A 132,483-nucleotide genomic window follows, 5' to 3' on the forward strand; every position below is an offset into this window, starting at 1 on the left:
ACCGACTCTCGGAAATTTACAGAATTAAACTAGAGATTCACATTATCGACATCTTGACAATATAGGAATCTATATTATTAACATCCGCCACATTTTATCTGCCTGATTGAAATGCGAATTGAAATTTAAACATTTTATCAGAATCATCAATTAAAACATATCTTCCATGTAACATGTATTTTATAATAGTAAAATTATATTTTGAACAAATAATTTTACGATTAACGTTATCGTATCGAATTGACAATGATTGGTTGCTATTCCTAAAATCCAAGCTGCAGATTTTTTGAATGCGTTTCAGAATTCCGAACTTGCCGATAATTAAAACGGAATAAAAGTTGGCAAATTTTCAGTTCAAGTGAAAACACAAATCGTACGATTCACATTTATTATTTTCGTCAATTTCTTAATCGTAAACTATATCTAATCTAACATCGTATCGCCTTCGGTTACAGGTACTGGTTCGTAATTACTGTTGTAAAAAGTATTATCGTTGCAATTGAATTTCCATAAAAAAAATCCATATGTTGACATGTCTAGTGTGTGTACATTCGATCAAAACATTATAGTGAATCATTCATATAATTCTTCGAAGAGAATCTCGATAAACCTAACCTATATCGAATTTGTTTGTATTTAGTTCGACTGTTCTCTAATTGTTTCCAAACAATTACGGTAATTGTTTCGTGAAGTTTAATCGATTGTTCTCTTTATTTTATAAGATATAGTAAACGGTGTAATGGGAGAAAGTCACTGGAAGGATTGGAGGCCTTTTGTTTACGGAGGGTTAGCTTCGATCATTGCCGAACTAGGTAAGAACAATTAATTTCGCGTACAATGCAATTATTATACAATATCTTCTCGATTATCATTTTGATAAGATTATCTCTTGGCAGGTACTTTTCCCTTAGACACAACAAAGACTCGTCTGCAAGTTCAAGGTCAGAAACTAGATAAGAAATACGCCCATTTAAAGTATTCTGGTATGACCGATGCTCTTGTGCAGATATCAAAGCAAGAAGGATTCAGAGCTTTGTATTCTGGGTTGGTATGATTTCCCAATGATTATGCATTAACACATTTCCAACTGGTGGTTCACGAACCATCGGAATATCTTATCAGTCTCGAATGTGTTAACTCTCTAATAATTGTATATTATCAATAATATATTTTATTGTGCAGAATCAGCTCAGCTATTTTAAGACAAGCCACTTATGGAACCATAAAATTTGGCACCTATTACTCGTTAAAGCAAACAGCCATGGATAAATGGAAGACGGATGACTCGGTTGTTATAAATATTGTATGCGCTGCGCTAGCAGGAGCCATATCAAGCGCGATAGCTAATCCTACCGATGTAGTCAAAGTCCGTATGCAAGTAACAGGTTCCGACTCAAATTTGTCTTTGTTTGGTTGTTTCCAAGATGTTTATCGGTACGAAGGTGTACGTGGTTTGTGGAGGGTATGTCAGATACTTATATTTAAATGTGCACTGAATAAATATTTTCTATTGTCTATGTACCAATACCTTTTTGTACAGGGTGTAGGACCCACTGCACAAAGGGCAGCTGTTATCGCTGCTGTAGAATTGCCAATATACGACTATACTAAACATAAACTTATAACTTTTCTGGAAGACAGTGTGGCTAATCATTTCCTGTAAGTAAATCGTACTATATATATACATACATATATATTGTATATGCATATATATGTGGTAATGTAAATACTAATTTATTAATTACACTCGAGAGTACACATAAATTTTATTCACACGGAAGTTCATGTTACAGTTTAATGAAATTTTAATATCGATTAACCCTTATCCGGGTTGTTTGCGTCTTATTCAATTTTACTATTCTACTAACAATCTTTTATATACATAATATCGTTAATATATAAATCAATCGTTTGTTTATAGTTTTGTTACAGTATATGCGATGTCATGTGAGTATATTTAATGACATTAAACTACGTATTATTTTGCAATGTTTCTCAATAACAATGTATTGTCTATCTTGTTTGTTGTATAATTGTTGACCGATTTTTCCCCGAAGAAAGACTGCGGTAACATTCTACGAAAAGAAAGATTTAGGCCCAGGAATAGTATCCTAACTTCGTTAAGCGCTGTGTTGGTGCTATAATCGTTTCGGAAGGAAGTAATATTTTTCTAAAGGTGAAAAATTTTATTTCCAGGTTCTTTCGCACTGTCGTGTACATGGGCACATGCGGTACATGGATATTGAGATGACTGCAGAGAAACTATAACGGAAGTCACGTTTGATAATTCCTTTCTCGTATAACATTCATTGAAACTGTTATCGAGATGACAAAAGCATCTTGAATTTTCTTCACGAACATTGTTTGGTTAGCATTCGTCCATCAACTTAACATTCAGCCTCTTCATTATAACACTCATTTTTATATTTCTTTATTTTACTTCATCCTGGGAAAAGGAAATATTGCGCATCGACGATTCTCTCTGCCACACACCATTAGACATCACGATTCGTATCTTCATGAATAATGCCTGGATAAGGGTTACTCTAAATTATTACAAATCGAACAGAATTAATATTTCCAATCTTTGCTTGAATATGCGCTAATAAATCTGACATTTAAATTTGACATAGGATTGCTCGAATTGTCATCATATTCACACGCGTGTGTTCATTTCAGGTCCAGTTTTATAGCGAGCATGGGAAGTGCTATAGCTTCGACACCTATAGACGTTGTCCGTGTAAGTATATTTCGTTGTTTACTCGATAGAATCTCTTTAGAATATTTTAACAACAATAGTATTGCAGACGCGGTTAATGAACCAGAGGAGAATACGTAGTACAATCGGTGTATTGCCGCCTCATATTTACAGTGGGAGTATAGATTGTTTTGTTCAGGTAGGTAATTTATACAATGTGAATCACCTAACGCGACGACTTAACACGTTCGATTTCCCGGTATCTCCGGAACAATTAATGTCACAGAAAAATTCCAAGTCGTCGCATTAGCTGATTTATCCTGCAACTTCAATAAATGCTTTGCACATTCGTAACAAATCTACTATATAATGTCTATTTTGCAGACGTTTAAAAATGAAGGATTCCTAGCGCTGTATAAAGGCTTCGTTCCCACTTGGTTCAGAATGGGTCCTTGGAACATCATATTTTTCATCACGTACGAACAATTGAAACATCTGGACCATTCACGGTTGTCGCTGGATAGATAAAACGTAAGGAGTACGCGCGCGTGAGCGTGTGTATGTGTGTGTGTTTAGATGTGATATTAAATATTGCAAACAAGCGTAAATTAATTTAAGTATCCGCGTTTGTATGTTTTATTTGTATGAGCGTTTAGAGTATTTATAATTGAACATGTGAAAGTAACTACGAAAACGGTAGCTGGATTATTTTTCTTTATGATAACGGAGAATCCGCCGGAAGAAAGTAAACGTGAAATACTAGTAGTATTCGTTAAAAAGGGCCACTGCTACATGTTCTTTTCAGTATCTCAAAAGTTTCATAGTACTAGTCAGCATCCAAATGTGTTTGCATTTCAGTCATTTCAGTTTCGTGTTTCAATTTACCGTCGATTATATTAATCTCATGTCGCTTATTCTCAGATTTCATTTAAAGTATAAGAACACATAAGAGTGCACGTTGTATCGTAATGTATATATGACTTTTACTCTGTACCAGTTTATTGTAAAGTAGTAATATTTATGACGAAATGCACGTTTTACAAAAAAAAGAAAGCATATTAAATGGAACACGTTCGATCAAAATTTGTTTGAAGAAAATCGTCAAGAATACACCATGGTGAAAAATGGAACATACTACTAGAACCTTATTGACTCGTACAACTATACATATATTAGGCTGTCAGCCAACATTGTAACAAACTATCAAACGAATACGATCGTGTCGAATGGAATTAGCTTCTCTGTTATATGTGGTTCCTATGTTAAACGTCCTCCGTACACTGTTCACGGTTAACTTTATAAACAAATTTTCCCAAACCGGACGTTACAAGAGAAATCATAATTTTTTGCAATCCCACACGATTAGTTTTCTGTCCTTACCGCCGGATAAAACAACATTGTTTTCTGTGGATACAGATAATGCGTAAATTGGTCCTGAAAGTAATTATTTAGTCGTTTAAGAAACAGAGCTGGTTTAAATTCATTGTTGTACGTACGAAACAAATAAAATATATTTTACCATCATGGCAGTGTACTTGTGAAACGAAAACCGCGTCTGAACGGTGCCACACGTTAATGTTTCCGTCGCTGTCTCCTATCAATAAAAAGATTCCCAACCATGACAATGCTAATGGCTCGTGTTCTATAGTCTCACGATAAATCTGTGTGCTCGTGTGAACATCGATTATATTCAATGCCTTATCTTGTGCACACGAGATAATGCTTTTGCCTTCTTGATCGAACGTCATGGCATTTATTTTCGAAGAATGTCCTGCAGAAAAATCAATCGTATATGTATTGATCAACGCAACAATGACGTAAGTAATTTGTGTTTAGTTTGTACCTTTCACAGTAAGTTGCAGATTGTAAGTGTCTAAATTCCACAGAAAAATTTCTCCATCTTCCGTGCCGGATATTAGTAACGTTTCGTCCCTATAAAAATTCTTATAGTTGCAGTTCTTTAAATTTCTTGTGTGAAGAATAGTTTCATGCGTTATTTTTAAGTGTAGATACTACCTGGATATACTGATGCAAGTTACTCTAGAGTCATGATCCAATTGAGCAATAATGTACTCCGTTGGTTTAATCTTTTTCCCGGAAGTGTAAGTTCGCCAAACTTTCGCTGTACAGTCCCATGAACTCGATATAATGATATGACGGGAAGGACTTATTGCCAGACACGAAACTGCATCTTCGTGTCCTTGCAGTGTATCTATCACTCTGCCGAATTCGACGTCATAAAATATTCTGTAAAGATCAGTGGAAGTTATTATACTACTCGAGATAATTTTAAATTGCTCTTGCTATTGAAAAATTGATTCAGAAGCCTCCAATTGTTAATCTTCAATTTTTAAAGAACAATTAGCTTATTGCAGATAGGTAAAGTGTTAAAATTTGTCTACAAAAATACAGTTTTAAGTCTAATCTTGTCGAATACGTACAATGAATTGTCCCAAGAGCCAAGAACCAGAATATTGCGATGAGAAGTCGCGTAATACGATATGCAAGAGGAAAGTGGTAGCATCGATAGAACGACGCTGCGTGTTAACTTTTTGGTTTTCATACTGAAGAATTTAAGCGTTCCATCCTGTCCAACAGACACCACTTCGTCCATTTTCCCTGTGTTCATCACTAATATACAGCTGACGCTTTCCTTGTGCGCCTGGAACGTCATTAATTCACGTAACTCGAGCGTTTTCTCATCAATACTTTTATTTTCTGGAAGAAATCGAAGTTTGTCTTAACAAATCTGTTCTATATTCAGAATCATATGTAGTAAAATACAACATACCCGATCCAGATTGTAACGACAGTAAAGCAGTTTCGCTGTATAATTTCTCCATTAACGGAATGGAGCGTTTAGGGTGGGGCAAAGTGAATATTTGCTTCGGTATTTGACCAAACTCCATTATTTGTACTTCTATACCGTGTCTATCGTTAGCATCTCGAATAGTATCTAAATCTATCGCCCCCTCGTAGCATAAATGAAAAAATACTGAAACACAACACATCGTAAAATATACATTTTATCATTCGTTTTATAAACTAATTTTGGAAATAGTCATTGATGTACCATTGTCGGCTTTCTCAGCTTCTATCCCTCTTTGCTTGTACCCAAATATTAGATCGATCCAATGATGAAGGTTTTCTGATGCATAGTCGCTTTCTAAAGCATCTCTTAATACTTGTATAAAATGTGCTGGTCCTAAAATGTTATACTAATTGTTTTAATCGAAATTTGATAAAAATCACTTGAAATACAAGCTGAGAAATACACGATACCTTTCGCCCATGGTGGCAACTGTACGTCCCCTATTTTCGTACCATTGTGTCGGTAGCCAAAATCGATACAATAACTATTCACTAAAAAATCACCACCATTGTTTGTATCATAAAATTCCGGGACCAGTTCTTTAAAGTCAGACATGTTCACCGAAACATTTTTCCATACGTCAGCTACACTGTTAGGTGTTTTTGTTGGTAAGAGTGAAACAAAAAATCGATTCTGCAGAGTCGACAGAGTCATTATGTACTCTTTTTACAGTTTTTAAGAAGCGTTACCATTAAATTTTGCCTTGTGTCTATGCAATACAAAATCTCTTCTCTTTTAAGATCCAATACAAAACGCAATCCTCGAATTTTTAAGCACTCCGATCCGCCGATTTCGGTCCTCAATTAATTATTACGTTACACGTTCTCTATAAAATATACGTACCTATTGAACATTCTATCTGGATGATCAAATCTGCCGTTTTGTAGACACAACATATACTGAGGATACTTTCGTACTAAATAAAATAGTACAAATCCGGGCGCACTATAATGCGAACCATATAAAAACTTTGGTTCTGACATCTCTGTGTATCGTTCCTAAAAAATGTAATCATGAATATTAATACGCAAATAAATTTTAAACACAGAAAAGAAAAGAAAATGTGTTGGACAGTGTAATTATTATTTTAAAAAATACCTTCAATCTTTCTAATCTGTCAGGATCAAGTGCGCCAATGGGTTTTGAAAGATCTCTGTACACACCAGGATCGCTTAAATTTAACGTAGAAGATGTATAGTCTTGTATTATCCATGGCATTATTGGATACTGGGTCAAATCATGGAAAGTTCGATCTGCCAAACTGAAGAGACGCGTTATTTCCAAAATCCGATAAAACAGACTCATGTTCTGCATAAGAATTACCTATTAATATACAAGAGATAATCGTAATTTGATAAAGAACCGCTTTGCCATCTCATGGTCATTTGATCCTGAGGTATTCTTTCCAAAGACACTGCTGGCTGATTCAACAGACTATTATAAAGTTCGTCCCTGTCGTTTTGATTTTTGAATGATATGAATAGATGCTCTGTTTTATTTTCTGGCTGCTTCGTCCATTTAATCTCGAGACCCTGTAACGAATACAATCTTAAAATTAAACAACAACTATATAGCTATGTGCACGAACTTTTGGAAACTTACAACTTGTCTCAAGAGAAATCTTCTCTTTATAATGTTAATAATATCCTTTAGTTGTATTTTCAGAACTGGATGCTGGAAATATAATATTGGTAGCTTAACGACTCGAGCAAATATTATTCTTTCAAATAAATTATGAAGAACATACTTGATCCAAATTGTTGTAAGGCTGGAAATATATTCTAGAAGTTGTTAACAGTATCCTCCCCGGATTTATGACGAGTGGTAATACTTTATTCGCTTGAGTTTCTAACACAACTTGTTCGTACAGATCCTCCAGCCAAGATGTATCGAACGAGACCCTCGATTGTCTGGAGTGCACAATAGCCATAATCTATTCGACGACAACACATTAGTTACTTGATTTTCTAATATTTTAGCTACTGGAAACATAACGATAAGATCTACAGTCTACTAATAAGAAGAATGATAATCGAAAGATATACCATAGCATTCTGTTCAGCAGTTGGCAATGTGGCAGCTCTAAACAATTGTAAAATTTGTGGAAGACAGTCTTCTATTTTCGCATAATTGAAGTGGAAATACAAGGTCGCTTGTTTATGGATAAATTGATACGGGGCTAGTATATTTTTCTCCAACATCTCCACGTATTGCTTGCATTGTACTGACAATACATTGCTATAAATTGTTAAAAAGAAAACATATGTTTACAAATGTGTTGTATATTTATTAATTAATAAACAATACCTACTTTGATGCGGTCTCTGTAGACTCGCACTGATCAATGTCTATAGCTTCCTTCAGTTGTATTTTTATCAAAGGCTGATTGATATCCTTATTTACAAATACTAAAGATTTCGAACATAATTTCAATCTCCCATCTATCCATTTCTGTTCTTCTGAGGTAGAAGCGTTGAGTACTTTCATTTGAACACTGTAGTCTTCGAAAAATATTTCTCCTGGCTCCAAAAGGAGCATCGTGAACCTAATGCAATAAGTAGAATTAATTCTTAATTACGTATCAAACGTCAAATTATATATTACACTTTAAATTGTAATTTATATTTGCGTCTATGTACATATGCCAAAGTATTCATACAAATTGTTTGATTCTTTTAATAGTTTAATGTCAATGATAATTCAGTTCAATTATTCATATTTGTAGATAGAAATTAATTTAATTAACCTCGTCTTTGTGTACGAATACTTTTCTCAGCTACTCTATTTATATAAATTATCCAAACAAAAAATACGTACCTTTCTTTTTCCATTCTTTTGAAATTAAATCTAAATTATGATTGATAATCAACATTACACGTGACTTATGTAAATAGATAGATGCTGTCATTAATTTACATCATTTTTCGATACGTTTGGCAAAATACAAATCTTGTACTGTACTAGGTTAATATCAGAATGAATCATCACATATAAATACACATGCCATAGGCCATATATGTAGACCATTGTATCAGTATGCACGGTCTATTAAATTTTACTTGGAAAATACTATTGCAGAATAAACCAGGTTTTTATTGTTTAATTTACTCCTTCGAATAAGAACTTTTTTAACACCCTATTTAGAAAAGAAGTCTCTTATTCCTGAGAATTATATCAATCTCGTATAATAGACATATATATATATATAAATATATACTTTTATTCAAATGATTCATCCGAGACAAGTATCCGTAACCAATGACTGAACACTTCTGCATTATTCTTTTTTAGACGAAAACGAAACTATTTTTTCTATTTTTATGCATTTCGTTCAATTTTGCATTGTATAATTTTTTGAGAAATTTCTGTGCGAAATTATCGCAAAAAGGCCCTTGATTTTTGCTCGCAGGTGACAGTCATGTTTCTAGAGTTAAAAATCAGTTAAAAATATACTGTCGCGGTTGAAAATACTTTATATAAAATTAATCTGTCAGAATTCAGCTTTATATGAATTGGTAAGAATGATTATCTAGTTCAAATTACTGTATTAGAAATATAGAATATATACAATATACCCCAGAGTTCAAGGGACAAGTCAAAAAGTTATAAAATTTTGTCAAATATAAGGGACCATATAAGGGACATAAATTTGAAAAGTCATGGAGCCCGCGTGTTTTGAACGGGCGTCGTCTGTATATGACTTGCTATATCTACTTGCGGCTCGATTTTCTGAAAAACAAAGTCTCATGATGAAGCAATTTTATTATTTATTTTTTATTCATTTCCCATCATTTCGGGATATATTGTCTCGTATACGTGTACTGTAAAGCAATCGCTATATGTATACATTTTCGGTTGACAATGAAAAGCGGTGTGGTTGATAATTGAGCACCACTGGCTTTTAAAGAGAAAGAGAAACAAGAAGAATCGAATACGTTCCGGTTCTCTCGTCTCGTCTCGTTTCTGAAATCGCGCATATCATCGATACGGGAGACCAGAAAATTTTTAAATAGGTTACTTTGGGATCCGGCGTGAAAAGTTTCTTTTCTTATTCGGCACAGTTTTTAGTTCGATTTTCGCCGGAGGCCACGATCCACGATGGAGGAGTTAAGGACACACTTGCCCACGATCAGGAGACCAGAAAAACACGACAAAATATATAAAGACGAGTGTGTTTATTCTTTCGATACTCCGGTGAGCTGTCATGTTTATGTATTTATTAATTTGTTATTCACAGATTTTCCGTATTTATAGCGTTCATGAGCGCATTAGACACTACGAAACGTAAACCCTGAAGCCGGTTTTACGTTTCACTAGGTCTCGATTGAAAATTAATCAAATTCGCAATAACAAGATTAACATTTATAGTCTATCGATTAGAGATTATAATGATTGTGATTATCGTCTCTTGTTGTACAGGATAGTCTCACAGGCCTTTATGTGAGTCTGACCAGCTTTTTGGGATTGGGTCAGGATTTCGTGCAGCATTATTACGAGTTATCCAAAAATCCTGTGTTTCTGCACATCAAACGAACTAAAGAAGAAGTGAGTATTACTAATTATCGCATTGATTTAAGTTGGACAGGCAATAGGCAAGAATAAGATTTACAACAAACTATTATGTGCCTATCACAGATTCCATCCGAGCCACAAGGAGATGGCCCAGAGAAAAAAATTACAAGATTGGCTATCGGAACGTCTGACGGATTTGCACCGGATCAACAAAAATACATTTATCACGAAACTTACCAAATTGTTATTTTACCAAATTTCATAACAATGCCTTATCCAGCGGATAACTTACCAGAAAAGGTAAGCGTGAGGCTATAGAGCGAAAAGATCCCATTCGTATTATATTTATTGTTACGTAGGTTGTGCAAGTTATTAAATGTATATTGGAAGCAGAATCTGCAACAAAGTTAGCAGAGCTAGAGGCATTGTCTGGAACCTGGGACGGAGAGTTAAAAGCAGTTTCGAAGTAAGATAATGTACATTAAAAAACCGATATAGATAAGCTGTGATCGTGGTTTATATAATTATCATATGTTTAGACACGCAGCGAACCTTAAACAGTTAGATAACGGAAAGAAGATACTTCCGAGCGGATGGAAATGCGAAAAATGTGATCTCACACAAAATCTATGGCTTAATTTAACCGATGGCAGCATACTCTGCGGACGTAAGTTTTACGATGGAACTGGCGGGAACGATCATGCTGTGGAACACTATAGATCTACCAGTTATCCATTGGCTGTGAAACTGGGAACCATAACTAAAGAAGGAAAAGGGGATGTGTATTCTTACGACGAAGACGATATGGTCGAGGATCCGAAATTAATACAGCATTTAGCCCACTGGGGTATCAATATTACCCAAATGGAGAAAACCGAAAAGTCCATGGTGGAGCTCGAATTGGATCTCAATCAGAAGTTTGGCGAATGGGTTGCGCTCCAAGAAGCAGCTAGCAAATTGACACCGTTGTACGGACCTGGTTTTACCGGGCTGGCTAACTTGGGAAATTCTTGTTACTTAAATAGTGTTATGCAAATGTTGTTTGTGATTCCAGACTTTATTAAAAGGTTCGTAATTTTATCTTAACGGAGCTGTCTCGTGTAAAAAAAATTGTACGTTCTACGTTAACATTTTTTTTGTTATAATTACGATAAATTGCAGATATGTCGATGATGCAACAAAATTCCAACAAAATTACACCGATCCCGCGAACGACTTTAACGTTCAGATGTACGTTCGGAAAAATGAATATTGCAATTCTACAGGGCGAGTCACCTAGGAGATTCGCCCTGTAGAATGACTTAGAAAGCGTTTATTAATAGAAACGAACGTTGCAGGGCTAAGCTGGGGATTGGTTTACTCTCTGGCAAATATTCGGTGCCGCCAACTACAAATAACGAAGATGAACCGCGCCAGGGAATCCCTCCTCGGATGTTCAAGACGTTAGTTGGCCGTGGACATCCGGTGTTTTCTTCGAACCGGCAACAAGATGCACAAGAGTTCATTCTTCACATAATAAATATCATAGACGTAATTGATATTCAGTACTTTACGATTCTCGATACGTGTAATCTTTCGTGTTAAGTTTAAATTGCAATACTAATATTAGGAAATTGATCGAACAGCGTCACAGTCGCCATCATACGAATCCTACCGACTGTTTTAAGTTCAAAGTCGAAGAAAGGTACCAATGTGGTCGTTCGAACAAAGTAAAGTACACTTATCGTCCGGAATATCTACTGCCACTTCCTATACCTGTCAAAGCTGCAATAAATAAGGTAATCAAGTTTAATGCAGTTAAAATGTTCATCTACTTTTACACATGGACGACAGACCATTCCTATAACTATACAGGGTGCCTCAATTGAATTTCGATTTAAGTCAAAATAGACTTGAGCTCCGCCGTCCGAGAGGGTTGAACGTACATTATTTAATACATATATATTTTTAGGAAGAAGTTGCGGCGTACGAAGCGTTAAAACTAGAAGCAGAAACGAAGGGTCAGAAGCTAGATTCAAACACGTTAGTCAGACTTCGTATAAAACTTTCGTCGTGTCTGGAAGCTATCATTCGGTCCGAGACGGTCGAGCAATTTTACAGTTCCGCCCTTAACGAGAAAACAACAGCTCAGAAGTAAGCCACGCGTTGCGCAATTTCTACGATACACGGTTAACAAGTGGAACTGTTTGTAGGACCACCAGACTGGCCACGTTTCCAGACTATTTATTGATACACTTGAAAAAGTTCACGGTGAAAGATGATTGGACGCCGGTCAAATTGGATGTGGCTGTTGAAATGCCGGACATGTTGGATTTGAGCTCTCTTCGAGGGAACGGTTTGCAGCCTACGGAGGAATTGTTGCCGGAAACCGGCAGTTCCGAACCTCCGACATGGACCTTCGACGCTGCCATACAGACTGAATTGATAGAAATGGGATTCCCGCCGGAAGCTTGCAAAAGAGCTCTCTACTTTACGGAAAACCGCAACACGGAAAGTGCCATAAATTGGTTGATGGAGCACATTGTGGACTCCGATTTCGCGGACCCTTTTGTACCGCCTGGATTCGATGCAAACCCAAGTAAAAATGGTTCTTTAATATTAAACCGAGAACTAAGCTGTCACAAACATTTCATTAAGGGCGTTGAAATATAATTAACTTGCTCATTGATTATGTTTTAGAAAAAGATAAGTTCACAGTTAATGAGGATGCTTTGGCGATGGTAATGGGAATGGGTTTCACGAAGGAACAAGCAGTAAAAGCGCTTAAAGCGACCGACAACAATTTAGAAAGAGCTGCGGATTGGATTTTCAGCCATCAAACTGAATTAGACGCGATGGACGTTGACGACGAGCAGGGACATTCCGAGGAGACGTTCAGAGATGGAAATAATCGTATGCTTTTGTTCTTTAAATGTTAACAACATCTGTGGTTTGCTTTTGAAATTCTATATTGGATTGTTTATCGTCTAGAATACAAATTAGTGGGCTTCTTGTCACATATGGGACCTGCAACGGCAGTAGGACATTACGTGTGTCATCTGTTGAAAGACGATCGATGGGTGATATACAACGACGACAAAGTTAGTATCACAAGAATCAAATATATTTCAATAGATTTAATCGAATACTTATACAAATGGTCTATTGCAGGTTGCGATGTCTGAAAATCCACCAAAAGAATTAGGATACATATATCTATATCAACGCGTCGATTAGATTATACAATTGTTTTGTATAAAAAAAATGTATTCTATTATACTTTAACAATAAAAACTGATGGACAGAAGATTTTCAGTTTCAAGTTGATATAAATGGAATCGACTGAAAACGGAAGAAACCCACTTCCGCAGAAAAATAAATTATCATCGAAGACGTTAAAAGTTAAAACGTTAGTTTATTTTATTAACAATGGCACCATCTTACAACGTGTATATAGCGTCTTCATATTCTTCTCTCAAGTATAAAGTATTACTATCACTCTCCATTTGCCGTTTACTGTACATATACATTTAGACATTATATAGCTTCAACATTATTAAAAAATTTTAAATGCACGTGATAAACTATATAGAGATCACTCTTAATAAACATCGCGACTCTTTATATAGCTGCTTTCAAATAAATATAAATTGTATTTTACAAAGTCTCTAGTTATACTTTTCAAGCAGTATATCAAATTTTCAAGATATGTAGTGTAAAAATATAATTCAAGAATACTTTAAGTAGAAGGCCATATTGTAAATATTTAAGGCTACCCCGCGTTGGATAATTAATTAATAAATTACCTTTCCAAGGCAATACTGTCTTAAGTTTCTCTTAGGCTACGCGACGACTCCAATTTTATAATTTACAAATTATTCACATGAACAACGCGTTCGTTATTTGCAAATTTGACCGCGTCGTTCGTAAACGTATTTACAGAGAAGAATCTTGTTTCAATAGATTCCTTCCATGGTGAATCATCTCGTTTGATTGTCTGAGTCATTGTTCGCAACAGTGACTCTTCAAGCTGTGTTTATGGCTACGCGATCCTACAAGTAAAAATCTTATTTGTACATTAATAAATGCATATGAAAACTCTCAAAACGCGCGAATAAAGCCTGTAAATATGTTTCGAAAAAGGCAGCTTCGGTATCATTCTAACTGGCCGTTCTGAACCTCGTGTTGGCACCTCCGTCGATAATCCCGACCGATGGTGGAATGGCATATACAATATTATCTCCATCTTTTTTAAACGTAGGCTCATGCACTTCCGGTAGCACCTCTACCCGCAATATTTTGCTTTTGTTTCCTAGCATACATTTAAATCTTGTGTCGACTGTAACGTGTAAATCAGCCGAGCGTAATCTATTGCAAACATGTGTTTCTTTAGTACATGATCGTAAATACTTCGACACAAAAGAAATAGCTATACTCACTGCATATATCTGTTACTTAAAATTCCAACAAGCTCTCCCACTCTGTCGTCTTTCGCGATTATTGACATAATGAAGTCATTTCCCCGATTCGAATGAATTGTTATCAGTTGGTCCTTCCCAGGAGATACGCTCAACCCCGTAATCTCGGCTATCGGTGTGCCCTTCCTCAAACTCCTAAATTTCGAACTGTCAAGCTTGTATATCGTATGCTCAGTCACCACTAATACTCGGTCTTTCGGTTTATTAAACCTAGAACAATTTCTTTGCTATACAAAAGTTCAAATTTATACCGTGATTTTGTGTAAACCCTGTACAACAATCTCATACGCAAACCTGTTAGTCTTTGTGATAAATGCACTGAATAAAACGGTTTTAAAACGATCGGTGTTCCTCAGATTATTTATCGAGGAATTGAAAATACTATAATGTGGATTCTCATCCGACTTGGACAAATAATTTCCTTCCCAGCGTCTATCTTGTCCCCAATGTTGTCGTTTTGATCGCAGAACCCCGCCAGCGGCCATCTAAAATGATACTCATATTAAATAAAAAAATAACAGAATACTTAAATATTTCATAGTACAGTAATCCCGAAAAGAATAGCAAAAGTATCTATACCTTCAATCGCAATTGGGGCCAATCTTCCCTAGGAATGTGTCTGAGAACCATCCACGCCCACCATCTATCATACATCATTCTCAAGTAATAAATCGCGTGTCTCACGGCGAAATTTTCACGAGGCCACGTTAAACGTTTCCCATAATCTCGCATGTTCTTCGCGTCGCGGAACACCCTCTCCAACTCTTTGATGTAAGTACGTATTTTGTATATTCGGTAATGCTTCATTATGACCAGCGCCGCTTTCATCTTCTTGTACTTCTGACGGCACAAGTATCCTCTCCATTGCTTTTGCAGCAGTATCACAATATCGGGTATCAAGTCGCTGCGTGCCTGTTAATAATTAACACGTGAAAAAATGTTCTGGGCTAGGTATACTTCTGCAAAACCAATCAAACTCGATTGAGCTGAAATTTTGCGAACAACTTCATTTGGAATTAAAAGAATGTTTGCAAGAAAGATTTTTGGCGATTCATATGATATATGAACCTTTTCACGAACCTTTTCTAACGCGAAGAGCGTTTGAGGCGATCGAATAAATATTTTAGTATGGCCGTATTTGACATCGTTGCTGAAACCTTTATCATCCATTAAAGTACTAACACCGTCTTTATCGCTACCGCCTCGAAAGTTTGGCCAGGTATATTGCGATATCATTTTATACCTGGAAGAGAGAGATAAAAGTTGATTATTGATACCCTGTTGCGATTTTGACTTTACGCTAATCGGGAAGATCTTAAATACCGTTTTAAGAACGTATCGTATCGTTGACGATACGCGAAACCAGCTCGCCTGACCAATACGTTCTCGACCAGACCCAAGTATCGGACTTGATGATTTACTCTTTCGTCATCGAACACAACCGGTGACTTAACTTCGTTAGGCTTTATACATCTTACATAGTACGGCTCCTTGCTCGTTAGATTCTTAACCAGAGCTATCATGGATTTGCTGAAGAGAGTTCCAGCTGTTAGAGGTCTCTTCGTTGTCTGAAGCAAAATAACGAAGATTTAGTAGATGTCAATATATATGTACACTAACAGTGTTAATTATATTTGTTTGCATACCGCTAAAATATTCTGAGCCCCTTCAGGCCACATGTTGCTAATTATAGGATTACTACTCTTGTATAGTAATCGTTTAAAGTCCTGGAACAGTGTATCTTTGTTTTTATCCAAAAAGCCACTAATACTGTATATCACGTCTCCAGCATAGTGTTTAATCTTAAACTGAATCTTATGTTGAAGTTCTTTGTCCATTGGCTTCAATTGTCTCGAAGAGTAATGCTCGTGATGTAACAGTTTCCGATCCATGTCCTCTAAAAGCATCTGAAAGGAGTTTTATTATAAAATAAACGTATTGATTGACTCCAGTGTAAAAAGTGAAGGATGAGAACGAACTTCATCTGTAACTTTGCCAACGTTTATGCAAGCCTCGTCCATGATAGCTATGATTCCCTTATGCGGCTGTTCCACTAGATCGCAAATTATTTGATTGTTGAAATACTCAATATTTTTCCATGCTATACCTTCCCTCTTATATTCTTCCTGTTCTTGTTTCAACACCAATTCTGAAACATCGGACGTTATATAACGTAGTCCCCCTTTTGAAGAAGTAATTTCATTTTGAGATGTGCTCTTACCAATAAACAACTGCTGCAACTTTTCATTGCAATAATTAATGCAGAATTGCTCGAAGCTATTCACGTCAAAAATTTCAAATCCGTATATATCGAGTACTCCGATCACTGTTCTGTATCCTTTGAAGGTTTCTGTATCGTTTACGTTAATCGCAGTGTTAACACGCGATACGATATCGCTGAACAGTCGCTCGTATACAGCCTGCAGAAATATAAAAATAAATTTCCGAAATAATGTGAACGGCCGACAAAAATAAGTTTACTAGCATACTTTTGCCAGTGCATCCCTTCCGAATTCCGCCTGTTTCGAAGTGTGAGTCTTCTGCACGACTTCTCCGCCTGCTGCGATCACTCTTTGCGTGAGTGCTGTGCTTAATTCTTGAGGACTAATGGAAAGTAACTTTGCTGTGTCGTTCAAAGCAGTTTTATTTTGGATGTAAAGCTTCTCCTCCTCGAGTTTGAACGTGATGTTACCCTGCAATAAATACGAAAGTAGAATAAGTAATAAAGTAATTAAATTTACATTGCTTTTGTAGATTAACAAGAACAAACCAGATGCAATATTCCCGCAATAACATTCCAGACTGTCTGTATTTCATTTTGCGTAAATGCAAGAGTGGACATGGCAGAGTTCACGGTTTTGTAATCGCTCTTATCAGTTGGACTCGCTTTGTTACAGTTTCCAGCACCGACATAGAAATATGCAGCTGGATCCCTTACTAATCTAAGCTTGTTTAGTTCTGCTTCGCTGGAGCCATTCAACAGCTATAAATTATCATGAAAAATCTTCATCAGTAATCAATAATTTCTAGGAAAATCCTGAAGACAAATAAGTAATACCTGATAGAAACAGTGAAAATTACGTTCTCCATTCTGCTGGTATACAACCCTCGATTTCTCCAGCAAGTAATTAGTAACGTGTCCACCGATCGGATCTCCTTTAAAATTGAAATCTATATCCATGTACTTTCCAAATCGAGACGAATTATCGTTTCTATTTGTTTTTGCATTTCCAAAGGCTTCCAATATCGAATTGGATTGAATAAGAATATTTTTTACTCTGACATACAAGAAAAAAGTAATTGTAAATCGTATGCATAGAAATCTTAAAGACAAGTGAAATTGCTTTATCGTATATTTCTGTTTTGTTTAGTCTATATCGACCTACAAAAATGTAACCATAGTAAATTATAAATCTGCCTTACTTCGAAGACAGTTTCGACTATACCTTTCTATTTCTTGCTGACCGCTTACATTAGTGACCGCAGCGATGTATTTCATAATAATTTTACTCGCTTCGGTCTTACCGGACCCTGATTCTCCGCTGATTACTATACAGGTGTCCCGGCGTTGTTGTTTCATTTCTTTATGCACCGCGTCAGCAATTGCAAATATGTGTGGCGGATTTTCAAATAATTCTCTGTCTGAAATATTATAATTTTTGTTATATCTATTCTCCTGCTTGGAATAGAATTAATTTACCTTTATATTTATTAATGTAGTCATTGTTGTATATGTTTATGTTTCTATATGGATTGATACTGACGCAAACTTCTCCGATATACGTATAAATTTTCCCACCATTGAATCTGAAAATAAAATCACGAGAGTGAAAAATCGCAATTGCAAAATAAAGTACTCGAAGCCGCGCGACGTAACTTATCGAACTTTTTTACTTGGAAGTACAACTACCATCGGAATTAATTTCTATGTGCCTGAGATAACATTTATCTGTTTATCAGGGAATATGCAATAGAAATCAACATTTATCTTCGACTTTGAAACACCAGTTTTTCCGTCTTCTTTTCAACTAATCGCGCGCTTCGTCCAAAAGGGCATAGCATTTCATTTGTTCATTTTCAAACAAGCTACATATACATATATGCTGTAATAGCTGAGTCTATTATAAAACTCAAGTTCGAACTCAAGGCGATGACTCATAGAATGCAGAGCCCGATAAGGCATTCAGCATAACGTTCCTTCGAAAATCGAAACCGCGTTTAGAACCGATCTAATCGATGAAAATATCGAACGAATCGCAGCTTTCAGATTTTATACGAATAAAAGTTACAGGGGCGTTTAAATTCACGTTCAAATCGTAACACTAGGCTCGATGGAATCATGATGGCTGAAAAACATCGACAAGTCAACAAGATTTTAATCCAATATTAGGAAGACGCTTCGCTTCAACAAGTTTTTGTGGGTCAAGTTCAAATATAAATACAATAGTGTTGCACTGCAACCACCTGTGCTAATGGTTAGCCACGCCCTCTTGGTGGATGATCTATGAAGTATACACATATCAAGAAATTACCGGGAAGCGGCCTGAACACTTGTCACCGTTTCCGCGTAAAACTCCGGCTCGTATTTTTCTCGATTTCCCGCCACTTTCTTTATTTATTACTCCGGCCGACAGCGTTCGTCGACGCGCGTTCTTACCTGATTCGCAAGTTATCCACAACCTTCTCCAAAGTGATCTCGTCTAAGAGAACCAAATCTCCGATGCCAACCTCGTCTTGCGCTGCCATTGTATGCAATAATAAAAACACACGGAATTTACGGTTCCATACAAACGTACGCGTACTCGTCGCGTGTTGGAGACCAGCTCCTTCCTACGAACCGTCCACGCAGCGGAGCGAATGACGAATGTGGTTCACGGAAATCCTTACACTTATTCCACCCCTCCAGAAACTTATCACTGCAAACTATACAAATACCAGAGATGAAACTTTGTTTGATGTTTCATTTGATGCTTTTGTCCCGAAATTGAATATGGTGACAGCCTGTCTACACACATAGCTGTGTCACTTCTCTAACACCGTACCTACCGATAGTTATTTAATACTTTCCTAAAAAACAATGATTCGGTTTTTAGATTATTATTAGTTATTTATTATTACCGGCGGACGCATGCGCACTGATTCTCTCGAGAATTTCGCCTGATTTCGCCTCTAATGAATTTTCCATGTCGGAGGTTTGACAGCTATTTATCTTCTGCGCATCCGATTCTGCACATCGCTGAGCTCATCAATTCAAAATGCACATGCACTACCAAATACCTATTTACTACTTACTATACTTACTTACGTGTTGGACGAGGAATGTACAATACACGCTAGGTTATCTCAGCTTTGTTGCACTAACGATTAGAGTGTAGAGATATATCGCAACTGTAGAAACAGTTGCAGTTTTTGGTATTTTAAAGAAAACATGAAAAAAGTAATGATACAGTACTGTGGAGGGGGAAGTGTTTCAAGGCGTGCTCAATCGGCTGAATGCGCATGCGTAGATGCTATGTTGTTGTATTTACAAGTCTGTATTATACAACACATATGTTCTATATATACATGTATGTAATGTTATTATTCACTGTTATTTTTGGCGATTTGTATCGTTTGTCATTCAGTCTATCGTGCAGCCGGTAGAATCGTACATGTATTTTCTGTAACTGGAAACAGCAAGGATGGCCGAGACGAAATCGGATCTTCATTTGAATGGCGCAAATGTCACTGTAACGGAGAAAACTTGCGCCGCTCCAGTGAGGTTACGGGACAAACTGCAAATAAACGAGTGGTCGTTTATTCTGCTTCTTTTCGTAATGTCACTGAGCATCTTCCTAGGAAAATTGTATATCAATTACGGTAAATGAAATCCTGATACTACGTAACACCGTTCTGTTCCGATTAACAAACCTGTCATGTGAAGTCCGTGTGCGTTCGTACACGTTGCATGTTTGTTTACTCTCCTTGCATAACATTTATCTAAGTTCAGTAACACTCGTACAATATGGCTTTTACTTATCAATATCTTCGTATTGACAGGCTTTTAACTTGCGCACAAAATGTTCTATAATGTCGTGATTCAATTTGCAAAAGATACTTTTCATTTGTGGTTTGTGATATTTTTAAGTGATTTTTCTTGCTTTATGGTAGAAGTTAGCTTACCGGCATTGTTGCAATGTACTCGCAAATATAAATTGGCTTCGTGCAGTATTACATATTGAAAAAGCGATAAGCAGTTCTGATATTTTAATATGATCTCTTTAGGGACTATTTTGCAGCCGCAAAGTAATTCCAAGTCCTTAGTACCGTTGACATCTGTGTCCTTGAACATCTCCAATATATTTGATGTGTCACGCATGCCGGATGTATCAGTGTTCAGTACGAAACATTTAACAGCTGTGAGTGAACAATTTGTGAACATGGGTCAATACGATGATGTTGTAAATGTAACAATGTCATTTTTTAAGACATATGGATGGTTAATAAAAGCAGCAGTAAGTGGTCTCATAATGATGGGTTTTACTTGGTTTATCATTTACAAAGATAGCAGCATTCCTGGAATCGACCCACCTTCCCCCTTTAGTCCTTCTAAGTACAGGTAAGCTAATAATAATACCCTTAACTATATGTCATTAAAATGCTCGATAAAACTTGTACAGATTGTTCATAGTCTTTTAACGCATTTTCTTCTGTTTCAGATTTACAGGGAAAACTTCTAACGTGCAAATAAACTATTTGATCGGAGTATTAAATGGGATACTAATTTTCGTCTACATGTGCCTGTAACGGCATTAGTACAACATACTTCTGTGTCTATAATTTGTACTTATTGTACATCATTCGACAGTGTTTATATTTATTTATTATTCCTGTTAATTAACATTGCGTTTGGATATTATTTCTGTTGATTGAGTACTATTCGTCTTATTCTTGGCTATTATTATATTGTAAATTATTTAACGGTTAGCATGCGGTATTAAGTAGGTTATTTATATTGTGCAAGGTATATAAGCATTTTTCGTTTAACAATGTGAAATGTTTAGTTAATACTTTATTTGTGTGCGGTCAAATGATATGTTCGAGCAAGAATATGATTCTTTACTTAGACACATGTTCTTTAGTATAGGAATAACAAGATACTTAGCAAGAGAAAGTATTAAATAAAAAGGAAAGTGTAATTGATCGGAAGCATAATGTGGATGATTATAACATGCAATATTATATTATACATGTAGAATTGTGTAATGTACAAAATTGATATTCTATGTTCGATGAATCCTTTTTTTGCATTATCTAACGTAAGACTGACTAAATGTCTTTAAATTCTTTATTTATTGAAATATTCAAATGAGCTCCGGGCAGCTAAACGTAATAGTATTATACATGATACCTTCTGGTGTTAAGTTACTATATAATGTGTACTTGAACCTCTCTAGTGATTATAAACAAGAGATACAATATTTTTATAAACAAATCAACGAGATTGTAATGCCAACGTCAACGTACTAGAAGATTTTGTAAACACTTGTTATCGTTATTTATTCGAATGAAACGAATTATCGTTCTAACTAAGACGTTAATAAATTGAAGATGAATAAACGATGTATTCTTGATTTTGTATTGCATTTATGTAGTGAGGAAACTTGTCAAGACATTAAAAACCCCGAAAGAGAAATGTTACTTGAAATAAATGATTGATTTAAGAATTTTATTTTTATTTTTTAAAAGAGACCATCGTCGCCAACTCTTTCTTAAAAATAGCAAGGCCACGTTTCTCTACAGTTTTCGTATTCCTTATGTCTCACAAAAGTATCTCTACAATATCAATAATTACGAAATAAAAGGTTTAAAGATTCTTGTTAGTTTTCTCCGTTTAAATAAACCGCCAATCGAATGTTTGCGCAAAGGGCAATACATCGAATGATGTAATTTTCCAACAGGGCTGAAGGAAAATGTGTCAAAGGGTAGCTTTCGAATGTGGCAATTTCAATTAACATATCGACGCGTTTAAAAAAGACGAATGCATTGTTTAACGAAATAAAATGCCTGGAATGGATTAAAACAGCATTTATTTTCATTTATCAAAACTACCGATTCCAAATTCTCGATTTTCCGACTTAGCGTGAGCATTAAAATTATAAGTCGTCCCTGACACGTACGTAATCGCGCGACGAACCGTGCTACGTTTACGCAGAAAAGTTAGTATAGCTCATTGTAGTGCTACTGTTCTGTTCTTTGGTAAGATGTGATATATGTCGTTGTCAATTTCCCATATTCGATTGACGCATATTTGTTGCAGCGTTTCGCTGACTTTTCTCGGACAATAAACAGAGTTCTTTTCTTTTCAGGGTAATCATTGAAACATCGTCTTCAACTATACAAGCGTCTTCGAACACGTTGCGAACGATGGATCATCAGATGTTTAAGATATACAATCAGGAAGACTTTAACAGAATCACAAAGGGAATCAAAGTTGCACAATGCATGCAATCACGATCGTCATCCGGTAATTATACTCCGAATAATCTATTTCGCTCACGTACTGTTTAGCGTTAATTTGTGTTCGTCAGTTCACTCTTACTCTGTAACGCGTTTATATATATATTTATTGTGAAGAATTTGTCAATGAAAACTTTCATTTTGTCGTTGTGCAATTACGTCATTCGAATCGATCCGGTTATCTCCGAATTTGAATATCACGGCCATTCATCAAATTTAAGGTTAAAGCCACCTGTTTTGCCAAATCTTGGTATATAAGACAATATTGATCGAGAATAATCCTTCATACGTGAAAATGTAATTTAAAATATATATGGTAAAAATGAGTTTGTTGCTGGAGAGAACTATTTATTGGGTTGTCAAATAAGTTCGTTGTGTTTTTGTAATTTATTCCACTGTAAAAAACCGAACGAACTTATTTGCCAACCCAATACTTTGGAGTACAGGAGACAATATTGATCGAGAACGATTCTTCGAGCGTTATACGAATTTATTATTTTAGTTTCAGAAAGCGAAAAAGTGTTGAGCCAACTTGATGATCTAGTCGTGTCAGATTCGTTGAGCTGTTCATTTTGCAACACTCTGTTCGAAGACAAAGCGCAACAGAGACATCATTATAAATTAGATTGGCACAGATATAATTTAAAGCAACGCTTAAATGGATTAAAACCGATTAATGAAGAAAAATTTGGTCTGCTAGCTGATGAAGGTATCGTCTTTTACGCTTCCTATACATGATAATAAGTAGACTGCAGATGTTTATTGAAAAATAATATTACAGGCGATGTTTCAAGTCTATCTGGAAGTGATGTAGAAACGGAGAACGAGGATGACACCTATATTTCCGAGGCAGGAAGTTCCGTTAACGGGAACTGTGAGAGTAAAAACAGTATTAGCAAGACTAAGAAAGTTGAGAAGAAAGCAGGCGGTATAGAATCAATTTCCGATAGCTCGGACACGGAGTGTTGCGACGATACGAAAAAAGAGAAAAAGATCGAAGCTTTACTAGCCACGGCGTGTCGTCATTCCAAAGTCTTCTTTGAGAACGACGATGGGAATATATTTAGTATATACAGATGTTTGCTACACCATAAAAAGGTCCGTTTGTTTGCATTGCTTCGGATAGTTTTGCGAACGATTTCCTATAAGCACAGACATACCTGTCTATCATTTTACATTGTGATATAATCTACTTTGTTAGAATCACTTGGCGTGTCTGTACTTACCAGATCAGGAGAGATGCAATTACATTTTAGGAAATTCCTGAGGTAGACAATGAGATGATAGCTCAAGCATTAGACAGTGGGAGAAAGACAATATGGACTGTTATCATGATTGGTGGAGGACATTTCGCAGCAGCTGTGTTTCAAGGTACAAACGCGAATCTATGGCGAAATACCAAACTGCATAATTATAAAAGCGCATAGAAAAATTGCGCAGAAGAACATACACACAGCGACTGTATCGATGGATCTCTGATTGTTTAGACGGAGAACCTGTCGTCCACAAAACATTTCATTCCTACACTGTGCGAGCAAAGCAAGGATTTGCCCAGAGCTCGCGGACAACGGCGAATCATCAAAAGAGTGCCGGGGCTAGCCTGCGTCGGTACAACGAAGCATCGCTCCTTCAGGTGCGTTTTATTTGTCGACCTGAACGTTAATCGGTTTACAAGAATGTTTGGAGATATTTTCGTGTTTCAGCACGTGCAAGACATACTTGAAACATGGTCCTCGCACATTACCAATTCCTCCCTGATCCTGTACAGAGCGGTCGGACCCTACAACCGCGCCGTCTTATTCGGGGGAAAGAATCCGCCGCTAGATAAGAACGACTCGAGGCTACGACCATTGCCATTTCCTACTCGCAGAGCAACGTTCAGCGAAGTTAAGAGAGTGTATGATATACTGAGCACTATGGAGATTTATGGTACGCGGTAGACTAATTACGAGACTGTGGACTTTCATACAAAATGTATTTCCCAGATTCGGAGTTACCCATAAATGCATAAAAATCCGCAGTCTACTAATTACACTGTCCAACAACATCGCGTTTCGATGATTCTTATGTGAGTTTAGGTTCTGCAGCTGATTTCACGGATTCCTTTCCTATTTCTCCACGCCAGCCTCTCAGGAAAAAGATTTCGAAGGTCGACGTGCTCATCGAGGCACCCGAAAGTGCAGAAAACATCGAGTGCGATTCCAATACCGCTACTAACCCTTGCAGTCCTCAAGATAACGATAAGAATAAGATTACCGCACAACTTTCGCCGGAAAGGCAACCCAGAAATTCGCGTTCGCATATAGATAGAGCGAAACCACGAAAGAGTCCGTGTAGACCATTACCAGGTAAGAATTACATAAAGAATTCAAGAATCAAAATTATATAATCAATGATCGATTGAATAAAAGCATCTATGTTTCCCTTTCGAGACATTGTCACCAGATTAGCGCAGTCATCTTCCGAATCGGAGTTAGACGGCCAATTGGGCAACGCTACCATCCCAGCGGACGTTATGCTAATCGAACAGGAACTAGAGGTAGACTTCCGTGAGAATCTACTCGCGTTCCAAGACACCGTGCCAAGATACATGAAGAATAAGAAGTCTCGCCGCCAGAGAAAGAAATCGAAAAAAGATGGTGCGCTGCCGAATCATTTCCCGCGGACTTACCGATTAAAATAATGAAACTAAACCAGACTAATTCTAATTTTAAAACGAATTCCTTTTAGATAACAACATGAACGAAGTCCTACTGGGCGCAAAAATGAAACTTTGGTTAGCATGTAAACTGGGTGACAGCGAATTGCTGTCTATGGTTATCGGTGGTTTATTAACGGAAATAGAGAAGAGTATGGAAACGGATGAGCCAACTAAAGAAGAAGGATGCTCCGAAGACATCGCTATCATCAGCATGGAGGATATAACAAAGCTTGTAAATGATTCGAACGAGGACGGCAATACGATGTTGCATTTGGCGGCTGCTGGTGGACATTTAAAATTAGTCTGGTAACCTCATTTTATAGTGATATTTCTTTTTTTTTGGAATATAGTTCCATTGAGGTGTGATTTTAGGGAACTACTGGAAATCGGATCAGATCCGTGTAACAAAAATAAGAAGTTGCAGACACCATATGCAGCTGCGAACGATAAGGAAACCAGAAATACTTTCAGGAGGTTCATGGGTACCAATCCTGATAAATACAATTATTCTAAGGTACTTAATTGGTTCTTTCTACAGATCGTTTCATAAAAATGATGTTTAAACAACTAATATCGTTTTTGGTTGCTCAGTCTCAAATACCCGGGCCACTCACCGATGAAATCGAGCAAGAAGAATTAGAGAGGAAGAGGCAACAGAGAAAAGTGAAACGGGAGAAAGAAAGGGCGAAGAGGAAAGAGTTTGAGCTTAAGAAGCAAGAGGAAGATACGAAGCAGAGATTCCTCAGTCTTAGCGATCGAGAAAAAGTATGTGTTTCGTAAGCGAATCGATGATTGGCGTTATTCTTTCATCTGCTTATTTGTATTACAGAGAGCGTTGTCCGCGGAGCAACGGATCCTGAAGCAAGGCTGCACCACAATGGTGTCACGATGCTTTCAGTGTGCGGTGAATATGGCTGGCCAGGTGCCTTTCGAGTACAATTACAATCGTTTTTGTTCTATGCCGTGTCTACGGGAGCACCGTCTCCGCAACAAAGTCGACACTTGATGCTGTGTCGTGTTTAACAACAACAAATCTCTCGAAACTATGCCAGTTAATCGGATCTTTCCATTGGGTACAAATTATGAATAGCATCGTAATTGTAACGTAGCTAGACTCATACAAATGATTTTGCATAGGGTAAGAGAACAGTGCGAATAAAATCAAACAAACAGCCAAACAGTGAGACAAACAAAATACACAGAGAAAATGTATCTCGAGTATCGTTGATTTCTTTATCGTCACTCCTCTTCTTTTTTTACCGCTGAGGAAAACTGATACGCGGGGTACTATTTCTCTTTTCCCTTTTTTCTCGATTTTTTTTAGTTAACTGATAAATTAATCGTAAGAGACCAGCTGTGTACAAACAACTCTTGCTTCTTAAAAATTAAATACACTTTATATATATAATTCTCGTGTCGATTACATTTTTAATATATAACTTTGTTTGACCGTATATTAAATGACATACATAAAGGACTAACATTTTTGTACGCTAATGCTAAACAGTAACTAAGATTCACACTCATAATCCACAATAGTACACTCATACCGCCGTGTTCAAGATATTACAAGGACGCGACGACTGTGCCCTGCTCTTGTAATATCATAACGTTCAAGTATATGTAGTTATGTATATCATTATACAATAATTAATAATCATGCGAGAAGCAAGTCTTCGAGAGTATAATTTCATAGGGAACATAAAGTTTTCTTTCTTTCTTGTACGCAGGATGATCAAAATTACCACTTTGAGTATTCAATCGATTATGCGACCTTTGGTTTACGATATTTTACGAACGATAAATCAGCGAACTTCGTAAAAAAATTAATGTCAGTGTCACTTTTATGTATAACTGTATAAAAATGGAGGACAGTAAAAAACGAGTTGTCGCGTCACACGATCCACTCTATATCGCGTAACTTTTATTCGAAATGTACTTTCAAGTGTGACTCCTAAATTAATCATTTAAGAAATATTCAAGGTGTTAATTTTAATTTGCTTAGTCTGTTCAAGAGATTCTTTCCACAAATGCTTACAATTATCTTTTGATATCGAATTTCTGTGCTGACTTCGTGCAGTTATCGTTGATATGGTTTTTAAACGGTAGCTGCATAGAATATCGATGACTAGTATCGAACAGGAGAAATAGAAAGTTTGTCTACACGCGTACTGGCGATATCATAGCGAATTAACGATTGGTATATCATTAATTTTTGGCTTGTGTTTGTTTGCGTGGCGGTACCAGTACGAATCTGAAATGAAACTATAGCAAATGCAGTTTCTGTATCCGGGATTTTCTTAAGCTTATGGACCGATGCGTTATACTTAACGATGCGAGTACAACCGGATATAATTCGAGTATTTACACGATATATCTTATCTTTACGTCAATAAAAACAACGCTGTTTGGCTCGACTCGAATGGACATGATACACTTACAAGGAAAGGAGCCTTACTCCTCAAAATTAGAGACGAACATTTAGCAGCCTTCCCTTGTGAGATCGAGTAGTATAGTCAGTTAAAGAAGTGTGCATAGACCGGTCAAATTTTAAGCATTTGGAGTAAAAGAGCATTTTGCTTAATTTGTATATTTTATAGACGTCAATTAATTGGTTAGATGGTACGAGAAAGAGAATTTCGATCGAGATGTTGATAAGTTACCATTGAAGTAAATTTAGAGGATAACCAACATAGGCCTCCAGCTAATTTAATGTGATTTTTTTCGTGTTCTACGTGATGAACAGTTCATAAAATACGCAAAAATGCTCGGTGCTCCTTTCAAATGCTTGAATGCCATCACAGATGAATGCAGACTATCGCGACCGACTCTATATATGTATACATATCGACATTTCTTCTCCGTCCCCGTAATCCCTCCACGTTGATTACACTTCACGGCATATATACAACAATATGAGAAAATAATTCGATTTGGGCTTTCGTCAATCTTCGTTCTATCGCTGTCGAGGTGTGCGCTTTAGGCTAATCGAACTGTGTTCTATTTACGTGTGGTCCGTGTTCCTGTGGCTATCGTTTAGAATGAGAAAATCGGCGAGACTTCCGGGAACCAGTCAAATTCGATTCAGCTGAAATTCTGCAAATAACTAACCGACAAAAATCCTTCTCGTCCACATTTTTTCAATACAAAATTAACTGGTTACTGGTTTATTCTTCTCTTTATATATATTGCATAAAGATGGCGTTGTAGAGCCTGCGCTCTATTTGCCCAATACAAACCGGTCCGCAAAATTTCAACACAATCGAGTGTCACCGGTTTCCGGAAGTATAGCTAGAACATCAATTTGTCCGCGAAAATCCGTGACGTTCGAGCGGCCGTTTAAGTACAGAACATGAATAGAATTTCCTCTGTGTTTTGGTCGATCGGTCGTTGCACCAATTCGCGTGTTTGTTGGTTCGGAGGTGTCTTTCCGGAATCTCACAAATTCATTTTCCCCGAATGATCTGTAATACGTTTTCGATCCGCATTGGACAGTTTGGTCTCGTCGATCACGCGTTCGATCTTAAATCGACGTGGAGTCGTCGGACTCGCTGTCGTCGCACTCCTCGTCGTACAATCCGCGAACGTCCCCGTCGTTCCAATTGTTGTTCTCGACCTTGACCTCGTACCTGTTCTCCCTGACAGCGTTGTCCGACGGCAGGATCCTCACGTACGTGTTCTTCATGTTCTTCGGATCGGCCTGCACGACCGTGTTCCTCACCATGGGAGTGCTCCTGTCACCGCAGACCGACTTCGAGCGGGTCTTCTCCACCTTCTCGTCGATGATGGACTCCAGCGAGCTTTTCCTTCGACTGTTCTTCCTATTCCCCTTCTCCTTATTAATCGTCGCCTTTCTCGCACCTTTGGGACTCTCGTTCTCCAAGTATTTCCTGATCCACTTCGGCGTATCGCTCGAATACATCGGCTTCTTCGCGTACTTCGGGCTGGCCGCGATCATCGGCACGTCCGTCTCGATCACGGTCGTGATCACCTGATCGTTCTCGTCAAAATTACTCTCCAGGTACTTCTTCTTCGGTATCGCGGACATACTGATCTTCCCGAGCAACGTGGAGCACTCGTCGGCGCTCTCGTAAGTGTACGCATAGTGTTTCTGCACATGTTTCGGCTCGTCGACGATGTCCACGACCGTGTCCACGTTCGCCATTTCGTTCTTCCTGTTCTCCTCTTTCTCGTCCCTCTTGCACGGCTCGAGAGCTTCCTCGAATAGTAGCTTCGGCGACTTGCGTCCAAAATCGAGCGGTTTGTTCGACAAGAAGACGATGCTCTGTCTAAGGCTACCCGTGATGCTGTGCCGTTGCCTGGCAGCAGGCGGGTCCAGTAGCCGTCGTAGACTCGAATTCCTGATCTCGGGCACCGACATCCTCTCGCGATTAGGGATCGGTGGCACCGAGAACTTGTTGTTCTTCTGCTGCACGCTGGCGAATTTATTCTTCTTGCTCAACAACAACTCCGTCGACAGATGCTGTCTCTCGGAGGCCGGCAAAATCGGCGTGGCACTCGCCAGCAACACGCTTTCCAATCCCTCTCTGGTGGGGCTCTTAATCCTGCCTAGGGTCGCGTGCTCTTCTATCTTCGGGTGCTGGTGTTCGCTGATCGGCGAGCTAGCGATGGGTAGCAGCTTGGATCTGATCACCTCCTGGTTCCTCAACTGGCTGTCCAGGCTGAACCGTTGTTTCGGCGTGCCCGCGATCAGCCTGAGATCGTTCTGCGTCTGTAGCTCCGGGATCGAGAATCTATCCCGGTTGAATTTGCTAGCGGACGACTCCTTCAGGTTCCTGTACTTGGCGCCGAAGTCTAGCTGCGATAACCGGTCCCTTGGGCTGGTGTGCACGGATAGAGAGAATCTCTTGTGCTTGTTGGGCGGCGGGGACGGAGAGTGGCACACCATAGCGGGTAGATTCATGTCCCTCGTTCCTGTGCTCAGGCAAGGGTGCGAGAGCCTCTGCTGGCCGCGGCCAGGGTGATAGTCGCCAGTGACCAACGTCGGCTGGGAGAGTCGTTCGCGTTTCCCAGTGGCAGCCTCGTGTCTCAGCATGAATCTGCGGACATCCGGCTGCGACAGCCTAGAAGATCCGTGGTCCAATGTTAAGCTGCCTCGAGAGCTACCCCCGAAACCAGGCACGCTCTTCGCTGATAATCTCTCGCCCTCGTTGATGCTGTTGTCTCCAGATGCAGCTCGCAGGCTGGTGTAGGACAGTCTGGCGCCGCGGTTCATTCCGACGAAGTTGATGCCGCTGAAGCTCGAGTTCAACGTCGGCTGGGACATGCGGATCCGACGGTCCGGCGAACCACTGCCGCCGGACCTTCTGTCGTACGAGATCAACAGCGTCGGCAGGTTCGGTTGCGAGTAACGGCTACGCTGACTGGCAGGAGAGTAGCTAGGGGGGCAGGGCGTCGTCGAATAGGTGCCCTCGAAGGTCGCCGTGTCCTGGGACTCGATGCTAGATTGTGATTGAGGTGGCGGCTTCACCGGTGTGATGTGCAAGTTCGGGTGAGAGAGACGGTTCTTACGACCCTGGCTCGGCTTCTTCAGTGTGTCGATCAGGTTCGGTTGCGAGAGGCGGATGTAGGGCGTAGGCGGCCGATTCAGGTACCTAGAAAGTTTTCCCAACGTTAGAACTGATGCAAGCCGAGGGTAAGTGCTGAGCAATCGCCTAAGATACTCTTAGGCCTTGTACAGACTAGAACATTTCGACGAACAGCGCCGCGAACCGCGCATTTCGACGAACGGCGATCGGAACATCGGAAAATTCATCATGTTGCAACATCTCCAAAAGTTCAAGTCATTTAATCTCGATTCTGATGTTTTTAATGCTTCGTACAGACCAGAACATTTCTCTTCGAAAGTTTCATTCACTCAATAAACTGCCAACATTTTCTGTATTTCTTTGTGTAGTATACGCCGCGCCGATGCAGCTCCCATAGTTGTTCGCAAGAAAATCTGGAAATAGCACAAATCCGTTCCGATCGCCGTTCGTCGAAATGTTCTAGTCTGTGCGAAGCCTTATAGGGTTGATTAGTGACAATTAGCTGTCGCTAACGTACCAAAGGTCCCGGCGGCAGTAAGGCTCGCATCAGACGGTGGCCCCTTCCCGTAAACGCCGTATAAAAATCGGTCGAACGTCCTCGAAGAACGACGGCAGGTCCAGCTCTGCTGCCCTAGCGATCCCGCCGTCCTTGCACTCCAGCCAGTACGTGTCCATCAACCCTTTACCCTAAAAGAGCACCAGTTAATATTCCCTGATCTAAAGCATAGAATGGAAATATTCTACGTTGGAAGAAATGTTTGGTTTTGGAGTTAAAATAACTCTCGAGTGGAAATGGTTAATGCGAACAGGAACAGTCAATTTTGTACCTTCACGTCTACCAAACCGCGACGCTCTATCTTGAATCCTCCCACGGCGTCCAAAGCTTTCTTCATCTCCAGACTAATGTGTATTCGTAGGGCTACGACCGGTAAAGTTCAATAGCAAAAATCGTCCTTCTAATGGACACTAAGTATGATAGAATGTTGAAGCGACATTGTTACCTTCTCCAGTGGATTCCATACGACTGGCTGTGTTCACCGTGTCTCCGAATAGGCAGTAACGAGGCATCTTGCTGCCGACTATTCCAGCAACGACTGGTCCCGTGTGCGCTCCGCTTCGTATTTGAAGTCGTTCACCCGGCCTCTTTGGTACTTGAAACACCGAGGACGCTGCCAAAAGGTCCAGTGCCATTGTTGCTATCTCGGTAACGTGTTTGTCACCTGCAAAAAGGGGTGCGATTAAGGAGGTATGTAGATGTATAGTAGTTATTCGGAAGTATGCTTCCGAATAATGCAAATTACGCTGCCAAATAATGCAAATTACGCCTCGTAAACGAAAAAACCCTGTGTTTGTGTTATGGAGACTATTGGAGACATGAGAACGCGCATTCCGCACTCTTGCAATCCTGGAAAAACGAGTCTACACCCTAGGAATTACTTTATGATACGGTCGACCATCTGGCGGCATCTGGAAGTTTTTCATTTTCATTTCTTTTTTAGTGTATCATTATTGATTTATTATCGAGCCGTTGCCATTTCTTTAGTAGACCGGTCTGCAGCCAACATGTGGCACATAGTAATAAGCATAATTAGAAGACTTATTCATCAGACTATTATATTATTCATTCAATTTAACCTCCCAGATTCAAGAGACCGCATCGTAAAGTCCCAGTGCCGAAGAGCAATACAAACGGCCTATGGTCACCCCTACACATGGGGAGCACCCAAAAAGGCGGTCAGTAGACTTAGGTTAGCGAGCGTAACTTGCAGATTGTGCTCTTTTCGATTTTTCAACTTCATCTAAGATTTCTTTCCAAGACAAAATTGCCTCTACGAGGTGTATACATAATTGTCCGTGGGCTTCCTCGGACATTATTTCAGATCACTGTAAGATCCACGTTATCCCCGCGCCCACCTGTGGCCAGTCTCGATCTCGTCGGTGGTGTCGCTCACGGTAAAATCTCAGAATGTAATACCGACTCCATCTAGCGGAAGATTTTTAACTAATGGGTTATGAAATTTGGCTAACAGTTTGAACGTTTTGCTACTACGTGTAATATGGCACTATTTTCAGATTTTACGGAGCAAATGATCCTTGCCGAAACTTACATTGTTTCTTATGGCACGAGCGGTAAGAACCAATTGCTTCCGTTTTAATTTGTTAAACTAATTAATTAATCCTCAAACGACATTTTCGGAGTCCATTTCAACACGACTATTCAAATACATTAATTAACTTCTAAATTTCTGATGATAAATTTAAATTATGATTGATTGTGATCAAGTTTAACAATAATGGGACTACGGCACCCGACAAGATGGCGGGTTACAGATTTCTAAATTCACGATTATCGATATTGTAAAAACACATATATGGGTAATACTTACGGAGCACAAACTCTACGGTAAACATGCTTTTTAGAATATATATTGAGATTTTTGTCTTACCATTTCGAACTGGCAAACCGGAAGCAACCATGTACGAGTCGCCGATGGTTTCAACTTTGTACACGTCGTAGCACTCGATGCGAGCATCAAACAGCTTGTAGATCGAGTTCAGGAATGTAACAACCTGAAAACAACAAGTACCATCGAAACAGAATTTCATTTTCCTGTTTAGAAATGATCAATTTCTTGTGTTCTCTGGCATCTTATGATTTCTACGATAACGGTATAAAGAAATGTAATTGCTCGGAACTTAACACATTACCGACTGGTGATTATCGCATAATTTTGAAAAATCTATGCTGCATGGCGAAACACTTTTTAATGGAACCTTCAATAGCAACAGCAATTTTCATTGTGATCTAACAAGTCACCCTCGATAACGTCATTTAATAATTTCATTTAGGATTGCAATGTAAAAGAAAATTTCTATGCCTTCTTTTGGTACAGCACAATTGTTAAAAATCCTATTACATAATAGGCTTCCGGTAGGTAAAGTGTTAAATACTCGGAAACATACCTCAAGAGGTGTGTTCTCGGCAGCGATCTCAGTGAATCCGACGATGTCGCTGAAGTAGACGGTCACTGCCTCGTAGTACTCAGCTGGCACCTTTCGTTAGACGGGAAAACAAATATTTACAGATCGTGGAATAGGCGGCGAGCGTTTAAGGAACGTTTTGTCGGGGTATGTACGTAAGTACCTGTTGCGTTTGCTTCAGCTGTTGAGCGACGCTGGGAGGCAGCATCTGAAAGAGTAATGTGTCGCTCTTCTCTTTCTCCTCTTTCAGTTCTCGTGCCTTTTCCGTCAAATTTGCCGCGTACATCTGTGAAAAGATCAACATTCAATGCACCTGATCCGTGAAGATCTTAACAATGACGCAGCCTTCTTACAGAAACAGGGTTTTCTACTCACTTGTATGGTCTCGACAGCGTTACGCACGAGTACGATAATGATAGGAGAGATCAACAGCACCAGGCCGACTATGGCAATGCCGGTTACTACTTTGTTACTCGCGTCTTGCAGGTTCGAGTTCACGTAATCCCTGTCGGAGGATGGGTGAAACGGTCATCTCGGTGGCAACCCCATTATAGTCAACGAGAGAGATTCTGCAATTTTGCTCACCTTATCATGTGACGTAACTCTCGTTGAAGCTTCCGCAGCTCGTCCACGTAAGTCGCCATCGAGTCGAAATAGGCGATAGCGTCGTCTACGCTTGGTTCTCTTTTCAAATTCTTCAGGATCTCGCCTCTCCTACGACAGGCGACAGTTAGGGTACAGGTATAGTGGAGCGGTGAAGATCGATGATAGCGACGGGGTGAACATTGTAATTAATTGTGACTGTATACATAGTGGAGCGATGACGAGAGAACAGCGATGCACATAAAAACAAAAATCACCGCACCGCTCTCCTCTACGCTACGCTCAACTCACCGCTCCACTATGTTCCCGTCCTTAGCCTGACTCAACTGTTTGCTACTGGCAGTGACAAGCCGCTGCTGTCGATCTTCCAGCGCTCATTAGCGAAAAACGATAAACGTAATTGTAAAAAACGAAATATTCAGTGAAACACATTAAGGATTCCCGTTTTATTTTATTCTGTAGAGATCGGCAGGAAATAAAGATTTTTAATAGGTGATTATAATTGATTTTGAACTACTGAATACATATGTATATGAGAAATTTGTAAATTGGTTTTTCTATCCTTCATTCTTCTCTATTCGTGTAGAATCTACGAGAATCAATGAAAAAATACCTCCCCTAATTAGGCAAGTTTCCTCAACTGTTCGCTGCGTACCTGGATTTAATCCTGTCGTAGTCCGGCATGGTGTTGGTGAGCTCCGCGTAAAAATGTTTGAGCGACGGCACGTATGTGAGGGACCCGGTGAGAAGATCACGCCCGAGAGCTTCGTGGCGTACGTAGCTGACGTAATTCTCCTCCAGAAGGATACCACGACCGAAGTAATTGATTCCGTACACGGAAGCAATACCCAGGCTCTCGATGCTCCTCAGCAAATTTTTAAACGCTATCAGATACCTGGAACCGAGGGACCCGCATTGTACGGCTTTTCTACACCTTGCTGTTTACAGTTCGTCGCGTGCCAACGTTTGCCGGTCACTATGAAAACAGACGTGTCGAGAATCGCCGGGTGGCACACTTTTCGCTCAAAGTGTAGCAGAATGGCGAGGGAAAAAATTTGTTGAACCCTTCGCTGCATGATTTGTTCGATTGGGATGCGAAAATTGAAAGTAGTTTTTGCGTTTTAGTTAAGGGAAAAATAGTTTAAAAAATTAAAACAACATTAAGAAAATACATTCTTATTTTACTATACATATACCAGATTTGTTAACTGTATCAGATATGATGCACTGGTATTGTTGTGAAGGGGAGGCTTCAGTCTTCAAGTCCACTGTGATTCGAGTCACAGGAAAAACGCAATTTGTGGGATCAAAAAATAGGATGTTTACTCTTTAAAATGAGCCTAGAAGGAGATTGCTGTATTTCTTTTTGCAAAGTTACAACAATTTAAACTTTTTACTATTTTTTTATTAAGATTTGATTAAGATTGATTAATTCTTCAAGAGTTTACGAATATTTAAAAATTGTTCCGTTAAATTCGCCTAAAATTGGCAAGTTTAGTTTGTAATCTGTTCCTTTTACCTCCAAACTCCGCTGTTATCCGTTTCCTTGATCTGATTAGTCAGGTGATCCAGCATCGCCGCGTTCACGCGCGTGTACCACATCATCACTTCAGTGATACTGCTCTCCTCCGAACTTATCTTCATTCTAGGAAACACGAAAGAAACTCTTTACTCGCAGTATAGGTGTACGTACAGCGACAGCTTGCTGTCGATACGTCGAAATTTATTTGTGTGATCGACACCAGTAGGGCGAGTGTGTGCTCAAGTGCTGCTTGCACAACTTTTACAACTAGGATTTCGAATGTAGAAATGAAAAAAATTCTGCAATGTGTATTTCCGTCGTTGCTATTCGTCAGATTTTTTTCAGAATTTTATCATTAGAATTTTTCAATTAGTTTGATTTTGTAAGATTTTTGGGAGTGACTAAATTAGTCTGATTTTGTGCGTCATTGTGATAAGCGCAACTCGCATAATCGCCGGACTGTTGCGGACAATGAGTGAATGAAAGGGCAGCAGGAGGATGTTGCGGGGATGATTTCGAATTCTCCGGTGATCCAGGAGGAGGAGCATGGTGGCCGCAGACGAAGCCAGGAAGTTTAGTTAGCTAATCGTTGTGTCGAGCCGCCTTTTAGCCGAGAAGAGACGAGATGGCTGCGAAGGGACGGCAGGGGGTGTCGGCAGGAGGGGTCTAAAAATATTGTCCGCTGCTCCAAATGGTCGGTCACGCGCTCATGTGTGACGACCGCGTCCATTGCTCGTAAAGGTGGTCCGACAGAGAAGGCCGCAGCAAAAGACGGAGAGAAAAAAACAGTGCAGATTCTTTTTTCGAGGGCGTTCCGCTGGAAAGCGGCGCGCGTGCCACGCGCCTTTGATCGAGAGGACTCGCAAGGATTCGCGAGGATTCGCGAGGAGTAAAATGCGAATAACCTTTCTAACTATTCTTTCCGAACAATCTTTCTAAATATATAATAAATTTTATGATTTCGGCGCAGGGTTCGATCATTTATAGAAAACCAGCAAATGTGAAAATTAATTAAACATGCTTCTCGACGTTTCGATCCTTATGTGGATCATTCTCAAAGAGACATTTTTTGCGTCTGAAAAATAATATATGTGTAATACATATAATTTGAATTTACACGGCTGTGTTACAATATTTGTTGTAACCCTGCGCCGAAATCATAAAATTTATTATATATTTAATTTTCGATCGAGAACAATTCACCTTCATCTTTCTAAATAATGGTTCCAAATAATGTTTCTGCATACTCTTTCTACACAATTCTTCAGGACACGTTTGAGTGTCACGTTCGAATTTCAGCACTTCAAAGGATCCAAGACTGAAATAGTCTTATCCGAAAAAAGCCACTCTCCAGAGTACTCTGCCATAAGTAGAGTGGTTGACGCGAAGAAACGCGATACATTGACCACCCACGATCGCAACCAATCAACAACTTCCCACCCCTTGACGATAACGGATGGATAATGGATGGCGATACTAACTTGTTAGATTGCTGAAAATAATCGCATAGCACGTACATGTATACGGGCTAATTAATTCTGTTGCCTCGATGTCCGATCGATCGATTTAACAGTGCATCGGATCTCAAGTTCGCCTCGTGTTTGTTTCGTATCAAAGATAATATGTCCACAATGAAGCAACAACGAGGGTTCGTATGACTGTCTCTTGTTGCTGCGTTTCCTAAATGTCTCCAACACACCATAGTAACTCACAGAGCCAAGTTACACAGTTTGTCAGTGGAGGAAAGGACCATTATTTGACACAGCTACACTCGAAATGCGATAAAATGGTAACCAAAAATTGCACATCGATTTTTAAGGTGTCATTGTAGAGGGAAGGCTTCGATCTGCAAGCTCAGTGATTTGATCCATTTAAAAAATGTTCCAAGCTTCGTTGATCCGATTAAAATTGATTAAATTGTCAGGAGGGCTATTAAATGGCCCAGCTTTCATTCGAAGTGCGATAAAATGGTGAAAACAAGAATTGCACATCAAATTGTAAGGAGTTGTGATCTTTATGTGAATGTAATATTACACACCGAGGCAATATACATCGATGGCGTCTTTCAAGAGGATTGTTAGCGGCTTGTTACCGGTGTTCCTGCTGACAGAAACGCGTTCCGTTATACATATATATATATGTATAATAGCCGTAGAAACTGGACATGTCGCTTTAGTCGATCGACGGAGAATTTTCTGAACTATCAACCTCGAGAGAAAGTGGTTGGAAGCACGTGGCTCAGCGATTTTTGTTCCCTGGTTGCGTACGGAATTTCTGAATCTCTTCCCGAACTGATCCGACTGCGGATCTTTACGCATTTATAGCATGTACACACATTCGAAACGCATGAGAACACTTATAGTCTAATTCATCGCAAAAGCAGCCCCTGTCAAAAACTTGTGAAAGTTTCTCAATTTTTCGCACGGCCCGTTGGCACTTCGTCAGTTCCTTCATGCTTTCAGAGGGTGAGTCCGATCGACGCCTCAAACTTTACGGTCCCTCTCGAAGTCTTAATTATTGCGTCCCGACACGGTGATTCATGAGCAGAGTTTCCCGGGGGCTGTCGGGAATGAAGAACCGATCTCGGGAATTGTCTGCAGCAACGCGCCCCATCATCATCGTCGACGAGTATCGATTTATCGGGCACTCTACCCCCGGCAACAAGTATTATATTCGATCGAGTAAAGAGAGTGTGAGAGAGAGGGGGGAGTCCATGTTCTAAAAATTATTCAACATTACCGGACGAGGGGAAAATGCGCTTTTGTTAATATTAAAGGGAACCGAATGAGTCGACCGTCTTCTCCGCGCTGTAAGAATGTTTATACCACCGTGTGGATGACTGACAATGAGTGCGAGTGTGAGTGTGCATGCGATGGTTTATGTCACATGTTTAACTATTATATATGTGCGTTACGTGGTGGTTTTGTTACTAGAACACCATCGATAGTTCCCCGCGAGCGAGCAATGGATGAACAACCATCACGCGCCGCGCAGTGTCGAGCCTCCTTACAGCGCTGAGAAAATATTAACTAACCCAGGAGGCGTTCAATCATTCTCAGCTGTTCGAGAAACTCTTGACAACTGCCGTTGTCATCCCCCGCGAGCTTCCAACTTCTCGAGATAGTCTTCGTTGACGTTTTGTTTTTTTGCGGCGTGGTTTTTGCGCAATCTTCGCGACACTAATAATCTTTTTAATATCGAAGATCTGGGAATTTTTCAGTACATCGTATCAAGACAATTCGAGTCTCATTTGCTCCGTGTACAGATGATCTTGATTTTTCCTCGGTGTTTTTGACGGATTTTCCAGGTTTTTCGTGTGACGACACCAACGTGGTCGGTCTCGGGAAAAACCGGGCACGGGTTACATATTTTTATAATCGATCGATACACGCCAAGACGAATACGACACCGGCGTCGCTATTATAAAAGCGTGTCTCGCTGCTCGAACACAGTACGTGTTCTTTCTGCTGCGTCTTTCGGAGCTCTCCTCGTTAATCAGCCGTGGCGATATCGTCGAATTGACTGACTCGCATTGACGCCACTCACCTGTACCGGGTGGCCATTCTAAATTCTACATTACCTTCCAGCATCTCATCAGTTTTGCATTTGTGATAACTCCTTTCTCTTCAATTTTATTTTTAAAAAGAAATTAATAGAAGAAAGAAGGCATCGTTCTGCAAGGGTTGCAAATTTTCTTTAAATTTACACAGAATTCACCGACTAGTATTAAACTTTCAGCAGCGTGGATTTGGCGCTTTTGCACTCGTCCCGCGCTGCGCTGTTCCCGGTGCTTTATTTTTGCACACGCACGCGATATTAACACAACCGAGCCGCATATATTGCTGCTCTTTCGATGCGTCTCCGCCTCGCGGCACGGTATTAGAATCAACAAATATGCGAGTGCACGCCGAGCGATTCCAATTCTAACAGGATTTCCATCCAGCTGCAAAATTCCTGTCTCTGCTCCCCTCTTGCTACGATTTCGCCGCATAAAACAACCACGACTGCAATTTAACGAGACACCGCGACTTTGCATCTCTGCTGTCATAATCTCAAAACTGTATACAGTATTTTATCGATAAAAGTCCCCAACGCGGGTTACGCGGAACGTAGAGTAGGACAGCCGAGCTCTTCATTATTTTTTTATGGAACTTTTACCAACATATTCGTGGCATTTTTCCAATACAAAATGATACCGAACACGATATAATTTCAACTGTATTTAGTGGTTTAATCGACGGTGAATGTTTCGGGCGCAAGGAAGGACAGCGTATGGGAAAGAAAGAGACACGGAGAGTCGCAGTCGCCGGCACAGTTCAAAGAACTTCCCATACGCTGTTCCTCCTTGCGTTCGAAACTGCACAAGTAAATCGGAATTATACCATATTTGGCATCATTTTGCATGAGAAAAATGCCACGAATATGTTGAATAATGAAAAATAAAGAGTCATACTCCTCAGCGGCCTCTCGGGGGTACAACCCGCAGTAGTGGGGATAGTTCTGGGACTTACCGGCCAGACGGTAAGAAAGAATCGCATAAAACGGTAAAATAATAATATCCCGGTTTAGCGTACAGACGTTCTTTCGCAGTCGGTGGCAGGTTCGAAGAATTCTCTGGTCGCATTCATTAATCGAGTGGGAAAAGCACGCGGCACGCGGAAAGGGAGAATTCTCCACTTCGAAGGCTGAATGGAAATTCAACAAGTGTCGGAACGGAAGGCTCGAGGGAATAGAGGCCACCGGCGTAACTTTCCGTACGACATTGCATGCACAAAGGGTGGCGTTACAATTACTCCGCCGCGTAAACCCATCACTTCGTTTCATTAATTTTCGACCATAGTCTCTTCCTGTGTACGATTAAGAACGCTATACTATAATTATTTTCAGGCTTTCCTCTACATACTTATCCCTCCGTCCTCCTCCCTGCTATCTCGTTGCACTCTCACTCGTTCTGTCTCATTATTGAACATTTCCATTCTAATGCAATTTTATTCGGTACCAATTTTCTTCTTGATGTATTTACAGCAAAAATGAGTAGAAGAAAGCTGAAACTGCGAAGACATCAAACGAATTAAAGTGTGCTATTCCATTATTATCATTCTTCCGACCCAGAATATTTCCATTCCCTACGATTTTTTCGAAATTTTATGGATATGAAATTGGTATAATACCTCATAGTAAACCTAATAATATGTAGACAATATCTTGAATAATGGTACAACAATTTTAGTGGCACCTCAGAGTCAGCATTGGAGTGCTAAGGGATAAAAGAAGGAATACAATTTCATATTCCACTATAAAATGAACAGGAGATATTGAAGCTAACCGAACGAACTTATGTTACGACCCAGTGTGTCGTTCGATCACTTTTCTCGTAAATGCATACATTCCTCGGTCTAGTTTTTAGTCATCAATCCAACGGAATCGAACGGATTGAAACCTTGAGTTTCGCTCATAAAAAGGCTCTCTCCAGACGCTGCGTATTAAAAGGGAAGTAACGTAAACAAATTTGAAACTTCGAGGCGACGTTGCCATTAAGGAAACTATAATTGTTAGTACTACATACAGTGACTCTTATTAATATTCGGACACTAACAGAAGGTTTACTGTACAGTAAACAATAGGTGTGAACAATAGTGGGACCTTTCGTCCAAATCGGAGACAAAATCAAAGAACTTTCGATAGAAATGAGGTAGAGCGATGAAATTTTTTTAAAATTAAAGCTGAAACTTTGCAGAATATGGGAAAAATAGGGAGATTATGGTAAGAACGTTTTTTAACGTTGAAAAAATTCGTTAAACTTGCACAATTTTGAGAAAATTGTGGTTTTTTCAATACCACGCGCGGAAGAAATTTTTTTTGAACATGCTGTACTTCATTTCCCGTAAATTTTTTCACGCTGATTTCAAATCTGGTCTCAAAATTTTTCTACGACTTCAGGATATTGCAAAATCGATTTCTTGAAATTCTACATGTTTAATGAATTTTCTCAAGCTTAAAAAACGTTCGTACTATAATCTCCCTATTTTTCCCACATTCTGCAAAGTTTCAGTTTTAATTTTTTTTAAATTTCATCGCTCTACCTCATTTCTATCGAATGTTCTTTGATTTTGTCTCCGATTTGGACGAAAGGTCCCACTGTGCGACGGATGACCATTACTTTTTATACACCCTGTACAAAGGAGACTGCGACTGGCTCAAGAATTTAGTCAGGTGGATAGATAACGTCTAAAAATTGTGTGCATGTGACGAACATGTGGATCGATCTCGATAGAGAACAAGAGGGGGATAGAAAGATAGAGTTTTACCGGCGATCAAAGGGGAGCCGTCAGACACACGAGGGATATCTGACGTCACTACCATAACGACGTGAACCATACACGGGGCCTCGAGACCTCGAGTATTTGCCTTTGCCGATCGATTCGTTACCTGAAATCCTCGAGGCGTGCTTGGAAAGCCTCTTTGCTGACCACGCCGTAGGTTTCCGTCTTGCTCTCGTCCCCCGGCACCGGGACCAGGGGCCACGTAGTCATGTTGTGGAGTGCCTGATCGGTTATGGCGAACCTCTGCGTCAGGTTTGACCTTCAACAGAACCGAGAGACCATGGCTAATGCGTTTTGCGTCGATAGTACTCGCCGCGGGACGCGACGCGCGCGACGCACAGTGGTCGATAAGTGTGAAAAATGGGACAAAAACGGGGAAAGGAATTGTTTTAGACCGTTCAAAATTCATACATAATTTCATTTCAGTAATATGCTAACCTTTCTGTACGGTTTAACGGGCTATGCAACCGTGCAAGCTCAATAAAATGGAGTCAATCTAACGTTTTTTCCGCATATAAAGATACTATACAAAGAAGATTTTTTTTTAGGGAACACATTAAGCAACATTGTAGTTTTATTTTCATTATTTATGAATTACATGAAAGTACAAAATGATTCTGTAAAATGAGAAAATGGCGACTGCTAAGAGAAAAAATATCTTTTTTCGCTGGAAAAAGTCAACTTTAAACGTTTAATTTGGATCGGGCTTAGCATGGTGATGAATGCTCCCTGAACGAACGTGACCCGCTGATTAAAACGATTCTTTGATACAAGAGGAACCCTTTGGCTCCGCGTCCAAGACAATGAAAACAGATGTGGGCGAGCGTGGCCTAATCGAAGCTGGCTCGAATACCAATACTACTAGGATTTCAATGAAAGAGTCGTCTCCCGGAATACGGGAGCAGCTCGATTTCGATTTGCCAGAGAGATCCAGCTACTGGTCGCGGTTGTGTATATCAGTATCAAGCGTTTTCTGGTAGCTCGCAGAAAATTGAAATTGCATTCAGAATCGCATTTATAGATACAGTTACAATTAGTAGATACCTGAGGGTGCTGCCATTGGTGTAGATGAAGAAAGCAACCTCAGATCTTTCAAGCTGCATCCGCGTGACCACCTTCCCCAAGTCTGTGGCGATTGTCACCTAGAACCAATCGATCAAAGGCATTCAATTAACACTGTATTCTCCATCATCCTTCCACAGCTTAAAATTTCGTTTCATAAAATCCATTTGCGCTTTCACAATATTTTCGATCCCCTAAAATTCGCTACAGCGACGAAAAACAAACGCATATCAGAAGAAAACCGTGCATCAAGTTTTCAGGACTTGTTGCGAAGAGGGAAGTTCAATATTCAAGTTCATGATAGGTCTTTTTACGAACAAAATTTCAGAAATCGACAAAATGGTCAGAGGGGTTGTTATATGGCACAGTCGCTCGGGTGGCCGGCTATTGACACAAGGGTTAAAACAACTCCATTGATATTTTCCTTATCTTCTTGAGCCCCTTTCGTTAAAGACATTCTCGTGGCCGGCGATTCCGCGAGTTGTGCAAGTCGGCTTTTCTATTTGTTGGCGAAACGTTCTATTTGCGACGAGCGCGTCGTTTCGCAATTCTTTTTTTAATGATGGCTGCAAGCTGTGCAAGCTGGTCAATCGATATTAGACGATACGGCTGCGAGAGATAGGGTGCGTATTAATAGCGGGATTCCTTCGACTCGTGGCGCGAGATGTCTTCGACGAAGTTAACTTCTCTCTCTCTCTCCTGGTTCCTTTGGTGCGGAGATTCTGTTTCGACGGCAACATCGTGTGTTTCTCCTATACTGTACCGAAGGAAATTCTCCTAGAAGGAAAGAGAGCCTTTGCACAGCTAATGGCCGGCGTTGTTCGCCAACTTCCGAGATGGGATGGAACTAATCGCGCGAGGAAGGAAGGACAAAGTGGACCGAGCTGAGTGGCACACGATGTTGCAGCTATCCGGCACTCGGATCGAGCTTTAAGATCGGGCTTGCTCGAAAATTCTTAACACCTTCTTTGCCGGCGACGAAACGAATATTAGCCGTGAGTCCTAACTTTAGTTTAACTTATACTTTCTTCCTGCTCTTGGTGTTGCATTCCGGATACTCAATATAAGTATATTTATTAAGTACAATTTCTAAACGAAACACAAACTACGGACGTGATACAAAAGATCTTAGTAGTCTAGACAAGACTCGGTAAGAGACTGATCGGAAGCGAATGAAGACTGTCAAAAAATGCTCACGAGAAAAAGAAATCAGCAGGAGACGTAGGTTTTGGGTTCTGTAAAGTGGAGGTTGTTTTAGGTCTAATGGTCAGTAAGGGATGAATCATGGGAATGAGGTTCAAAGATGAGTAATGGTAGATGGAATGTCGAATTGAAGATAGAGAGAGACGAACTGAAACGTTTAGGTTACATGAGTGATTGCTAATGCTAGAGAGAATCTTATCGTTGGTATACAACATTGGTGACGCTTTAAAGTGTCGATAGCCTCTTGCACGACTGAAGGAGTCAAAAGACACGAAATTGATACGAATTACCATCAAACAAGCTGAAAATCGAGACTGTTTTGAAATTACTTATAGTGCTTCAGGGTTATTAATGCATTATACGAGATTCATGACATCCTAACAAAGGTCCATGTCCGTTAACCTGTCTCGACGTCCGCAGGACACGTTCAGGACACGTTCAGGACGTCCTCCGTCGCGATTAATTCCGTCGCAGTAGATAAAGCGTCACCGGGTCAGCCGCGCAAAACTGACACCGCTTCTCACTCGATATTTCATCCGTCCGTCGATGCGTGCGTTTGCGAAAATCGGCGAAAATCACACGAACACAGTGGTATCGATCGCGAAAATTTTCGAAAAATTCTTGATATTCGAACTGTTACAATTTCGTCGAAAACATACGGTAGTAAACCGTCAGCCATCATTCGCAATTCGAATTGCAACAGTTCGAACAATGACAATCTACGGAAAGTGGAAGAAGAGATTCAGTAGTACTTTGACATTTCCCATGATGTGCAGGTAGTGTGGACGACATAATGCAATATTTATTAGCGTTACGAGGTTCCACAATAGTTGTGCGAGTTCCACTGTCCTCGGTGCTTAAGGGGTTGAAAGCCCGTCGCTCGGTAACTGGGACACTTGTCGCGAAAGCAAGCAGAAATTTGCTAACCTTTCCGTCATCAACGTTTTACGTTGCTGCGGCCGTGCATCGTGATCGAGTTCGATATTGGCCGACCCCATTTCAAAGGGAAATTAAATTAGTCCCGTACAGTTCGAACCTGAGGAAGAATCTTCATGGTTTCTCCGATGTACATAGATTTTAATTACGTTTCCGCGGTGCGCGGGCACGTATTTATCAACAAGTCGAACAACACTATTGCACGAGAAAAAGAACACGTTGCAGAGAATTATCGAGTGAAAAAAGTTATTCTGATTTAAAGTGTATGAGATTAATGATGTGACTGACTGTATAAATTTCCCAATAATGGAATTTTATGTAGAAAACGGGCTTTCCAACGCACCGCGCGGCCGTCTGTCAACAAAGCTCGATGGGGGTTGGGGTTGGGCGAGCAAAGAGGATTAACGTGCCTTAATTCCACCCCGTACGATCGGAAAAATTTCCATAGCAAGACCGAACTATAAATGAGATCGAAATTCATCGAGCAGCTCGAGTGGTGTTCTCGGTATCGAGTTACTTGTTGGACGAGCAACGTAGCACCGCGAAAGCCGTAGAATGTAGAAGAATGAGCCTCCTCCGCTCTCGCAGCCCCTATTGCCTCTCCTCTCCCCTCCTGTCGTCGTCCTCTTCAACGTTTGCCGCCGACGATTTCTCTTTTTACGTGTTGCTGCTGGGCGAAACATTCGAACCTGCGAATCGATGGACATAGAGACACCTGCTCGTCAAAGGCAACGACACTTACACCCTGCTGCCAATAATCGTCCACCACTTCCGGTCTGCTTTTCACCAGGGCTTTTTCGCGCTACTGTCGCAACACCCGGCACTTTTATCTTTGGGCTACAGAGTTGCTGGATTTTGAAAGAATCGATGGAAACAATTCATGTGTGCAGCTACGGGGTGAGTCACCTAACGTTGCCACCTCAAATGTCTTTGTTGTTTTTAAAGATACTTCAAACGTCTGAAGGACAAGGTTGAATGGTTCAGTGGGGCTCGCATGATACCAAAGATATTTTTGTTTTTATGTGATTTTTCTTAGAGATATCAAGGTCACCTTCATCTTTTCAAATGGAAGCACCCTTTTCTAAACACCTACAATGATAGTCCCTTTCATTAGGAATTCAGTGACTATAATTACTAGACTGCGGATTTTATGCATTTATGACAAAAATGGGTACGCACAATTTAAAACAGTGGTCATATTAAAAAGATTTAAGGACATCAGTGTATTAGTCTCAATTGAATAAGATGATTAAATGATGAAACAATCTTTTATTTGGCACCTGTGCCTTGCAAATGATGTAAACATTTTTATATTTTGCATAAAGATCCGCAGTCTAATAATTACCCATGCACGTATAAACTTTCTAAGTAGCTCCTAGTCCATATAACAGACACAGAACATTATTATTTTACATTAACCATTAAAAATTCGCAATTTACTCGTTATAAAAATTAATTATTCTTATATGTAAATATGTTTTGTAGAACGTTCTCTGTGTGTGTGCACACACGATCAATCGAAAACCTCCTCACGCGTTCTCGTTACGAGACGAAATTTTTCGAACATTGTCCCATGGTTTTCTCGGACACCATCGGATCGATTGCTGTCCCCTTTTATATTGCATCTTGAGAACATCTGTCGCCATCATCCCTCCAAAAATCAGGTCAATATTTTCAAAATATCGATTTTATTCAAGCTGCGAACCAACAGAAACGAACGTGCTTCTGACTCCGATTGACTGAATGTACTCTTCCATGAAGGGATTTCTGAGATTCATAACCGTGTTAGGGGAGATATAGACACTCATAGATCAAAGAAACGCTAGAATCAATTTTTCTCGGTCAATAACAAATATCACCATCCTCGAAACACAATTCGAACAAAATCATTACGATTGTATCAAACTGCTCCCTCTTACTCTGCCAAATCACTATAATTTTGACAATAGTACAAATTCAGGGGTAATATTCTGGACACACTATCTTCAAACCCCATTCTTCACAATGATACTAGAAAATCCCATTTCCAAAATTTTACGAAATTGATTTTGAAACTAAAGTCAAGAATAATTACTACTAACAATAAATATACCATCTACAAATTATACCAGCAACCAAATCTGGGAAAATGAAATTCTCTTAACATCTCAAAAGCTGTATCAATGAGATCCAGAACGATTTGTAGCGGTAACTTGTATACATCACTATAAAAAGAATTCAGGAAGATTCCTATACAAATGGAAACTGTGTTCGCTTCGTTTCGTCATCTCGGTGGGTAACGCAGAGGGTTGAGGGGGATGAAACAGTCGCGTTCTGGTTAACCCTGGCGTTGATTGAAAATCGAGCTATTCTTGTAGATCGATCGTGACTAGGAACAAAAGCGCGAGGAAACATTGTAAAGAAATTGACGGGCCGCGAGACAATGCGGGCTCGCTTTTGTCGATGAGCAATAATGCATCGCGCAACGATGGGATTGCTTGTTATCAGGCATCCGCGTCAAGACACGAGGCACATCAACGAAAGTGAAATCATTCCATATTTCTAATCCCGTTTTCCCTGTCACCAAAGATACTCGACACAATTTTCTTCTGGATCACCTATATCGATCAATTGTGAAGATATCCTGAATCATATTGTATCTATCTGCGTCATATTATCAATAAATTTAATATAAGAATGTTGCAAATAATTAATTCGTGGATTTATGTCGATCAATTTAATGTAAAAATGTCTAAAATAATTTATTTTTGGTTTATTGCAAAGATATCAGTAAGGTGGAGTGGGGCAAGTGCATTAACTGGTCATTTTTATTATAATATGAACGAAATTTCTCTAGCTTGTATTTATTAATGTTATTAAAAATTATAGTCACGACAATCTTGTCGATTGATAACTCTGAATGGGTAAAACCGAATCATTAACTGATCCCCGAGTTCCGAGAGGCAGCACTAGCATCAGATAAAGTATCATTGGCGTGCGTCACAGGTGGCAGAATAACGCGAACAAATACGCAAATATTTACGCAGCATTTAAATGTATCTTATAGAGATTCGGTCATCATCGATTCGTTTGAATTATTGGTACATCGGCATTGAGACCGTTGCGACAATCACGAACGGTACACCCAGGTCGTTAACTGATCCATGAATGCCGAGAATGATCGCGTTGAAGCTTAGATAAAGTGCCGTTTGAACGGCGCGTGTTACGGAGCAATTTCGGAGCTATTTTTATCAAACAGTTTTCCAACATTTCTTTCTATACAGACCTGCTCTTGAATCGATTCTTAAAAACTCCATAATTTTTCGGAGTTCGTGAAATGCATAATTTTTTTCAGTCGTTCTTCAAGTTTTAAGATCAAGTTGTTAACAAATTTTACCCTCAATTTTTTTAGTGGTTCACTGTTTTTCTTAAATATAATTCTTATTAAACAATTTTTAAAAAATCTAGATTGTAGTTTGAGGGCCCCAAAATTTTAGAGGGTGGTTTCACCCCTTACACTTGAATTACCGTAGCTGAAAAATACATATTCATATTTTCAGTTGTTCTTTAAGCTAATAATAATGATGTGGCTGTATTTATTTTTTAAAATCCGACTCGACCATCATTCTTGAGAATTTGATCGACAATATGGGATTGTCTCGTGGTCAGCAAAACTCATTAGCACTTTTTATGTCCCTAAGGGGGAACAGGCTCTAGTTTGAATGAGCTCCATCGTGACAATATCTGCTATATGCACGCACCTGTCGCTCGCATCGATTGCCACATAGAAATAAAGGAAAAATAAATAGCGACACGAACGTGATCGTTCGAGCGCAATTTTAGCTAATTTAGCTGGGAAAACGACATTCCTAAACAGCGCGTGGCCCCATTTCCATAATTCCCGATAAATTACATTAGCAAGCGGACTTGTTTGCATTCATTAAAAAACAAACTGTTTACCGCGTTTCACTTTAAAGCGGAACAATGGTTGCGTGTCAAAACTTTCCCGTTCCCGACAGCAGTTTCCAAACCGAAATTGTATCATATTTCCCTGAATTTTCTTCTCGTTGAAAATCCGTCTGAAATGTAGATTTGCTAACCAAATTCTAAAACTGTGTAATTTATTTTTTAATGGAAACCATCTACAGTTGTAGGTGCTGTGTTGGAAATTTTTCAAATTTTTTTATACGGTCTGACTTAACTTTAAACAATCTTTTTGTTGAATGTTTTTCTCGGTGTTCAAAACTGGGAAGAGAAAATGTAGGTTTTTGATGGAAGTTTAAAAATATTACTGTTCATATTTTAACAGTGGTAGCGTACTGTTTCCACCGTTCTTGAATTTTTACAGATTTATTGATTCGTGCGTTGCGGATTAACAAAACATTTTCGATTAAAATTGATATCATGAAATTTGGAAAATAGAGATTTGCGAGAAAGAAATTCAAAAGCGGTATTGTTAATATTTGAACAGTAATAGCCCACCATCACAGCTGTTATCCTACAATTTCCCATATTGTTTGGTGAGCTACAGTTAAAAAAATTTGTTAACAAATTCACAATTCTATAATTTCATTTTAACGGTAAAAATATTGAGAGAAGAGGGACCATGCGACGAAAATATTGAGAACGTTATAGTTATTTTTGCCAAGGATCGCGACGCACATTCTTCGGTGCGGTCCGCGCAATTACACCATAATTAGATCGGACTCGCATAATTCAGGTTGGATCGATCGCGGGACCGTCTAAAAGTAACAAAGGCACGAGTAAATATCCACCACGCCTACGCAGACCGTCTACACGAGCCCTGAATGATCGTTCTTCTGTTTCTTCGATTGTCCACCGCACACAACGCATAGATCACGATAACGAATCGCCTTAGTCTATGATTTGTGGACGATCGCTCCCTCGGCCGGCGACGATCACCGGGAAAACGATTTCCCCTCGGCACAAATTACCGACTCCGTTCAATTCGATACATAAATCTTACAATATTACAGGCCGGGGAGGTTCTTAGTTCTTATTTATCGTGTTATTAAATATATCCGCGGTGAAAATGCTAATGGGACTTGCCCCAGGAAGGACTCTCGCGATCCTATCGGAATCTCCTTCGAGATTCGCGTTTCCGAGGCTGACATTATTGCTGAAAAGGGTCTTGAATGATCCCCGTGACCCTACTGACGGTTTTAGTATACATATTTTTGAATAAATGTCACATTTTTTCAGGAAATATCGAGGCGAGAGGATGAGGACCTGCTCGGTCTCTTGGAAAGGGGACGGTGTACTTTAGAAGCAAATTTTTCGATCGCTATAGCGGGCATTTCGGTGAATTGAAATGCAAATAGTAAGCGCTTGTATTAGCTGTATTTTTTGTATTTTTTGTAATTTTTTATTGTTGTTTCGAAGAAACAAATGTAGGTTTTGGAAACACGTGAAAAATGTACACGAGCGCGAATATGCTTTGCGAGTGGTCTGGTCGTAGGCGATCAGGCGATAATTAATTAAAATTGATGAGAATATTATTGGGAATATTCTAAAGCGAGGAACCCTTTTAAGAAACATCCCGGCACGGCCTGATGAAAATTATCGATAAATTCGTACCAACGACAGCCCTTTTCTGACTGACCTCGGCTCTTCATTTTCCACGCCGATACCTTCTTTAATGCGTACCCGCCTCCTATGGCCTCGGACACGCTAAATTTTTATTGCGTCACTAGAAACTCGATGCCAAACAATTTTATTTACATGTTAGAGTCTTTTAGAACCGCTAGAGGCGGGAAAGCAGCGAGGAGAGTGAAAAGATGGAATGATCGTGTTCATAAATAAAGGTGGCTCTTCATGAAAATAATAATTTTCCATTCTTCTTTTTTTTGCCACGTTTATATTAGCTTGCCGAGTTATCGATGTTGTCGTTGTCGTTGTATGCGTAAAATCTTGTCATCGAATTTTCAATCGAAAGTCTCAAGTCGTAAAGAAAGAGTCATCTTCTTTGCGTCGCAAATTTTGATCGTTCATTATTTTTTCTATGATTTTCTATGATTCTATCATCGAAACAATTGGCTTGTGATAGCTAAAATATAATATAAATATTCTTGGTTCAATTTTGTCCAAATGTCTTGCAAACACTGCATCGAGAGTTGCTCCTGATCTTGTTGTCGCTTCATTAGAATTATTTACCATTTCCAATTTTAATTTACCTCTAAACATTACTAGACTGCAAGAAGTTTCACTTCTGCCGCGCGTGGTTTTTTATTATCCAAACGATCAGATGAAACTGTCGGAAAAATTAATAAGAAGAGTCGCTGTGTACCAATTAACCAATTACCTTTTGTGCTCGGTACGGTTAGTATTAGCAAAGTTGTTTTCTTTCGAAGAGTGTCCAAGTATTATTTCGAGTGACGGTAGATTGCAAGTGTTTGTTTACCTGGGTCTCGATGTCGGCGACCTCCTGCCTATAGATTAGTATGTCATGGAGCGTGTTGGCCGTTTGTACGATCAGCGCGAGAATCGGTATGAACAGCAAGACCAACATCTGCATCAGTTGGATACGACGCCCACGACGATCGGCAGGATTGGTGGCGCGTGCCCAGCAGGTTTTTTTCCGGTTGGTCTTCGTCGCCGATACGTCGTCCGACGACAGACTCCTCACTGAATTGACTTCCACCACGCACGAGCCATTACGCGGTGACATGCTGAAACCAATTTAACCAGTGTCCTTTCAATCTCTCTTCAAAAATCCCTGAACCATTCTTCAAGTCTAATCGTAAAATGACAAGATTGATTTTATTTAGACTTTGTGCGGCTCCTATTGTAATACGTGCACTACTAAAGATATCTATACAATCGTTTCTTATGAAATCAGTTTTATTACTCTTATAATTGTAAAATAAAAAACCTGGAACCGGTCATTTTGACCGGTGTTGGTAGGTTTAGTGTTAAAGAGTGATGAACGAAAAACATGGACCGATCATAGCACAGGTCCCGTGAAGCGTGGCGTTGGCATTGGCCGAGCCGAAATCGGTCGCCACGAGGGATTGCTCCGAGTTTTTCGGAAATCGCTCATCAAGGCGGTAAACTCGTTTCCAGAATTGCAAGGGCGCGGGATGCGCGTTCTCATTTCTCGATAATACAAAGATGGGATTTTTCAGCAGTCAAAAGCGCTAGAAAATCTTATTTTTACGTTTACGTGGCGTAATTTGCTTTATTCGGCAGCATGTACAGTTACTCGAATTAATATTCGGACGCTCTAAAAAAGACGATAACTTTTTTAATATTGTACCATACGATTTGAACTTTTTTGGGAAGCTAGAGCTAAAGGAGTAGATTAGTTTACTACAGGATGTGAAAAGAAATTTTTTCAAAAATCGCAATTGATCGGAATTGTAGAAAACATACAAAAAGTTGCATTTTACAACTTTTTTATGTGAGCCTATATCGAAAATTTAAAAAATACGTTTTGTAGATCTGTGTCGGTTAAAAATATTCTGAAAATTTCGTCAAAATCGGTCGACGTTGCAATGAGCTACAAACGTTCAAAGATGGTAAAAATTGAAGATTTTCACGATTTTCGAGCTATATCTAAGAATTCTTACATCTTTCAATGCCTGTCAGGAATCACCCCTTTCAAGAAGGTAAAACATTTTTGCCACAACAAATGCATAAAATCTACAGTCAAGTAATCGTACATATGTATATGCAAGTGCATAAAAACTACAAATATTTCAAGAAAATAAATGATTGTAAACTGATCCCCAAGATGATGGTCCGCAGGTGCATATAGATCGAGATGGTCGCCGAAGCCACGCGTGCGTGCATGCGTGCATCCAAACCGGGGCAAGCACTGTAATTAAGCTGTGCGAGCTATTTTACACTTAACTGTATTAAGAGGAGGCTGTCCGGACAGCGGTGAACCGGACGGTATGTTGGGGTCATTCTTTAACCGATTGGTGTTGGGCTGCATGTGCATACACACGTTCGAGTGCATCCATCGCATCGCGCGCGCCGGCTATCGATTAAACCGCGACGAATTGAATTCTTCAGCGAGACGTCATCGTTCGACATTTCAATCTGGGACTTTATTTCGAGCGATCGACACTGCCATCTTGACTCGACTATCTATCCGAAGGACAGCCTTATCCATTGGGCGAGTTCGCGGGGGTTGATGATCCACTGTCCAACAAATTTCAACTTCTTTTATGTTCCCAATATACTGTTGGGTGGATCGTATAGAATAATCCCAATTATCGATCGTTCGGCGCTACCGTCGACGTTTTTTTCGAACCAGAAAGCAAAATATCTTCGCCCGACATGAGTTGCCGCCAGTGACGCTTACCGCTAGAACATATTTCCCTTTCTGGTTCGAAAAAAACATCGACCATGCAAACTTGAAATAGTGGTTTCTCAAGATAAAAATCTGCTCTATCGCGTGGTATAGTTCGATTTTCCGCTGGACCCTTATTTTTTGAGATAAATTGAAAAATATCCTCAAAAATTGGTACAAAAGTGGTGTCTCTCCGCCTTTAGTGATTGTTCAAATATGTTTACACAATCATAATGTATTAGTATTGGATATCACTGCATTCGGGAAAGTCTACAGAATCTTTTGCTGTAAAGAACAATTCAATATCCTTCATAATAACACCACAATATTTGTTTAAAATTGAAAAATACGTTTCTTTTCAAGGTCATGTTTCTCAAACACTGTGCGTCTAGGAAAATAATTAAGGACAGATTCGGAATCAGCGCATAAAACCTTATAGGAAACACCCAACAGTAATTGTGGAACTTTGGTGTTGAACAGTGATGATCGACCATAACTAGACTCTGGATCTTTACACAAAATGGTTGTAAGCAAATTTTAAATGCTGCCATTAAATGAAGAAATAAATGGTTCGAATATTTTTCATAGTAAACAACAATATTGGAGGGCTGCGTTGAAAATCGTAAATAACAAAATGCTCGTGAAATATTTTTACGATTATTTAAATCGAATCAAGGTATCGAATCACTGGTACTATAGACATTTATTGCATTGGTTCCAAATTTAATAAATTGTATCAGTCCATATTTACCTTGGTTTATTCAAGCTAGTGATTTGCACAATTCTAACTTAATTTGGCAGCCAATTTTCACCGGAGTACGCAACGTAAAATCGAGAGAAGTATTTTTTTAATTCATTGAAACAAAATATATTGGTGACAAGTTACAACCACGTCTAGGGTCTACGATCTGACGATGCAGCACCAATTATGCTACCCAGTGATCAATACCGCTTCGAAGGCGAATCCCAGCCGCTTTCAGTGATCAACAGACACAAAGAAAAAATGTAATAAGAAAGGAAAAGGCTCCGGTACACTTCGCGCCATCGATGAAAAGAAATCAAACATGGTCCCGAGGCTCGAATAGCCGGCCACTAGTTGAATAGCACCTGATTGTAAGACGTGTACGTTCAGACGCAAATTAGTAAGTCTGCTCGCAATCCGGACCAGCCTTTTTCTTTGCTTCCGACGAGCAATGGCCGCCATTCAAACTCCGCGATAACACAGGAAGCTGACAGTTGTTGCAGGAATATGCACTGGCATCGAAAGTTTCCAATTTTAATTTCTTGCTTCAACAAACCTGCTCTGAGGATATTCAAAACATGCAGATCGAAAAATGCTCATTTCTCGACCGAGCGTAGAAGCGACGTGAATCAGATTTTTACTGTAGAAACGTGCAGTTATAAATAGTGTCCTAGAATTTTTCAGATCATCTGGTGAAGTATTATACATTCTAGTTAACAAAAAATTGTTTAAATGGCGATCCTAGGTGTTTAAGAGCGGAAACATCGAAAAATGCAGATTTTTCGTGGAAGATTAGCAACAAAGATTAGCGATAGTAGCAACGCTGCTATTGTCTTGGAATATTTCAGATTTTTTGGCATGATGAACCGTGCAACGGATTTCAGCATTTCCTCTATTTGGGGGGATGACTGTGTTAAATGATCTCAAGCGCTCGAAGCATTAAACTACAATTTCGCCGACTACGCCGGTTTAATTAAGGAGCCTTTGACCCCGTTATCGGCTCGCTATCATTGAAATCGAATGGGGCACCGGTTGCGAGAATCACGCAATCCGTCTAGCCCTGTTCCGGGAGGCTGTAGTTGGTTTGCAGTCCGCGGTGTACCTTACGATCCAATTAATTGGCACAATCGCGAGGCAAGCTGCGCCCGTTTAACTTCCGGTACGAAGGAGAGACATTGCCAGCGGCTGGCTTCCGTGAACCAGGCTACGAATAAAGTGGCGTTCGTCGGTGCGCGTTAATGTTCCCCACGATACGAGGCAATAATCTCCGAGACGACCAAGTTTCCTAGACCAAACAATACCCCGGGAACCCCCTTTTCTTCCCGCGTCGCATAGGGGAACCGGCTGCCACTATCAAATCCGGTTTTCTTCGCAAGGAAACTTCTCGCCATGCCCGTTATTCTACCGTCACGCATCGTTCACTCTAATTTCCTCCACTGGCCCGATGGATCGGGGGAAAAAGTTGCTGTTGCATGCAGAAATCACTTCCCCACGATCTATATTAGCTGAACGAATTAGTTCTAATAGCAAGCTCTGAGACCTCATGAGATACTTGGGTACTCGGTTACTCGGCTGTCTCATGAGATACCTGGCTATTTTTGTTCTACCCGCGTGTCTGATGGGTACTCGAGTACCCGAGTATCTTACATATTCGGGTGGAAGTACTAGCTCTAGTCACAACGATGCCTTCGGATTTTTATGCAGAATAAAAATGGTCTGTATTTATTGCAAGGTGTAGGAGGTATGTATGAAAGTCTTCTTGGAAGTGGATCAGCAATTCTTTCAAAGACACCTAGTATATTTAAAACGGCCATCGAGGATGAACTGGATGGCATCGATATGATGCGAGTATATTGACATAGGCACACGAGCAAACCTCCCGAGGGGTTTCGGAAAAGTTGAATTCACTTATGCGGCCTTGTGAAACGCGCGTGGCCTCGATAAGGAACGCGTAGAGTAAAGGAGGAGGAGGCGGAGAAGAGAAGAAGCGTTCGATCGACTGGGGAAAGACGGAAGCCCGAAATTAGGGTCCGATCGGAATTCGGAACGCCAGGCCGTACAATTAATTCTGTCGAACATATGTCCATGTCTTTCTTAATCGCCGGATGCCGGAACGTCGGACAGATAACAGATCTGACTTGGTCGTTTTCGATCCATGATACTGTCAGTGTACCTATTGGCAATCTATTACTCTCAACTGATATACGAACATTCATTTTTCGATAACTTCCAATTGTACGATGTGATGGGGGTCAAGAGTGACAAGTAGCGAGGCACGCGCGCGCGTTTTTCCGGGGCCGACACACCTAGTTGGTTCTGTCGGTTGGAGGAGCAATTAATGGAACCGCAGGAAGGCAGCCACGGTGGCAGCCTGTCCCTCTGCTGTCCCGTGCTTGTGGCAAGAGACGATGCGCCATTAAATTATGCGTCACCGCTGTGTAGCGGTTTATGGCCGATACGACTCTACACGCTGTACACTACTGTACACACGTACCAGAGGGGAATCGAGCGTGTAGTTCCTCCGTGGAAACCGCGTTAGCGCACCATTCCGGGGATCGGCAAGGCGGCTTCGTCACGACATACGACCCCACCCTGCCGATTTCCCTCTGTGCAAATTATATTATTATAGAAGAGGGAACGGACAACTGAGCAGAGCAAGCAAGTGAAGATCTCCTCCATGGCGCCGCGCCGGGGTAATAAAACTCGTAGCCGAACACGCGATCGATTGGATACTGTTCAGATGTAGGGTAACCTGTCCAGTGAATGAGCACCTCCCAGTGAATGAACATAAGAAAAAAGATAACATTTGTGATAGTGATGCCTATGTTGAAATTTATAAAGTAATTCTATCGTAAGTTCGCGGAAAAACGTGAAAGAAATAACATCTAGGGAAAGGACGTACCCAAAGATTGTAGTCGCGAACTTTCCCTTCGTATTCCTAAATCTTCCCTGTATCAACTAATCTGCTGTCTACTTATCTCCAAGTTCCCAGTATCCCCATCTTCGGTGTCTTTTGCACCAGAGGACCGTAGAAATACTCAATTTTTCGATCCCCAACTGATTCAGTATCCCTAAAAAAGAAATTAGCCCCTGGTCTCGTAAGGGGGTAGAAAAACAGATGATCGCAGGAAGATAAACTTAAACCAGGCTCAGTCCTCTTTATCCAGGCTTGAGAAGAGAATCCTCCAGAAGGAAATTAACAGGCACAACGGGCAGATCCGTAGGAAACTTCGGAAAAGATCTCGTGTTCAGCGATCTTAGGCTTATATCGGAGCTGCGACAGAAACTACGAGAACGTTGATCGAACTGGATCATCTAGTTACTAGATTCCAGTGTGTCGATTCTTTACGAAGAAAAGTTAAGTCCCAGAGTAGACTTCATCTATACATGTATAGACTATTGAAGAATAACACGCTTGGCTCTCAACGTTCATTTTCACTGGTCACTCGATACCAAAATGCTCCCTTTTCTTCTACCATAAACACTCTCACTAAAGAAACAATAATAGACCATGATCTTTAATCAGAGGTCCGTCGAAAATGTGCCTTTAGGCGAGCTTAGTTGTCAAGCGAGATAACGGTGCTCGACGAGAGGGTGGCCAGCCATTTCGCGTTCGATCGCGATATTTTCGGTTAATCCGCAAGGTAATGGACCCTCCGTAAGCCGTGCGACTGCTGAAAAGTCATGAACCCTGCCTCGTCACTTCAGAACAAACAGCGGGACCGAAAAATTCCCGACCCGTATTTTTGGGTACCAGGCCAACCTTCGTGATTATTAGACTACGGATTTTATGCATTTATAACAAAAATGAGTAGGTACAATTTAAAAACAGTGGACATGTTAAAAAGATTTAAAGCCACCAGAGTCTATTAGTCTCACCTTCATAACATAATTAAAAGAAGAAAGAAATTTATATTTCACTCCTGTGTCCAGCAATCAGTGCTTATATTTTTTATTTTGCATAAAGATGATATAGAGATACAGAGATCCGCGTATTTTTTGTACAGGACTCTAGGATTCTTTTCGGCTGTTGATATCAGAAGCGAGACGCAAGCGAGACGGCAATAAATTCACGCTTAACTGTCCGACGCTATATCGCCGTGTTAAAATACACGTGTAACGTACATACACGAATATTTGTGAAATAAACGGTGACCCGGATTATTACCACGTGTACAACGTGGAATAGGGACCTCTAATTCCTACGTAGTGCTAGTAGTATGTATAACAGAAGCGCAGCAGACAGGAACAGGCTAAGGCGGTCAGGTGATCGAGCGAAATCGCTTAGGGATGCACCGATGCAGCCGGGGATTATCGCATCGAGCATAATCGCATGCAAACCGTGGGGTGTATACTCACTCGTTCTGTATGGTGAGCATGAACTGCAAGGGGCCAGAGATCTCTCGGCGATCTCTCGCGATCTCTCGCGATTCGATGGATCCGACTTCGGGCCTGAATGGCTTCGGCACGGCCAGCCATATTATCTCATAGAGGAGGCTGAAGATGCTCTCTCTTTCTCTATCTTTCTCTCCCTCTGTCTATCTTTCTCTCTGTGCGTGTGTACGTGCCTGCGTGTGTGTGTATGTCCATTCGGTCTCGATATAAAGGTACACGCGGGGAAGGGGCCGCCATAAAACCATCTGAATGGCGAACACGACTACAAATATGTATAATCGGAGTCGGCTGCAATGTTACGGCCGGGTACGATGTGCTCCAAGATCGACAGCTCGATCCCAGCCTTGGATCTCTCGCGATCCAGAATTAATCCTTTGCACTAGCGATTTTTTCTTTTAATTTCAACCACAACGAAACGGGAGACAGATGATCGAGCCACTCGATTCGCCAAATTGATCAATTTTAGAAAACGTTGGGTGTAGGTACTAGTCATAGAATTTTTTACGCACTATTTTATGCATCTTGACATTCTAAATAAAAATTATTAACCTATTTCGCTTCATAAATGAAATTTGAAATGAGAGGATCAAACTGGCTTAAGGATGTTGGTGTATCATTTTAAAAATCGATTAGGATTATGTTAAAGTATGAACAGAGGTTTCTGTCTTGACAGTTGTATTTTTCGTAAATCTCTGCAGTCTAATAATAATGAAAAATAATAATTATTACGGGATTCGACTTCAGATCTTCCGAAATGCAAAGTAAAAGTGAATCTGCACCGTTTGCAGGAAGTGGAAGCCAATTAGAACTTTCGGATCGCTTCCTGGCTGTCGAATAAAATTGAGGCTCACCTGTTTGGAATCGGCAGCCCTGCTAAAACCCCATTATGTCTTCCGTAATTCGAGCCGAGTTTACCTAAGCGACTCTTAGCCGATCCAACGCCTCGGGACAAAAAGTAATCGCAGCTCGCTCCGAGGCACGTATACGCGTTGAACACTTCAAGCATATCCGTTCTTATCCTTGGAAGAACCGAGAGGAGCCAAGAGGACGGAAGTAAAAAGGGGGAAAAGTTTGCGACAGATCGTCCTTAGGATCTCCTCGAAGCCACACACCTCGAAACCAACCCCCTCTCTGTAACCTGTTAACCGACAGCGACGAGTAAACTCGATGATACTCCAGGCTGCTTAACCCTTGACCTTAATTGTTCCATCAATTAATCTTAGGACGACAAATCTTCTGTTGAATCTTCAACTTTGACTCTTATGTGGCCCCCAACAAAGTATCCAGATGTACACATTCGCAGGATCTTCTTCAATAATTCATTATTTTAGTTTTATTTTAACAATAAAATTGTTTATGTTCTGGAAATTAACCATTTTTTGTGTATGTTCTTGAGAAAACATCACAATATACACAGTGTATTGTATAATATTTAAACACCATTTGAAGCAAGGGATGCGATCTTTAGGCATCAGCTTTCCTCTGACATTATTCAATCTATTTTTAAAAATATGATGCAAAAGGGGATTAAAATTAAATAAATTATTTCTAGTAAGGTTCTATAGACTCTCCTGAATTAGACAGTATATATTTTTATACCAATGTACACAGTTTAGTATATATTTAAACAATATTCGAGGGGAAGCATGTCCACTCTGCCATTCTGCTATTTACCTTAACATATATGATGCAAAACGATCTTAAAATTGAATAAATAATCAGAAAAGATCATCAGGTTTTCTATGTCTACCCAGTGTATAATATTTGCAACGCTTCTGCGCAGCCTTAGACAGTAAAGGCGATGTGCCAATGATAATAATAAGATGATTACATCATCCCGACGTTGATTGCGAACCGACACGCCCCAGAACCCTTATTATTCATCTTTCACTATGACCGCGCGGATTTTCACGGCAGAGAAGCCACCCCGGTTAACAGGTTAAACATGCAAAAACAAATTAGCGCGCGTGTCGCGCGATTCACCCGCGGGATTTGCGACTGCAATACTACGTACTGCAACCGAACCACCAAAATCGCTGGTTCATCATTTCCTCGAGAAAATAATTAACAGAACATGCCCCTTTAACGCTAAGCGAGCATCCAGCAATTAAAGCGACCTGTTTGTTACCATTTGCCGGACATTTTGTGTTACGTGACATTTCAAACTTCAATCTATGTATATACGAAACACACTGACAAAGTGTACACCCATGCAATTTTATTAGAGGCACAAGAAAATAATCCTGGTCTCTTGAGATTAATAGATATAATCATGTTTGAGCTCTTCAACGCTTCAAGTGTTTCATATAATTTTTGCAAATCGTATATCTGTGCCTTTAGTTATTTTTAATGGCGAATATGTTTCCAAATGTTTTTTTGTTAAATGTTATTTACATAACTTTAAATGTAATCAATATATAAGTGTCGAAAAAGTGCATGCGTGGAGAAAATGATTCTGCAATTGTAAAGCAGTCTGTGTATGGGGAGAAAGAGCAGTTTGGCCGGAAGTGTACGGTAGTGCCTCGTTAGATGACCACGCCACACGAACAGATCCATTCAGCTATCGATAAAGACGATTATGTCTTCTTCATCGAGTCCATTGTCTCGCAAGGGATGCTCGAAAGGCGACCCTCTCTGATTTCAATGAAACTCCCTATAGCACAATAGACTTGTGCAAGAAACATAACCGTAATTCTATCCGAAGATGTATCCAGCCAGCTTCGGGAAAGTTATATGTATACGGTAGCTATATATGTACCTTATAAGGAAGTCCCTAGTCAGCTGTGTCGTTCCATAGTGGAAAGCTTTATTCAATAATTACCAGAGGCTTGTCGCCTCTGGATTTTCCATAATGAAAAGCTTTATTCAATAATTACCGGAAGGTTATCACCTGTGTTTTCCATAGCGAGAAGCTTTATTCAATAATTACTCGCGGGGTTGTCACCTGTTTGCCTAAAGAAGACACCTGGATGCACCTCAAAGACACACTCGATATAGCAAACCGCTAGAAAAGAGGTCCAGAGAACACAGCAAAATTAACTATAGCCACTACCTGCATTATTATTACAAACAAATATTACTTTAAAAGAGAAGAAAAGTTACGTTTCAATGTTTTCACTGTGAGGTCGAACCCTGTGCGTTTTCTTTTGCTAGGAAAAAATGGTACGCGTTTTTATTATTAACGAACGTACCGACAAAGAAAGGGAAAAGACAGCTTCCAGTGCTTTGAGGCAGGTACAATCACGGGGAAGTTTCTCTTCGAAGAAATAAGTTCGCAAACATTGTTTATCACGAATAAACTTATTTAAAAACAGAAAAAGACAGCTTCCAATGCCGTAAGTCAGATTTAATGCTAGAAAATTATTTTCTCGTAAAAGTACATTCACCGACGTGTTCGTTGTAAATAGAAATATTTTTTAAAAATGTTCTTTCAACTTTTTCAAGCTAGCTTTTCGTGCTTTGAGCCACGTTTAACCATAGGAAAATTTCTTTTCGTAAAAATGCGGTAGCCAACCATTTCTGTCATGAGGAAACGTATGTAAAAAAGGAAAGAAGAGATAACTTTCATTGCTGTGAGCAAGGTAGAATTCTCAGAAAATTGTTATTCAAAAACAATGCGGCCCCTAACGTTTAATAATTTATCGTTAATTACAATTCGACTGCGGATTTTATGCATTTATACAGAAATGGGCACGTACAATTTAAAGCAGTGGACATGTTAAAAATGTTTAAAGACGTCACTGTATTTGTTTCAGCTTAATAGGATAATTAAAAGAGAAGTACAATCGTTATTTGGCTTGTGTCCTGCAATCAATGCGGACATTTCTTATTTTGCATAAAGATCCGCAGTCTACTGTCCAGAGTAAGAGTGTAAACTAGCCCCGTTCCCGTCCCGCTAGTTTACACTCTTTCTCTGGACAGTACTTATAATTAAGAGGTAGCTTTCAACGTTTTGACTCGGGTTTAAACGCAGACAACTTTCCAGAAGAATTACAGTCGCCAAAGTGAAAGAACGTTCGGGGATAGCGTCGGACATTAAACGAGACAAGCCGGCGGCCATGTAGCGCGGCACTACCGTACACATCGACGAAAAGGCAGCATGCTGAGATGGCGAGAGACCGTCGAACACGGTCGGGCACGATCAACCGACGTAACGTCAATAGAGAAAATTGCTCTTACGCGTGTTTAAACGAGGACCACGAGAGACACGTGGTTGCAGTCACGAGGACGTTCCTTCTCGCGAACAAAACTCAACTCTCCCTCTCTCTCTCCCTCTCGTTCTCTCTTTCTCGCACGCGACGCGAGAGAATCACTCTTCTCGTTCCCTTTCGTCTCTTTCCCTGCGATCCGTGTGTCTCCTCTCTCCCGAACAATAAATTCCCAGCTATACTCTGGCTTGGATCACGATCCACGGATCGATTTATCCTTTACCTCCCACCGGATAAACGGTTCCCCGATCCTTATACAGGATAGAATGGGAGAATCCACATAAAGGATAGAAGGATGAAGATCTATCTTTCTTTTCTTTTGATTGTTGTTGAAGAAGCTTCTTTCCTTTAGATTTTTGTGGCTGGTGTTTCTGGAGAATGCACTGTTATGGGCTGACGGTCAACGTGAAGTTAGATGTCGATTTCGAAAAAGAAAACAGAGATCGAGCACGATCAAGCACCGGTATGGGATCCAGAGAGCGACGGACGAAGTCGAAAGAGCGAACAGGTGTTCCCGCATGGCATGCGCGACCGCGTACTGACGCCGCGATCCAGGAACGTCGACGTTGATACACGACAGACTCCTTCGACGCCCAATGCGCATCCACAACAACCCTGCCGACCACCGTCACACACCCAACCCTCTTCCCTTCCGATTCTTTAGGCTCCTACCCTTCTTGCCAACATGCTTCTTCTGCTTTTTGTTCTTCTTCTTCTTCATTTTCGTTTTGGTTGGGTTGCGCGATGACTTAGTAGACTGAATAAGTAGACTCTTCCCAAAAAATTCTGCAAACTAAAACGTCCCCACCATGCGAAACCACCATGGATTTGAAGATTGACGCTTCTACTCTACAACGACCCCCCGAAAGCTTGTTACATTGCGAATTTTATCGATGTCTACGATGAAATATACACTGCTGTGCAAAAGAAAGAAGCACTCAGCCATATTTAATATTATAGAAAAGCGTAAAGAATCAAATAAGAACACAGTAAGTTTTGAAAAAGGATTCCCAATTACACTAACGAGCATAACTGATTCAACACACTTTAAATCAGAATAATTTTTTTATGAATGGACGAAACGACACTTCAATTTCTCTGTGAAGCTAGAAGAATTAGTTTAGTACATGACGTCTAAAAAATATTTAAAAAATTGATTTTTACTACTTTTTTAGCTGGGCCAGCAACGAAAATTTAACAGATGTGTTTGGTCGACTCGTATAAATGATATACGCTCTGAAAATTTCATTGAAATTGGTTAATTGGTTTACGAATTATAAACGATCAAAAGTGGTAAAACTTGCAATTTTTCAAGATTTTCGTCCGTTTTACGACTTTTGATCGTTTCTAGCTCGTAAACCAATCAACCAATTTCAATGAAATTTTCAGAGCGTATATCATTTATACGAGTTGACCAAACACATCTTTTAAATGTTCGTTATTGGCCCAGCTCAAAAAGTAGTAAAAATCAATTTTTACTATTTCTTCTCGCAATTCCGACCAAATGCATTTTTTCAAAATATTTTTTAGACGTCATTTACAAAAATAATTCTCCTAGCCTTGCAGAGAAATTGAAGTCGTTTGGTCCATTCATAAAAAAGTTATTCTGATTTAAAGTGTGTAGAATCAGTTATGCTCCTTACTGTATCTAACACAATGATCCATACAATTTCTACATACAGATATTGTTTGTCATCATATCTTATAATTATACTGGGTGCTCTTTCTTTTGCATTGTAGCGTATAAAAGAAATTTAAGAAAAAAGACAGGAACTTGGACAGGAATATTTTGGTCCGTGTGAGGCTACTTGTATAAAATAAAAGTCGATAACGTACATCAGGCTTAGAATCAACCCTCGTGCACCGATCACGCCAATTTGATCTGAAAGTAAACCTTTGTTTTTGATTACAGTTTCTGCGATCGGACCATCCCTTGTGTCAATTTGACTTGAACATTTTGTGACGAAAATGGATAGATGGAAAATGGACAATTTTATCAAATTATTAAAGAAGAAATTTCACTTCTGTTGCAATTTTTATCGAACATAAAAACCCGCAGTAATATCGACACATTATTTTCAACTTTATGAAATTATTAAAAAAGTGGTTTTACATCTGTGTCTTGCAATTTTTATTGCGCATAAGAACCCGCAGTTTAATGATTACGAAGAATCGTTCGGTTTCCCATCAATGAAAAATCTCAGTGAAAAAACTTCACGCTGGAAATAGCTTTTATCCACCCTGAACACTTTACGATGCTATCGATAGTACTCCATTCTTATCATTTATACCTTTTCTGAGTACTGTGTAGTTTGATATGACGCAAATCAAAATTAACTGATTGCACCATGTACTTCGTTTCATTTACAAATAAGTAAAATGCACTCCTCTGAACAAGAAATAGAGTATTTGTCGTGTTACGATTGTTCTTTGAACGATTCTTACAAAATTTAGCAGCGGATATCAAACTGTTAGAATTCTATGCAATTTGAAAGGTGCACGCATACGTGCATAACCGGTTGCATACTTTCGAGCGCCTCGCGATGACATCTATGATACAAACTACCAATCACTAGTTAGCGCAAAACTTTCCACGTCAATCAGAACTTTTTATCTTATCTCACGTACGATGCTGAACATTTATTTTTCTAGTCGATCACGGTTTATCGTATTTACTTCCCCATTTTAAAAACAATCGAGACCGCTAAACCATCTATTAACACAATTATAACATCGATAATCACATTAATAATTACGGATTTCGCATCCATCTCCACGACACTTGTTGATCGACGAAATGCGCGCGCGATTCAAACACGGAAAATCAAATCTAAATTCATGCCCAGAATCAAACGAATCAGAACTTGTGACAGATATTTTTTGGTATAGGTATTTCCCAAAGTTTGATAACACCAAAAACAACAGGATTGTTAATTGCTATAGAGCATAATTGTGTCACTGTACTTGCGGTCAAGTGCACAGAGATTTCTGTTGATCTTACGAAATGAAATCGTGTACAAACACGTGATTAGATAAACGCGAGGTTTTTTAATGAGAAAATGTAATCGACGTTGTACCAATCCTTACGTACCCCGCAAACGATACAGTTCAGAACGGTCTCCTGATCAAGGTATACTTTTGGCAAAATTAGCATTAATTTTACGTTGTGAATAAACGATTATAAGCTACATCTGTTGAATTACGTACCGCTTCTCGTCTCTATCGAATCACCACTTAAAAACTATATACGCGTTCTTCGTTTATTTCAGAACAATACACCAACAATGTCTTTGGACGTCACCGGACTCAACATCGTGAAAAGGGAACTGCTCGTTCCTTCGCTCAACGAAATCAAGGATGGTAATTTATCGATTATGTATCGATCGATTATATTGGGTTGGCAAATAAGTTCGTTCGGTTTTTTAGAGTGGAACAAATCACAAACACTGAATGAACTTATTTACCAACCCAATAGTAAATACAGACAATAGAATATTCAATATTTTTCATCTATTCTTGACTGTCAGATCAATGACTAGAGTACAAACTAAATTATTACGATCAGGGTATAAAGGGTGCAAAGAATTTAATATTGTCACAAAACACCTGCTTGAGTAACAGACCCTCTGGATAATAGATACGGGATACTCTGCTGTATTATGGTAATTTAGAATGTCATGACACATATGTTTTCCTCACAGTGATAACAGAAGGCCTGACCAAGAACTTCGCAGAGGTTCAGGTCGAAGTTGTGAACTGCCCAGACTTAACGCAAGAACCTTTCACACTCGCTGCACCAGGTAATTACACATTCAAACGTAAAGACCCTCTTAAATATTTCCTATTACGGCTAAAGCTGTTCTACAATATGTAATCAGGCTTAGGAGGTAATACTACGGTACTGGAAATTGGGGGTCCCCCATTCCTTCTTCCTTTGGTGCAGAGAGACAAGGTATACGATGTCCAAAAACTTGTGAAACACTTGCAGTGCTGCAAGAACCCCTTTGTCATCGGAGCGGGAGCTGGACCATGGCCGCACATAAATTGCAACTGCGAGGTATGCTCTGTAACTTGCATTCTTCGAATCGTTTCGTTCATCGGAGAATCTCTTGCAGCTTATGATGAATCTGGTAATGCCAAACGACAATGTGGAAAACAAGAGCCGTATCGCATCCGTCGACAAAACCAATGGGAAATGCGTACTGCAAACCTTGCCCAACGATGAAACCAGATTAGCTCTGTTAGCCAACCTGTTTGTCAGCGAGGGGAAACCGGGACAGGTGTTAAAAGTTCATGCCAAGAAACGCACTGGGGACAACGATTTCATTGCGAGCATGCAAAAAGCACTTGAGCAACACTACCAAAACGATCTTGTTGGTACGTGCATACTTCTTTCACATTCGCAATAAGTATGAATAGAAAGATTCAACATATCTTAGCATATGTTAATAGTAGCATAATGTTGGAAATTGTAGGATTAGGAGGAACGTTCTTGATGACCGACGGTAAGATCAAGCAACACGTCATGAGCGACTTCTCCAAGGTTCCACTGAACACAGAAGCGAAGCTGAACGATTGGCTGCGTTTTTACAACATGTCCACACCTCTGGTCGCCGTGGGCACGTTCGTCAGCTCCGAAAGCGTGAGTATAACTGCACCGAAGACTCGCTATGCGTAGATCTAAATTTTCTAATGTCATATCATCATTTTAGGACATCGATCTCCGTGTCCAACACTTCCACAGTTTCTCTAATCACGGAGAGGGAGGTCATTATCACATTGACACGACTCCGGAAACTATTGAATACTTAGGGTACTTCAATTTAGGAAATTTGCTGTACCGTGTAGATCAGCCAAAGACTGCTGTACAATTTGGAAAGGACTGATTCGTTCCGAAAGTACTTCCACAAACTGCCATGAGGATCTGAGCGTGTTTGTCTCACATACTGTTTTAAGGCTACACAATTGATACAATAAAAACAAAGCATTTAATAGCAGCACGATTGAATGGATATCTAGTGGAAAGGTGTATGTTACATTTCGCAAAATTTACAGGACTATGCGAAAACAATTCGTTGTTGAATGTATCAATGAGATGTTCGTCCTGCCTTTCTGTACAGTTCCTGATTTCTAGTGCCATATATACATCACATTGACGCGATTTTCCACGGGAAAATCCATTTCAGAAAATTTGTAACATGCGCCCTTCTTCTTGATATGCATATAATTATACGGAGATTGCCTTTCCAGTAAATTAAGGAATATAGTTTCTATATTTTCAACGCACGTTTCGGTCATTATCTCGCGCGTTATAGTTTCACGATTAAGAGTGTCTATTATCCGATCGTCGTTGTGTTTCCCAAATCTTCCTACCGTCCTTAATCCCCCATAATCTGTTTGACGTGCAAAGCTGTATGTTAATTCTATCAGACGGCAGACGGTAGACGGTAGACGGTGGTACATCGCCGGTATCTCGTTCAGTATAATTGCATAGCGTATCTGTTAAGGTGGTCGGACCATGAAAATGAAGTTCAGCATCGCGTCCACCGCTTCTTACAACAGCATAGATCCGACGTACCTGCATACAGAACAATTCGCCAACAATGCTGAGGCTTATCAAGAGGGTACCAAATGGTTCGGCGTATTTCTGGCGTTTCTGTCAGGCACATTCTTCACAATAAGTTCGGCATTGGTCAAGGCGATTCAAAATGTGGATCCCATGGTGTTGCTCGCTATCAGATCTCTCCTACAAATGCTAGTCATGGCTGGCGCAGCGTGCAGAGCCTCTAAAAGCATATTTGGTCCCAAGGATCAGAGGCTACTGCTGCATTTCCAGGTATGTTTACTTACTACACTCCGCGAAATTACCCCTTAGTTCTTGAAGCTGTTTTAGTCCGTAAAAATCGTTTACTTTTTCGTTATAGAAGACTTGAATAGATTATCTTTCGCAGGGAATAGTGGGAGGCGCAACTCTATCGCTGCTGTATTACAGCTTCCGTGAATTACCCATAGGAGATGCGACGACAATTATATTCAGCTCTCCGGTTATAGTCATCGCGCTCTCTTTCTTTTTCTTGAAGGAACCATGCGGCATACTGCGTGTAATAGTCATGTGTTCCCTCTTCGCAGGTGTGGTTTTTGTGTCCAAGCCACCATTTATGTTCCAGGTAAAAGAGTACACTACATATTATTAAAAATGTTTCATTCAAATCATATGATAACATCATTTATATTTGTCTAGTTACACAGAGCTGAGCCGTATAATCTGATCGGGTATATGTGCGCTATCCTAGCGACGATCTTCACAGCTCTGAATATCGTCATCATGAGAAAATGCTCAGAGATTCATTACTCCACGATCATTTTCAATCTATCATGGTGGGCCCTTGTCACTGCAGTGTGCTGTTTCTGCATCGTAACGGAGCAACACGTGCAGAAGCTGAAATTGCCCACCGACTGGTTCACGTGGGCCAAGATAGCGTTGGTGGCGATCACTGGACTGTCCGGACAAGTTTTAGTGACGAACGCGTTGAAAATCGAAGGGGCAGGCAAAGTATCGGTGACCAGGTCGCTGGACATCATACTAGCCTATCTTGTGCAAGTATACCTCTTCGGGGACCAGCCATCGTCCACCAGTATAATCGGCGCGTTCCTGATCATTATCTCCGTCGTGTGCATGGGATTCGAAAAAGAGGTTTATAGCGTTTGCGATTTTATTCCCTAGTCAAAGATACAGTATCTTAAATTATTTATATCTGTTCTTAGTGTTAAACATAGATATATAATATTATACACATTTTTATGAATGGTGAAAACATTGTTATTACGCTATATACTAAATATCATCTTGCTAATTATAAAGTTTTCCAGATTTTACACAGTATAAAGACGATCTCTACGTCAACTACCATTCATTTACATTATGTTCTTTCATCCCTCAGAGTGGTGTGTCTTGCATAAAATTGATCATTCGAGATATAGAAACAAATGAGTCAAGTATTTTCATAGACAAAAACACTTCAACGAAATTCTCGATATATATCGTGTCGATATATGTAATAATAATAATAATAATAATAATAATCCGCACACTGTTCATTGTTTTATCCTTAAAACGGTGTACAAAGTGGCGTTTCTCACGGAAATTTTGAAATTGCATAACTCTATGCATATTTACAATTGTACATACAGTTTTCTTCCTTTTTTCTTTTGTTATCATGTATATTTACCTAGAATTATCCGTGACTTTGTGCGGACGTAATTAATTATATCTCTCTCTCTCTCGTGATTGCTGATAATTTACTTAAAAAAAATACATCTAGGATTAAGAATAAACCACTGTACCATTATATCGAAGATAATCGTATGTACAGTTTATCTTTTCCGTTTCTCAGCTACTTAATTCATCATTGACAGATACAAACATTAGTCTAGTCACTCTAGTCCAAGAGACGCTATATAAGTATATATATCTATACATGTTCCTTAGAGCTTAATTTACAACCGAAGTGATACATGTACGTGTTTTTCTTCTTTCAAAGTGTTTAAAATTTTACCATGCAACACAGTATTATATTATATATATATACTACAACTACTTATTTATAGTTTTATTTATCCTTTAAAAAAGAAGCTACGGATACTTACATGCGATCAACCGTCTTGAAAAAAGAAGCACTTGGGAAAAAAAGAAGAAAGTATCGTGTACATGCCTATTGGGGATCTGTTGCTTTTACCTCGACTTTTTTGTATTACATGTATATTTTTTCCTGATTTCTGATTTCCTGCTTTTTATGCACGCATGAACCGAATCGATTTAAGAAACATTATTAACTACCGTCGTCGAACGGGAATGTATAAACTGTAACACTCTGAAATCAAAATCATTTGTACATGATAATATCGTCATTCGCGCGCGTGAATTTCTTTCTTTTCCGCTTTCTCCTGTATTATGTAAATTGTGTATTTACATACTCTCTTTTGTTCTCTTTTTATCCAAAAAATTATTTTACATTGGTCGTGTAATTTCTCTGTTTTTTCCTAAATACTTTTATATACCACAAGTTTTCTTCCGACTGTACAAAAATCTGTAATTCTAAGCACTCTTCAAGCGATCGTTAAGTATTTCTTCTTCTTTTCTTTTTTAGCTAGCATCCATATATAATTACAAGTATCGTTACAGGAAGTTGTCGTTCCTCGAGTATGTACATAACATACAAAACATGATGCTGTCCTACTACGAATGTGGAATGCACCCTACGGCGCTCGAACAGATATATTACTAGTACATTCTGTTTTTCGTGTTATGAAAATCATCAACTCGGTCTCAGCTTGACCGTTGAATTTCCACGAATTCGTCATGTACGAAAATACAGAAACAAACGAACGATGCGCACTACGTGCCATTCTTAAGAGACGTGGATAAGAACACGAAATAATAAAATATATATATATGTATACGGTGTATATACATTTTGGGCAAAAATGCTACAAACAGTATCAGAATTTTCTTCATATTAAAAATATCTCTGGACTACAAAAATAGGGCACACACTGCTTTTGATTGATTTCCACACATAATGCTGTTGCAACGTTGTTAATCTTTCTTTCTTTTTTTCTATTTAATAGTCACGTAAGCTTAGAAGCTGCAAAATGGTGCTGTGGCGAGCCCACGTCATTCGGGGTACGTTCGCGTAGGGGTTACCCTTGGTTCGTCGACACTATTTTCATCGACACGATTTGACCGACAATAACTTTTGTCGACAAATGTCTTCATCGACACGGTGTTTGACCGACACTATTCTATTCGTGTAATTATTGTACAATTTTGTTATGATTTGTAGTCTATAGTAGCATTCGTTCTGTTTATTCACGTTTTCTATATGTATTTACACAATTATGTTTGAAATTAAATAAAATATGATTTTTTATTAATTTGTGTATACCTATTAATAAAGTTTGTTTATTTGAAGAAATTCTAATTAATAAAGTAGCAATAAAAACTTATTTGATCTAAATAACAATGCTTTGTAATTCTCTTTATTATTTATTATACAAGCAACTAAATGCGTCGAGAACATAACAAGACGATAACGATTAATCTACATTAGCAAATACGCGAATTTGGTGTCAGTGGAAATGAATGAACTCAAACTTGTCGCTAAAGACGGACTGTCGATGAAAACATATGTCTGCGATTTGACCCTGTCGATGAAAACATAGTGTCGACGAAAGTTACTGTCGGTCAAATCGTGTCGATGAAAACAGTGTGGGTGAAATGGGTTGTCGACGAACCAAGGGTAACCCGTTCGCGTATGATTTTCAAGTAATTTTCGAAGCGACACTGACGTGAATTTTCATTGTTTAATTGCACGATCTTCCGTCTCAAAGAATTTTTCCTTTCGATCATGGGACGAATTCAGTCTAAAAATAGCAAAGTAGTAAAACGCGTTTACAATTTTCATATATAAAGCTCGAATCTTTTTTGTAGACAGTAACGATTCACATAAAATCTTCGAAATATAATGCACTCGATGTTCAGCGATAAAACTCATCAATGGGACGACAGGTAGTAAGCTAAAAAGTAATCGAAACTTTTGTATAGTAATAAATAACACATCTAAGCTTTTTCGAACTACACAGGTAGAAGGAGAACTTTAACAGAAGTGTATCATTATTTATTTCTCATAAAATAAACTGTTTCAATACTATCCAACGATGATACCCTTAAAATATCTGTATGAAACTAGAACGTAAGATCTTGGATTAGAGATGAGACCTGAACTTTCGTCAGTCTATCTAGTATGTATAGATTATATAGTAATGGAAATGAAATTACATAATGTGGTTCGTTTAAAAATAATTCGACACAATGCTAAAGGCAGCACCCGACCCTAATGAGAAGCAGCATCAACGTGTAACAAAAAGAAACTACGGAGACGATTAAAAACATAAATACATACGCAACGAAGAAAATTCGAATTTCTTGGAAAATAATTAAAATTCAGATCTGATTGTGCACGGCGCACTGACAACAGAAAAAAGTAGAAAGTAAATCATTTCAAGCTTCAAAACGTTTCATTTTTTAATATTTCCTTCTTCATAAAATTCTACACATAATACTTCGTACAATCTACAATATACAATGCCAAATGTGATGAAGTAGCTCTTGATTAACTTCATCAAGACCATTTGGATATATGTGAATTATAAACAAAGTATATCGTAATGATGAGCTTGTGTGTTTATCTTATAATAAATTATCAATGAAACGGTAACAATGCGTTATTCTTGTTCCTTGAGTCACAAAAGGCTCGACAGTACGAAAACTAATTCGTGTAAACGTTTCTTTTACACAATGCGTGCAATATACATCACGTATCTCACTGTAAAATCGAATTTATTCGGTTCAGAAGGAAATAGTTTCTCCCGTGCCTCTAAATAGAATTATTTACTGTTTAAAAAAAAATCGAGATCAAACGATTAAGATTCTATCCCAATTTTTAAAGTTGCAACGAGTAAAAAAAATGTTCAATTTCTGCAAAAATTATCTGCGATGGTGGGACTGTAATGTTGTATTCAAACTGTCTACGATAATAATTCAATTGATCAAAAGTATATGTATATACAGTGCGAATTTAATTTATAGAAACGAGTGATCTTGCCGTGAAATACACTCGTTCGAATATTTCGTATGCCTTAAGATTTTATGTACACAGAGTGTGTTATTGTTTCTTCATTTTTTGTTCCGTTAAATTAATTTTTCTTCGTAAAATCGTGGCAAAAGATTGGTCTAACTCTTCATACATTGTAAACATACAAAACATTTGTTGACATTTGCATCATGATTCCTTACGAATTTCGAGCCGAATGTGTGTCTGCTGAATGTCCGGTACAAACACGAGTATAGTATATAAACGAAAAACTCAACGACATATCGCGAACGAGTACGGTCCAGAAAAAGAAACTGTTTTCCGTGTACCTTCGAATGACACGATAAACTTAAAGAGACAGCATCAACGTGTTTAAAATACCATGTTAAACACAATGAGAACACTTTAGTGCGCTTCATAGAGCAAACGAGCAGAGGACAAAATTTGTTTGGCAAAACAGTAACACGCGTGGATATTACGCGAAATATCTCGAATCAAATTAAACACATTAAACCTTCATTGACCATTTGTTAAAATATCGTTTGATTAAACAAGTATTCTTAGAATAGAAGAAATTTGCATACCTTCTTTAATTGCATTGAACAAATTAAATCAAATATGTATCGGAACGTGCACCAACAACTCTGCACGGCTGGAGAACACCGCGGAACACATCTCGCATGTGTATTCCACAGCATCCGGTATTATAGTTTCTGGAATATCATCCACGGGCGCTATAACACTATGGTGAACGGCCAACATCCGTTGAGGCGTCGACTCGACTTTCACACTGAGTTTCACGTTCCCGGCGCCAATTTCCTCGGCATTGTTCATCTGGCTCATATCGGGATGGTATTTATCCTCCTCGGCGGTGACGCTCGCCTCAAATGCAACTTCCAAATTACTCCCGTCGACCGCGTGCTCCATTAATCTCGCGGAGTCCGTGTTCTCCGTATTATTATTATTCTGCATCTCTTCCTGATCGATATCCATCGGCTCCTGTTTGATCCCGTGTTTCTGCTTCTTCATCTTCTTCAGGACACCCGACCTCTTTCTAGGTGTCGGTTCCATCTTCTCGTTCACGGCTAGAATGTTACCATTATTGTTCCTGTGATTATTACTCGGCACTTTCTGTGTGTTAGGCTCCAGCTTGATGTTCGCCAACGGCATCATCTGGTGCGTCGTTAGAGCTTTCTCTTCCTTTGGTTTCGTAAATGTGGCAGGTGCCGGTTGAAGCTTCCCTTCGATGTGATAGCTAACGTTCTTCGTTCTCGGTCGGTTCCTCTCGCCGCCCGGGAAGATCCCCAATTTGTGTTCATTTGGCATCACTTTCGGAGTCCTCGTTACCATTGTTTTGGTCTTCTGACCCTTCTTGACTCCGTCGCTACCGATCTCTACAGGCACCCTTGTTTTCTGCGTGTGAATCATTTTCGGTCTGCCAGGCTGACACGAGGTCTGCGACTCATTCTTCTTCTCCTCTTTCCTGAGCTTCTTCTTCGACAGCTTGGACTTGCCTGGGTTCAGCTTCGAATTGCTGACTATCGAGTTGATGTTCTGCAGAGAGCTCTCAAAGCTCTTCAAAACGTTTTGGTATCCCTCCTCGACGTTCGATCGATGCTGCTTGTTCTTCCTTCCGAGTTTCCGCTTGGTGTTGTCATCTGAATCGGAGCCTGCTTCCATTATATCGTATTGATCGGGAACACGCAACATCGTGTTCGTCTCGTGCGGCTTCAGCTTGCGTCTCCTTTTGTATTTGCGCGGTCCAGTCTGCGGCTGACGTCTCAACGCCGTGTTGTCGTCGCAATGCTGCACGATGTGCGCGACTATCTCCTCGGATGTGCCGTACGCATCGCCGCACACCTTGCACAGGTAAGGCGTAACGCTACCTACACACTTCGGATCGGGCCCGGAATGATGAGCGCGAACGTGCTCCCTCAGAACAACCTGGACAAATGAGAACGTCAATATGCGATTTACACGGGTGTTGAAATAATGCCTGTAAAATAGCACTGACCCTAACTATCGGTTTGGAACCAAACGCGAAAGATACGCGTAACTTTAGTTTCGTACCTTTGCGTTTGGTTCCAACCTAATTGTCAGAGGTAGTAGTAGACAGTAGTACCTAGATAATAGGGCGTAAATCGAGCTTTAACTTACTCTCTGATTGAAAGCACGCGGACAGATTGCACATCCATACGGTTTCTCGCCTGTATGAATACGTTCATGTTTTCTCAATGTGCCACCGTCAGCGAACGCTTTCCAACAAAATCTACAACCATACGGTCTCTCTCCAGTATGGATACGTATGTGAATCTGTTGCGAACTGCGGCTGCCAAATGTTTTTCCACATTCCCGGCATGGGAAAGAGCGGCCGCCCAAATCTTTATTATGCGAATGACGATGGCTGACCAAAGCTCTACCATCAGGAAATTCCTCTCCGCATTCGTCGCAAACCACCATTTTATTACGATGCGACACCATGTGTCTAAAAACCGAGTAAATAATTAGTTTTCGAACATTTTTCCCGTATCCAGAAATGTCTAAATACTAGAGGTGAATCCGAAAATGTTGGATCGAGACAGGTCAAGAATTTTATTCGAATTCTCGAACACATTGGGATTTATCAACACATCACTTCTCGCACATCTCTACTATATACTCTAATTTCTTATTAACATGAATATGGAAGGCTTCACTGTACCGATAATTACCTCCGTAATCTGGCTTTGCTGTGAAAACGTTTTCCGCATTTTGTGCACCCGAAGGTTTTATCAACATTGTGCACCCAAGAGTGCTTCAACAAACTCCGTTTGTCTTTACATGTTTTCCCGCAAAGCGTGCAAGTGTTCGGCGGAGCATCCTCGGCATGATTTTGACGAACATGTTCCGCAACTTCAGCATCGTCGCGACATCTTTCACCGCACAGTAAACACCGTCGACTGGGTGATCTGAGAACAATAAACTAATTAATATATCCGAATTTACGTACCTCTACAAACAAATTTTGTGCGAGTAGTACCTAGCGTGAAGTTCAGCGTGCGCTAACAATGCTAAAGCCTCTTCGAACCATTCTCCGCAAACATTGCAAACATGATGTTGACTCGAACCTTCCATTGTGTCATCTTCTTGCTTGATATGAATCCTAATGTAACCAATATCAAAATCAATACCATAATATCGTTTTAATCAGTCGAAATCAAATCAGTCAAAAGTAGTGCAGCAATATTTATAAATTCTTTTAATGTCTTCAGACTTTTGAGTTTGACCTGTCCAATTTTGTTATAAATGCATAAAATCTGCAGTCTACTAATTACATAAAATGATCTTACTTTTGGTGACGCTTAAGTAAGTCCAAACGATGAAAGGGAACACCACAGGTGTTGCAATAAAATTCTCCAAATCTCTCATCGCCTGTGTATGTGGCATCATTGTCATATTCCTCTGTGTCGGATTGTACGGTACCACCGTGTTTAGCGCGAACGTGCTCTCTTAAACTGTTAACATCCCAGAACATATCGCCGCATGATGTACATTCGAAAGGACTGTCGCCACCGTGTATACGCGCGTGAGACGCGAGTGCCTTTTCTCGTGCGAAACCAACACCACAGAATTGACACACGTATGGTTTTGTGGGGTCGGTTATAGGCCACCTTGGTGCTTGAGGTTCAGCTGATACGGACGTAATCTGATCGTTCCATTTGGAGCTTGACGCATAGTTACCACTGCATGTAGAATTTCTACTAGTCATTTCCTCTAACAAACGCGTATCTTCGTCAACATAATCGTAAGATTCGGTGACGTACTTGCCCACATCCATTTTATTATCCTCAACGCTACGTTTCGGCAGAGCAGAATAATTCTTGCGTTTCCTTGGCGCGCTAGACTGAACTTTCTTGCGTCTCCCTTTGGTAGACTCCTCTACTTCTGGCGCGAGAGGGTCATCGTCATTCAAATCGTCCTCCAAACCATCTCGGGATGGAGCGTATGCATGAATCTTTAAATGATTCATGAGATCACACTTCCGAGCATAACGTGCACCGCAAAGGTTGCAACCGTGAGGACGATCTGTCTGATGCGCCACCATGTGATTCATTAAGTTTGCTTTTTTCCTGAACCTTCTGCTACAAAAGTCGCACGGATATGGTCTACTGTTTGTGTAAGAATCTTGGTCAATAGGCAAAGGTATTTCCATGTCATCATATTCTAGTAAATTATCATGAGACACTTTAGAATCTGGTATCTCAACCCTTTAGAAAATTAAACGAATTAGTCTTTGAAACTTGATAAACACGAATCAACGTACATTCAGTTTTATTATAAAACCTACCCATCTTCGTGGCCAGATCTATCCCAATTGTCTGTTATCACTTCTTCTGTAACTTGTATGTTCAGATAATCGTGTCCTTGGTCTTGCGGCACTATGTATATAGACTCCATGTCGCTAGACTGCGGAACCATTAAGATTTCTGACTCTGTTGTAGGAGTAACATTTGGACCCGATTCAACCGTTTCTTCAACGGTGACCTCCTCACATGCTCCAATTACTCCTTCCTCTGGAGCAACTAGCTCCGCTTCTAAACCACATATCACTTCTTCGTGAATAACATTCCCCACCTCCTCCACCCATTGCAATGTTAAATCACCAGGTACATCCATTTTGTTGCAATACAGATTTACTTGATCACTGAAATCACTAGAATCGAAAAATGATATTGAACTCATTGGTACAACTTGTATTCGTCCACTAAAAAAATCTATTGAAATATGCCGTGTCAGAGCAGATTTTTTAATGACACTGACAATAATTACTGGTATGAACCTTTAAATTGTACATTGTACACGATCATTAAATGTTGACAAAACATACATTGTTCCAATACGTTCATTACCGTTCGATGTCCGAAGAAAAAATATAATTATTTACTGATATTAAACATAAAAATATAGCATAATTGTAACTTAAACCAAGAATGATTAATGTTTTTATAGGAAGAAAAGAGTAATAATCGTATAGAATTTTCGACTGCGCGGCTGAACGATTTTTATTTGCGAAAATATTCTTCGATCATCGATATAATTATTTAAATCAAGATCTTAGTGTACCTTTATATTACAATTGTTAAGTGGCGATGTCGAAAATGAAATTTCGTAGCAATGTCAATTAACGTGTACGCAGCTCGGAAACGCGAGATCACACGTCGGCGAGCATCTTTGGATTTTCGACGTTCGGCCCCGAGAAATTGTTCCCAACGAAGAACATTTAAAATTGTTGACGTCTAAGGTTATATTATATAGGTTATGACTTTGGAGGTTATAGCAAGTATATCCGAGTGGAAAACAGTTTCGCATGGAGAAAACGAGAGTGAGAAGTGGCGAATCTGTCGTCGGCGAAAAACAAAGAGTGGCCGATGGGGCAACTGTATTTTACATATGATCAAAGTAGTAGCCATAGCCTCTCTTACGCCAAGCCTCCTTCCATCCAATTACATATTACGAACCACGGCCAAAGCGGCACTCATTCACGCGTGAACAGAGATTTTCTAGCCCGATTCAGTTACGATACAAACAAAGTCGATCACAATGATTTACTTACTGTTCAAATGTCTTCCGCACAGCTATTAACCTAACCAAAAATACTCTATCGGGATCGAGAACAGCGTCGACCTTCGGTTGTTTTCAATTTGGAGGGGATACATTTAGAAATAAATTGAACAAAATGGCCGACAGACATGACTTTAAACAGAAACGACGCATAAGAGTAGACCGAACACCTTGTGGGCTTTCGTTACCCAAGTCGACTGCCTTATCGACTAGAAAACTAAAACCACACGGAACACAAGAGGCAAAACTCCCGCGTTTTTCCAACAACCAGCTTCCATTGCGCATGCGTTTCCAAGTACATATAAAGGAAACGAGGGCCGTGCTCGCCTTCGGAAATATGTAGAGTACTTGGGTGACGCAATAAGAGGGAAAATCTACACCGTTCAGTAATGGTCTATATACAGAATGTCCTTGCACGCGTTACGGCTCGAAATTGAGGAGTTCCCGCGCGTAATGACGCTGATTTGATCAAGTTGTTTTAGTTGTTTTAGTAAAGAGGACGCGCCTACTGGAATTGCTGCCACTTGATTGGGGAAGGAAGTGGCAACGCTGTATATATGTAGCTTACCAAGGTCATACAATCTGGGAATAAGATTTTGAAAAGATAAAAATTCTTGCATCATCCTTCCACATCATATTCCACATGCACGATAGTCGATCAAAATATTACTAAATAACTGAAGTATATATATATATAGTATTTTAGTGAGATTACAGGTAATTATAAGAGTATGAATGACACAGCAATAAAATGAAATTTTAGTGTCCCAGAAAGATGGACCATGAAAATGTATAATAGCAGAGAATAGCAAAATGGGGGCGATATATTTGTTGTCTGCTGTTGTCTGTCATCTACATGTTTCTACTGTATGGCTATTATACATATATACTCTAACTGCCAAATTTGAATCATTCCACTTGTTTACGTTTACGTTTTTGTAATTTGGAACGCTCGTGTAATCCCAGGCTAAGAGAACGTTCAAGTGACTTCACACAGTGACAGTATTTATAGAGAAGGCATTTTAAAATTGATAAAATATGATGAAGATTAAAGCACATTCGGCAGTGAGTACAACTCAAATTTTTACAAAGTTTCAAATTTAATAAGTTATATGTTGAACGATTTGTTAAAGATCGTTGCGATACTTTAAATCGTGTTGATAATAGTTCATATCTCTGATGATATTCTTATTGTATATTTCGATCAGGAAAAAATCAAGCCTCAACCAGTAAGAATCAAGGAATGTTTAACGTGTCCAAGACCAACAAACACTAAAAGTCATGAACGAGGTAATTTCAATATAATATTCCTTTTGATTTAAAAAATAACATTCAGCATTATTAATATATATTTATATCTTGTAGATTATATTAGACCTCAAGCAGTCAAAATACGATTACTTATGCAAGATGAAGAAAACAAGAAAGCAAAAAAAAGTAGCAGTCAGTATCACCTCACTTTTGCTATTAATTTATGTGTAAATAATTAATAACAGTCTATGCATTTCAGCTAAGAAAAAGATACTGCCCGAAAGATTAGGTCTACTCTTAAACAAAAAATCTTCAACAAAGGAAAAAGACAATGGTTAGTTCATAATTATATTTTTAATATAAAGGTATGTTTATACTAATATACCATTTATTTTTCTTATAGGACTGTGTACATACACCAAGTCTAAGAGTCCTTCCAGCTGTGCAAATAGAAATCTTGATTTTAATACCATGTCCGTTAGTACTGTAAATACTAAAACCGACAATATAGGCCTATTAAACAAGTCAACAAACACTGAACAAACATCCACAGAAGTTTGTAAACCAAAGATGAGGATAAGTATGTTAGCAGTACCAAATAGTATAAAAAATAAACATTTACAAGGATGCGTAAAAGAAGCAAGAAAGGATTTGAAACTCGATGTGGTGAAAGAAAATGTACCTTCTGAAAGGAAAAGTGCAGTTCCCATTTATTCTTCTAAAAGCATAGGTAGAAGATTAGGACAAAGCATTGTTGGGCACAATAAGAATGATATTACAGAATCCCAATGTAAAGTAACATCTAGTAAATGCGAAAGTGTTCAAAATGCGATCACTAATCAAACTTCTGCGAGCTCTTGTAAAATTCCAAGTGCGAAGTTGCTTGAAAAAGATACATGTTCTCTAGATGAGAATTATTTTAAATATCTAGGACCTGAAACGGTAAAAGAAGATGAGTGTATAAAAAGATTATGTAACAATTTGCAAAGTACAGAAATAATAGTAGCTGAGAATGGCCTGAACACAGAACATACTTCGTCGGAAATGTTGTGCGTCGATAGAAACGAATTTATGCATTTGAAATGCGAACTGGAAAATTTTATAAGCACAACAGAACAAAATCTAAGCAAGCTGAAATCAACATTAAGGAAATTGTTGTCTATACCACAACAATCGATCTCGCGATCTGACATTTCCAAAGAAAGAGAGACGAATATAACTTTGGATAAGGAAAATAAAGTAGAGAGTTGTGAATTAAAAGAACCAACGGAGGAAAATTCAAAATTTACAGATTCGTGTTCTGATGATTTAGAGAATCAAGTCGATATTGAGACTGTTAAGAAACTCCCTTCTCTGCAAAATACGCCTGTAACTGGAAAGTACAGACAGAAATGTCCGTTGAAAGAGTACATGAGCTTGAAGTCAAGCATGAGCTTTTTGCGAACTCCGGACGGTAAACATATAGATCATAGAATCAATATAGACGAATCTACTATTGAAAACAAATCCTACATTTCGAATAAAGTACTCGCGGAACTTCAAAATTTATATTCTGATTCTCCATTTTAAACAATTATGACTGACAATTTCTTTTTAAGCTATTGACAATTACTAAAAAAGAGATTACAAGAAAGTAATTTCGGTATTTTAAGGTGAAACAAAACCGAATTTCTTTATTTAAGCGATGAACTTTAATCAATAAAATATTTTTTCATTTATTCTTTTTGGCAAAAATTATCGAACAAAAGGAAAATTATCTTATTCATTAAAATTCATTGATTGAGTAAAAAAATTGGGCTCTATTTCACCTTATAATTCTTGCCAACCAAATGTGACAGAGTACAGAACAGATTAGGTATTCTATTGAATTTAAATTTTAGACTGGAAGTTGCAGTTCTAAATTAGCAGTAGAAATTATGCTGCCTTGAAAATTATATCTTGAATTGTAAATTGTAAATCACACACAACCGAATAAGTATTTCAAATTATATTATATTATTTATAAATATATTGTTGCTAATTTATATACGCATGTAATAGATAACTAGTTAATATATAAATGTATGTAAATAAAGATGCGCAAATTTTTCCACGGTGTGTTTGTTAAATAACAATACAAAGATTCATTGCGACAAACGTTCTTATAAATAGAAGTTACTATCTACTCGACATTGCCAAGAACCAAGGTTTTTACACCAAGGTTGTTAACATCATTTTTAGTGTGACAGTGTTCAATTTTTGCTTGGACCATTTTCGAAATAAATTGAGAAACGTCCACAAAAAATACGTCTCACTCTCGTTCGACATTGTTTGAACATGTTTCAATGTTTACAATGTCATACAAAAAAAATTTGGAAGAGTCTCGGAGACTCTCTTTTGTGAATCTATACAGTTTACTCGAGGGGGAGGCATCGAAAAGAGGGTTGCAAAGTGAAAAATGGTCGAAGTATAATGAGATGTAGAGTATAGTGTAGAAACACACGCAGCATAACCGATTAATTAGTGTATGCGAAAGTGCATCATGCGATTGCGTGTCTTCTAGGATGCTCGATCAATGGTACAACAGTTGAACAGTACAACACCATCTCGAGCTTGTTCGTTGGTCCTGTCACGGTCGATTTATTAACGAGTATATGTGTATATGATGACATTAAGCTGCAGGGCTCTTGTTTCTCAATTTTCTCGGTGGTATTGTTTTTGAAGCGGCCCCGTGCATTATGTTGCAGTTTTTAAACGTCTCCCAATTCGATTAAGATTATCGTGCAAATCGTCGAGATAAAAGGCGAAGAGAATGGCTCGGCCGAAGCAAAGAGTTAACACGGATATTTGTGCTGACTGCGGAGCTCTCGGTAAATATTACAATCCTAATTATTCCCCGACATGACCTTTTCTATCGTGTCTAATTAATTACAATGTCCCGCGATTAGTCATCCAGAAAATATTTGTTTCTCAGTTCGTTCAAACGAATAGCTGATCGAAAAAGGTTAATGTTAATTAAATACATATTTACACTTTGCTCTCGGGTCTTATTTGTTTATTTATTCCGTGCTCCCGCGCCGTAATCTTTTGTTCTTCTGTTACATACATTTTACAATTGTTTTGTTTAGAGCCAGGATGGGCTTCTCTGAACAGAGCTATTTTATTATGCGACGATTGTTGTGGTATACATCGTAGCCTTGGCCGTCATATATCCCATATAAAATCTCTTCACAAGAGTGTATGGCATACGAATCTACTCAATGTTAGTAGAGTATTACAAAACCTTGCGAATCAATGTGCATCCTGAATGGTAATGTATAATATATTTTTACAGATGGTGCACACATTGAACGATAACGGAGCAAACAGTATTTGGGAACATTCCCTTTTAGATCCTAATAACTCAAAAATTAGTAGAAGAAAACCGCAAGCTAAGGACCCATTGCAGTTAGTATTATGTTTATACAATAAGTACTTGCTTGTTGCATGAAAATGGGACCAGAATTTCAGGCAAGATCCGAGTATAACTCGGAAGAACTACTTATAGCTCCCTTACTATTGGATTGAAGCTACAATCAATATATACAGATAGCAATATAAAGAAACAACAATTACCCACCTTTTGCGAACAAAATGTAATGAACAGGGTTCGCGTAAAGAATGAGGATTTCATTTAGAGTGCAATGAGCAAGAACCTACTATAATAACAAATTCATGATACTTAGCGATGAATTTGTATGTTTGTATTTTGCAGCCCAGTGAAGGCTGATTTTATCAAAGCGAAACATCAGCATTTAGCATTTGTGTTACGTCCAAGTAAGGAAGAATGTTGCAGCGAAGAAGACCTAAGCAGGCAGCTACATAGTAGTGTTCGTACAAGTAATTTAGAAACTTCTTTGAGACTGCTCGCGCAAGGTGCCAATCCAAATTATTTCTACAAGGTACTTATAAATAAATTATTTAGAAGCTGATTGATGTTACAAGTGTAAACGTTCGTCTAACAAAATACTTGTTCCTACAGGAAAAGGGTACAACGCCATTGCATGTTGCTGCTCGAGCGGGACAAGCTCTACAAATAGAACTTTTAATCGTGAATGGTGGGAATCCCAGTATGATTGATTTCAATGGGCAAACACCAGCAGAAATTGCCAAGTACTTGCACATATATTGTATAGCGTATGAATATTAATTATTTAATCATATATACTATTATTTAATCATTATACGATCCTTCTCATGTAGGATGGCAGGGCACATAGATTCATCTGAGCGGATAATCGAATGCATGTACGAAGTAACAGATAGACTGACATACTACATATGTTCGCGTAAGCCAAACCACTGTATGGACGAACATATAATTATTCCGGATTCTTCGTTACCATTGGAACAAACTGACTTGAGCCTGGAAGGGAAAACTAAATTACAGAGGGTAAGTATCGAAGGTGTATGAGAACCCGAATATTCTCGAGAATCCGTCCCGAACCTGAGTAAAATTCTTAACCCGACATTTTCCGGTTCTCGCACACCTCTAGTGAGGATACATTCGACTTTTCTTCTTCAGTTACCAAACCGTTTGCTGGAGGAGCTGGCAATGGACGTGTACGATGAAGTCGACCGTCGTGAGAACGAAGACAGTAAGTTACTCGTTACGTTCTACGAACAAGTCGTTTTTTTCGTGAAAGAATAGATTTAGCATCTAGAAATGATTCTATATAGTATCAAAAATTCTTGGATTTGATGTGTATAGTTGTTTCTAGACGCAATTCATGCAATTACATGTTTTATTAATATGCATGTTTTTTTTATCGCATCGTTGTTAAGGAGAGGTGAGTAGAACCACAAGCTTGTTTTTAAACGATAGCTTAATTTTAAGCTTCAGCCTAGAATTACTAAATAGAGACTTACTTCTATAGAGATGTGATGTTTCTTTCATGTGATTTATCGACATTGTTATGTCAATTCTCGAATCTCTAATATTCAGTTTTTTCTTTTAACCAGTCTGGTTTGCTACTGCAACATTACCAGAAAGATGTACAGTACCGTTTCTACCGGTGAATCCACAACTATCGTCTACGAGAAATCAAGGTAGACAGAAACTAGCAAGGTTTACACCAAAGGAATTTGCTACGCTCATTATAGACTTGCTTATCGAGGCTCGCAGGAGGCACGTGCTTTCAAATAACGCGTCGTTGCAAGGTAGGCGAAACATTGACGTGAAGGAGAATATTAGTCGTATTAATGAGCGTATATGTCGATCGATAGATCCAGCTTTGTCTATGCTTCGTAAAGAACATCAAGGGAAATATGGATCCCAAATGTCCGACGACGAGCCTTTGTACGACAGCGTCGCGTCCGACGACGACTACGCGTTAACATCGACGGACAACGTGACGCCGGAATACACAACGTCGCAATTCAAAATGAACAACGAGGTGAGCACAGAGAATATACTCGTTCGCGTACAGCAATCTGCTAAAACAAGCGTAATTACGAATGAGAAAAGATGGATGACAACTTACTTGTTGGAATAGATAAAATTGTATGGTAACATATTAAAGGTACCGGCACTAGTAACGAAAAGAAGAATAAGGAATCGGCTAAGTACTTGGCTCTTCTGTAGACAGTGCTATTAGGCAAGTGCACAGGTCTGTTAGTGCATGTGCAGCCATCGCCAGAATTTGAGAAACTTGAATACTCTCTTTTTTTTTCTCTCTCTCTCTCTGTCTTTCTCATAATTAAAATACTTGCATCGTGTCACACTCTTTTTATCTACTAAAATCGATAACACGTTAATTCATGTGTTCTGTTTTGTAACAATCATACAGCGTGACTTGCAACACCGTTTTGTTTCCTCCTTTCGTTAACCGAGTTTCATAGAATCTCTTGAAATGCCATTGTAGGAAGCTTTCGCGCCGTTAGCCAAGGGTCTTCCGTCGGTCGTAGAAGTTCTGAAAAAACAATTAACATTATCCGAATCCACCGTCAAGGACCTCCGGGAACAAGTGCACGCTTTACAGAACACCATAGAGCAACTGACTCGCGAGAACAACGAATTGAAGCAGACGATTCGTGTAAGATTATCGGACGATTTCTACGATCGAAAGATGTACGCAGTCTATAAATCAGAGTGTAATCTACGATGATTGTAGGCGAAAGAAACGGCAGATGGTGTTATCAATGGTCACGTCGGTGGGGAACAAGAACCAGAATTGGAACCAGTGCTGGACATAAAGTCGTCTCTGAACAGGAACAATCAGCGACCTGCTTCTATGTATGAAACAAGGGAAGGTTTGCGGAAACCTAACTTGTGGTCGACGACCATTTGCCAGGTATCCATATCTTTGTATGAAAGCGTTCAGAATCCGTTTTGAAGGAAGATGATTCATGTTGTTGAATAATGTATAGGCGAAAAGAGATCCCGATTCGATGTCTCGCAATAACACTCAGAGTTTATGGGAATGCGGTACTCCCAGTCTTCCCCCCAGCGAGGAGGTGACCCGCAGAACCGAGCAGGTGACGAGAAGAATCCAGGAGCTGTGGATGGCCATGCAGGACCCGAAACAGCGAGAAGCTTTCGTGCCCTGCGCAGAAAGAATTCGCGTCGCGGTCGCCGAGCTAACAGCTATATTCCCTCAAGTAAGATTTCACGGTTTCCGAATTAGTTGAACCTGTAGAACAGCTGTTTACGTGATTTTTTGTCCAGAATCCTATCGAAGAAAATATCAAATCCGCTCTGCGACAATTGAATGGGAATACGGGCAGACTGCAAGCGGAGTGCAGCGGTCTTCAAAGATGCACCAGCGACGTCGAGCACATGGATCGGTGTCTGCAGCAAGTACGCTCCTGTGCATACGACATTGCCAAAGCGACGAAGCTTCTCGTTACGCAGTTCCAAACGTAACGAACGAAAGTATTACAAGTTAGGATGCGGTTCTACCGGATGTGAAAATCGCGTTTAGTACAACTGCACCCTTGTACGGTTTTCTATACCCGCGGGATGCATGTATATAACTTGTACAGAGATACACGTAACACTATAATACTCAGACTCATCACAAACGTTTAACAAGTATTCGTATTATACATCGCGTAAAAGCCCTTTGTTATCCGATACTTTCTTTCTTTCTTTTCTTTTTTCTTTTTTTTAATGTAAATAACAAACCCAATTTTAACACATCGACGTCCATAAGAAATCTCGAAACATGACATTCTTCAAGATACAATATGTATTATGTAACGTTTAATGTTTTACGAAGACTGAATAGCCACGAACCAATGAATTTTTATTAATATGCAATTTAAGTTTGTATATGTGGTTTTGTGAACGTAACTGTTGCTTGTATAAGCTGGTACGCGATGAAAATTCGAAACGTGGCAGTAGCTGAATTATATAGTGCAATACGAAACGAGGCGCAGCTAATTGTTATAAATTGTTTAGCGCAGTGATGCGAAAAACGATTCACATTCTAACAGTCGACAATACGATTGATTTGAAACCACGGAATTAACACTGACTGATTGGTTGTTTGTACGTCAAAGAGTTTTATTAATCAAAAAATGTTTTTATCGAATCATTTGTATGGGACAAGAACTACTTGATTAAAAGAGTCGATATCTATAAGTAATCCAGCTTATATCGAAGCACGATAAATGAGTGAGACGTTTGTCGCCAGTAAAGAAAAGTATTTCTTTTTTTTTTATATAATTATTGTGGTCGTACGCCATAAAACACGTTAGCGCATAATCAATACAATTGTGGTTAATAAGTTAAGTTTTCTTGTTGTAATGTTGAAGATAGGTATACATGTTCAACTATATAATAAAGTTTAAATATCGCGCTATTGTTGACTGAAATCACACGCTGACATACTTATTTACGATATGTATTGTATATGTTTTTGTATATCCAACGATTTCGGAAAAGTTTCGTAAAAATCCATATATATATAATCCCCTGATAATAATAATTTAATATTCATGCAAAACACACACACGCAAGGTTGTTATTTCGTGTCCCTTGACATTGAAAGTTTAAGTTAGGTTCCATTGTACACGCACATATATATATATATATATATAAATACATTACGTTTCTACGTGTGTACGAATATGTGTATAATAATCGGTCGTATTTCAACAACCGAAACGTGGCGATTACGCAACGCTGCGTAATCATCGCAGGGCTTGCTTTTCAAGAAGCACGATTGAAATTTTCATATTTTTTATTTCCTACAATTGATGTGAATACCATTTCAGAGGTAAGATCGAGTTTACAAATAGATGAGACATGATTGTGCAGATTGTGGTTGGAAAATGTATATTTGTTACAAATATAAGTGGGAAATTTTTTCAACGAATTTCTGGACAGCGTAAAGGAGAGAACGATACGAACAAATAAAAAGGCATAGCGAAAGAAAATGATCAACGAGTTCTCGCGGCGTACGCAGTACCACGCAGTCACACGCAGTACGCAGTGGTTCGATTTCTCGAATTTACATATTTTACGATATCCTATAAAATATTATTAAAAATATATATAAATATGATATATATTATTTTTAAAAAATGGCCAAAAATTTGGATGGACATATTCCCGTTATTTCTACAAAATAATATAAAATGGTCACTTTTATTGCTCCGTAAACCTAGTGTTATTGATTCAAATATGACAACGAAATGTCACTATAAATTGTTCGATCCGGGCCACTGTGTGAATCGGCCTTTAACTTGTCTAGTGAGTTTCGTAGACCAATGATTCATAAGCGTTTTCGCGCTACCTGTTATGAAATCTTCGACGGATGATACAAAAACACGTGTTCTTTTCCAAGGAAACTGTGCAAGTTTTTCATTATCGGAGGGGATTCGAGGATCGCGAGGGTAGGTAGGTAAAGAAGCGCGGAACGGTCGCGCGAGAATCGGCGTGTTCCTCGAGTAAACCGGTGCAACAGGAGGATTTACCGCGGATGATTCAAGGGGAAAGTGGCGAGGCAAGCAGAGCGGCCATTTTATGTTAGTATGACGTAGAGGCTGGGTGTAGCTTCGCGTTCAACCGTCCGTGTACTCTTTGGAAAAGGCGAGAATATCGGAACTCTGATGCAGACCTCCAAGTAAATGCACGCACCACGCGCCGAACGTGTGAACCGTACAATTAAGTCCGACGAACGGTGAGGATACCAGCGAGATACGGGAGTATACACAGAGACAGAGAGAGAGACACGGGGGTAGCCGAGAAGAGCGAGTATGAGCGACGAAAGCAATCCCCGAACGCTCTATGTGGGTAATCTGGACGCCACGGTGTCGGAGGAACTTTTGTGCGCACTTTTCTCGCAAATTGGTGCCGTGAAAGGATGCAAGATTATACGGGAGCCGGGGAACGATCCGTATGCGTTCGTCGAGTTCACGAACCACCAGTGCGCGGCCACGGCGCTCGCCGCCATGAACAAGCGATCTTTCCTGAATAAGGAAATGAAGGTTAACTGGGCGACAAGCCCTGGAAACCAGCCGAAGTTGGACACCAGCAATCATCATCACATATTCGTCGGCGACCTATCGCCGGAGATCGAGACGCAAACCCTGAAGGAGGCGTTCGCGCCGTTCGGCGAGATCAGCAACTGCAGGATCGTACGCGACCCTCAAACCATGAAGAGCAAAGGCTACGCTTTTGTATCGTTCGTCAAGAAGTCCGAGGCCGAGGCCGCGATATCGGCGATGAACGGCCAGTGGCTCGGATCGAGAAGCATCAGGACAAACTGGTCGACCAGGAAACCACCGCCACCGAGATCCGAGAGGCCTCGACACTCTAACAATAGTAAACCTAACTACGAAGAGGTACGATGCTTTCTCTAAGGGCCCGAATACATTGGAGCTGCGATAGAACCTGAGAGAGCGTCGATCGGAGCTGCAATGTTGTTCCTCGACTTCTAGCGTAGCTCTACACGCTGCTCTACAACATGAACACTTCCATTGTACAAGTATACATTCTATTCCAATGCTTCGCTCCCATCGCCGTTCTCACAGTTTCTCGCAGCTCGAATGTGTTTGTTCCCTAACGCCTCGGTACGCTGCAGATCTTTATACAAAATGCTAATTTTATCCTCCGATTGCAAACATTTTGAACAGATATACCTTTTTCCACTTCAATGATTTCAAAAGTCAAACGTTGTTACTTTTTTTCGATTCGCCTATTCATTCTCGTCATAAATGTATAGAATCTGCAGTCTGCTCTTCCGTGTAGCTAGCCACGATTGCCTTTACGTCCAGTCGATACGTCTAACAATTGCTCTTGTTATATTGAGAAATGTTTGTGCAGGGTATCCAGAACTTAACAGTCAACTACACTAACAAGACCAAGACCAAGGTTTGGAATTCGTTTATGAAACAACTATAGGTGTAACTTGTAGTATACGTATCCTATAACGGAACCCCAACAGGTTTTCATAGGGCAAGCTTCTGTTTTTTAGATATTTCGATTCAAGGTTTTACGTGTTACTTTACTTCTGTTTTACATAGAATATATTCACACTGGAGACTCATGGGTACATTGGTAAGGTAACCAACAATGAGGCTGCATATTTCAAGTTTGAATCTGTACTTGGATACACAATTCAGTTAAAATATTGACAAATCATTTTTATTTAGTGTTACATTGATTTTAAAAATGAAAATGCATTTCTATTTAATTATATTTACATTGATTTTAAAATTGTAGACGCATTTTTATTCGATATCACATTGATTTTATGATTCGAATTTTTACCGTGTAAAGCGAAATAGAATCATGTACGAAACTTTAAATCGAAATATCCGAGATACACAGGTTCATTCTACGAAGATCCATTACGGTTTTGTTACAAGATATATATACTATGAATTTCATCTGGTGTCATTTCAAAAGTAATTTTCATACCTCGGCCCTTGTAAGGATGATTCTCCATATATTAGATGGACATTTGTAGAAAAAACTACCCGACAAAATTATTATTGAATTTTTATTATTGCGTCAATGTGTTCTGCACGTCAAGAAGGTAGAAGACAGTTTTCGAAGAGCCATGTATTGGAAATACACAGTTTTCTCAGAATGAATGATTAAAATTTTGATGGTTCTCAGCTGTTTTCATTCAAGTTTCGTTATATCGAAACCTAACGACGAAACAGTTCCGTCAACAATGCAGTCGATGACCCAGTTAAGGAACTGTAGGATATCGATGAGAAGTCGGCAAAAGCTGTCCCTTATCAATGGAATTAGTTTTTTTATGCCTCTTAAACATTGCAAATATAAAAAATATGAACCTTCAGAACACTACAAAATTATAGCTGATTTATTTTTAGTAGAAACATTTAAATTGGGGGGCGAATATTTTTACAATTGTTCATCTAACGTGTGAAGAATAGTTCGTAGAACGGATGGCTATAATTTTCTTGGCACCTTGTGCATAGTATTTTGCAATATACATATGTGAAAATGACTTTGTTTCTCTATTCTTTTGTGTATTACTTTCCAACAGGTATACAACCAAAGTAGTCCAACCAATTGCACAGTGTATTGCGGAGGTTTCACGAATGGTATTACGGATGACTTAATAACCAAAACGTTTTCCCCATTCGGCACCATACAAGACATAAGAGTATTCAAAGACAAAGGATACGCGTTCATTAAATTTACTACTAAGGAAGCGGCGACACACGCCATAGAATCTACACATAATACAGAAATTAATGGTAGCATCGTTAAATGTTTTTGGGGCAAGGAGAACGGAGATCCTAATAGTGTGGGTCCTAATGCGAATCATCAAGCACAACAGGTTATTCTAATATCTATAATCCTTAACCGTTTCAGTGCCTTCACAAAAATCGCGTTTCTTCGATTATTCAATTAACGTTCTGACTAATACGGAATGATCCCGAAACTTTAGGGACATGTAGTGCACATGTCCAAGAGCACGTATCGATAAAACTCGGCACTGAAGCGGTTAATAATTCTATTAGTGTTGTATTCGAAGGAACGTGTTAAGTAATCGTGTTGCTTTGGAGAGGGAGAGTGTGAACATAGAATAATGTACGGTGTTTTGTGTAACAGGTTACAGCTGGAGCTGGACAGTACGCGTATGGGTACGGTCAACAAATGGGTTACTGGTATCCGCAGGGATATCCGCAAATGCAGGGTCAGTTTCTTCAGCCTGCACAATACTATGGCCAATATTACGGACAACAGGCTCAATATATGAATAGCATGCGAATGCCTACTCCCGGCGCAGGCACATGGCAACCTGCACAAGCAACTGCCGCACCACCGACCGCGACTGCACCATTGCCACCAGGTCAGCAACCTGCCATGGTAGCATACACCATGCCACAATATCCTACGCAATGAAATCGATCAGTAATCGGCATCAACTAATTGTTACATATGATACAACATTTGCCCTTCGGGAGCTCTTGCAAAAACAAACACTGTTCCGTCATATACCTATTCTAACAAATTCATTGGTATTTTGACTGCAGCGCGCGTCTCATATGTACAAATTATCCATTGTTCTACTTCGAGCGAAGTACTACACTGTAAAGAAAGCTCCTAAACAAAAAAAAAAACATTTGGTTGTCCCAATATTGACTGATATTGAAAATGCTCTTGCTGCGGAAGAACTGTTTTTCCATCAAAAAAAAAAGTTCAAAGTGATATATATATTTACATATATACAGACACACACAGAGAAAGACACACAGACACACATATATATATAAATACATATTTCCATTGTACGTTTCCCTTGCCAAACAATAGAAACGTATATATACCATTTTAAATGAATGCAAGCGTGTTGTCTTGCAATGCTCACTAAAGAATTTAAAGAAAAAGAAATAAATGAAAGAGACAAACAAACAAACAAACGAACCGAAAGAATCCACGAAGAAAATTTATCATAGCAGTCAATCTGTCGGCGTGATTGAATAACAATCTTTTTTCCAAACAAAAGCGAGAGAGAGAGAAAGAGAAAAACCAGAAAAAACATAAAAACAGTTTGTATCCACGGTGTTGAATGAGGTATATTTCTGAACTTAAGGTTGCAGCCCCATTGACGAGCCCTGCATTCGTTGCGCTGCGTAAGGTGTACGTATGTATGCGACCATTGTGTTGTTATATTTTTAATATTTTTGCCACAATTACCAATCTTTAGTTTATTCTCGAATCATCGATGAACAGAGAGAGAGAGAGAGAGCGCGAGAGAGAGATGAATGTTCATTTATGGTAAACAGGAAGTATGACATTGAATATAGTAAATAAGATAGAGAGTATAGGTAGACATGGCGCCTGTGATGTAGCTAGACTTGGATGCATGCTTTAACGTATGCAGGGCCCCTTTATTAAAATAACACTCTAACGCGAGTCGGTAAACGAGTTGTAAAACTTTTCCTCGTTATGTGATATTTATCGTCGGTGGTAAATGTACAAAACCTTTCATACAACAAAGAGTTTCGGGGGTAGGGGAGATGCGGAGAGAGAAGGTATATTCCAGGAAGTGTGTGTGTGTGTGTCTCAAAAGAAAAGTAAATAAAAAAAAACTAGAAAACTGACAAATATTTTTTATGTCGATCTTGACTTGCGTGTATCTGCATTGTGTACACTTTAGTGGCTCCTCTCCAATTGTACAGAAAAGCGGCGAACCTTGGTGTAATTATTACAACGTAATTTAAGTGTAATGGTAACGACGAAAACTTCCACTAAGGGACGGAGCCACTAACGTTCTGTTTTTCTTTTTTCGTTGGAGTTCTACACCGAAGGTTAGCTTTACGTTTGTCTCCCCCTTTTTTCTTTTTTTAGTAGACGCACTATGTATGTATATTTATATATTTAGTGTATCGAGAATTTTTGTCTCATAAACAATCAGTCTATCAATTGACAATCACCTTTGATATTATCTGCTACTTTGACATCGTTGTATAATTATTGCATGGCACGATATTTACATCTTCGTGTCTTCAAATTGACGCAGTATATATATATTTATAAATTTATAATTTATAAAAATTATATATATAAAAAAATATATATATGAACATATATATATATATATCAATTATGTATATATATATATATATTACCGTATATATATAAACGTATATATTTGTTGGACACTTTGTATAAGACTTCATTCCTTGAGTTTCAGTGGTGTTAGCTTTAATATTTATTTTCTTTTCTTTATCGATTTTTTCGCCTAAAATTCTGGTTTTTATCCGTGCGTCTTGAATTTCCGAAAATCAGTTTGAACAAAGTGTTTGGGGTAAAGGGATTCGAGTGAGTTTAGTAGAGAGAGACAGCAAGCGAAGTGGTAATTGACACGAAGTTTCACCACCGACGATAAAAAGCCATAAAAAGAACCTTTCTCAAAACCCATTTGTATAAAGTCAGTACTGAATGTAATAACAGGAGAAATACAAAGTCGAACATAGCAATGATTAATTGACTGCGATAAGTGATATCGAACGACGGAGAGCCAGTTTAAGGGAGAGAGAGAGAGAGAGAGTGAGAGCGAGAGAGAAAAAAAAGCAACTTGTCTATGGATTAATAAAGTAATCAGTGAACCGATGGAAGAAGACATTGAAAAAAAAATGTTATATAAAGAGTAATTTAGGTACAGCAGGGTGTGAAGCCCTTGAAAATGCTTAGGATAATGTTATCTTATAATAAAAACAAATTGTCCTTTGAATGAAAAAAAAAGGAATAAATATTTAAAATACACAATATTTTGTATTATTTCATAGCCCACGTTAATACAAGATTATAAAAGTTATGAAATAATAACAAAAGCCGTTTTTTTAAGTTTATAAGAGGCGTAGTACCTTCGCTTACAACTGGTTGAGAGGAAAACTGTGTAAGAAACGAAAAGAAACAAGTAATATAACAAGTTTTTTAAGTACATACAAGGTAATTTTTATTTTACAGCCGACATGTTTTTATAATAATAACAATAATTAATCGTTTACTTCAACTAAAGACGATATTTCTCATTAACAAAATCATTTTGTTGAGCACTTAAAAATATTCGTGAGACTGGATGACTGACGTAGAAGACAATATTCAGATTATCTGATGTAACATAATCGTTTTAATGCTAAGTACAATCATTGCAACGTATTAAAGGCAACACAATTATATATTTTTAAATATAAAACAGCATAATTTAAAAACGAGGCGAGAGAGAGTGCATTGTTGCATTGATTCAGTACAAAAGAAGTATTATTGCCACTAGATATACATACTATATTATGTATAGATATCAACGTAGTTCTCGCAAATATATAATCGATATTCAACTATAGAAATACTTTTTAACATTTATAACCAATACGTTTTATATGTGATGCACCAAACTTGTGAAATAATCGAACTGATTTTTACTCGGGCTATCCGCAAAAGCAAAACGGCGTGAACCCGTTAAAAAAATTAGATGCGCTAAAACAATTTGTACTATACATCTTATTATGATACATACGAAAAAACATGCGTTCGTCGATCTCGATCATACCGGCGGAAAAATATGAATTGGGATACTTTTGTATTTCTGTACAGTAGTAGATAAATGTAAAACTATTCGATTACATTTTAAAATTACTATTTAATCGCATGGTTGTATCCACTGAGTATATATATTCAATATCAATCAAATGTGGATGTATATTCCTTTTTTTTTCTATCGAGCGAATAACACTGCCGATATACGATATATATTAAAGGAAAGATATTAACTCAACGAAACATTTTTATTTGCAATCTACTATATATTATCTATCTCTCGTTTCTCATAGCTCCATTTTTTTAAGCAATCTATAATACTGTTGGAAAATACAAGTTTGGCATTCTCAGTGAAAGCATAATTCATTGAAGGGACTCGTGTGGAAATATATGTATATATACAATATATTTCTGTTTAAGAAATTATTTTCGCAAGTGTTCGCAGTTTGCTATTATCAACTACAGGAGAACGGAAGTCGCAGCTGTATAAATTAGAGAACGTAGTTATAAATATCCATACAAACGTTTTTCCAACGACCGACCCGTTTGTTTTACCGGTCTCGGTTTTATCTCTTTATTTTAAACGGCCATTAACGTTAGTGTTATTATTATTAAGAGATCCTCCCTTATCATGAGCTTGTTATAAAAGTAGCAAAATAACTTAATTGAGGCTGAGCGTGTTTTTAATATGGAAGGCCAGGGATGTAAATAGATATACATATGTATGTATATTATTATAACCATCACTGATAACAGTCCGATGTGCAAGATCATTAAAACGATTCGATTAACGCGATTACTCTACTTACGCGTATACATAGAATATAAAGTGTTTCAACACGCAACGCAACGCAACTTTACATAACACAGAGATACATTATCGGTGCAGATATACAGTATAAGTAATAATTGTATATAATGCAATTAAACGTGCATGGCACTGCACTCTTTAAATGGAAAAAACGGTGTCGCATTCATTTAACATTTGAGTGCTTTAAATACATTAATCAAATAAGTGACAATCGCAAAATGAGCAACGCGTATATATACCAAACTTAACGTTCCTACCGCTAAAGTAAATGTATTTGGCATTATTTTTGTATCGTCAGTTCTATTTCCTTGTATTTCTTAAAGAGAGAATAATGATAGATGTGCACTTTGTGCTGCGCGAATTACATTTTACAACTACGGTTCTTTTCTAACGTTCTATTATCAATTACAATTCACATGGAAATTCTAACAGTGAAACAGGTAGATTCTTTGTTTTTTTTTATACTCGCGTGGCAGAAATGAACAAACGGAACAAGAGAAAACTTCCAACACGTGCCACGTACGGTATTATACGATTCTCTATCTATCGTTATCAATTGTGTTATCTATCGATCACACCGGCGAAGCTTTGAAAACTCGTTGCATCGATCTCTCGTCGAAGGGACAAATCATTGAAAAACCAGTACCCGAGGGAATGATTGGTTCCGCTGCTTCTCTCGCAAACAAGTGCGCGTCAAGAATGTCTAAGTTTCGTAAACAAATTTCGAACGAAAAACAATGTTACACCCAACATCGAAGCTTATTTTTAACATTGTGCCGCGATACACGCACATTTTTCGTTTCCTCAAATTACTGATTACATCGTACAAGCATAATCACCATTTTGTTTATTTTGAGCATTTGAAGCAATAGATGAATATCAAAAAACATTTATATATATATATATACGCGATTTTCTTGTTTCTCGTAGCATTATACACATTTATCGTTAACAGTATTTCATTTTCTTTTCCCCATTTTTATCAATAATATGCACTTATAAATATTCTCAATTTCACACGATTCAAGTATATCTCCAGTTCGTTGTTTTTCATAAATCCTGATGATTTTTACGACCAACCCCCTCCCCCATACCCCCCGTCCTACCATCCCCGAAGCTAAGAGACTTTTTTTAAACGATTTCATTCTCTTGTTTCAACAATTATCAACCGAGTACTTCAAGATGTCGTAAAACATAACAAGATCTCAACACGTTTGTATACGCTTTATGGGTGTGCAATTTACTGATTAGTTTTTTTTTACAAAATGATTGGCGTGCCAAAATCCGGTTCAGCGTTTCCCCAGCACGTGCTTGCAAAAGGTACTCTTGAAATTCTTACAAATTTCCACCATGCCTATCCGATTAACTATGCACTCGACTAATCCACGCATTCGCAATTACAACAATTGCTCGTTATTATCTGATTGGACGTGTGCAGTTTCCGTGTGCAAAATTGCAGTCTTCCTACCGATATCGTTTTCTTTTCAACGTTAATTGTGCTCGATTATGAATTGTGATATTTACATCGTCTTTCTTCCTTTTATTTTCCCTGTCATAAAATTGCATTCAGCAAAATTGTACCTCCGTTTGTGATGTAATAATAATGCAGATATGCAAGTATCCGGCCAACTATCTCCGAAATTACGAATCATCGATTCGACGAATTTAATGCTAGTGAACGAGGGAGAACGTAACGCGGCTGTTTGAAAATATTACTCTTTTCTATAATGAAAACAACGCGAACGTAACAGTACGAAAAACGACTAAACTTGTGATGCTACTGATATTTGGGACTCTAACGTCGGCGCTATCGCGTGTGAAACTTAATTCTACTATACCTGATTACTGGATGGAGTATGGAATGTGTTACATGTATAATTTATATATATAATTTATATATGTGGTATAAAGCTGCTCGATATTACAGCGTCGCGGCCGCAATAGACGATTGTTAAAAAACAACACGCATAGCAAGAGTGTCTTTCGCTTAACCGTAAACGTCCGTCCTCTCTATGTATAGTAGATGTTACCGATTTATAAATGAACTTCAAAAATGTTCGAAGCCGATGTATATTTACAATTTGTAATAATTAATATCGCAGAAAGTTACTTTTGTATATTCCCCTGCCGTCTCATAGTTCTGTCTCTGTTTCTCGTTGGACCGGCCGACAGTCGAGCTTGTTCTTAAGCGCCGCGTTCTCACAGCGATTCCTTAACAATCATAGACTCACGTCGCCGTACTCCAAACTCCATTTCTCGTAGGCGGCCAAACTCGCCGGCGACACCGATCTACGAATCCGTTTCAGCGAGTCGCGGAAATCCTGCATCGTGATGTTCCGCACCGAGTTCAGATCCAGCTCCTTCACTTGATCTGGGTTAAGCTCTGCACAACACCCAATAGATCTTACTTTGTGAACGGAAATGAATATTTAGACTTTCAACACGGTAAACCCTTTACATTTCTTTCCTGTGCAGTTCGAGGAAATGCAAATTTTCTGCTCCAAATACATTCTATGCTTTAGTAATAATTAGACTGCGGATATGCAATGATTTCATGCAAAATAAAAATGGTTACGTTTTATATTGAATTCCGTTCGATGAACATTTCTACCATTTCATTATTTGTTAGACTGTTTGGTCGAAGCTCTACTGTCCATTCAGTCTCGATTACATGCAGAAGCAGTCGATAAAACTGAGGACCTTACCTCTAATAGGACCAAGGGCAGCGTCTTTCGCCAAACCGGTCAAGTCGCTACCAGAATACCCTTCGGTCAAGAGTGCCATGTCGTTCAGTTCTTCCGGCGCGAGCGGGTCGTTGTGCTTAGCTAGAAGTCGTTTCAACAATATGATTCTCGTGCGCAAATTGGGCAGCGTGACGTAAACTCGTTTCGTGAATCTTCTTAAAGCAGCCTCGTCTAATTCCTGGGGTCTATTCGTAGCAGCCATGACGAGCACTCTTTCCTCTGGATTACACGGTAACCCGTCGAACTCGACTAAAAATTCCGTCTTCAACCGCCTGAATGGTAATCATTGATTATACATCGTCGAACTATTCTCTCAGACGAGACAGCTGCTTCACTGCCTCGTCTCCATTCTACAGACTATAATCCCAGACGAAACATACCTCGAGGCCTCGTGCTCATTGTCTTTGCGTTCGCTTAGCAGCGAGTCCACCTCATCAATAAAGATCACAGATGGCTGTAGCTCTCTTGCTATAGCGAAAAGAGCTCTGACTAATTTCTCCCCTTCTCCGACATATTTTGATGTCAAACTAGCAGCGGATATGGAAAAGAATGTAGCATTGCACTGGGTAGCCACTGCACGGGCCAGTAGCGTTTTTCCGTTGCCAGGTGGACCAAATAGTAGCAGTCCTCTCGCTGGTGTCCTCAGACCGGTAAACAATTCTGGTCTCAACGAGGGCAGGATCACCATTTCCTGCAACGCTTGTTTCGCGGTCTAAGAAAGGAAGCAATCCATCATTCTCTGGATCATCGTTTGAGATACTGTATATACATGTACTGCGAGAGCAAACCTCTTGGCCAGCTATGTCTTCCCAGTGCACAGCTGCACCTCCTTCTAAGATCTCGTCAACGATAACTTGCGCAAGCTTTGGATCTACACCTTTCAAAATAGGTGCTTTTCTAGTAGGCGTTCCTCTATTACTATTTGTTGCAGTAGGCGTGCCTGGCCTCCTTATAGGAGAACCGTTTCCAGGTACAGATAATTGTCTTTTGACAGAAGGCGGTGTGGATGATGGTTTCACTGGAGTGACTCGATGGCAAGATTGAACCGGCACTGATCTCCCCATACTTCTGGGCAACGTTTGGCTCTTGCTTATGGCAGTGCCAACTCGTTTCCCAGGAACAGATAACTTTCTTCCGGATGCTATAACAATACCGTGAAATTAACAAGCTGCAGGGGATGAGGATCGCAGAAGAAGATTTACTATCGATATGCAGACAAAAATTCGAAACAAATCTACCGTAGAGTACTATTGCAAAGAATAAGATACAAGACAAACGTGTTAAAACTGAGAAAAAGCTACTGTTAATGTAGTTGAAGTTAATGAAGAAATGATTTGAAATGCTTTCAACGATTTAGATGTGACAGTGTAAAGAGAAAATGTCGTTAACATCTCACAAGTGTGTCAGTAAATACATGGAACACGTTGAAGATTTATACGATGACATTGAAGAGTTTAGTATAACGTTCAAAATATTAAAACATTGAATGTACAAAAGTGAATGCATGGATTCATCTCTAGAAAGTAAATGTGTCTTATCAGTCTGCTTTCGTGTACCATAACATAAAGTAAAATTTTCAATGTGAAAAGTCACAGGTGTATCTCTCAAAGAAATTGTCAAACAGAAGTTTCAGTTTTTATAACAAGCATATCGTCGTGCAAAGGACTAGTCTCTCGCTTTTCTAATATCACCTCTGCCTCGTACGCATACACTTCTCTGTTTACAGATAAACAATTCGAACTTACCAAAAATTTAACCCGAGCAAACACTAAACTATACAAGTCAAGATCAAAACTAGTGATAAATTGAACGATCGGTATAACAACATTTCTACGTTTACCGCTAATCAAACTACTATCAAAAAATGGTATACAAATGCGTATGGTAAGAATGGGATTAGAAATAACAACTTTGAAAGAAGCGACTATCACAAATATTACGCTAGGTAAGATTTACAAGAAAAGTTGTTCATTTAAGCCCAGAACTTCAGACAAACAGTACCTTCGGAATGGGCACAATAGTTTTTTGGTGACCGTGGCCTTAACTTGGGGATTTGGGTACATGTATTCGGCCCTATATTCACTGTTTGTGTACTGTTTGTGTTCTTTGTATGATTTGTGTTTAAAGAAGATCGAGTTGTTTGTAGTGTGTGTAAATTGCGACGAGCCCTCAGATTCTTTCCTGGATGTTCGGTGTCCGCCTTATTTCCAGGACCGTGACACTCATTGGAGATATCCATGTTTTTCAGCTCACACACACTCACTACAAAAAGGAAAAACATTCTCTGCCATGCTGCAGTAGGCTACATAGCTAAGTACTGAATCGAACTCAGAAGGAGACCGCATGGTATCGCAGAATCGATTTGCAAAAAAGAGCGTCTAAATCTTGTAGCGTACAACCAACACTGAAAAATAGCGTTCAGCCTACTTAGCCTTCGTTTTTGAGAAAAATAAGCTCGAAGTTTTGCTTCTGCTAAGAACTATAAAGAAGTAGTAGGTCCCGAGTTTGAATCTGTGCTTGCTTATTTAATTTTTTTAAATATACAAATAAAATAGCAAGCACAGAGAAACCATCTTGCAACGCGTTCCTAATTTATACTTCTCAGTCGTAGAGCAAAGTTTTGAACTAATTTTTTCAGAGACGAAGTTATGGTTTTACAGTACTGGATGCATACTACAAGGTTTAGAGACTTTTCTCCGAAAACCGGCTACCGATACCGTGCGATTTCCTTGTCAGAAGTTTCGTCAACTTTTGTTGAAAAGGTTCGAACTATTCGACTAGTATTAAAGATACGGAAATGAGCGCGCGCGGACAGCTATTAGAAATGCTGCTATATGAAGTCTGGCTACTAGTTTGTACATGAAATATTTGCACCGCTCATGAAAGAATATAATGTGCCAAAACTGAAAATTTGTCAAAGAAAGGGAAATAACGCGCGCATGCGTACACGCACATATACGTTCACGCGTAGACACACACGCTCACACACGCATACGCGTTAACATTATAAACAATTAACACACGGGCATGCTGAGAATACATTAATCGTGTATTATTCCTTAAGCTGTTGCCAGAGTTCGATATAACGTTCGACGTACTGTAATATGAGGAACTTTTCATTCGAAATTACTGATATTAAGTACAAGCTGTGCTTCTCATTCCCTGGAAGACTGGAACAGCTGAAGGAACGCGACGCCTATTCGGCAGTATAAATCTACAAACCAAGGAAGTCGAGTCTGTCCTTCGCCATCGCTAAGTTCGTACGCATTTTGTCGTGCAATCTTTGAGCATGTTCCCATACTTCTCCACGACCACCGGTGCATTCTACAGCTATTCCTTTCTCCAATTCTCCTATACCTTTTTTGTAGAGTTCGATCGCCATTTCTTTTTGGCCTGAGTCAAAAGAGAAGTCGTTTTCATCGGCAAGATTAAACCAATTGATAATTACAAGTTGCAAACATACCTTCATTGTCCTCGTCGATCTTCAGCGCCTTGCTAATAAACTCGAAAGCTCTACGATGATGATGTTTCTGTTTCGCGAGCAACGGATCCCCAGGTCCGGGGCCTATAGCTCTTCTAGGCATTTGTGACATTCCCTCGGTCTCTGCCTGCCCGGAATTACTGTGATTATTATTCAAGTTCTCGGCAGACTTCTGACCAACCACAATCTCCAACTGGCAGCTCTGCTTGGAAGCTTGTCTCCGCTGGATCAGCTGAGACGTGGACGTGTACAAATACTTAAACACCACGAACAATTGATAAAGAAGCGTTCGCAGAACGTTGAAAAGCAGTATCAAGGGGAAAGAGACAATGTAGAGATTACGTTTGTGTACCGACGGTTGAGGGGTCTCGAGAAACCGGTGTGTATGATGGCAATGATTATGATGGTGGCTGTTGCAATTGATAGTGGTCGTGGTTTTGTCGCTGTTCTCATTCTTGGTTACGCAAAGCTTTTTCGGCGATTTCGTGCCGAATTTACGGATCGGACGGCCGCCATCGCTGTAAGACATCTCCTGTCGCGAAGTTTTCGAATTCGTGCTGCACGGATCGCTTTCGTGCGTTGTCGGGATATAATTCAGATTAAACGGTACAGCGGTAGTCCCAACATTGCGAAAACATCGGGGGAGAAGAGAAGCGATCATCAAAGCAGCCATACACCATTGTTTCTCTTTCGTTTTTGTTTAAAACTCGTTCTCGGATGTCGACGTACCGTTTCCTCGAATAACAATGCCTTTCGTGGGGACCTTTCCCTTCGTGGAAGACGAGAGAAAAGAACAAGAAGACTCTGAATTCCGAGACACTCGGAACCGACGTGTTTCGAACGAGATCGAGCGGCTCGTGGTCTTCTTCAGCATCGCTTGTTTTGATTCGCGTTTAACTCGAACCATCGATGTACGATAACATCGGTGTATGGACATCGACGAGTGTTGTTTTACAAAATCACGACAATATATACATAAATAGAGGAAAGAGTTTTGGATGCACCTTGGTGTGTATACTCACAGAAGATAGATTATCCCGTGCACTTGCGCTCTTCACCGTCAATCCCTTGCACATGCGTGTATTTTGATGCTTTCCTGTTATATGGAAATTTTCATAATTTTATATCACGCGACACACACACACAGAGTTTGTTCATTCATAATTGTCAGATTGTCGTATAAGCATGCAGTCGGAAGATCGAGGTTAAACGCAGATATTTATCTTCTTTCTGATAAGTTTTGTCTGAACCAACAATGAAATAACATTATACTCATTTTGTGTACATTCTGTATGGAAACAAAGGCACAATAAATAACATCGATCACTATCTCTCATTTGACAGCCTTTTATTTTCGTAGGACAAGCCACACGAAGTATAAATAGGAAACAATTAGCTAATAACGAAATGTCTACGACGAAGTGTAACGCGATAAACAATAACATTCTCATGTAAAAGATATTGTATACTCACTAACGGATATTGCATTTCATGTTGCGCGTTTTCTGTACAATGAATGCATTTCCCTAGAGCGGGGATTGACTGTTGACAACTGAATTTCGTAACTAATTTTATGGACTTTGCTCTTTCGAGAGATAAAACGGCAATAGTAACGCAAGGGTTAATGTACCAAAAGCTTAAAAATATATGATTTAGTGGACAAAGCATAAAAAAACTTCAACATTTCTTTAGAAATGCTTTCCAAGGGTTTTTCTTATGGTTTCTTCAAAATACATAAAAGAATTGAATTGGACAATCTGCTAAAAAAAGGTCGATACTTCAAATCGATGTTCGATAAATCGAGAATCGATTCAAAAGATCGATCTTTCCGCCAAAAGAGTCAAATCGGAATTGAACAGGCCTATTCTGAGGCAGTGCTGAGATATTGGCAAAGTTTTCTCGCGTATGCGCGGCGAGTAAAGTAATCTTGTAAAATTTTTATAAATTGTTATTATTTGATTGTGAAAAATGAATGTATAACATGTGTATTTGCGTCTCTCGTCCTGAAGTCTCTTTGTCCAGAATAGATTGTTTCGGTACTTTCAAATCAAATCATAATTTGCAAAATTAGCGGGGCGGCCAAGGTACCCGATCTTCGTACTTGACTGAGACTTGAATCGTCGCGCATGCGCGAAAAAAGCGCCCAATCGTACTATACTGTTCTGAAGTGTTCTGAATTCTGAAGTCTGAAGTTGATAGCGATAGTTTATAACGTTTAACCACGTTTAACCTTTACAGGCAGTCGAGAAAAGATCCAAAGAATAATTTTAACAATCATAAAGATGTTGCATCTGATCGGGTTGGGGCTTGGCGATATAAAGGATGTAACAGTTAAAGGTCTGGAGATAATACGAAAATGTGATCGTGTTTATTTAGAGACCTATACGTCGATTTTGCCTACCGAACTGACAAATCTGGTAGGCGTGAAAGACTAAGAATATTTGAAACCAAGTATACGTACGATACTTGTGATATCGTACGTATTTATTCGTGCGATCAAACAGAATACTAACGATGGCATGTTTCGTCACATTAGGGTATCAACGATAGCATCTTTCACCGTTTTAGGAACAATTTTATGGACGTCCGATACTAGAGGCAGATAGAGAATTGGTCGAAAACCATGCGGACGAGATACTACCGAAAAGCAAAGGAGAGAACGTGGCCTTCTTAGTGGTCGGTGACCCATTTGGCGCTACAACACATTCCGACTTGGTGTTACGAGCTCGAAAGGAGAATCTACAGGTATGTAGTTAGAAAACATTTGGTTCTTAACCCCTTGCTCTACGATTTGCCCTTATTTTTCGGTTTTAGCGATTAGAACTTTTTTGTAGTTCGTAATTTCTTAAAACAGGAGAAAATCTATATCTATTGTATGCCTATATATTCTCCAATAGCTGTACATTAACAAAACCAAAGTAGAATTTTATTTCGGTTTAACGCTAAACACTTATAAGGGAACAGTTACTTTTAAGGCTCGGTAGGTTTAGTGTTAAAGGAAACGAATAGCACACATATTTATCAGAATCTGTTCAGAATCTTTAACACGCGAGTCAGACATGATATTGTAGGGCAAGGTTTTAAACAATGATTTTAATAGAAACAATACATTGTCAAGGAATGATTGATAAAGATTATTATTGTTTTGCAATTAGGTAAACGTTGTTCACAATGCCTCCATATTGACTGCAGTTAGTTGTTGTGGTCTTCAACTGAACCGATTCGGAGAAATTGTTTCTATTCCATACTGGACTGAAAGTTGGCAACCTAGCAGTTTTTACGATAAAATTCTTCACAACAGGCAAAGGAATTTGCATACTCTTTGTCTATTAGACATTAAAGTAAAAGAACCTACTTTGGAAAGTCTAATGAAAAAGAAAAAAGAGTATATGCCACCAAAATTTATGACCGTGTCCGAGGCTGCTGCTCAATTAGTTGAGATACTCAAAAAGCAGACGGAAGAGAGAGCAGCGCAAGACTCTGTGTCTTTTGCAGAGCTATATGATCTCAGCACAGTGATAGGTCTGGCTCGTGTAGGCTGGGACGATCAGCGTATCGCTGCCTGTAGCCTTCGAGAAATGACTTCGCTCGATCTTGGACCACCACTTCATTGTATGGTTATACCAGCGACCTCGTTAAACCCTGTCGAAGCCAGATATCTAGCATTTATTGAAAAAGATTCTCTGAAAACGCAAGAAAATAAAACTGAATAGCTGTGAGAAACGATTTTGTTTGTTCTTCTCTTAGAACCTAATAGTCTTCTTATTTTGCTTTTCAGTGACTGAAAAGTTAAATATTAGTAAAATAATCAAGGGAATGCCTAAGAACATCATTGGCAAAAGTAATTATTGTAAATATTAAATAGCTAGGATTAATATGAATTATTAATTATCAGTCAAACGCGAAGTTTACAAAACGCGAGGTTTTGGAGCGCAGCACGCGTAACATTTCGTAACGTATGTGTACGTTGTGCACATAAGCTAGTTGGGCCGAGGTCTCCGGCAGGAACGGGTGGATTCCAGGATTACAAAGATACGGAAATACAGTAAAATTAATTCTGGTTTATTATACTCATGTCATTAAAGAAAGTATATTACCATAGGCTTATACATACTTTAAACTAATGCTCTACTTTAATTGCAATTATTGAATGCGTATATTTAGCTACGATGATTCTTATGTGTGCGACGACAAATGCATTTGGCGACTGTCCTGCACCAACAGCCTTTTGTTCGTCATTTTTAGTCCGTACATGGGTCTCGATTGACTGTGCGAGTTTTCAAACAGCCTACCATGGTAACATAACTTCCACCTTCACTGTTTGCGTACCATTGGGCCGTCCTCTATTTGTTTAATCGTATTCTTCGTGATCTAGAAGAACTGACGAGGTTTACGAAGTGTAATCTGATTCTGATTCTTGTGAGTGAATCCATTCCGTGAACGCTGCTATGTAACGATACACTGTACAGCTGGAACGATCAATCAGAAATGTTTATTGTCGCATGATTTAATTTCTCGAATTTGCGCTAATGCATGAAGATGTACCTTATCCGATACAAAAGTTTAGACGTCCAACCGGCGTCCAAAGTGTTCCGATCCGTTCGTACTGCTTGCACGATGCTCGCGGCTACTTTCTTCTCGCTTTCTTCCAGCGTGCTTGAAAGATCAATGAAAACTACAATGTCGGATAACCGAACCTTGTAAACTTTTGCGATTTTGCTAAACCGACATTTCAGGTACCCGCATTCCCCTAACGAAAAGCTATTGACCCCTTGACATGCGAATTAAATGAAATTCCACGTGGCTAAAGATACAGTCTTGTCTTCCATAGTATGCATAGCTCACTATCCGAGTCCTAGAAACGAATTCGGGTCTTTAAACAGCTCACTTTTGGAATCGTGGAAGTGAATTCGGGTCTTTAAATAACTCACTATCGGAATTCTGGAAGCGAATTTTGACCGCTGCTAAAAAGCTGTGTCTGTATTCATCACTTATTGAGCAGTGGAGAAACATGATGCGTTACTAATTGGTCATCCTGTAATACACACTTTTACTTTTGTCACAAAACGAATGTAACAAACGTAGATGACGAACAATAAAACCGCCTCATAAACTGCCCCATCAAATGTTTTATCGTACGTGTTTCTTGGATAACTTTTCCAAGTGTAATCGACGATCCTGGGTAAACAACGGTGCTAACCACCATCTTTTACCGGGGAGACCCACACTTCCTAGGGGTTGGAATGGCCTCAGTGTTACATACATCGTAGCGCGAACGATCGTCCAAGGGGGAACCCTTTGCCCTTTGGTAATGCGGATAGAAAAGTAACACTATGGGAGACAAGACCTATTATTATAACTAAATAAAATAGATAACCTATTACTAAACTTGACAATGAATTTTTTTCAAAGGGTTAATCCATGAAGAAAGTTACTTTCAAATTGTAGATTGAGATATATGAAACAGTGTTACCTGCACCTCGCGATTGGTGAAAATGCCAGAAACGTCAGCTGGCTACTGCGGTTGCTCAACTCACTACACAAATGTGTCATCAGACCTGGAGAAAATAATTTTGTATAGAATAGTCTTATCGCTAGGACGCATAGTTTCCGAGATATAAGCGGAAAATCGAAAAAGTACCTCCTAACTGGTCCAAACAAAGACCCAAAGTTAAAAATTGTGTTCTTTGTATTTCCCTCTACAACTTTTCGTTGACTGGACTAATTTACCTATGCGGCTTGAGTTTGTTCTGGAGTGGGCAGAGAGAGTTCGCGATGTCTAACTCTTGTATAATTCTTGAACCATAATTGTCTTATCGGATATATCGGTAAGACAATATTAACCCTTTGCACTCCGAATTATTTTTCATGTTTGTTGCCAACAACTACCAACTATTTGGTTTGAAGTAATCAGAAAATGTCGAGTGTGACTCGACATAGGAGTTCCTGTGATAAAAACTGATGTCGAGTCACACTCGACAAAGGAGTGCTTAACAGTACAGTACTTACTATGTAAGTACGTAGTATACTTACTAGTTATCGCCGCTCTTGAACCAAGATACGCATCGTGACGTGTCGCAACCGGTGTGACACCAACAATGTGTCCTCGCTCGCGGTATAAAATCAACGGCAGGAACGCCAACACTGTCTGCAAAACCAGAAAACGGGTGATTAAAAATTAGATTCACGTTTCGCACGCCCGAACCTGTTTCTCTATGACCGTTAAGGAACACGGACATTACCCAAAAATGGCTCATCAAGGTTTTGCTGGCTATATCGAAGATGTCTTGGTCCACGTTGCCCACGCAAGTAACCAATATGTCCACCCCTCCGATCTCATCTTTAACCTTCTGGGCGGTTCTTAGTATATCGCATCTGTTAAAAAGATCGCACTCGTAAGCAGTACTCTCTGTTTTCGGTCCCGGAGAACTGTTTTTTCTGTGGCTTGGCTCAGCTTCTTCGACCATGGGGTTTCGTCTTTTCAAGCCGGTAGCTATTCTTTCGATTGCTTCTGCATCCTGATCGACGCAGATGACGGAACATCCACATTTGGCGAACTCTTCCGCGAGGGATTCGCCGAAGGATGAAGCAGCGCCGGCTACCTGAAGAGGGAGAATGTATGTTTACCGGATAATTCACGAGAAACAGGCCTCCTAAATAGCTCTATTAGGCTTGAAGATAGGTGGAAATGTTAGAGAAAAAAGTTGTACTGTTAAAGAAGGCAAATATGGTGATATCAAAAAATGTTCTGATTGAAAAGAACGCGGTGTACCCTCGTACATATCAGGTAGGCGAGTCGTGTGCGCAGCCTATACACGTATGGTCAGTTGGCTATACTTTAACAATACCAGCAGACCTGTAGAACGGTTTAGAACGGACTTTTAGAAAGGTTTTTAGTGTTTTTAGTGTTTTTAAAATGCTTGGCCAGCTTTTCGGCTTTTTGGAACAGTGTGGGTCTGCCGAAATTGGTCTAAACTGTGTTTTGACGTCTCGATTCATCGATATCTGACGCAAAGCATTTCAAAATGTTTACCACGACTACATCGCCGGTTAAATCCCTGGGCGGTTTCGGCATCAATGATTCCACCACGTTGAGAATAGCCAGAAAGCTGGATATAAGCGCACCGATCAGAAATTCGACAGTGAGAAGCAACCAGATTGTCGACGAAGGACATCCGAACCTCCAGTTTGTTACCGGGATCGTGTTATTTGCGGTAAACATTTTCTTACTGAAATAAAAACAGATTACACAGGTATGGAATGAGAACAAATTAAATTTTACATTACAGTGCGAAATTGTCGCTATTTAAACTGTAATAATTCCGTAAAAGAAAACGGTACTTTGTGTATATTATAACAATTATAATATGTATAATTCTACATAATAACATTTTATTTTTTATTTGCAGATAAAATACTTATAGTGATTAGGCTTTAGATTGTGTATGATGTGAAGCTGAAATATTGTTATGCAAAGGAATAATGCTCGCGAGATGAAACCGCCGTCAGCTTCTCGAATTCATCGAGAAAATGAAATATTTTGTAATCTTCTGCCGTCATTTGAAATGCTACCTCAATTACGACGGTTGATCCATCTATTTGGTAATCTGCTTCTTCACTTTGATTAAGTCCACAGAGACATCCATCGTGATTCAATGCGAGGTAAACAGCAAGTGTACTACCGCATTTCACAAGTCACTGTAGTTTATGCAACGTATTGAACAGAAATATATACTTGTAGTGTGCACGTAATGAAAACGCGACTGATACGTACAGTGGATCCAGAAAGTATTTGGACATAAAATTTCTGATTCTTCAAAAATTGACTTAACTTAACTTGTTGTAATTTCATAGAAAACGATTGTATAACAATAAACTTGAACTCATTTTGAAGCTTCAAGATTCTACTATCGCAAACTATTATACAGTTTCCTCTAAGGTATTGTTACATGAGAGAGACGTAGCAGATGAGAAACTGAAGACCTGTTTTTGTAGATGTGTTATTTTTCCACTCATATAAAAAGACTAGTCGGAGATTGCATTTATTTACACTTAAAGAAGCATTATTTAAAATTAAAATTGCATATCTCGTTAAGACTTTAAAGGTCAGGCTTGTATCTTAAAATGATGTTATAATGACGTAGATCGTAATAGTATTTCTGCATCAAAACACTTTATAATATTTGCATTCTAAAATCGCGTTGTCTCTGTTTTTAAGTATTTATGTTTTTATATATTTATTTTTGCAAATAATGCCGCCAATAGACCAAAAGAAGAATGAAAAAGTTCATACGATATTCTAATATACTATACTATACTCTAACATACGATAATCTAATAATAACCGAGTTATTTTTAGTCAGGTCATGTACATTGTCTATGTGCAGTCATAGAATACATTGAACACGCTTGTTACATTTACAAGTCAAACATTTGTCTGACACGTGAAGACTCATTTCACTGCAATATGCACGACATGGATAAGTTGAATAACCAGTTAAAAACATTAAGAAATTCAACACTACGTGTGTAAAAAATTAGAACAAAAACACTTTTTCGAAGTTCACAAATTTTTCAAAACCAATACAATTTATAAACGTGACTGAAATCGTGCAAAATTTTAAGGACACATTCGTGCAATTATGAGGCGTCACGAACCAGTTATGTACTTCTTTTAGTGTCAGCATAGAGTTACGAGTCTTGTTTCAACAAAAAATCATATATACTGATCTAATCTTTGCATAGTGATTAGCGTAAACGAAAACTTTCGAAGTCGTCTATAAAAACGACTTAATTTTTAACGTTTAAATTTCCTACAACATAGCTATATAATGTAGAATTTGATCGAACCGTTGCGCCGAAAACATTATTCCAAGTTTATTCAAACAATTTACGATCGATAAAGAATCCCTCCTTCGTCTATAAAAACGTTCGAAAAAGCAAGGTACTGTTACCTAGTGGAATTACTGTTCAATGTAAGCGAATACACAAGGCCAAGGGAATGAACACGTTTACCTTGAGGACTTTTAAAGGAGGCAATAAGTTCCCCAAGTCCTAACCAGTATCTGACAGGCTAGAACTCGCGCTGCCAACCCGGTCATTGACGCGGAGGGCGCGATGTTATATCGTTACGTATGCATTGCATTGCAAATGCTGAGAGAGACGCCACTAAAAATTGCTATAACATTATTCAAAATATTGTTTACATTATTAAATGTATCGGTATCTAATTAATTACTAAAAATTTTACAAAGTTTTTTCAGCATTATATCAATTATATATTATATTATTAATAGTTACACATCAAATAATTATTAGCATATATTTGAGCGCGGAGTAATGACCGTGATATATCTTAATGAAGATTAATCTTTTTCTTCCGTCGAACAATCGCAAAAGATATTATTGTACATCGTTTTAAAAAGTCACTTTCATCTAAAATGATTAAGAATCCTTTAACTATTATATTAATCTCTGATTTTTATAGAACCATTGAATAAACATTATACAAATTCATATTGAAGAATTCATCGTTAGAAGACGAATTTTTTTCTCTATAGTCATCAATTCGATAAAAAATTCTGTTTGACCTAATCCTCTATTCGCATGTATTATGTATTTTTAAGAAATACTTCATTATGCCAGACTTGGAGTCACGAATAGAGGTCAATCTTGTTTTGTTAACTCCGATCACCACTAATCTAACAAATGCTGTCTAGACCGACCGGCAAATATAATTATACACCTACATAAATTATATGGATCCCATGGAAATCACCGACACAAATTTCCCCGACTCCAGTTTTGACCAACAATAACTTTGACCGACAATGCCTTCAACCGAAAACATTTTTGACCGACAACGACTTTGATTTTCATCTAATTTAGTGCTACAAAATTGGAAACTGTTTTTGTTTTTTAAAGTATATCGGACGCGCTATTGTAAGGAGAAATAAATTGTTGCAATTACTACGAAAATAAAGTTGTTATTGGTTCCTAATGCAAAAGCGTGACGTCTCCCCTACGTTTACCCTATCTAACGCAGTCATTCGTATGTTCGCATTTTCTACGTGTAATCTTATCTTAAAGTTGAGAATGTCCCATGAATTATGCATATGTATTCAGTTGTTGTTCTTGCATATGAATTGTTCAATTTGTCGTTCAAAGGTCCAATCGTTAGCATACATAGGTTTACAAACGTTTTACGGAAGAGTTACAGCAGAAAAACAATCGATGTCCTCAGATTATACGAGGTAGAAAAAGAAATGGTCATCGCATATATGTATTGACATCAGGAAATGTACCTGGAGACGAGATAATCGGTGCATCCGCATGCGAAATACGTAACGTACGTCAATATAGGACAATTAATTGTCATGGAACTGTATGCAGAAAGATGTTTGTGTAAATGTCACCGACGAGATATACACTACCGTCCATAAGTATTTGACCACTTGGCGGAATCGAATCTAAACTTTTATATCAACATTTAATTTAATGATGCTTTCGGCGCTACCGTTTCGATCAATTAATAAATCCAGCAATCTTGCAAAAAACTTTTGTTCTTTCCTGACGTTCCGGTTCAGTTTTGAACCTTTTTCAAAGGTAGAATTTGCTATACTTGTTTATATCAACGTTGTAACTTAAATTGCTTTGAAGTAGAATGAACATAAATGTATATGGTTGACATAGAAGCATTATAATGCATTACATGTTAAGGATTTTACCAGTAAATAGATGAAAGTTATTAAATATTTTCGAGGCAATCTAGCAACAAGCTTTTTTAATGTTTCTTCCTGGACTCCGTTCCAAGCTCTTTCTAAACAATAGGGTAATTTCGGGATAGCTGCACCATTGGGCGAGATGCACCTGTTTTTATTGTGGCAATACTGGACGTTTTTACACTGTATTTCGCATATCATTTACATCGTTTTAACCTATGCTAACAACCTCGTTTCGAAGGACACGCGTATCACATTATTTACATGTAATAGAAGCATAAAAACTTGTTAATGCTTCGAACTCCTGACGAAATATGTTTGTAAGTGGTAAGTGCAAATGTTATCACTTATCACGTTCTTATTGTGTGGTTTCAACTATCAGTATCGACTTAAGGATGTTCTGGAGGTACAATGGGAGATAAAAGTACAAGATTTTCGAAATACATCAATATATTGGCAATGAAAGCCATTCATATTATCGAGAATAGATGCTTACCTTGAACTTGCGACGCTGCGGCGCAGGGAGAGACAAAGCCGAGTATAAAATCGCAGGACTCCGGTAATTGTCGACGAGATAAATCACCGATTACGTCAACGCTGCAATTTTCACGGGGACCGACAAGATGCCCAAGCGGAACGGAAATGCGGAGCCAGAGAGAGAGAGAGAGAGAGAGAGAGAGGTTTACGACTTTGATTCGTTTGTCACTTGTCAAGTTATAGCGTACACTGCGATCACTGACCTGCGTCAATTTCAGAAAATCGCGACGGTGTTCATCGAAACATGCCTATGGTGCTCACAGAAATTGCGTCGAGGCAGTCGCTGGTCAACGTGCTCCTCCTTCGAAAGGTGATCGCGGTTCTCAGCAGTTCTCAGGCAGCACTGCAACGCCGGATGCAACCGGCGAAGATACAGATGATCAGGAACGAGTGCACGAGGAAGTTCCCGCGCCTCGCAGTATCGTCCGCCTGGCAGCACGCTCGAATAGCTCCATCTTGACTGACCATGGTTACGTTCTTACATGTTGAGATCAGTGTCGCCAGAAAGTGCCGAAACCAGCACCAGAGGGGAATACAAGTACCCCCCCCCCCTCTGGTGACCAGGATATGTAGAGTATGTCGCGCACGCGCGACGTGTCACATATCACTCTACATACTCTGGTCATCAGAGAGAGGGTACATCATCTCACCATGATTCCCCTCATCTGGCGACACTGGTTGGGATCAGAGTCTACGGAAGGTCGTCGCCTTTTTCATCCTCTTCCTCTCTTCCTTTCTTCTAGATTCGTTACTTTGTGTGCCTCCACAACTACTTTCTGTGAAATCCACTGTTTCTAGAAGATCGAGAGACGAGTTTTCGCCGACTTCCTCGAACCGGATAGGCTACAAAATACAGGGTGTCCCGAAACTCCTGCCTTTATGTAGGCCCACATAAAAAAGTTGTAAAATGCAACTTTTAGTATTTTTTCTACTATTCCTATCAACTGCTATTTTTGAAAAATATGTTTCTCACACCTTCCCTCAAGCTTCCCAAAAAGAGTTCAAATCGTATAGTACAATATTAAAGAAGTTATCGTCTTTTTTAGATCGTCCCAATATTAATTCGAGTAACTGTACATATATATACATATCTCCACTCATTCCTGCGGTTGACCGTGACCATGACTACGAATCAAACTGGTTTATAGGCTGTTGCAGTTGTTCGCTGTCGCTATCGTTGCAGAAGAATTGTTTATACATACAGGGTGTCCCAAAACTCGTGCAGAACCCGGAGATGGGAGGCTCCTGAGGCCATGTGAAAAGCGACATTTTCTTCATCCAATCGACAGTTGGAGTAGAAAGAAGTAATAAATAGTGTTTGTTTATTCTACTACTCTTTTTTATTTGTCATACCCTTAACTCCAACATTGATTAAAATTGTTTGCTGAACTTCTTTTGACAGAACATCTCGTTTTAGTCGCAGACACACAACTATGTATATGTCAACGCTCCGATTTACTTACTCGCAGTCGGGTGGCCAACTTTGATAATCCCGAAAATGTGTGATCACATGAGTATGAAGTTTTTTCATGATCTTCCAATTTAATTTTACAATTTAACTTTTCGGGTATCCAAACATTGCAAACTTTCGGGATTCCAATCCGACCCCGCTACAATTTTTGGGTATCCGATCTTTATAAACTGTCGGAATCCCGAGCGAAGGTTCGGTTACTATCACATCCCTAGTTATTACGACTATTTGGTGGAATCGTTGATAACAAAATTCGATAGGTCAACTAACTCTAGTCTTACGAATTCTTCTAAATATAAAAGTTTGACCGACTCGTTGAATATTATTGGATCTCGATCGTCATCCGTGTCGTTTTCAGCAGGATCCTACGATCGACTCGTCGTTTCAATCATCAAACCGAATGTTGTCCTCAGTCTTGACGTTTTCGCTAGTTTTACGTTCCGCATTCGATAGAAAATCGAGGATGAGCCTCATCGCGCTGTCCGGAAGAATTCTGCGGATAAAAGGAGAGAGCTGTCATCAGCGACGAACAATTTCGTGTCTCTCATTAAACGTTTCACCTGTTGATTGTGTTTAAAATAAGCAGACATCGCGGTATCGTGTATTCGGTGTAATTCCTTCTTATTGCTTTGATCACCTCTTGCGCAACGTATTCCGGGGACAGGACTCCGAAAATGTAAGGGAACCTTTTCATAGGATACATAGGCGAAAATTAATTTTCGACTTGATATGTAAAAGAGATCTTGAGAGATATGATGGAGAAGAGAAATTAGATATCGAAGATTTGTAATTTGATGTTCGTTTCGCACCTGTATTTCGGATCTCTAGCTAAACCGGTATTCACGTAAAACGGATAAACGGTTGTAAATCGTATATTAACGGATTTATGATCCTGCCGCAACTCTTCGTGAAGCGCTTCCATTAATCCTGTTAAGTAAGTCGATGATACAATCGTCGCCATTACATAATCTAATCGAAGTTCAAAGATTTGGCAGTGAGGTATACCTCTGACTGCAAATTTCGAAGAACAGTAGGTCACTTTCTCGGAAACGCCGTACATGCCGCACATACTACACAGGCACACTATGTGCCCCTTCCGATTTTTGATCATGCTTGGCAGGAGAGCTTCGATCGTCTGATAAAATGAATCATCGCTAGACTGCGGATTTTATGCATTTATGACAAAATGGGTACGTACAATTTCAAACAGTGCAGGTATTAAAAAGATTTAACGAATTTTCTCAAACGTTAAAAACCGTTCGTACCGTAATCTCCCTATTTTTCCCATATTCTGCAAAGTTTCAGCTTTGATTTGAAAAAAATTTCATCGCTCTACCTCATTTCCGTCGAAAATTCTTTGATTTTGAATCGAGTTTGGTGCAAATTTTCCACTGTGAGCCGGCGCGGCACTAATTTCTGCGAAGCACTAACTTCAAACACAGCTGCCATAGGTAAAAAATTGTCGCAGTGAGTTCGCGGGGTACTCAATCGAATCGGCAGAATCTCTGCTTCAATCTGACGTTCGGATCACGGTACTACGATCATTTCTCGCCGAGATACAGCGAGTTGCATTTTTTAAGGATATTTTCAGAAACACCTGGTATATCGAAATGTTATCGAAATTGAAAAAACAAAAGGAGAAAAAGGAAAAAGCTTTCTATTGCTTTCTTGCACAAGATTCTACGATAATTTTTTCGCTTTCTGGAGCCAGTTAAAGTTAAAAAGCCCATATTTACTTCGATGTTGAATAACTCGAATAAAAAAAAATCGCACAATATTCAACAACCACACAATTTACACAGGAAAGATAGCCCTTCCAAATGACATTAACGCGATTTATCAAAAAAATTTCTTGCTCCCCGTGTGATGTTCCAAAGTTGCACAAAATTTTTGTTAACCGTCAATGTTGTCTTCATCTCGCTATAACTTTGTAAAAAGCCAACATAGCAACAATTTCAAACGGAGCATCTGAAACTAGAGGTTTCAGGCTTTCAAACCATTGTTTAACGATATCGATACGGCAATTTTTGACGGAGTTATGATCACGTAAAGTGGGACTTTGAGCGTTAATATTTCGCGGATCCATACCCAGAACTGCGAGAGGACGTTAACATTGAATGTTTTCTCGACCAGATTTTGATCCTGATGCAGAAATCGGCTGTGATACAGCACGGCAGCGTTATTAATTAGGATGGAGACGTCCGGTACCCCTTGCTTCCTCATCAATTTCACCGTTTCTTGGACCTCCAGCCTCTTCGACACATCAACGGCAAAACCGTACACCTGGATCGTACAAAATTAAAACGAAAGCCTATCTTATCATTTTTGTTCAACATCTTTTATCTCACTTCTCCACCATTCTCGGACACGGTTCTTATTGTTGACCGGTTCGCCTCGATGTTCGTGTCCCAGCAAACCACTATACACCCTAGGGCGCCTAATTGAATGGCTAATTCGCGACCAATTCCGTGTCCAGCCCCGGTAATCTAATCAAAAGATATTGCGGAATTTATAATTGCGACTGCAAACCAAAATGACTTAGTTCGCGTGGCCTCTTTTAAGGAACACCAGAGTTGTATATCATTATCTCAATACAACTATTCTATAGTATAGTAGAGCATTCATTATTCGAACCTCGATTATCCGAACCACTCGTCGCTATCTCCACTACTTCTTGGAACGAGTGTAGCCTACATTACTGTATTATACATAATTACTATGCATCTTTGCATACATATATTTTGCATTGTACTCTTGTATTTAATAAGTAATTTCAGGTTTAATTCTTATGGTTCTAAATTGAGTAAGTACATTATGTTTTGATGTCCCAATTGATTCGGATAATTGACGCTTTGAATGTAAATATATTCTTGGAGATGTAATGTACAATTCTTTTAGCTTCTGACGACAAATATGATGTACGCGACGGGTAACGGGAAATGTTGTAATGAATTCAGTGTCGAGGAAAACTAAAGCGACGTTCAAGCTATACGACCTAACCCAGACCTTACTTAGAGGATCGAGAAATCGAAGAATGCTGCACTGATCTAACGTGTTTAATATTGTTGTAATTTACCAGCACCGTTTCTCCTAACAAGTTCTTCGAACCAAAGGGTACAATCCCTTTAATAGTTGCGGTTATTATAGTTACACCGACATTCACCGATAGAATAAAGATCTTGTACAGTAATCGCAAATGGCCAAGTTGAAATACACGGACTATACTTGGCATTGCAACTTGTTCAGTTTATTATCATAATTATGGCTACCATTTCCATGTTTCGCAAAGAAAGCAGATACGTAAAGTCGCAAACAGCTTTAAATTATGCACATATTCAATAACTCAATACATTCCTCAAACTTTTCGACAGATACCGTACATTCTTTTTTTCTGCTGATTTATTGCAAACTTCACCTAATCACTTTCGGTGTAGTTCATGAGAGATTTTGTCATGACTGTATATTTACGAGAATTATACATATAACATGGATATAAGATTAAATTACTTTAATTGGTGGTGGGGATGCATTATTGGTTGGACTGTTTATTTTGAAAGTGGTGCAAGCCCATTTTTTTTGAAAAGTTAAGGAAACGACAAATGTACACGTAATGTATTGCGAATTTTTTATTTATATAACCAATTCGTAATTTCAAAATATTTCATAAACGAGAATTATTAACTTTCACTTTTGTATACATAAATATTCCAAGAATCGATCTGTGAGAACAGAAATATGTTGAAAAGACTTTACTGTAAAAGATTAAATGGCAAGGTGGTCAAGGGAGTGCTTGGCCACATCGTTGGCAAAAGGAATTACTATAAACATTAATTAGCTAGAATTAATAAATGTCTCATAGTATTATTTTGAATAAATTAATGCGTGCAAATGTTCATGGTTTAAAAGTTATTCTGTGTCTCGAGTTTTATTGCCTATTTTTACGAAAAAATTAGATGGCTAGGTGGTCAAGGGAGTGCTCGTTAACATCGTTAGAAAAAGGAATTGTTATAAACATTAAACAGCCAGATAGAATAAAATTATCTGTGAATTGTATCGAATAAATTAATGCGTGCGAATGTTCATGGTTTAAAAGTTATTCTATATTTCGAGTTTTATTGTCTATTTTTACGAAAAATTTAGATGGCAAGGTGGTCAAGGGAGTGCTCGTTAACATCGTTAGAAAGAGGAATTGTTATAAACATTAAACTGCCAGATATAATAAATTTATCTGTGAATTGTATCGAATAAATTAATGCGTGCGAATGTTATGGTTTAAAAGTTATTACGTATCACGAAAACTATTAGCCACTTTGACTAAAAAATTAGGTGGTCAGATAGCCAAGGGATTGCTTGTTGACATCGCTGTCAAATAGAATTGTTATAAACATTAACCAGCTGGAAATAATAAATTTTTCAATAATTGTCACGGCGATCGACATCGATCGATATTCGGCGGAGTGGGGGGCGCCGCTGGAGCTCGGCAGATCGGCGAGAGCTCACCGTTGGTCAGTCAGTCGGGGCGGGGGAAGCGGGGTGAGCGGACGTGCTGCGTGACCAGGAGCGCCAGGAGAACCGGAGGGACCAGAGGTGGACCAGAGGTGGACTAGAGGTCATCTACAGTTACCCTGGCCTACCTTCAACTGTCAATTCAAGGAACAACGGTAAGTTTGATTACAAATATTTTTCAAAACTTCTTTTGTCTTTTTAAACTCGTCCTTCATACTTTTGAAATTTTTATCGAGACTTTCAATGAAGACTATTGAGTCTTCTTCAAATTTATCAATTTTATTCTTTATAAAAATTACATTTTGAGCGTCCCACTCGTATGCAGGATTATAATTGCTCTTGTGAGCTGCTCGTTGGTTGTTTTCGCACTCGTGTGCGGGGTTATAGTTATTCTCTTAAGATAAGAGTACTTGTCCACGTCGTTGGCAAAAGGAATTATTATAAACATTAATTATGTAGCTAGAATTAATAAATGTCTCATGGCATTATCTTCTATATAATAAAAATCAATTTTGAATAAATTAATGCGTGCGAATGTTCATGGTTTAAAAGTTATTCTATATTTCGAGTTTTATTGTCTATTTTTACGAAAAATTTAGATGGCAAGATGGTCAAGGGAGTGCTCGTTAACATCGTTAGAAAAAGGAATTGTTATAAACATTAAACTGCCAGATATAATAAATTTATCTGTGAATTGTATCGAATAAATTAATGCGTGCGAATGTTATGGTTTAAAAGTTATTACGTATCACGAAAACTATTAGCCACTTTGACTAAAAAATTAGGTGGTCAGATAGCCAAGGGATTGCTTGTTGACATCGCTGTCAAATAGAATTGTTATAAACATTAACCAGCTGGAAATAATAAATTTTTCAATAATTGTCACGGCGATCGACATCGATCGATATTCGGCGGAGTGGGGGGCGCCGCTGGAGCTCGGCGAGAGCTCACCGTTGGTCAGTCAGTCGGGGCGTGGGAAGCGGGGTGAGCGGACGTGCTGCGTGACCAGGAGCGCCAGGAGAACCGGAGGGACTAGAGGTCATCTACAGTTACCCTGGCCTACCTTCAACTGTCAATTCAAGGAACAACGGTAAGTTTGATTACAAATATTTTTCAAAACTTCTTTTGTCTTTTTAAACTCGTCCTTCATACTTTTGAAATTTTTATCGAGACTTTCAATGAAGACTATTGAGTCTTCTTCAAATTTATCAATTTTATTCTTTATAAAAATTACATTTTGAGCCTCCCATTCGTATGCATGATTACAATTGCTCTTGTGAGCTGCTTCGTTGGTTGTTTTCGCACTCATGTGCAGAATTATGATTGGTCTTCTGACTGTTGAATTGAATTTCCAATTGTTTGCATCGGAACTTTAACAAGTCCCGCTTCGAAACATTTTCATATCTTGTCTGAAATTGGTATTCCTCCGATCGGAGGTCCCCCAGGGGCTCACTCACGGATGGTGCCGTGAGTGAGTACGGGGTGCCGCGTCCCCGGGGTACCCGAATCGCCTATAGGCCGCACCCGTGTGCGGGGTTTGTTTGGCTCCCGTGAGCTGGTATTAGGTTGGCTCTCGTGAGCTGGTTAGATTCGCACTCGTGTGCGGGGTTTGTTTGGCTCTCGTGAGCTGGTATTAGATTGGCTCTCGTGAGCTGGTTAAATTCGCACCCGTGTGCGGGGTTTGTTTGGCTCCCGTGAGCTGGTATTAGGTTGGCTCTCGTGAGCTGGTTAAATTCGCACCCGTGTGCGGGGTTTGTTTGGCTCTCGTGAGCTGGTATTAGGTTTGCTCTCGTGAGCGGGTATTAGGTTTGCACTCGTGTACAGGGTTATGTATTGTTATGTCTAACTATATTATTAGTCTGTTTCAGCTAGAGTACACCAAGAAGAAGTCATACCAAGAAGAGGACACACCAAGAAGAGGACGTACCACGAAGTTGTAGTTTTATTCGCCGAGGGAGGTCCCCCAGGGGCTCACTCACGGCCGCATCCGTGAGTGAGTACGGGGAGTCGCGTCCCCGGGGTACCCGAATCGCCGATAGGCCGCACCCGAGTAAGTCGAGTAATTATTGTCCTAAATTCACGTTACTCGTTTTCTTGATTCCGACACAGCCTTCTGCTGTGTCGGACCTTGCTTGTATGTACCAGACCGATTGGAGCCGGTATTCGGCGTCGATACATTGAGAGGGGTGGTTCATTGAGACCTGTTCACTCGTATTGCCATTCTCTCTGTTCGTCATCCTACCCACGTCATCTCAATGGATTGCGTTGCCTGGTGGCAGGTAGTTGGCAGAGAAATTCTCTGTTCGTCATCCTACCCACGTCATCTCAATGGATTGCGTTGCCTGGTGGCAGGTAGTTGGCAGAGAGATGGTGTTACGTTTGAACACTTCTCACTGTCCATTCATCTTGGTGAGGACACGACGGGTATCGGCTCTGACCGGAGCTGCACTGCAAGCATTGTACGCGCCGCGTCACCTTCGAACCAGAGCCTTCTGCTCTGGTTCGCTCTTATTTTTTACTTTGAAAGAATCAGAGCCTTCTGCCTGATTCGCCTTTGAACCCCCGTGGATCGGAGACTTCTTCTCCGATTCACACCTTTTGCTCCGCGATAATTGCTCGACTTGCGTGCGTAGTTTAGTATAATTCCATCGACTTGCGTGCGTTAGTTATTAAGATTGTATATCGTCGTTCTAAATATGTCGAGTAATTATTGCCGTAACGTCACTTTACTCGACTCGTATTTTTGACTCCGACACAGCCTTCTGCTGTGTCGGACCTTGCTTGTATGTACCAGACCGATTGGAGCCGGTATTCGGCGTCGATACATTGAGAGGGGTGGTTCATTGAGACCTGTTCACTCGTATTGCCATTCTCTCTGTTCGTAATCCTACCCACGTTACCTCAATGCATTGCGTTGCCTGGTGGCAGGTAGTTGGCAGAGAAATTCTCTGTTCGTCATCCTACCCACGTCATCTCAATGCATTGCGTTGCCTGGTGGCAGGTAGTTGGCAGAGAGATGGTGTTACGTTTGAACACTTCTCATTGTCCATTCCTCTTGGTGAGGACACGTCAGGTATCGGCTCTGACCGGAGCTGCACTGCAAGCATTGTACGCGCCGCGTCACCTTCGAACCAGAGCCATCTGCTCTGGTTCGCCCTTATTTTTTACTTTGAAAGAATCAGAGCCTTCTGCCTGATTTGCCTTTAATCCCCCGTGGATCGGAGACTTCTTCTCCGATTCACACCTTTTACTCCGCGATAATTGCTCGACTTGCGTGGGTAATTTAGTATAATTCCATCGACTTGCGTGCGTAATTTAGTATAATTCCATCGACTTGCGTGCGTAATTTAGTATAATTCCATCGACTTGCGTGCGTAATTTAGTATAATTCCATCGTTGTAAGAAAGGGAGGCAGAAGGAATATTGCATTCGTTCTGACTCCTTTTCGGGTCTCTCGTGCAGCAACCTCCTCGTGGTGAGACCTGGGCAATCGGTATTATCCTTTATTTGTAAGAACTTCTAGTCTCTTATGAATAAAGGATAATACCGAGCTAATAGCTGCACATTGCACATGTACAATTTTCGATAAGATTGTGTACTAGAATTTAAGACTTGCGAGATATAGAAACATATGTATTTCATTAAATTGTATGTGAATTTACTTTGAGGTAGCTTGCTGTCGGCCGAGGGTACATCAATGCTTTCTGCGTTTACCCTTGGCCCGCCTTGAGTTCGTTATTTCAATCAGTGATCTCGACAATTTATATTTCTGTATTTCCAATTGTTTGCATCGGGACTTTAACAAGTCCCGCTTCGAAACATTTTCATATCTTGTCTGAAATTGGTATTCCTCCGATCGGAGGTCCCTCAGGGGCTCACTCACGGATGGTGCCGTGAGTGAGTACGGGGTGTCGCGTCCCCGGGGTACCCGAATCGCCTATAGGCCGCACCCGTGTGCGGGGTTAGTTTGGCTCTCGTGAGCTGGTGTTAGGTTGGCTCTCATGAGCTGGTTAGATTCGCACTCGTGTGCGGGGTTTGTTTGGCTCTCGTGAGCTGGTATTAGGTTGGCTCTCATGAGCTGGTTAGATTCGCACTCGTATGCGGGGTTTGTTTGGCTCTCGTGAGCTGGTGTTAGGTTGGCTCTCATGAGCTGGTTAGATTCGCACTCGTGTGCGGGGTTTGTTTGGCTCTCGTGAGCTGGTATTAGGTTGGCTCTCATGAGCTGGTTAGATTCGCACTCGTATGCGGGGTTTGTTTGGCTCTCGTGAGCTGGTGTTAGGTTGGCTCTCATGAGCTGGTTAGATTCGCACTCGTGTGCGGGGTTTGTTTGGCTCTCGTGAGCTGGTATTAGGTTGGCTCTCGTGAGCGGGTATTAGGTTTGCACCCGTGTGCGGGGTTTGTTTGGCTCTCGTGAGCTGGTATTAGGTTTGCTCTCGTGAGCGGGTATTAGGTTTGCACTCGTGTACAGGGTTATGTTTTGTTATGTCTAACTATATTATTAGTCTGTTTCAGCTAGAGTACACCAAGAAGAAGTCATACCAAGAAGAAGACATACCAAGAAGAGGACACACCAAGAAGAGGACACACCAAGAAGAGGACGTACCACGAAGTTGTAGTATTATTCGCCGAGGGAGGTCCCCCAGGGGCTCACTCACGGCCGCATCCGTGAGTGAGTACGGGGAGTCGCGTCCCCGGGGTACCCGAATCGCCGATAGGCCGCACCCGAGTAAGTCGAGTAATTATTGTCCTAAATTCACGTTACTCGTTTTCTTGATTCCGACACAGCCTTCTGCTGTGTCGGACCTTGTTTGTATGTACCAGACCGATTGGAGCCGGTATTCGGCGTCGATACATTGAGAGGGGTGGTTCATTGAGACCTGTTCACTCGTATTGCCATTCTCTCTGTTCGTCATCCTACCCACGTCATCTCAATGGATTGCGTTGCCTGGTGGCAGGTAGTTGGCAGAGAAATTCTCTGTTCGTCATCCTACCCACGTCATCTCAATGGATTGCGTTGCCTGGTGGCAGGTAGTTGGCAGAGAGATGGTGTTACGTTTGAACACTTCTCACTGTCCATTCCTCTTGGTGAGGACACGACGGGTATCGGCTCTGACCGGAGCTGCACTGCAAGCATTGTACGCGCCGCGTCACCTTCGAACCAGAGCCTTCTGCTCTGGTTCGCTCTTATTTTTTACTTTGAAAGAATCAGAGCCTTCTGCCTGATTCGCCTTTGAACCCCCGTGGATCGGAGACTTCTTCTCCGATTCACACCTTTTGCTCCGCGATAATTGCTCGACTTGCGTGCGTAATTTAGTATAATTCCATCGACTTGCGTGCGTTAGTTATTAAGATTGTATATCGTCGTTCTAAATATGTCGAGTAATTATTGCCGTAACGTCACTTTACTCGACTCGTATTTTTGACTCCGACACAGCCTTCTGCTGTGTCGGACCTTGCTTGTATGTACCAGACCGATTGGAGCCGGTATTCGGCGTCGATACATTGAGAGGGGTGGTTCATTGAGACCTGTTCACTCGTATTGCCATTCTCTCTGTTCGTCATCCTACCCACGTCATCTCAATGGATTGCGTTGCCTGGTGGCAGGTAGTTGGCAGAGAAATTCTCTGTTCGTCATCCTACCCACGTCATCTCAATGGATTGCGTTGCCTGGTGGCAGGTAGTTGGCAGAGAGATGGTGTTACGTTTGAACACTTCTCACTGTCCATTCCTCTTGGTGAGGACACGACGGGTATCGGCTCTGACCGGAGCTGCACTGCAAGCATTGTACGCGCCGCGTCACCTTCGAACCAGAGCCTTCTGCTCTGGTTCGCTCTTATTTTTTACTTTGAAAGAATCAGAGCCTTCTGCCTGATTCGCCTTTGAACCCCCGTGGATCGGAGACTTCTTCTCCGATTCACACCTTTTGCTCCGCGATAATTGCTCGACTTGCGTGCGTAATTTAGTATAATTCCATCGACTTGCGTGCGTTAGTTATTAAGATTGTATATCGTCGTTCTAAATATGTCGAGTAATTATTGCCGTAACGTCACTTTACTCGACTCGTATTTTTGACTCCGACACAGCCTTCTGCTGTGTCGGACCTTGCTTGTATGTACCAGACCGATTGGAGCCGGTATTCGGCGTCGATACATTGAGAGGGGTGGTTCATTGAGACCTGTTCACTCGTATTGCCATTCTCTCTGTTCGTCATCCTACCCACGTCATCTCAATGGATTGCGTTGCCTGGTGGCAGGTAGTTGGCAGAGAAATTCTCTGTTCGTCATCCTACCCACGTCATCTCAATGGATTGCGTTGCCTGGTGGCAGGTAGTTGGCAGAGAGATGGTGTTACGTTTGAACACTTCTCACTGTCCATTCCTCTTGGTGAGGACACGACGGGTATCGGCTCTGACCGGAGCTGCACTGCAAGCATTGTACGCGCCGCGTCACCTTCGAACCAGAGCCTTCTGCTCTGGTTCGCTCTTATTTTTTACTTTGAAAGAATCAGAGCCTTCTGCCTGATTCGCCTTTGAACCCCCGTGGATCGGAGACTTCTTCTCCGATTCACACCTTTTGCTCCGCGATAATTGCTCGACTTGCGTGCGTAATTTAGTATAATTCCATCGACTTGCGTGCGTTAGTTATTAAGATTGTATATCGTCGTTCTAAATATGTCGAGTAATTATTGCCGTAACGTCACTTTACTCGACTCGTATTTTTGACTCCGACACAGCCTTCTGCTGTGTCGGACCTTGCTTGTATGTACCAGACCGATTGGAGCCGGTATTCGGCGTCGATACATTGAGAGGGGTGGTTCATTGAGACCTGTTCACTCGTATTGCCATTCTCTCTGTTCGTCATCCTACCCACGTCATCTCAATGGATTGCGTTGCCTGGTGGCAGGTAGTTGGCAGAGAAATTCTCTGTTCGTCATCCTACCCACGTCATCTCAATGGATTGCGTTGCCTGGTGGCAGGTAGTTGGCAGAGAGATGGTGTTACGTTTGAACACTTCTCACTGTCCATTCCTCTTGGTGAGGACACGACGGGTATCGGCTCTGACCGGAGCTGCACTGCAAGCATTGTACGCGCCGCGTCACCTTCGAACCAGAGCCTTCTGCTCTGGTTCGCTCTTATTTTTTACTTTGAAAGAATCAGAGCCTTCTGCCTGATTCGCCTTTGAACCCCCGTGGATCGGAGACTTCTTCTCCGATTCACACCTTTTGCTCCGCGATAATTGCTCGACTTGCGTGCGTAATTTAGTATAATTCCATCGACTTGCGTGCGTTAGTTATTACGATTGTATATCGTCGTTCTAAATATGTCGAGTAATTATTGCCGTAACGTCACTTTACTCGACTCGTATTTTTGACTCCGACACAGCCTTCTGCTGTGTCGGACCTTGCTTGTATGTACCAGACCGATTGGAGCCGGTATTCGGCGTCGATACATTGAGAGGGGTGTTTCATTGAGACCTGTTCACTCGTATTGCCATTCTCTCTGTTCGTAATCCTACCCACGTTACCTCAATGCATTGCGTTGCCTGGTGGCAGGTAGTTGGCAGAGAAATTCTCTGTTCGTCATCCTACCCACGTCATCTCAATGCATTGCGTTGCCTGGTGGCAGGTAGTTGGCAGAGAGATGGTGTTACGTTTGAACACTTCTCATTGTCCATTCCTCTTGGTGAGGACACGTCAGGTATCGGCTCTGACCGGAGCTGCACTGCAAGCATTGTACGCGCCGCGTCACCTTCGAACCAGAGCCTTCTGCTCTGGTTCGCTCTTATTTTTTACTTTGAAAGAATCAGAGCCTTCTGCCTGATTTGCCTTTAATCCCCCGTGGATCGGAGACTTCTTCTCCGATTCACACCTTTTGCCCCGCGATAATTACTCGTCATACTTGCGTAATTTAATATAAGTGCGTCGCTGTAAGAAAGGGAGCCAGAAGGAATATTGCATTCGTTCTGACTCCCTTTCGGGTCTCTTGTGCAGCAACCTCCTCGTGGTGAGACCTGGGCAATCGTTATTATCCTCTATTCGTAAGAACTTTTAGTGTCTTATGAATAAAGGATAATATCGAGCTAATAGCTGCTCATTTAATAAATATGTTGATTTTTCAATAAATTCTATCCCTATACCTATTGTCTTCCATAACATTTTGCAATTTCACCTTCCTTCAGAACAAAAGGTATGTATCATTCAAGCTGGTTCGCCTCGGATGTGAACAATGTCATATATCGTCTGGTTCTATTTAGATAAAGAGACGAGATAGTATCTCGTCGGTGACAGTATTATAAGGCAATTACAGTATGGGTAATGTGAGCATTCTATACTATATCATTCTTGTTTTACTTGACGAGTATCTCGTCGGTGGTAGAACTTTTAGCGATGTGGTAATTTCAGATTACTGTAAGTTTCACGTTATCCCCGCGCCCGGTCGCGCCCGGTTACTGGTCCCGCTGAATAGCACAGGGGCTGGCAGTTTTGAATAGTATCTCGTCGGTGCCTGTATCTCGTCTGCGGTATTACGGTCCGTCGGTATGGTCAGAAATTATATATTAAAATGGTAAACAAGTTTTCCCGAATCTTCAAAAAGTCCTTCTCGCAAACATTTTTTTAATACGAAATGAAGCTGTTTGCAAAATTTCAGCACAATCGTATCCGTTACCAGATGTGCAATTTGGAAGTTGACTTTCCTTGTATGGCGTCTGCTTTATCACAGATGTCGCCATAATATCAAACAGTTTCATTTGTATTTATCGTATGTGCTTCCTCACCAAATATCAAAGACCTGATCCCGATCATGAATTTTCTCCATCAGTGTAACATTATCATATAAAACTTCCAAAGACTGACCAGTTTTTAAGTACTGTATTTCACCGAAGTTAATTGTTATATATTATGTAATTATCCGTATTCTATACCAAACTTCGTGTGGAATATTTCACCTAGAATAAGCGTTAATTCTGGATCTATGGGCAAACTGTGCCTAAGATTTTCTTTTCAATAAATCTATCTATCTATATTTATGTTATATTTTAATATCGTTTGCATCACAGTATTCCTATGAGAAGATGTTAATAAAAAAAAAGAATTATTTCACCATTTTTACTGGTGTATAATTTAATCGTACAAATACATTCTGTAAAACTACGAAATAACACATTGAATTATCTGAAACTTCGAGTGGCATTTACAAATCATTTGTATATCGTAAATGAACTTTTTCGATATTTAAATGTTTTACGGGTATAGCGTACGACAAACAGAATGTAATGCGAAAAAGTTGGAGAGATACGCTCAAGGTTCGTTATAAATTCAGAACGCGAGAAATTATTTTTATATATTGGTGGCGCCTAAAAATTCCCAACGCCGCGCTTCGATAATTAATAAACTTTTAATTATTTTTTCGCGTCAGAAGGTCTTCTGTGCCGGCGCGGTGGCATTATCGTTTGAAAGCAACATAAAATTTCGCGATACATCGAAGCCCATTATTCATTTTTTAAATGAGAGTTATTAAGTACTGTTCGATGGGACCTCTGAAATATCCAAGAGCATCATTACACGTAATTGTTGGCTTTAATGAAACAAAGCCTTGTCACGGTGGTAATATTCGCTCGTTACGATTTCTTTGTCTCTTCAAAAGAAACATAAAATCACGCGACCGCGGTGGGAAAAATTCGTGATTTAAATCTGGTTGAAGCAATTATATTTGACTCGGACTTTCTCGTGCCAACTATACTTCAAGAATTAAATTGTAAATTCTTTTTCTGCTCGTTGTGTTCGAAATGGTGGATTTTTGGCGGCTCATATTTATTATTTTAGCAATTCTAAAATACTTGCCGAGTCTCGATATTCTAGTTTGAAATTTTAAATTAATTCTGTTTAACGTTTGTACGTAATGTCTGTTAAATTTGTCAATAATTTTCGCTGTAATCATATTTATAGTCTCATAGGCTTTTAAAAATTATATTGTCAATTTCAGCCGAGAGGTTTCTCCGTAGTTAATAAATTCCTGGCAAATAAATAACGGGGCCTGTTACGAAACAAGCAAAATGTTTCCGTCACTTCGTGAGTACCAAAATAAACATATTTAGATAAAGAAATCTTGAAAAAGATCCAAACTGGGATCGAAACGTTGATTTTGTTTGACAATTAGCACAGTTGCTTTATAATTCGTAATAAACGATCGAACCGTTGCGCCGAAAACATTAAAAAATGTATTAGTACCAAAATAAAATCAGAAAATAAAGAAAACCATATTTTCGAATATCATTTACTACTATCAGCATAGAAAGCGTGTAAATAAAAATGTCGACGTTCCGAAATAGACTTACAAATGTTTGGATCAGTAAGATTCAAGGGAAAGGGGCAGATTCGAGTCAGCAGACGAACACAATGTCGTTTTGTTCAGAAACTTTATTTATTACATACACTAGCCGACTACTATGCATGCGTTTGGGGCACTCGGATATAGGGAGATTCGCTTGAGATCCGAAGCTCGTTGTTACGTGTGTGTTCGGTGTGTTCGCGTCTCACGGAACAGCATCTTGGTGTTCTTTTACCCCGCATCGTTTCACCGCTGCCTCCGCGGAGCATGTGGTTACCTCATCCCGTAATTGATTCGTTTAAATTATAGTGCTTTACGTTAGGTGTGTATAGTCCAGTGTGTCCAAGGCGAACGAAACCTTCTGCCCGGTCGGTCCGTCCCCGAATTCTCGGGACAGTGTCATCAAAAATAACGTGCAAAAGGTGACGTGAAAATCGGAAGCAAGACTCGTTGAAAACTCGCGGTGCAGACCTCGAACGCGAACCCGCAAAAGAGATTCGTCCGACTTAGCGTGCCTCGTAACCACATATATTCGCATTTTATATTCTTATATATATATAATATATATATTTATATATTTATATACTTTGTATTTATAATATTTATATACAGTGGGCGGGAGAGGTGAGGTAACGACGACGTTGCGATTGGACAGCCTCGAAGTGGAACAACACAAAATTACAGTGGGGTCCAGAAAAGCTGGGGGAACGACGAGATCAAAATATTTCTTCAATTTTCTATATAATTTGTTCGATTAATCATCGTGTCGAGATCATGTCAAAAAGACGAGCTTACATTCTAAACGATCCCATTCGAACGACAGAATCGATCGCCGCGACTTTTCAAGATACTTTTCCCTATCGAGTGTTCCAACGGTCATCTCCTAATGTTGTTCGATCCTAAAATTATAACAAATCGAGCTCTCCATTGTTTCGTCGAGTCGCCATTACCCCGACCGACGCCTCACGTGGGTGTATCCGTAAATAAAGTATAATGCCTTAACGAACTAGAACTTAATACCGACATATTGCACATTTGACAACAGTTACGTTCTTCTTTAAGTACTTGTGGGGGTATAGGAAGTCTAATAAACGTTTCTCCAGCCTTGATCGGCGAGACTTTCTTTCTCTCTCTCTCTCTCTGCCTTTCTCTCACACTCGCACGCAAATCATTCACGCATTATCGACGAAATAAATCCAGGATTCTTGCTTGTCCTCCGCGGAGGTCCGCGAGGAACGTTGTCCCGACGCAAAGGCAGCGTCCGTCGAGTTCGATGTGGCATCTATGTAATTCGTTTCTCACTTCTCCACAGTGATATTCGTTTAATT

At 39.6% G+C, this 132,483-nt stretch overlaps 18 protein-coding genes and 1 long non-coding RNA gene across 41 annotated transcripts; 10 read left to right on the forward strand and 9 right to left on the reverse strand.

The window, feature by feature from the left end:
• Positions 1 to 260: 260 nt before the first annotated feature.
• Positions 261 to 3,598, forward strand: Bmcp (uncoupling protein Bmcp mitochondrial). Of its 2 annotated transcripts, none has more exons than XM_076427448.1 (8): positions 261 to 461; positions 723 to 812; positions 897 to 1,044; positions 1,183 to 1,462; positions 1,541 to 1,659; positions 2,680 to 2,740; positions 2,808 to 2,897; positions 3,083 to 3,598. In XM_076427448.1, exons 2-8 carry the CDS (start codon positions 740 to 742, stop codon positions 3,224 to 3,226), a joined length of 915 nt encoding a protein of 304 aa, XP_076283563.1. In that variant the 5' UTR covers positions 261 to 461; positions 723 to 739; the 3' UTR covers positions 3,227 to 3,598. The 2 variants fall into 2 exon arrangements, with proteins under 2 accessions (XP_076283563.1, XP_076283562.1); XM_076427447.1 differs by having other exon boundaries at positions 262 to 455.
• On the reverse strand, positions 2,166 to 8,820 carry LOC143210515 (protein FAN). 2 transcript variants are annotated; one of them, XM_076427416.1, is made up of 16 exons: positions 8,388 to 8,816; positions 7,882 to 8,115; positions 7,616 to 7,808; positions 7,318 to 7,503; positions 7,173 to 7,244; positions 6,894 to 7,102; positions 6,669 to 6,831; positions 6,414 to 6,568; positions 5,981 to 6,159; positions 5,772 to 5,903; positions 5,490 to 5,693; positions 5,140 to 5,416; positions 4,715 to 4,945; positions 4,542 to 4,630; positions 4,218 to 4,469; positions 2,166 to 4,132 (listed from the first exon to the last, which is right to left on the reverse strand). In XM_076427416.1, the coding sequence occupies exons 1-16, from the start codon at positions 8,399 to 8,401 to the stop codon at positions 4,035 to 4,037; spliced, it is 2,688 nt and encodes an 895-aa protein (XP_076283531.1). In that variant the 5' UTR covers positions 8,402 to 8,816; the 3' UTR covers positions 2,166 to 4,034. The 2 variants fall into 2 exon arrangements, 1 of the variants encoding a protein (XP_076283531.1); XR_013009269.1 differs by lacking the exon at positions 2,166 to 4,132 and having other exon boundaries at positions 4,329 to 4,469; positions 4,542 to 4,641; positions 8,388 to 8,820.
• A 620-nt stretch (positions 8,821 to 9,440) lies between these two features.
• Usp5 (ubiquitin specific protease 5) lies at positions 9,441 to 13,368 on the forward strand. The gene is made up of 13 exons (XM_076427419.1): positions 9,441 to 9,764; positions 9,990 to 10,115; positions 10,206 to 10,382; positions 10,442 to 10,548; positions 10,622 to 11,149; positions 11,244 to 11,312; positions 11,420 to 11,612; positions 11,708 to 11,860; positions 12,034 to 12,215; positions 12,275 to 12,660; positions 12,762 to 12,974; positions 13,053 to 13,162; positions 13,233 to 13,368. Exons 1-13 carry the CDS (start codon positions 9,669 to 9,671, stop codon positions 13,296 to 13,298), a joined length of 2,406 nt encoding a protein of 801 aa, XP_076283534.1. The 5' UTR covers positions 9,441 to 9,668; the 3' UTR covers positions 13,299 to 13,368.
• Myo31df (Unconventional myosin ID) lies at positions 12,856 to 19,614 on the reverse strand. 2 transcript variants are annotated; one of them, XM_076427413.1, is made up of 15 exons: positions 19,197 to 19,614; positions 18,240 to 18,346; positions 17,986 to 18,181; positions 17,598 to 17,817; positions 17,310 to 17,522; positions 17,029 to 17,232; positions 16,761 to 16,959; positions 16,519 to 16,688; positions 16,186 to 16,446; positions 15,863 to 16,107; positions 15,620 to 15,782; positions 15,119 to 15,451; positions 14,834 to 15,024; positions 14,501 to 14,749; positions 12,856 to 14,429 (listed from the first exon to the last, which is right to left on the reverse strand). In XM_076427413.1, the coding sequence occupies exons 1-15, from the start codon at positions 19,283 to 19,285 to the stop codon at positions 14,222 to 14,224; spliced, it is 3,048 nt and encodes a 1,015-aa protein (XP_076283528.1). In that variant the 5' UTR covers positions 19,286 to 19,614; the 3' UTR covers positions 12,856 to 14,221. The 2 variants fall into 2 exon arrangements, with proteins under 2 accessions (XP_076283528.1, XP_076283529.1); XM_076427414.1 differs by lacking the exon at positions 19,197 to 19,614 and adding an exon at positions 18,450 to 19,172.
• A 446-nt stretch (positions 19,615 to 20,060) lies between these two features.
• Positions 20,061 to 22,152, forward strand: LOC143210531 (uncharacterized). Of its 2 annotated transcripts, XM_076427451.1 has the most exons (4): positions 20,065 to 20,398; positions 20,804 to 20,937; positions 21,007 to 21,137; positions 21,238 to 22,152. In XM_076427451.1, the coding sequence occupies exons 1-4, from the start codon at positions 20,221 to 20,223 to the stop codon at positions 21,323 to 21,325; spliced, it is 531 nt and encodes a 176-aa protein (XP_076283566.1). In that variant the 5' UTR covers positions 20,065 to 20,220; the 3' UTR covers positions 21,326 to 22,152. The 2 variants fall into 2 exon arrangements, with proteins under 2 accessions (XP_076283565.1, XP_076283566.1); XM_076427450.1 differs by having other exon boundaries at positions 20,061 to 20,398; positions 20,804 to 21,137.
• A 408-nt stretch (positions 22,153 to 22,560) lies between these two features.
• LOC143210518 (tRNA endonuclease ANKZF1) lies at positions 22,561 to 27,147 on the forward strand. The gene is made up of 13 exons (XM_076427420.1): positions 22,561 to 22,777; positions 22,888 to 23,045; positions 23,541 to 23,747; positions 23,820 to 24,136; positions 24,295 to 24,409; positions 24,526 to 24,671; positions 24,742 to 24,967; positions 25,117 to 25,386; positions 25,471 to 25,677; positions 25,769 to 26,045; positions 26,112 to 26,253; positions 26,331 to 26,504; positions 26,569 to 27,147. Exons 2-13 carry the CDS (start codon positions 22,946 to 22,948, stop codon positions 26,743 to 26,745), a joined length of 2,358 nt encoding a protein of 785 aa, XP_076283535.1. The 5' UTR covers positions 22,561 to 22,777; positions 22,888 to 22,945; the 3' UTR covers positions 26,746 to 27,147.
• Positions 25,032 to 31,031, reverse strand: LOC143210523 (uncharacterized). Its single transcript, XM_076427436.1, has one exon. The coding sequence runs from the start codon at positions 31,024 to 31,026 to the stop codon at positions 29,263 to 29,265; it is 1,764 nt and encodes a 587-aa protein (XP_076283551.1). The 5' UTR covers positions 31,027 to 31,031; the 3' UTR covers positions 25,032 to 29,262.
• A 181-nt stretch (positions 31,032 to 31,212) lies between these two features.
• On the reverse strand, positions 31,213 to 66,904 carry LOC143210522 (uncharacterized). Of its 3 annotated transcripts, none has more exons than XM_076427435.1 (15): positions 66,768 to 66,904; positions 52,320 to 52,587; positions 43,763 to 43,860; positions 42,825 to 42,977; positions 36,393 to 36,518; positions 35,529 to 35,768; positions 34,856 to 34,984; positions 34,646 to 34,775; positions 34,434 to 34,556; positions 34,253 to 34,342; positions 33,736 to 33,859; positions 32,290 to 32,508; positions 32,116 to 32,207; positions 31,806 to 31,975; positions 31,213 to 31,354 (listed from the first exon to the last, which is right to left on the reverse strand). In XM_076427435.1, exons 2-14 carry the CDS (start codon positions 52,584 to 52,586, stop codon positions 31,835 to 31,837), a joined length of 1,932 nt encoding a protein of 643 aa, XP_076283550.1. In that variant the 5' UTR covers position 52,587; positions 66,768 to 66,904; the 3' UTR covers positions 31,213 to 31,354; positions 31,806 to 31,834. The 3 variants fall into 3 exon arrangements, with proteins under 3 accessions (XP_076283550.1, XP_076283549.1, XP_076283548.1); XM_076427434.1 differs by lacking the exon at positions 66,768 to 66,904 and adding an exon at positions 63,532 to 64,288; XM_076427433.1 differs by lacking the exon at positions 66,768 to 66,904 and adding an exon at positions 59,317 to 59,476.
• Positions 59,599 to 63,525, reverse strand: LOC143210533 (uncharacterized). The gene is made up of 2 exons (XR_013009271.1): positions 60,204 to 63,525; positions 59,599 to 59,731 (listed from the first exon to the last, which is right to left on the reverse strand). It is a non-coding gene; the product is annotated as an uncharacterized LOC143210533 (long non-coding RNA).
• Positions 66,164 to 68,557, forward strand: LOC143210527 (ester hydrolase C11orf54 homolog). Its single transcript, XM_076427441.1, has 7 exons — positions 66,164 to 66,690; positions 66,830 to 66,920; positions 67,262 to 67,360; positions 67,439 to 67,617; positions 67,676 to 67,937; positions 68,036 to 68,202; positions 68,273 to 68,557. The coding sequence occupies exons 2-7, from the start codon at positions 66,845 to 66,847 to the stop codon at positions 68,444 to 68,446; spliced, it is 957 nt and encodes a 318-aa protein (XP_076283556.1). The 5' UTR covers positions 66,164 to 66,690; positions 66,830 to 66,844; the 3' UTR covers positions 68,447 to 68,557.
• Positions 68,558 to 68,706: 149 nt separating this feature from the next.
• On the forward strand, positions 68,707 to 72,496 carry LOC143210526 (solute carrier family 35 member G1). The gene is made up of 3 exons (XM_076427440.1): positions 68,707 to 69,396; positions 69,512 to 69,727; positions 69,802 to 72,496. Exons 1-3 carry the CDS (start codon positions 69,079 to 69,081, stop codon positions 70,282 to 70,284), a joined length of 1,017 nt encoding a protein of 338 aa, XP_076283555.1. The 5' UTR covers positions 68,707 to 69,078; the 3' UTR covers positions 70,285 to 72,496.
• Positions 72,497 to 74,341: 1,845 nt separating this feature from the next.
• On the reverse strand, positions 74,342 to 79,966 carry LOC143210513 (uncharacterized). 5 transcript variants are annotated; one of them, XM_076427412.1, is made up of 8 exons: positions 79,806 to 79,961; positions 78,540 to 79,031; positions 78,016 to 78,459; positions 77,542 to 77,934; positions 77,232 to 77,354; positions 76,924 to 77,160; positions 76,370 to 76,697; positions 74,342 to 76,156 (listed from the first exon to the last, which is right to left on the reverse strand). In XM_076427412.1, the coding sequence occupies exons 2-8, from the start codon at positions 78,932 to 78,934 to the stop codon at positions 74,825 to 74,827; spliced, it is 3,252 nt and encodes a 1,083-aa protein (XP_076283527.1). In that variant the 5' UTR covers positions 78,935 to 79,031; positions 79,806 to 79,961; the 3' UTR covers positions 74,342 to 74,824. The 5 variants fall into 5 exon arrangements, with proteins under 5 accessions (XP_076283527.1, XP_076283524.1, XP_076283523.1 ...); XM_076427409.1 differs by having other exon boundaries at positions 77,542 to 78,459; positions 78,540 to 78,905; positions 79,806 to 79,966; XM_076427408.1 differs by having other exon boundaries at positions 77,542 to 78,459.
• A 187-nt stretch (positions 79,967 to 80,153) lies between these two features.
• On the forward strand, positions 80,154 to 83,190 carry LOC143210524 (uncharacterized). The gene is made up of 6 exons (XM_076427438.1): positions 80,154 to 80,495; positions 80,577 to 80,878; positions 81,022 to 81,103; positions 81,179 to 81,256; positions 81,324 to 81,398; positions 81,468 to 83,190. The coding sequence occupies exons 2-6, from the start codon at positions 80,852 to 80,854 to the stop codon at positions 82,631 to 82,633; spliced, it is 1,428 nt and encodes a 475-aa protein (XP_076283553.1). The 5' UTR covers positions 80,154 to 80,495; positions 80,577 to 80,851; the 3' UTR covers positions 82,634 to 83,190.
• Positions 83,191 to 83,642: 452 nt separating this feature from the next.
• On the forward strand, positions 83,643 to 89,097 carry Git (ARF GTPase-activating protein GIT1). Of its 2 annotated transcripts, XM_076427431.1 has the most exons (13): positions 83,646 to 83,913; positions 84,172 to 84,305; positions 84,378 to 84,490; positions 84,798 to 84,984; positions 85,065 to 85,195; positions 85,286 to 85,475; positions 85,608 to 85,680; positions 86,045 to 86,242; positions 86,309 to 86,478; positions 86,947 to 87,117; positions 87,196 to 87,375; positions 87,452 to 87,682; positions 87,750 to 89,095. In XM_076427431.1, the coding sequence occupies exons 1-13, from the start codon at positions 83,856 to 83,858 to the stop codon at positions 87,945 to 87,947; spliced, it is 2,034 nt and encodes a 677-aa protein (XP_076283546.1). In that variant the 5' UTR covers positions 83,646 to 83,855; the 3' UTR covers positions 87,948 to 89,095. The 2 variants fall into 2 exon arrangements, with proteins under 2 accessions (XP_076283547.1, XP_076283546.1); XM_076427432.1 differs by lacking the exon at positions 84,172 to 84,305 and having other exon boundaries at positions 83,643 to 83,913; positions 87,750 to 89,097.
• A 1,189-nt stretch (positions 89,098 to 90,286) lies between these two features.
• Rox8 (TIA1 cytotoxic granule associated RNA binding protein Rox8) lies at positions 90,287 to 95,786 on the forward strand. The gene is made up of 3 exons (XM_076427439.1): positions 90,287 to 90,874; positions 92,551 to 92,847; positions 93,123 to 95,786. The coding sequence occupies exons 1-3, from the start codon at positions 90,287 to 90,289 to the stop codon at positions 93,414 to 93,416; spliced, it is 1,179 nt and encodes a 392-aa protein (XP_076283554.1). The 3' UTR covers positions 93,417 to 95,786.
• Spas (spastin) lies at positions 93,129 to 105,217 on the reverse strand. 9 transcript variants are annotated; one of them, XM_076427430.1, is made up of 9 exons: positions 105,067 to 105,217; positions 104,616 to 104,689; positions 103,576 to 103,720; positions 103,335 to 103,505; positions 102,114 to 102,374; positions 100,901 to 101,253; positions 100,493 to 100,824; positions 100,074 to 100,384; positions 93,129 to 99,751 (listed from the first exon to the last, which is right to left on the reverse strand). In XM_076427430.1, the coding sequence occupies exons 2-9, from the start codon at positions 104,667 to 104,669 to the stop codon at positions 99,588 to 99,590; spliced, it is 1,791 nt and encodes a 596-aa protein (XP_076283545.1). In that variant the 5' UTR covers positions 104,670 to 104,689; positions 105,067 to 105,217; the 3' UTR covers positions 93,129 to 99,587. The 9 variants fall into 9 exon arrangements, with proteins under 9 accessions (XP_076283545.1, XP_076283542.1, XP_076283540.1 ...); XM_076427427.1 differs by having other exon boundaries at positions 103,576 to 103,825; XM_076427425.1 differs by having other exon boundaries at positions 103,576 to 103,849.
• A 526-nt stretch (positions 105,218 to 105,743) lies between these two features.
• Positions 105,744 to 107,461, forward strand: LOC143210530 (diphthine methyl ester synthase-like). The gene is made up of 3 exons (XM_076427449.1): positions 105,744 to 106,010; positions 106,162 to 106,338; positions 106,749 to 107,461. Exons 1-3 carry the CDS (start codon positions 105,876 to 105,878, stop codon positions 107,304 to 107,306), a joined length of 870 nt encoding a protein of 289 aa, XP_076283564.1. The 5' UTR covers positions 105,744 to 105,875; the 3' UTR covers positions 107,307 to 107,461.
• Positions 107,462 to 107,616: 155 nt separating this feature from the next.
• Positions 107,617 to 115,285, reverse strand: LOC143210528 (short-chain dehydrogenase/reductase family 16C member 6). 4 transcript variants are annotated; one of them, XM_076427442.1, is made up of 8 exons: positions 115,055 to 115,285; positions 114,811 to 114,911; positions 110,627 to 110,822; positions 109,836 to 110,195; positions 109,627 to 109,741; positions 109,067 to 109,151; positions 108,139 to 108,249; positions 107,617 to 108,062 (listed from the first exon to the last, which is right to left on the reverse strand). In XM_076427442.1, the coding sequence occupies exons 3-8, from the start codon at positions 110,813 to 110,815 to the stop codon at positions 107,984 to 107,986; spliced, it is 939 nt and encodes a 312-aa protein (XP_076283557.1). In that variant the 5' UTR covers positions 110,816 to 110,822; positions 114,811 to 114,911; positions 115,055 to 115,285; the 3' UTR covers positions 107,617 to 107,983. The 4 variants fall into 4 exon arrangements, with proteins under 4 accessions (XP_076283557.1, XP_076283558.1, XP_076283559.1 ...); XM_076427443.1 differs by lacking the exon at positions 114,811 to 114,911 and having other exon boundaries at positions 115,055 to 115,284; XM_076427444.1 differs by lacking the exon at positions 115,055 to 115,285 and having other exon boundaries at positions 114,811 to 115,030.
• Positions 115,286 to 116,826: 1,541 nt separating this feature from the next.
• Positions 116,827 to 119,554, reverse strand: Firl (firelighter). The gene is made up of 5 exons (XM_076427997.1): positions 119,399 to 119,554; positions 118,671 to 118,808; positions 118,411 to 118,605; positions 117,132 to 117,481; positions 116,827 to 117,008 (listed from the first exon to the last, which is right to left on the reverse strand). Exons 1-5 carry the CDS (start codon positions 119,552 to 119,554, stop codon positions 116,879 to 116,881), a joined length of 969 nt encoding a protein of 322 aa, XP_076284112.1. The 3' UTR covers positions 116,827 to 116,878.
• Positions 119,555 to 132,483: the final 12,929 nt, after the last annotated feature.

Source organism: Lasioglossum baleicum, chromosome 7, assembly GCF_051020765.1.
Source record: "Lasioglossum baleicum chromosome 7, iyLasBale1, whole genome shotgun sequence".
NCBI lineage: Eukaryota > Metazoa > Arthropoda > Insecta > Hymenoptera > Halictidae > Lasioglossum > Lasioglossum baleicum.

Coding starts and splice junctions, on each gene's coding strand:
- LOC143210524 (XM_076427438.1), top strand. CDS start 80,852: ATGATGAAGATTAAAGCACATTCGGCA. Junction 80,879..81,021: donor AGATTAAAGCACATTCGGCA/GTGAGTACAACT, acceptor TATTTCGATCAG/GAAAAAATCAAGCCTCAACC. Junction 81,104..81,178: donor CACTAAAAGTCATGAACGAG/GTAATTTCAATA, acceptor TATATCTTGTAG/ATTATATTAGACCTCAAGCA.
- LOC143210530 (XM_076427449.1), top strand. CDS start 105,876: ATGTTGCATCTGATCGGGTTGGGGCTTGGCGATATAAAGGATGTAACA. Junction 106,011..106,161: donor CTACCGAACTGACAAATCTG/GTAGGCGTGAAA, acceptor TCACCGTTTTAG/GAACAATTTTATGGACGTCC. Junction 106,339..106,748: donor CTCGAAAGGAGAATCTACAG/GTATGTAGTTAG, acceptor TTTTGCAATTAG/GTAAACGTTGTTCACAATGC.
- LOC143210522 (XM_076427433.1), bottom strand. CDS start 59,336: ATGCTCACCATACAGAACGA. Junction 43,861..52,319: donor TCGCCGACATCGAGACCCAG/GTAAACAAACAC, acceptor GATTGGTTCTAG/GTGACAATCGCCACAGACTT. Junction 34,776..34,855: donor GAGTTACGTCACATGATAAG/GTGAGCAAAATT, acceptor ATCCTCCGACAG/GGATTACGTGAACTCGAACC.
- LOC143210515 (XM_076427416.1), bottom strand. Junction 7,504..7,615: donor CTGCTGAACAGAATGCTATG/GTATATCTTTCG, acceptor GTCGTCGAATAG/ATTATGGCTATTGTGCACTC. Junction 4,470..4,541: donor TCTGCAACTTACTGTGAAAG/GTACAAACTAAA, acceptor ATTTTTCTGCAG/GACATTCTTCGAAAATAAAT.
- LOC143210513 (XM_076427408.1), bottom strand. CDS start 78,934: ATGAGTTCAATATCATTTTTCGATTCTAGTGATTTCAGTGATCAAGTA. Junction 77,355..77,541: donor TTACTTAAGCGTCACCAAAA/GTAAGATCATTT, acceptor TGGTTACATTAG/GATTCATATCAAGCAAGAAG. Junction 76,157..76,369: donor CGCGTGCTTTCAATCAGAGA/GTAAGTTAAAGC, acceptor TCATTTGTCCAG/GTTGTTCTGAGGGAGCACGT.
- Firl (XM_076427997.1), bottom strand. CDS start 119,554: ATGCCAAGTATAGTCCGTGTATTTCAACTTGGCCATTTGCGATTACTG. Junction 118,606..118,670: donor TGTCCGAGAATGGTGGAGAA/GTGAGATAAAAG, acceptor TGTACGATCCAG/GTGTACGGTTTTGCCGTTGA. Junction 117,009..117,131: donor GCTAGAGATCCGAAATACAG/GTGCGAAACGAA, acceptor TCCTATGAAAAG/GTTCCCTTACATTTTCGGAG.
- Spas (XM_076427421.1), bottom strand. CDS start 104,266: ATGGCTGCTTTGATGATCGCTTCTCTTCTCCCCCGATGTTTTCGCAAT. Junction 102,375..103,334: donor GGACAGACTCGACTTCCTTG/GTTTGTAGATTT, acceptor TCCTTTTTGTAG/TGAGTGTGTGTGAGCTGAAA. Junction 99,752..100,073: donor TGCCCTTGGTCCTATTAGAG/GTAAGGTCCTCA, acceptor GGTGTTGTGCAG/AGCTTAACCCAGATCAAGTG.
- Usp5 (XM_076427419.1), top strand. CDS start 9,669: ATGGAGGAGTTAAGGACACACTTGCCCACGATCAGGAGACCAGAAAAA. Junction 10,116..10,205: donor TCAAACGAACTAAAGAAGAA/GTGAGTATTACT, acceptor TGCCTATCACAG/ATTCCATCCGAGCCACAAGG. Junction 11,613..11,707: donor ACATAATAAATATCATAGAC/GTAATTGATATT, acceptor TTGATCGAACAG/CGTCACAGTCGCCATCATAC.
- Bmcp (XM_076427448.1), top strand. CDS start 740: ATGGGAGAAAGTCACTGGAAGGATTGGAGGCCTTTTGTTTACGGAGGG. Junction 813..896: donor TTCGATCATTGCCGAACTAG/GTAAGAACAATT, acceptor ATCTCTTGGCAG/GTACTTTTCCCTTAGACACA. Junction 1,463..1,540: donor GTGTACGTGGTTTGTGGAGG/GTATGTCAGATA, acceptor CTTTTTGTACAG/GGTGTAGGACCCACTGCACA.
- LOC143210527 (XM_076427441.1), top strand. CDS start 66,845: ATGTCTTTGGACGTCACCGGACTCAACATCGTGAAAAGGGAACTGCTC. Junction 66,921..67,261: donor GCTCAACGAAATCAAGGATG/GTAATTTATCGA, acceptor TTTTCCTCACAG/TGATAACAGAAGGCCTGACC. Junction 67,618..67,675: donor ACATAAATTGCAACTGCGAG/GTATGCTCTGTA, acceptor AATCTCTTGCAG/CTTATGATGAATCTGGTAAT.
- Rox8 (XM_076427439.1), top strand. CDS start 90,287: ATGAGCGACGAAAGCAATCCCCGAACGCTCTATGTGGGTAATCTGGAC. Junction 90,875..92,550: donor GTAAACCTAACTACGAAGAG/GTACGATGCTTT, acceptor ACTTTCCAACAG/GTATACAACCAAAGTAGTCC. Junction 92,848..93,122: donor CGAATCATCAAGCACAACAG/GTTATTCTAATA, acceptor TTTGTGTAACAG/GTTACAGCTGGAGCTGGACA.
- LOC143210523 (XM_076427436.1), bottom strand. CDS start 31,026: ATGTCCCAGCCGACGTTGAACTCGAGCTTCAGCGGCATCAACTTCGTC.
- LOC143210528 (XM_076427442.1), bottom strand. CDS start 110,815: ATGTTTACCGCAAATAACACGATCCCGGTAACAAACTGGAGGTTCGGA. Junction 110,196..110,626: donor TAACCGGCGATGTAGTCGTG/GTAAACATTTTG, acceptor CTCCCTCTTCAG/GTAGCCGGCGCTGCTTCATC. Junction 109,742..109,835: donor CCTTGATGAGCCATTTTTGG/GTAATGTCCGTG, acceptor CTGGTTTTGCAG/ACAGTGTTGGCGTTCCTGCC.
- Myo31df (XM_076427413.1), bottom strand. CDS start 19,285: ATGGCAGCGCAAGACGAGGTTGGCATCGGAGATTTGGTTCTCTTAGAC. Junction 18,182..18,239: donor CTACATTAATAAATATAAAG/GTAAATTAATTC, acceptor ATAATATTTCAG/ACAGAGAATTATTTGAAAAT. Junction 16,689..16,760: donor GTTGCAGCAGTTGTTTATTG/GTAAGAGCACAT, acceptor CCGATGTTTCAG/AATTGGTGTTGAAACAAGAA.
- LOC143210518 (XM_076427420.1), top strand. CDS start 22,946: ATGGATCATCAGATGTTTAAGATATACAATCAGGAAGACTTTAACAGA. Junction 23,046..23,540: donor GCAATCACGATCGTCATCCG/GTAATTATACTC, acceptor TTATTATTTTAG/TTTCAGAAAGCGAAAAAGTG. Junction 23,748..23,819: donor TGGTCTGCTAGCTGATGAAG/GTATCGTCTTTT, acceptor ATAATATTACAG/GCGATGTTTCAAGTCTATCT.
- Git (XM_076427431.1), top strand. CDS start 83,856: ATGGCTCGGCCGAAGCAAAGAGTTAACACGGATATTTGTGCTGACTGC. Junction 84,985..85,064: donor ATCCAAATTATTTCTACAAG/GTACTTATAAAT, acceptor TTGTTCCTACAG/GAAAAGGGTACAACGCCATT. Junction 85,681..86,044: donor CCGTCGTGAGAACGAAGACA/GTAAGTTACTCG, acceptor TCTTTTAACCAG/TCTGGTTTGCTACTGCAACA.
- LOC143210531 (XM_076427450.1), top strand. CDS start 20,221: ATGGCCGAGACGAAATCGGATCTTCATTTGAATGGCGCAAATGTCACT. Junction 20,399..20,803: donor AAAATTGTATATCAATTACG/GTAAATGAAATC, acceptor TGATCTCTTTAG/GGACTATTTTGCAGCCGCAA. Junction 21,138..21,237: donor TTTAGTCCTTCTAAGTACAG/GTAAGCTAATAA, acceptor CTTCTGTTTCAG/ATTTACAGGGAAAACTTCTA.
- LOC143210526 (XM_076427440.1), top strand. CDS start 69,079: ATGAAAATGAAGTTCAGCATCGCGTCCACCGCTTCTTACAACAGCATA. Junction 69,397..69,511: donor GGCTACTGCTGCATTTCCAG/GTATGTTTACTT, acceptor TATCTTTCGCAG/GGAATAGTGGGAGGCGCAAC. Junction 69,728..69,801: donor AGCCACCATTTATGTTCCAG/GTAAAAGAGTAC, acceptor ATATTTGTCTAG/TTACACAGAGCTGAGCCGTA.